This window comes from Electrophorus electricus, chromosome 8 (genome assembly GCF_041902795.1).
Source record: "Electrophorus electricus isolate QZ-2024a chromosome 8, ASM4190279v1, whole genome shotgun sequence".
NCBI classification, from domain to species: Eukaryota; Metazoa; Chordata; class Actinopteri; order Gymnotiformes; family Gymnotidae; genus Electrophorus; species Electrophorus electricus.
This window is the reverse complement of record NC_137504.1, coordinates 5,899,799-6,041,655: the sequence shown is the minus strand read 5'-3', so window position 1 is coordinate 6,041,655 and position 141,857 is coordinate 5,899,799. Positions and strand designations below refer to the sequence as shown.

The 141,857-nt window shown below is 40.1% G+C and overlaps 11 protein-coding genes, 1 long non-coding RNA gene and 4 other non-coding genes across 26 annotated transcripts; 6 read left to right on the top strand and 10 right to left on the bottom strand.

Moving 5' to 3' along the window:
- Positions 1-56,504: 56,504 nt before the first annotated feature.
- On the bottom strand, positions 56,505-61,570 carry nkx6.1 (NK6 homeobox 1). The gene is made up of 3 exons (XM_026999372.3): positions 58,415-61,570; positions 58,008-58,180; positions 56,505-57,511 (listed from the first exon to the last, which is right to left on the bottom strand). The coding sequence occupies exons 1-3, from the start codon at positions 58,953-58,955 to the stop codon at positions 57,266-57,268; spliced, it is 960 nt and encodes a 319-aa protein (XP_026855173.1). The 5' UTR covers positions 58,956-61,570; the 3' UTR covers positions 56,505-57,265.
- A 144-nt stretch (positions 61,571-61,714) lies between these two features.
- rpl17 (ribosomal protein L17) lies at positions 61,715-64,639 on the bottom strand. 2 transcript variants are annotated; one of them, XM_081720142.1, is made up of 7 exons: positions 64,604-64,639; positions 64,003-64,052; positions 63,866-63,906; positions 63,212-63,346; positions 62,921-63,019; positions 62,041-62,232; positions 61,715-61,795 (listed from the first exon to the last, which is right to left on the bottom strand). In XM_081720142.1, exons 2-7 carry the CDS (start codon positions 64,040-64,042, stop codon positions 61,748-61,750), a joined length of 555 nt encoding a protein of 184 aa, XP_081576268.1. In that variant the 5' UTR covers positions 64,043-64,052; positions 64,604-64,639; the 3' UTR covers positions 61,715-61,747. The 2 variants fall into 2 exon arrangements, with proteins under 2 accessions (XP_081576268.1, XP_026855174.1); XM_026999373.3 differs by lacking the exon at positions 64,604-64,639 and adding an exon at positions 64,153-64,238.
- LOC113570799 (small nucleolar RNA SNORD58) lies at positions 61,922-61,987 on the bottom strand. Its single transcript, XR_003409924.2, has one exon. It is a non-coding gene; the product is annotated as a small nucleolar RNA SNORD58 (small nucleolar RNA).
- On the bottom strand, positions 63,106-63,173 carry LOC113570798 (small nucleolar RNA SNORD58). The gene has a single exon (XR_003409923.1). It is a non-coding gene; the product is annotated as a small nucleolar RNA SNORD58 (small nucleolar RNA).
- LOC113570797 (small nucleolar RNA SNORD58) lies at positions 63,441-63,506 on the bottom strand. The gene has a single exon (XR_003409922.1). It is a non-coding gene; the product is annotated as a small nucleolar RNA SNORD58 (small nucleolar RNA).
- LOC113570796 (small nucleolar RNA SNORD58) lies at positions 64,142-64,209 on the bottom strand. The gene has a single exon (XR_003409921.1). It is a non-coding gene; the product is annotated as a small nucleolar RNA SNORD58 (small nucleolar RNA).
- Positions 64,640-82,132: 17,493 nt separating the features above from the next.
- On the top strand, positions 82,133-86,989 carry nefma (neurofilament medium chain a). The gene is made up of 3 exons (XM_026999423.3): positions 82,133-83,289; positions 84,121-84,245; positions 84,453-86,989. Exons 1-3 carry the CDS (start codon positions 82,246-82,248, stop codon positions 86,110-86,112), a joined length of 2,829 nt encoding a protein of 942 aa, XP_026855224.2. The 5' UTR covers positions 82,133-82,245; the 3' UTR covers positions 86,113-86,989.
- A 1,761-nt stretch (positions 86,990-88,750) lies between these two features.
- nefla (neurofilament light chain a) lies at positions 88,751-91,982 on the bottom strand. Its single transcript, XM_035526741.2, has 4 exons — positions 90,841-91,982; positions 90,535-90,659; positions 90,127-90,419; positions 88,751-90,019 (listed from the first exon to the last, which is right to left on the bottom strand). The coding sequence occupies exons 1-4, from the start codon at positions 91,885-91,887 to the stop codon at positions 89,013-89,015; spliced, it is 2,472 nt and encodes an 823-aa protein (XP_035382634.2). The 5' UTR covers positions 91,888-91,982; the 3' UTR covers positions 88,751-89,012.
- A 1,768-nt stretch (positions 91,983-93,750) lies between these two features.
- On the top strand, positions 93,751-95,929 carry pgam2 (phosphoglycerate mutase 2 (muscle)). Its single transcript, XM_026999286.3, has 3 exons — positions 93,751-94,277; positions 94,520-94,700; positions 95,492-95,929. Exons 1-3 carry the CDS (start codon positions 93,861-93,863, stop codon positions 95,659-95,661), a joined length of 768 nt encoding a protein of 255 aa, XP_026855087.2. The 5' UTR covers positions 93,751-93,860; the 3' UTR covers positions 95,662-95,929.
- Positions 95,930-96,058: 129 nt separating this feature from the next.
- LOC113570746 (T-box protein VegT-A-like) lies at positions 96,059-105,627 on the top strand. Of its 4 annotated transcripts, none has more exons than XM_081720139.1 (10): positions 96,059-97,682; positions 99,382-99,493; positions 99,631-99,787; positions 99,906-100,008; positions 100,611-100,778; positions 100,895-101,041; positions 101,142-101,212; positions 101,317-101,408; positions 101,603-101,807; positions 101,996-105,627. In XM_081720139.1, exons 2-10 carry the CDS (start codon positions 99,478-99,480, stop codon positions 102,387-102,389), a joined length of 1,353 nt encoding a protein of 450 aa, XP_081576265.1. In that variant the 5' UTR covers positions 96,059-97,682; positions 99,382-99,477; the 3' UTR covers positions 102,390-105,627. The 4 variants fall into 4 exon arrangements, with proteins under 4 accessions (XP_081576265.1, XP_081576264.1, XP_081576267.1 ...); XM_081720138.1 differs by having other exon boundaries at positions 99,337-99,493; XM_081720141.1 differs by lacking the exon at positions 99,382-99,493.
- Positions 105,628-107,253: 1,626 nt separating this feature from the next.
- Positions 107,254-113,832, bottom strand: crkl (CRK like proto-oncogene, adaptor protein). The gene is made up of 3 exons (XM_026999367.3): positions 112,612-113,832; positions 111,161-111,632; positions 107,254-109,130 (listed from the first exon to the last, which is right to left on the bottom strand). Exons 1-3 carry the CDS (start codon positions 112,920-112,922, stop codon positions 108,996-108,998), a joined length of 918 nt encoding a protein of 305 aa, XP_026855168.1. The 5' UTR covers positions 112,923-113,832; the 3' UTR covers positions 107,254-108,995.
- Positions 113,833-115,033: 1,201 nt separating this feature from the next.
- Positions 115,034-123,181, top strand: med15 (mediator complex subunit 15). Of its 3 annotated transcripts, XM_081719249.1 has the most exons (20): positions 115,035-115,168; positions 115,541-115,649; positions 116,639-116,726; positions 116,832-116,883; positions 116,971-116,994; positions 117,119-117,286; positions 117,430-117,752; positions 117,958-118,050; positions 118,081-118,380; positions 118,611-118,742; positions 120,057-120,164; positions 120,743-120,861; positions 120,985-121,118; positions 121,344-121,478; positions 121,560-121,623; positions 121,708-121,774; positions 121,957-122,117; positions 122,302-122,468; positions 122,566-122,664; positions 122,927-123,181. In XM_081719249.1, the coding sequence occupies exons 2-20, from the start codon at positions 115,573-115,575 to the stop codon at positions 123,061-123,063; spliced, it is 2,448 nt and encodes an 815-aa protein (XP_081575375.1). In that variant the 5' UTR covers positions 115,035-115,168; positions 115,541-115,572; the 3' UTR covers positions 123,064-123,181. The 3 variants fall into 3 exon arrangements, with proteins under 3 accessions (XP_081575376.1, XP_081575375.1, XP_026855151.3); XM_026999350.3 differs by having other exon boundaries at positions 115,036-115,168; positions 117,958-118,380; XM_081719250.1 differs by lacking the exon at positions 120,057-120,164 and having other exon boundaries at positions 115,034-115,168; positions 117,958-118,380.
- Positions 123,182-123,230: 49 nt separating this feature from the next.
- ccdc74 (coiled-coil domain containing 74) lies at positions 123,231-125,542 on the bottom strand. Of its 3 annotated transcripts, none has more exons than XM_026999351.3 (7): positions 125,098-125,542; positions 124,617-124,664; positions 124,397-124,502; positions 123,996-124,212; positions 123,805-123,905; positions 123,666-123,722; positions 123,231-123,573 (listed from the first exon to the last, which is right to left on the bottom strand). In XM_026999351.3, the coding sequence occupies exons 1-7, from the start codon at positions 125,210-125,212 to the stop codon at positions 123,453-123,455; spliced, it is 765 nt and encodes a 254-aa protein (XP_026855152.3). In that variant the 5' UTR covers positions 125,213-125,542; the 3' UTR covers positions 123,231-123,452. The 3 variants fall into 3 exon arrangements, with proteins under 3 accessions (XP_026855152.3, XP_081575377.1, XP_035382908.1); XM_081719251.1 differs by having other exon boundaries at positions 124,617-124,933; positions 125,098-125,196; XM_035527015.2 differs by lacking the exon at positions 125,098-125,542 and adding an exon at positions 124,857-125,091 and having other exon boundaries at positions 124,617-124,751.
- On the top strand, positions 125,248-129,265 carry LOC145658979 (uncharacterized). Its single transcript, XR_014124895.1, has 2 exons — positions 125,248-125,321; positions 129,159-129,265. It is a non-coding gene; the product is annotated as an uncharacterized LOC145658979 (long non-coding RNA).
- smpd4 (sphingomyelin phosphodiesterase 4) lies at positions 125,699-134,942 on the bottom strand. 3 transcript variants are annotated; one of them, XM_026999352.3, is made up of 20 exons: positions 134,810-134,942; positions 134,185-134,281; positions 134,010-134,096; positions 133,143-133,279; positions 132,921-132,996; positions 132,732-132,828; positions 132,583-132,635; positions 132,316-132,467; positions 132,031-132,163; positions 131,360-131,431; positions 129,919-130,008; positions 129,178-129,323; positions 128,921-129,011; positions 128,639-128,736; positions 128,330-128,493; positions 127,436-127,641; positions 127,010-127,240; positions 126,682-126,813; positions 126,443-126,571; positions 125,699-126,352 (listed from the first exon to the last, which is right to left on the bottom strand). In XM_026999352.3, exons 2-20 carry the CDS (start codon positions 134,221-134,223, stop codon positions 126,032-126,034), a joined length of 2,454 nt encoding a protein of 817 aa, XP_026855153.2. In that variant the 5' UTR covers positions 134,224-134,281; positions 134,810-134,942; the 3' UTR covers positions 125,699-126,031. The 3 variants fall into 3 exon arrangements, with proteins under 3 accessions (XP_026855153.2, XP_026855154.2, XP_026855156.2); XM_026999353.3 differs by having other exon boundaries at positions 134,857-134,942; XM_026999355.3 differs by lacking the exon at positions 129,919-130,008.
- Positions 134,943-135,023: 81 nt separating this feature from the next.
- exd1 (exonuclease 3'-5' domain containing 1) lies at positions 135,024-137,145 on the top strand. The gene has a single exon (XM_026999414.3). The coding sequence runs from the start codon at positions 135,024-135,026 to the stop codon at positions 136,572-136,574; it is 1,551 nt and encodes a 516-aa protein (XP_026855215.3). The 3' UTR covers positions 136,575-137,145.
- Positions 137,146-141,857: the final 4,712 nt, after the last annotated feature.

Here is a 141,857-nt window from a genome sequence, read left to right as displayed (position 1 = left end):
TATTTCTGACACTTAGAGGGATAAAGAAGGCCATGGACAAACACACAACCTGAATATTGTTTGCTCAGGTGTCAGATTGACCGTATCCTCCAGAAGGTTTACTGCTGATGATAAAAATGTGAATTAAAAAAATGCTGTAAAATTAGTTTTTACTCCAATCCTAATCTCATCTAAGTGTGTTAATCCTATTCTCGGCTCCAAGAGGATTAGTCACTGTTTCAGATATTTTAGGTGAGAATGGCAAATTAAGTGACAAGCCACCTCCCCCTATCCCCTTCTTATTCTGTCAGTGAATTCGACCTTCATTCCCTGTGAGACAATGAGTGGTGAAGGACGTGCTGAGTGGCTGACGCTGCACTTCCACCAACCCGTAGTCGAGCGCCACCGCTGTCTGCTCCCCACCCGCTCTCCACCCGCTCTTTACCACGCCACTCCCCACCCGTACTTGATGAAGAAAAGGAATCAATGGAGTGAAGAATGATGAAGAAATAAAAGTTAGAGACAGACAAGCTGTAGAAATGAATGTGGGGTTTTTTACAATGACAAGCAAAATGCTTATTTAGAATCAAAAGGAAAATTTATAGATGCTAAATAATGTGCAAAAAAAATAAACAGTAATATTAAGAACTAATATAACAATTTCTCATTAACAATAATAAGGGAGAAATTTTATAAACAATAACACAACCCACATGAATAACAATTTATAAAAGAAAGCATGTATAGGCCCCGAAGGACACATTGGTAAGGAGGACACTGTAGCCTGTTACATAAACCCACACAGCCATACAAACTATTTAAGGTAACATATTGAGCTTATTAAATTAACAGCAGTTAAAATCATGTCCATCTCTATAACAAAAGAGAATCGACCACTTTAATGTTTAATGCCAAGTCATTATGAGTCGTCTCGATTCTTATAAAAATAGTATTCATTCTTAAAGCATATTTCAGAAGTAACTCAAACTATTATATTTCTACTGCAAGCAACAGAAAACTGATGGATAAAGATACAAAAGTTTGAACGGCTTCTTGAAATATTCAGAGTATCAGAGTATTCATCTTCATTTTGTGAGCATCTTTGTTCATATTTAGTGTGTGAGAAAACCATTTATTATAGTAAATGTCAATAAGTCTTTGAGCAATCACAAAATGTTAGATTATGTTTTACCCATTCCCACATGATGTCATAAAAGTTACCCAATTTTAGGCCACTTCAGCTTTTTTCTAAAAGAAATTAATCATTCTCAAGAAGACAAGTTACCTCTCTGTGTTGTCAGCCAATGTCTCACACTGTTTTTGAGTTAATCAATACAGCTCATTTTATTCCTCTCTCTCTCTCTCTCTCTCTCTCTCTCTCTCTCTCTCTCTCTCTCTCTCTCTCTCTCCAGAATTATGGGTACCATTTGTAAAGATGAGTAAAATGGTTATGAAAAATGGCATTGATATTTATCAGTTTGATCATACATCTAACCTTTCAGTAAAAAAAACTTTATATCATCAAAACAAAACTCATTTTAACATTCTTATAAAAATAATTATTATTCATATATTTTATAAAAAGGTATATAAATTATGCATGAAATAAGTATATTTTACTCTGAAATTTTATTAGAAGATGCATGTGATCCCTCAATACAACAAGATTACTACCTACAGACTTACAGTAATATTCATACTTCTACAATATGTGATGTATGTTGGCTATCAGTGAACACCTGACAAATGTAGGCACTGTTTAACACGAGTGGAAACATATTGCTCCGATATACATCGTAAAAAGATGGAGCTAAATGACCCCGCTGCAGCGATTCTTCTATTTCCACCACAATTGATTTATTTCACATTATTAATGAACTTTGGTGCAGTTCCACTTGTCAGGCCTGGTCTGCAGGGGTCAATAACGAGAGGAAACTTGATGTTAGTGGATCCTGCTTAAGTGATTCTGTCGTGCTAACGATTCAATATATCAGGACGAATGTCAGCCGCTTATAATATGTTGATTCACCACCCCTAATCTGCATAAGCGCTGGGCTAGCCAGGATCTGAGCCTCTGCAGAGCTGAGAGAGTTATAATGGCCTGCTGAAAGTGTTCCAGCACTTTTGGTAAATATTTGATGTAACAGGTAAAGGCATCCGAATTGGACTGCCTGGAGCAGGATAAATAATCCACTTCCTGTTTCTCTAATGCTAGCTGCAGCAGGTTTGGGATGCTGCTATTAAAGAGGCAACATGCAGCTTGTCAGTCACATATGTCTGGCTTGCTGCTGGGTCCTTGGCAGACTGCATGATATCCTGTTTACTCAATCTTTTGGGTCCAAGGGCCTTCAAGCTTCATCATGCAGCATGTTATATGTTTAATGGATATTCATATTTCTCATTATGTTTGTTATTTTTTAAACAAATTTAAATAAGAAGTTTATATGTTGTATATTGTATGTATTGTATTTTCTATATGCTTAAGAATGGTTTGAATTACTTAGAAACACAATCAAAAATGTTTTTAAACACTTCCTCTCTGAAATCCTGAAATCCTGTTTTTGGTTAGTGCATCTTTCCTTAGTAATACTCTACATTTAAGGTCATTCAACGTTTTATGTAAAAAGACATGTGACATGTGAGTGTGAGTTGATGTGAGTGGGATATTTCCTTAAAAAGACTCTATAGAACTTTATCAAACTGTATAGGTTTGAATAGCTGGGAGACCACTATGTTAACACCAAAGGTGACTAAATGGCTGGCTGCAGTTTTCTGGTTGGTTGCAAAAAATCGGTCCGATGGATTGGCAGGGAGAGATTTAGTTGCGCATGGCAGAGGTCAGTGTATTGTGTATTCTGTGCAGTCAATAATAAAGTTAGGACTTATGCCTGCTGAAAGTTAATGAGCAATCACAAGGACCTTGAAAAGTCATTTGCATCCCAGCATTGGCTGCTCTGTCTGGCTCTGAAAGGACCCAGGGGATCCAGAGTCATCGGAATGCCACCGCAGAAGCGACAGAGAGCAGATAGACCTGCTCTAACCATTCAATTCCAGAATGCCTCTGAAAGTTCAGGGCCTGAAATCAATCTGAAAAAGCAGGTGATACTGCTGTTCTGTCACAGTCATAATGCGTTAAACCTGCATCTGCATCACATTATTTTATAGTAGAACACATTAAATTCATAAGATTTTTAGGTGTTCAATAGTTTACACTGCTCCTTCCAACAAAGCACACCAGCCAATTTTATGGCATATATCTTTAAACTGAAACAAGCAATATATGAGATCACAGCTGTTGTCTGTCTTTAAATCCCTGTGTCAATCACCCCCCCCCCCCTTCCACCTCCTGACGCACACAAACACACATTGCCTCTCTTTCTTTTCGTCTCTCTGTGGTCTCAGTAAATCTCAGTAAACAAATAAAAAAACACACAGAACCTTAAACATAATACAAAAGCTTTAACAGTTATAGCTGCCTTTGTTTATGAGTGTAATAAGAGAGCAGCAGACAGCTTAAGCCATGCATTACCACAGTCTCCTATGGCAGAAATCCCTCATATACTGGTGCACGCACACTAAATCCATACTACTCAGGGTTCCCAGCTTTGGAAGCATGTACCTTAACAAGCACTGCTGAGGCAGAACAATCGCAAGAAGGAGCAAAAGGTGAACAGTCAATCAGAATATTCAGCATGCCCTTGAAGTCAGCAGCCATCTCCACGGGTGCCGGAAGAATCCACTTTATCAAAAGGTTGTACGCTTTCACAGCTCGGTCATGTAATCAGGATCGCTCCTTTCAAATACACTGCAATGTGGCTCTAATCTGGGGCTGCTCTGACATAACAAGCCGGCACGTCTGTTGCATTCAGCTGTGTGGTTGCAATAGTGCTACAGCGTAAGCCAGTTCCAATGTAATTTGTTATGTGTGTATGATTGCGAGGATGCCTGTACGTATGCGTGTGTATGTATGTATGTATACAGTTTCATTCTTTCTCTGCAACACTATGCATGTGCAGGTCTGGATGGCATGGCTCCGGGTGCAGGGTGACACCTTTGCAAGCCCCGGTAATTTCCAGCAAAAATGCAATCTGTTTACAGTAAAACTGGCTGCAAATTTAAACATTCCCACTGAGTCTTGTAAAAGATATGCAGAAGATAAAGATTTTGAATAAAGCATAGTATACCATTACAAAAATGAATGCCTTGTATTATCTCTTGAAGTATCTTGCATGGTATAGTTCACTCTTGCTTAATTATTTGAAAGGTTCTTTGAGTTAATTCTAACTTAAAAGCTAAAGAAAAATTAAATAGGGTACAGGAATAGCACAGCAGAGATCTAAGTTAAGCAAAGAAAAACATGCAGATTAAAATTTTGTCTTCAGAGAAATTTGAATTTCAAAGTGTTTCTACATGCTTATAATGTGAAAAAAGAAAAAATAGGCAAGGTCAGAATCACATTTGTCTCTCTTGTTCTGACAAGAGACAAATGTTTCATTCAAATGTTGCTTTCGCATATTGTGGGAGAAGTAATGAATTCTGGTGCTGTGGCAGGCCCGGTTCACCGTGTCAGGCCTGCACAAGGTGGGACCAGGTTGCAGCAGCAAAATTAAATTTAATGTTCCAGCCGGCACTAGAGAGGTGCATAAATCAAGCCTGTTGATTTGCATGGACTATGGTGAACTACCCCATGCAAAAATAAACCAAGCCTCAAAAATGATGTCAGGCTGAGAACAAAGTAATCTCAGGATTCCCAATAAAAGTGAACCAAAGATGGGAGGACTTTCATTTCCACTGGTATTAAGTTGCTCTGATGTCAAGTATGTTATTAAAAATCTAGCTTACACCACCTATTTTCAATTTAAATCAGAACCTTTTTAAAACAGATTTTTTTCAAAGGTCCAGCAGAAACAGGAATAATGAAACATTTCCAGAAGGAATAGGAGTTTTGGGTCAGTTGTTGGTCATTGAGTTGATTGGCTTGTTGGTTGAGTTGTTGTTGGTTGCTTGTGGAACAGATTTAACATAATATTTTTGCTTTTAAAAAAATATATATAAAGTATGCATACCTACATACATAGCAATATAAATTGTCAAGCACCCTATGACACAGCATCAATGCAGAGTTATCTAAAAACATTCTCAAGCTTATTAGCAGTAAGAATATGTGTTTTGGTATGAAAGCAGTTTGATGACTTGCAATTTATTAGTGGTTAACTAATGTCCTCCTCTACTGGTAATGCCTGGCATGTGCATGCACGCACACACGCACACAGACACACACACACACACACACACACACACACACACACACACACACACATTTTCAACACTATATAGTGAAAGCTGGAAGCTCATGATTTTATTCTTTGTAGGAAAGGCACCACAGGCATTGCAGAACTTGTCATCTTACTGTAATTTGAAATTGTCCTACTGATACCATCAACTCACCATTAACTCCTTTGTGATCTGATTTAAGATGCATGATCACAAAGTATTTTAATTGATTTGTTTAATACCATAAAATAACTAAATGTAATGTACTATACTAGTCCATAAATGAACCGCATCGTCTAAGGAAATTCCCCAAACCAATATGGATTAAGTCCTTATTAGAACAGTTCCATAACAGTAACATCCATATTGAGATTTCTGGAAAGAGATTTATGCCTAGAATTTACCTTTATGTTACTAACATGATATATAAATTTTGCAGTACAACTAGCAGACTTAGATGAAGTCTAGAGCCTAGCTCCTCCTACTGAGAAGAAAAAGCAAGAGATGCAGGTCACTGAAACAAAATGGCATTACTTTAAACCTACTTCTTTTTTGCTGTTTCTTTAAAGCCCCCGTAGAGGCATGTGGATAGAGAAGAAAGGCAATGTCCTCTCGTGGAAATATGGGATTAGTGTTGACACTATAGAGCAATTGCAGCAGCCCCAGATGAAGAGGTTCAGGTGTAGCGACTCACCCTGTAGTTAAAGAGATTATCAATAATAAGGATAATCTAAAGAAAAGTTACTCCTCTCTATGGCCACGATGAAAAGTCTGGCCATTTTTTGAACAAATTCCCAGAAAAGGCTTTTTATTGTATAAGCGGGCCGGAGGCAAGCGTCCCTTGCAGGTGGCCATGCGCTCACCCTCTGATCTTTGCCGGCATCACTCCAGTCCACAAACTCAATAAAAAAGAGAGAAAGGCTGATAGGCTTTTACATTAAAAGCCATATATTCTGATGAATTTCTCTTTTTCTTACAGCTGACGTTCTCTTTCCATGATGGAATGAGAGTACCAGACACATCAAGACATTAAAGATCGAAAAGAGGCTACTGCATCATGGGAAGCGGAGGACACGAGGACCACACGCAAGCGGTGTGATTTCCTGGTGTCTCTAGTGTGCCTCTAGGTATGTATCCCATTTTGCTTTAACATCGTGGTATAAACACTCATCAAATCGGTGATTAGTGAGTGCTAAAACTCTCTTAACTTTCACCACATTATGTAGGTTACAGCAGGGTAATGTTAGTACTTCATGAGATTAAAGGTGATGTACAATATAAGTAGCAGGATGCGAACCAACAGTGCAAGAGGGCTTTTTTGGGCTAAGCTAACAGATGCCTCTTTGACGTTGCGATCTCAATTAATGGCGAGCATTAATTTGGAATGTACACCTATAAACAGGGTAATTTATGCCATTGTCTTTATTGTTGAGCAGAGCACCGTGCTTTGGAGTGATTTTATGAAGGCTGTTGCAAGTCCTGAGCATCATGAAACAGAAAGCCCATCTGTGTGTTAGGTTGTAATGTGAATCTGAAATTATTAATGGCCATATGGCCAAACAGAGAGGGCAATCTCCAAGTGACAGAGCTGTATAATGCTGATGGCAAATGGCTTGCTGAAGTGAACGCACTAAATGGTTTACTGTTGTTGTATCCAATGTATGTTTCATAATAATTTAAGGCCTCTTGTGTCCAATTAAATATGATGTGGGACACAAGTTCAGATATCCTCTGTTCTCCCAGTGCATGTGATATGATGATATAGCTTTCAGAGCCAGTCAAATCAAAGCACGCAAAACAGTGTCCCACTGTGAACCACTTCAAAACATATTTATTCATAATTGCTCATAATACTAGTTTTAAATTTCTCTGTTTAATGTATATTAAGTGCTTTTTGTACCATGCTGATTCTTTTCAAAGAAAAGCTCTCTTTTCAAAGGCTGTTCGTGCATTTTTTATTGTGGCTAACATGTTTTCCCCTGTAATTGTTGTCATTCATTTCATTTCTATGTATGTATGTGATGTGTATGTTACTATATAGATGTTAATATCTAATTGTGAGTTGGTGTGTTGTGTTTACTTGCTCATATGAGGCTACAGCAGTGTCAGGACAGGAGCCCTGTGAGTAAAACACACAAACCCCCACTAATCAATTCTCTTGCAAAGAAATGTTCAGGCAATTCCTGCAGTAATGAACCCAAGGCCCCAACGAGACATGCAAAAGAAGTACAACTAAGTAACGTGTATGTGTTTGTGGGGGCTATGAAGCAGGCAGGGATGAAACAACTGTGGATTTTCAACTTGCAAATAAAAAAGAAAAGCAATCCATCATGTTTGAGGGCCTTCATTCCTGCATTGCTCTCCTGGGCTGCTAGAGAATGAAGCAGGACAAGACTAGAATATGCGAAGTTGTGCACTCTTTCAGGAGACTTGCTGGGGAGGGCAAACGGATAAAGAAATAGACACATTGGCATTCCAGTGAAAGGCATAAAGGCCTGGTAAATGTTCACCATCACAAACACTAATTAATCACCTTGCCAGCTGCTATTAATCATATATTAATGAGACGGTCTCTTTGCTTTGGCCAGTCCATGCTACCCCCTCCCCCATCACCAGCCTTGGAAGCAGGGCACCGAAAAGCCTCCAAGACTCATTTAATCTTATTGCACCTCACCTCATACAAGAGAGGCTTTTTATTGGGAAAAAAAAAGCAAGTAGTCAGGGCATTTACACTGTCTGTAAATCAGCATGCAATTTGAGGACTCCCAGAGTCCACAGAGAAGGACATGCTCTTTTCAGCTTTAAAGGATAATATAGGAGAAGATGAAGCTAGGTGTCAGAACTATGAGGGATTTTGATTTAAGCCTTCTTTAGAAAGAAAGGGGGAGAGAGAGCAACATGTCCTGCATATAATAAACTTGACAAATTAATTTGAGTAAAGACCTATCAAGAGTTACAATTTCAATGAAATCATGTACAGCTCTGGGTTCACCATTTATATATATAAGATACAGTTAGAGATTGCTTGTTAGAGATTGTTTGTTGCACTTATAAATTAGAACTATTTATAAATTAGTGACTACTATACTTATGCCTGCATTTCCTATAATAATATATTTAAATACAAAAGAAGATTAGAAAGTTCCATTGGCGAATGACAGCAAATGAATTTGTAGTAATTTAAGGTCAACACATTATCAACATTTTATTGCTGTTCTGCACATTATAGCTATAGTCTGACAGGATACCAGTAAAACACAGCACTGTCGTAATATTCTGTTCTCTCAGTCTCCAAGGGAGCTGATCTCTTAGACAAGACTGCTAGGCTGGCATTACACTACACTTAGTTTTCTACTAATGGAAGCTCATCTGTCAACTGTCACAAGCTTTACAATGTAGATGGCGAAGAATATTTCCCCCTTTCCATTTCATGCTGCCATAGCCACACCTTACCATGTTTTATCTGGTTATCTTCCTGAGCCATGCTGAACCACATATACTCTGACCAACTGGAACTATGTGATCTATAGTTTTAAAACGCCATAAGGAAGCTACAGGAAGTTCATACTAAAAGCTTCCTTATTCATTACCTCACACACTGAATCAAGTTACCATAACATCAGTATGGTTTTCAGTAACAAATGAAGTCCTGCATGTAATCTAATAAAACAATTATGTAAATTCAGCACTCATATGCAGCTGCTGCACTGCATAAATTATTTTACATAAATCATTAAGGCTCAAAACGACATGCGTGCATCCTGAGGTCACTGCAGCAGCAGTGAGACATCTCCCGCGGCCCAGGGCTGACCTGGCCACTGGCTCGGCAGAAATGTTTATCGCACTTTGGGCATTTATAAACTGAGGGAGTGCATTAAAGAGAGGAGGTGTCATTGCATGCTGATGGAAGGAGCTGCTTTTCTTTCCCTGCCTTATGCAGATGAGCGGCAGGGTCAGCCAGCCTATACACTCTCCTCTACAACCAGCACATACTAATCACTGGTCTGCCTCGCAGCGCAGCACAGAGCGGCCCAGCACTCGTGGATTCGTGTCGATATGCGGAACGCTGATCAAGGCCACCGTCGAAAGTCTTGTAGCTGCGCTTGAAGTCACTGCAAAAAGACACCCATTTTGCTCATCTCTCATTTAACACTCGCTCTTTAAACAATCACGGGGGCTGCAAACAAATGCTTGTGTACATGAAAGTTTCCGTCAGGGCAATTACGGCATTTAACTTGTTTACTTGACTTATCCACAGCTGACTCATTCTGTTCCAAAGAAAATATTTTGCGATCCGACATATGTCTTTGTTCTCAACGGGTCTCACCGTTTACTGCTGTATATAGGAAACCTTTCATCAACTAAACAATAACAGAGGAAGACTCTGCCTCTACAGAGACATGTTGGCATGGTTAATCTCCTCTATTCACACTCTGCTCCTCTCTAGAGAGCTGGGAGCGGCCTTCGAGCCCTGTGGTACGTGGCAGTTCATAATTCCATGATTGCACCCTGCAAAGAGTTAATATACACAGGAATGCTAATGAAGTGAAACCCATCGCTCCCCTGGCGGAGGGGGCCTGCTGTTTAATTACCTTTTAAAAAGTCGTTTGATAGTTGCACACGGGGAGCTGCTTTTTTTCAAAGGAACAATGACGAGCCTGTTGAGAGCGCAGGTTTCGTCTTTCAGATCAAATTCAAGACGACGCCATTTGGGAGAGGAAGAAACATGTGTAAAGGCTTTCAGACCAGCGGGAGACGGGCTTGCTGTAACCTTTTCTTGTTCTCTGGCTCTCAATGTCTTTGCAGGTCATTTTTCTACTACCCTTTTTAAATGGATCAACGGTGGGCCAGAATCAAATATGAATACAGGAGGAACGATAATAATGAAGCACTTAGAGGGCCATTGGCATAATCAGACAATGTGAGACATGAGGCAAAAACAGAATCCCATTTCCTCCAGTGACCTCTAGATTGTGACAGTTATGTGTAATAATGGTCCCCACTTGGGGAGGGGGGGTTACATAATAAACATGTGACCTGGTGGCCAGGTTCATCAGAGAAGTGTCCTTTAACGGCAAATACACTCTCTAATTGGTTTGCCTCCCTCATGGAGAGAGGGACATTGCCTGTAATGGCCTCCCAAAAGGAGAGGTTGGATGTTTCCTGCTGCTGTGAAGGTCCAAACTGATGGGTGCACCCATGTCCTTCAGTGCATTACCCAGAGAGTGTCCAGAGACAGTGACAGAGATATATCTTCCTCAATCGCCCCATGGGGGTGGCTGATGGCTTAAAAGCAAGGTAGGCACAGGAGACCCATCGACCTCTGGATGGGACATGGGGGCACGTGATGGATCAGTGGCTGGGGTAGGGGGTGGGTGGGGGTCTGTAGTGCTTGAGGAACGGACTGGAGGTGGCAGAGTGTCTTGTCCTAGCAGCTCTGACAGCTGATCCCTCAGAGGGCTTCCTCCCAATCACTGTTGCTTTAATGAAGGACAGAGAAGAGAGGAAACTCCTTCAAGTTTAAAGGCCCTCGTGGGCATGTTTAGAAGACAGAAGTACTAAACGTGGCAGCAGCATTTGAGTGTGTGTGTGACCTAAAACGCTTGTATGTACATGTGTGTGCTTGTGATCTTGTCTGCTATTGTGGGGCAGGGAGGGCCTGCAAAGCTCAACGCAGCACGAGCTCCCTTGCTGCGGAGGAATGACTCAGCCTGTGCAGGCATGTTTGTGGAGCGCTCCAAAGAAGCTCGTAGCTGTGTGGTAATGTCAACGCTAATGTTATGATTAGTTGGGCCGGGGGCCTTTGATGACACGGTTAATGAGAAATCTCGGGGTCTGGCCCAGCAGGCGCAAGCTGAGACCTCCCACATCAAACACTCACACTGCTGGCCAGCCATCCACCCACATCTCCCATCTCAGCAGACTGCTTTGGAAAAATCACATTTCTCTGGAGAAATTCCCTTTCTCTGAGCTTGTTAGTCATGTCTTATGGGGGCTTCATACCACAGGAGGTCTCACAGATCTACCACAAAACCCACAAGTGCAAAGCTGGAGCTACACACTAGATAGTTATGTAAGCATCAAATGGGCAAAAATGAAGATCATGGTGAAATTATATGCTTGTGATAATGATAATGATATCAAACAACAGGGCGTGGCCTGATCCTCTCTTACCTGCAGGCATGTTTCATGTGTCATGTCTAAATGATTAAACTGCAGTAAAATAAAATCCAATTTGTCTCATAAAATCTGCTGTTTGAATCCAAATGACCAGTCAATAAAGTGCATCCAGGGCAGGAGTTTTGGCTATGTAAATAATCGTGCCACTAATCACATCTGTAATGCATCCAACTCGTGGCATCGGCAGTGCTCTGTGCTGATGTACTAGGCAGGCGGTCTCATGGGACTGCTGCAGAGACGCAGAGTGTGTTGGACTGTCCCAGTGATGTGTTGTGCCTCCTGTGTCCTCCCCTGGAGCAGTTCACCTCCCGGCATGCGCTAAGCTCCACATACAGATTCAGCGCACCCAGGGCTAGAAAGTCAAGGGGCTCAAATAATGAGAAAGGACATGGAGGGAGGAGCAGACGGCCACGGAGCGCATGCAGGAGGTAGGCACGATCTAAGCCCTTGATCAGCCTCTGCAGACAAGCGTGCCATTTCACTGCTCAGCACAGTCAGGCTAGACTCATCATAGCCACAGCTGCCACACGTGCGTGCGTGCTTGCACACACAAGCACACATACACACACTCAGACAAAGATCATGGCTTTCTGTTATGTATTTTATTTTTTCCACTCTCTTCTGAAAAGTTTACTCAGCTTTGGAATCACATCTCGCAGATGGCCAGTCTGTTCGGGAAAGAGCCACAGTCACACAGGGAAAATATTATTGCAGGTCTGACCTTTGTTTGAAAGTGCTCCCAGTGAGTGTTTTGGTGATTCTTGTAGAACTAGACCCCTGAGAAATTATCCATCTCATCAAAGTGCACCTCTGACTTACAAACCAGAATGCCTAACCATGCCAGAATGCTTCATTATCTGTCTGCCCTGATAATGCTATCAAAAACATATGCATTTTGCAAAATGATGATAGTCAGAAAACAAATAAACAACAATTATGAAAAGCATACAACCAACAAATGCACTGTTGTTGATTTATGTTCTTCATCAAAGGACACCTAAGTAGTTCACACTTTAGAATATAGGATTTTGCACAAACTAACCACTGTTTTTCTATAAATCTGCAACTGCTAGACACAATGATTTTATACACTCTGTTACAGACTGTTTGTTTGTCACAACCTTTCCACCATGCTCAAGCTTCAACCTAAAATACCAAAATGTCCATGTTTTAGCATTAGTAGATAAATGAACTGTCCTATTTGAGGACATGAAAGAGGCTGTGATGTTTGTTCAGAGAGGAAAATGTCCTCTTGTGTTTGTTTAAGGCTTTGCGCAAGTGATGAACATCCGTCCACAAATTTACATCAAAGTGAGCTTTTAGATGGAGGGGCTTGGGAAGTATATTTGATTACTCAGTGTGACAATCCTCTCCCTGTCAGAACCAAGGCTGGAGTGTGTGTGTTTGTGTGTGTGTGTATTTGAAAGGTTGGGGGCAGTGTCTGTGTTTGCTGCTGGGCCTTCATTGCTTGTTATTACCAGCCTATGGCCGACATGTGTGACCAGGCCAGCCACAGTACTTTTATGATTTTCTCTGTGGTGTGTGTGATGGTGGCTGCTAGCAGGGCTTACATGATTGATCCATCTTTGCACTGTGCCACTCTGTGGCTGAAGGGTGAGTATGTGAGATTGTGATGTGCTTTATAAACATCCCAAAAGGATGGAGTTGTTTAGCTCTTTTAGTGTATTGCTTGCAGGATGTAAAGGATATATCTTAAAGACAATTATGAGTTCAATCAAAGTCTGCACAGTTCATGTGTACAATAATGTCAGAAATACAATGTGTCTAAATAGAGCATATTAAAAATATGTACCCTCAGCAACATAAGTTCTAAAACAATTACTTTCTGTACATAATTGTCACAATAATTATTCTAAAAGTTCATTCTTTTTTGAGTCTTGGTTTCATGAGTCTTGGTTTCTTTAACCATCTGCAGTATAATTAGCTTAGTAAGGGTATCTACCACCAAAGCCAAGCCTTGTTCTGAATCTGCAGTGCCCTTACAAGTTCAATTGATTAACATGGCTCAGACCTTAAATGACTCAATTTGGTCTACTGTCACATGCACATCTTATGACTCTCTCTATATAGAGAAAGCTCCCAGAGATTCTGGCATGTCATTTGCCCATAATGCACATAGCCATGTCAGAGGTTTAATGAATATTTTTGCAAATCGAATAATTAAAGGGTAAATATAAGCCATAAGATAACAAAAGGAGCAATCTAATTTATATATATACACACCCCATTTACAATAATGTATCATTATTATTTAGAATTATTATTAGAATTATTATATTTATGTTATTATACTTTTCTTGTTTCTGTTAACAGTTATTATTCTGTATTCGATGTGATGAAAGGTACTATTATAAGGTTGTTTCAAATTTATCAACCAGTGCATTTCTACTTGAACAAATACTTAATATTGAGTAACAGGAAAATATTAGTCCTCGTCTGCTAAAGATGTCTTCCATTTAACTATCTGTCCATTGGTGGCGAATCAGTTTTAGCAGTGGAAATGCACTGCATAGCCAATTGATTCAATATCAGTGAAGAAGACTAGGAAGAAGTTGCTCAATTTGAAACAAAGAGTATTACTGTAATAAAAATATACACTCAGATTCACACTGACAATACGTTCAGAGAAAGGTCGAAAAATGTAAATATTCTGTAAGAACAGTCCTGCTTTTTCATTCATAACCCATAGATGGCAGTGTAAGAAGTTGGTTTATATGTAGAGGTCTAGACATCAGAACTACCATTATGCCTGCATCACAGTGTATCAGGATACAACATAATTTTGTAATTTGGAAGTTCTCTATGCTTACATCCAAAGTACATATCTTTGATCAGAAATATGTTGAAACAATAAACATTTTGGTCTACTGAGGGAAGTTACTTATTAACTTCCAACATTTAGCAATGAAAGTTGAGAAGCTTTAAATTAAACTACATTAGAAAAGTCATCATCCATTAAATGTGCCATGGTGCATAAAACTGGCATAATTTAAGAATAAACTTATCATAAATGCACAAGTTTTAATTCTATAATACATATAGGAGATTTCAACAACACATTCTATTACACCATATTTATATAGATATATTAGATTTACATATCTACTGAATTAATTTATTTAGAGAAAAAATAGAATCACCCATCATATCTTTGTTTCTAACCTTTAGTTCACTGTTGCTCTGCTCTTTCAAAGAAGCCTGTGAATTACTAAAATTATTAAGCATATAAGACTATTAGTTTTTGGGGTTTTTTTTGCATGATAATGCCATAACTAATGTGCTTTAAGTGAACAAACAAATTATTTGGTCTAAAAAGACTTTTGACTTATTTCTGTCAAACACTTGGAAAACAACAACATGTATCAGTTAAAGCTTTGCATCACAACAATGCTCTTTAGTCAGTAGCAATTCGATTTGGATTGCATTTCAATGCGCACTGTACTATATTTTTACTGTAATGCTGCCATTAAATACATCAGCTGTTACCTATTGACTTTATTGAATATGTTCCATTCAGCATATTTTTCCTACTAAAACTCTCTCTAAAAAAATAACCTGCTGTTGCCAGCAGTTGTGCTGCATATAGACATAGGGAGGCCTATTAACCTCCATTTAAATTCTCTTTACCCTCCCCTTTGAAAAGGCTCATGCAATTGATTTAACTTCCATGCATGCGTTGCTTATCCTGCCTGGTTAAATAAATGGCTAACAGTTTAAGACTTAATTGATTTTTCTCCCCCCCAACCCACTGCCTCCCACCTCCTCACACGCACTCCCTAGTAAGGTGGCATTGTATGTAAATCCTATTTTAGAAATGTAATAAATTAATTAGAATGCAAGGTGACTTATATGAGTTTAAGTGTCTGAACAGAATGAGACTTAAGTATAATTAGTTGAATGTTTAGGCTAATGACATTAGGTGCGATCCATCAGGGCGAAGTAGAGGGCGTTTCTAGGCAAAGCCCATATGACTGGGCAGAAGGGGATGCATGCTGCAGGAGAACAGCTGCCATGCCATAGGTTGACTTAACCTCTGTCACTTTGATGGCCTTTGTGTTCACTGCCAGGCCAAAGGAAGAGCAGATGTCTCCGAGGCCCCTTCCACACCCCTAGACCTGAGGTACACTCAGACGTGCATGCGCGCACACACACACACACACACACACACACACACACACACACACACACACACACATGCACGCAACACATTAGACAACTATAAACAAATCATCTATCACTACATCTGTCTCTCTGATTTTCAATGGAGTTAAAGGGAGAAGTCACATAAACTTCAAAATATACTCACAACCCACACAATCTCCTTTACACAGAGAGAGAGAGTGTGTGTGTGTGTGTGTGTGTGTGAGAGAGAGAGAGAGAGAGAGAGAGAGAGAGAGAGAGAGAGAGAGAGAGAGTGAAACCTGCCTGTAAGAAAGTAGAGTGTGCTAGGTCCATCGATACAGCCTTTTAAATGAAGTCTGGGTCTCTGGAGCCCACAGACATTGTATGTTATTTCTTTGGCTGAATTAAGAGAGCGTAATGAATAGGGCACATTAACCAAGCCTCCCCTCAGCCCCTCCTCCTTTCTTTTTTCTCCCCCGCACCCATCATCGCAGGAGCATCTCTGCACTAATGAATGTTAACCAGTCATGAAATGATCAGATCTAAACAGTGGCTATAACATTAGCCAGGGCTGACTGGCTTTCAGACCCGGTCAGGCGAGCCAATATTAGACAGAAAAGTTTTTATTAGACCATTGGATATACTGTGTGAACAGGTTGGATTATAACAGCTTTTACCTTAGCAGACAGTTACAATCACGAAAGAAAAAAAGACATTATAGCTGTCCTGTCCTCACAGTCACAAACAAGATTTTTACAGATCCACTTTTCAAAATTATATTAGTATAAAGGGCATTAGGTCAACTTTAAAATGACAGAAAAGTTTAAAAATATATATATATTTTTTAAAAAGTCAAATATACTCCATTATATACTCCAAAGGAGTACCAAGTGATGTACCATATATGAAAACTGTAACCACAAAGAGGTATCGTAAAGGATCAGAGATTTAAACCAATCTCAGACCTTCACACTACAGCTTTCAGCAGCAACAGGATGTCCACATATAAACTTAGAAATAAACTGGAATAAACTAAGCGTCAAAGCTAATTTGCGTCAAATCCAGGAAAACATTACACACCTCTAAATCAGATGTGTCAGTGTGAAGATTTTGCTGGTGCTTCAAAAGGTACAGACGAGCCTAAGAAGTCTAGTCAGCCATATCTGGGAGGGTACGAACTTCTGAACCCCCCAACAATGCCACTATACCTGTCTCCACAAGCTGGGTGGTCTTCTCAGGCCAGGGGGCATAGGGGAGGGATCCTAAGACAAAAGGGACAGAGCCATCCATTAAGCAAATTAGCCTTACAGTAAAGACAATTGAACAGCTTTGCTGCTCACTATTTTTTTCTTCCTCCCTTTTACACAGTGGTTTCTTATAGGCAGGAAATGTCATTTGCATTGTTTCCTGTGTCCCATGGACCACTTCTCTGGCTCATGGCTGTGCATCCCAACGCACCCCCAGGCAGGAAGGCTATGGACTGAGTGTGCTGCCTACCCATTGGCTTGTAAATGATTTCTGATGAAGAGGACAGCAATGACAATTTGTTACTTTGAGAGCCATAAAGGTTTTGACTGTGGAGTGTTACATGCCCTGCTTGCCATTGAAAACGTAGGGACTCCAGTTCTTTAAGGTCCATATTTGCACCTTTACATCAAGAGAAATAATTTGAAAGTTTTTTTGTTTTCTTTATTTGGTATTTTGTTTATGCATTGGTCAAAATGTAGACATTTTTTAAACCTCAGAATCTATTAGGAACTGTTACAAATTGGGACTGCAACTGCAGAAAGTTTAAAAACTACAAGACTTCAAACCACAGTATGCGCAGTATAAGACTTCAAAGCACAGTATGCATAATACATAATGTGAGTGTTACTGTGACCCTGAGAGCAAAATCAGAGGTTGTTTGAGTGTCTTTTGCATAATTTTGACCACTCACAACAGTGATTAGAATGTGTACTTGAGTGTAATGTGTAAAAAATCAATGCCATCTATAGTGCTAGGTGTAAATTAGATATGGTAGGACAACTGGCAATATTTTGTTGCTGGGTTAAAATAAGTGTATATGACAACTGTGAGAAAAAGCGTGTGCAGGCCTGAATACCTACCAGAGAATAACTGAAGTTGTCCCTGCTGTGCTTATTGTTATGAATGAGCAAACACACATCAATGATATCCAAGATAGGAAAGCTATTTGAAATGTAAACTTTCCTTTACAAAATAGGTGAATAGGTGAGTGCTCCTTGTAATAGTTAATACTACTACTACTATTACTACTACTGCTACTACTACTACTACTACCACCACTATTAATAATACTACTACTACTATTCCTACTACTACTATTACTAAGACTACTAATTATTACTACTAATAATAATAATAATTTATTGTAATATTATTTTTATCAACATTTTTATCTTATGTACATAATAGTACATAATATCATGCATTGCACTAATTTTCTTACAAATACTGTGATGGTCATGTCATTTGCTCAGACACCAGAAAGACTGACCCATCAGTGCAGTGTGTGAAAAAATTAAGCGACAAGTTATTCAACTGCCAAATTTGATTAATAGTTGCTTTGATGTAAGAGTTAAATGTAATAATAAAAGAGCCCATCGTTCACTTTTCTTATGGTATTCTCATAAAAATTTTTCAGGACATAAGAAAGATAATTCTTCATAAGAAATTATATCAGTTACTATCCTTAGCAGGCACAGGTACAAAAATAGATGCAGTGTAAAGAAAAGCTGAGCCATAACACACAAGGCTTATCTCATCACTTTAATATGTGTCACATGCTTGGTGTGACATGTTCCTTCTATGTGTCTCCAATTAAAGGCTTCCTAATAGTGTATCTTCTTTTAAATGCTCAGAGAGGACTATTTGCTGACGGACATTGCCAGGGCATTTTTGCTAAAGTGGTAAAATGGAGGCCAAACAAAGGAGCACTTGGAATAGATTGACCAAAATTAATGCAGTCACTGTCAGCAAATGCTGAAGTTGCAACTAACTTCTATATTATTGCTTCTTGCATATTTGCAGAATGTGCAAACATTTCTTACAGGCAGAAGTCCAGTATACTTTTCACATTATTATGTGATTATTCTAAAATGAATTAAGTCATATAATATTTGATATAACAGTTATAATCAAATGAATAAAATCATATATTCATGTAAATACAGTTAGTATATGAATCCAGAATTCAGAGAGCAATGTGTTCAGAAATGGTTTTCTCACTCAACCACACCTGTGCTTGGACTTGATGAGGATTCCACATGTCAAACCTAGACTCTGTGACCCCATGAATTTATACAGGGCTCCTCTCACTAAAGAAGCCTCCATGTAATAACAGAGCACCACACTGCTTGGTGTGTGACCCTCTGGGATGCAGAGGGATAGCTTCATGCACTAACACCTCATTAAAATACCAATCGCACTCACAGCTATAAACTCTAAAGTTTGTGTTATCTGATAAGGCTCAAAAAGCTAAAATAGTTTACAGAGAATACCTTAAGTACGTGAACTAATATTATTGTAAGACATTATTGTTATGTGACAAGTTGGTTATGGAAGACGTAATGGCATTTCAACTTCTCTCACTTTCCATAAAAGATAAAAGCCGACTTTGCTCTAGTAGTCAACGAGCATTCTGAGCAGATTGTTATGCCTGCATTGGCGAATACATTTTTCATAATGTTTGTGTACTTCAGTATTGTAAGGTTTTTCATATTCATAATCAATGCACCCCAATCATTCTTCACAGTTTCACAGTACATGAACTCTTGAGTTGTTACATTACATTTGATCCATATAATAATATTATAATAAAGTGCTTGTCACTATACAATTAGGCAGAGTGATATGATTTTAATCATATCAAATGACTCAGTTAGGTTACAAAATACAAATTTAAGGCACTGGAGAATTAATTGGCTAAGTGCTCATTAACATTCCATGTGGGCAATTAGAGTCCTTTTAGTGTAGACAGAATATATGACTGCACAGTAATCTGAGTTAGTGGCCAGCTAGCACCTGAAATGAACAAGATTAGAGTTTGTCATTAAAATAAATGCATCATATAAAAATGAATGAGCTGAGGGTGTGTGATTGTTATCATCAGTGTGATGCTCCTCTGTCTGCATTTGTCTTTTCCCCTGTGCCTCTAAAGCATCTGGCTCTGAAGTACATTAAGTCAAGCAGATGATATTCCCCCATACAACAGCTTTTCTTGAGTGAGAAAGATTCATAAAGAAATTGCTGATAGGATTTTCGTTTATCTCTTCCGCTTGACACTTACTTATCTGCATACGTGCACCCAAAGAATTTACACAACCATACAGGATCTATATCAGTCTTCAAATAATACAAGTATGCCATACACTGGCATTTTATATTGGAGTGCAGTCTTTACTCTATTACATCGGTGTCATTAAAATGCTATTTCTACAATATACCTAATTTATGTTAAATCTTTACTGGCTGCATCGGATGGACGGAAAGATGGACGGAATTTCGTATTCTGAAGAATAATAAAAGATCCAGAAGAAGATCAGCATAATATAGCTGGGAAGAGAACATTTTTCTTTTACCTTGAACTATGCAAAAGAATATGTGGTTGAAGCATTTTTCAGTGAATTGATAGTGAACTGATTTATGGCCCTTATTGCATAGTATAATTAATTTTATGCATATGACTTCCGTTACAATTACCATGTGGGGCAATTGGAGAAGTTCACTGCTTATATGAAGCCATCAATAAATGTGAATTCATCACTGAGAAGCCTGAATAACATGAGGGAGAGAGAAGGAGGGGGTCTTTTTTCAGGACATAAAAGAATCTGTTAAAGGGCAATTGTCTTGGGTTGACTAAATCCCTTAATGAACTGAGCATCACAAATTTGAAGGACATTTTTAAAAAGTGTGCACATGGACAGAAACAGAGTCTTCCCCAAGCACTTTCTACACAACTCTTGTTTTGGGAAAGCCCACTATAAATAATAATTTTCATTGGCGCAACTAATAAATTAATTGTAGTGTAATTAATCTTTATTTCTATACATTAGTAATGCACAGTACAGACTATACACCATTCGATTTTAGCTCAGCACATGACATGGTAAACTGAAATAGTGTGGGAAAAGGCTCTCCCACTCTGCACATTTAAGCAAGAGAGACAGAGCGAAAGAAGCAGGGCTGTAGGGAGAGTGGACAGGTGAGAGTGATGTGTTGAGTTTCCCCATCAGGTGTCTGTCAGGCTCAAAGGGCAGATGATTGGAGCTGAGGTCCATCACCCACACAGCTGAAGTAGCCCAGTCAGGACCAATTCCAGGCTTGTTTTACTAAGTGACTGATGACCAAACTGGGGTCAGGAGTAATGAAGACAACTGATAGCACAGCTGGGGGTGGGAGGAGGCTGGGTCATATTCGTCCTGCAGAGAGAGAGAGAGAGAGAGAGAGAGAGAGAGAGAGAGAGAGAGAGAGAGAGAGAGAGCGAGCGAGAGCGAGAGAGTGAGGGAGAGCGAGGCACTGGGTCAGCAGAGGAGGTCTGACCAAGCTTGCCCTAGAGGAGACAGGCTCTGAGGGGACAACGAGGACAAAGGTCTGACAGAAGCTTACTTTGACACCAGCAGTAGACTCAGAGAGATCCATTAAGCTTGAGGGTCCAGGGTTGGTGACAGGAAAGACACACATGTGAAGTCTGGAAACCCTTCTTTAAAGCCACGAAGACATGACAATAATCCTTGCTCTTTAGAAATATGTGCATATACTAATGCGCAATATGTGCCAATACTAATGCATTTCTTCCATGATTAAAATCAAAGTATCAGGTTAAGGCTTTTCTGACTTTCTTCTGCAGAAATATCTTGACTTAGACTGCAGTGAATTACAGCATTCAAACTGTTTATGAACATAAAGAATGAACAACTAGTGCTCTGTGCTTTGTACCTGTCACTGCTTCCTGGAAGAAAGTCTTACAATGGTAATAAACGGGGTAGTAAACCCATTCCAATGGTAACAAACAGAGTGCTATATCTCTTTTGAAGGTGACAAGGAAAACAAACTCAGACACTAAAAATGTCATAAATTTCTATCACTTCAAGTTTAATTTTGTGCAATAAAAACCTGCATGTTCACTGACTAACATAATAAAAGTAATTGAGGGACCACTTACAATTTCATTTTCCATTAAGACCAGGAAATGGCAACATTTTAATACAAACATAGTAAAAACATCTCACTCCATACTTCTCTTCATTATATTCCATTATTCACACATCTGTACTCCTACATATGAACTGTGACCAGCCCTCAAGTGGCTTACACATAGATGAAAGGAAAATCTTACTCTTAGACCTGTTCTATAAACAATGCCTCTGCTTGACATATGTCATCATCAGGCCCAAACATAAATGAAAACAGTTAAGGCCTTTCTGTGCTCAAGAACTTGTATGTTGGCAAAACAGTGACATATACTGTAAACCTATGCATTAATGTCAATGCGTCAGCATGTCATTGAAAGGCAGTCTATGCCCACTTCCAGGCCTGGGCAGAGATATCTGTATTAAAGTGAAATGAATGCAGAGGAAAACCCCTGTTAGATGTATGACCTACGCCAGAGAACACATTTTGACTGAATTGATCTAGATGATATGAATAATTTAGGAGACACTAAAGGAGGCAATATAAATGCACACATATATTCTAATCTTTCAAGCAGTGTTCCGTAAATGCTCTGTTTTCAGCTCCCTCAATCTCCCAGGCATGGAGCACCATTGCCTGCCCCGGGCTAAATTAATCCCAAAATGTATCCTCTCCTCTATTCCACATTCAAAGTTATTCACATATGGATGCATAATAATTATTTAGAGATTAAATCCAACTTGGAATTTGTGCCCAGTCTCTTTGCGTAGGTGAAGCAACTTTATATATATATATATATATATATATATATATATATATATATATATATATATATATATATATATATATATATATGCTTTTATGGTATGACACTGGCATGCCTCCTCTACCATACTGACAGTCCTAGCCCCTTTCTTAGACCTTCTTAGAAAAAATTGCAGCAACTTTTACAAGAAGCCTAGTAACATCTGCCATTGGGATGCTTTGCTTTACTCTGCTGGATTTTTTTAAGCAGATGACTCATAGTTGTATGCTTTAGACAGCTATGAATAGGAATGCTTGGCCCTCAAAATTAAAATGATAATTACACCGTGGTGATGAGCCAGACTGCTCAGTCCTCAATGCAATGGTGCAAGGAGAACAGAGATCAGGTGCTAGTAACAGATGGCCCATAGTGGGGTGTTCATCTGGTCACTAACAAAGACCATAGCAGTGATTTAAAGATCATTCTGAACGCCGGCAATGATTTAATAATTATTCTGGCATCACCTATTATTTATATTGACAGATTATCAAGTGAAAAAGCATATTTCAAACCCAAATAACAAATGCCAAATAAAGACCTCATCAGTCAGCTGTGACCACAAATTCATATGAATTACAATAAGCAAGAGAGAATTTGTTGGATTCCATATAAATCATAGAGTTACAGGAATTTGATGTGAAGTCATAGCAAAACTTGATATGAATGGCCAACTTTAAACCTTTAATATGAGTTTTATGAATGTGAAATTATGACATCATGTTACATGAGTCAACAGCATGCAGCCATTGACTGGTTATGTAGTTCCACCATGACGCTAGAAAGTGCCCTTGCTTCTAATAAAGCATTCATTGAGAGTGGCTGTTGTTTTTAACAAACAATTTCAATTAAACTTCTCATAAAAATTCAGCAAGTATCAGCTTGACACTAGAATTGCACACATTCAACCTGCACGGTATGCTGGCCTCACTTAAAAAATACTTAGGATCAACCCCTCAGTGTGTTCCTGTATTAGGCCTAAAACATGCTCCCTGCCTGTTTATTGTAATAAGGAGGTGGTGACAGTCATAAAAGACTAAACTGGGGGACAACAAGAGCCATGTGCATCATGGATGGCATGTGGCATGTGGCATGGGAGGAAAGCCTGCTCCGACCTGGGACAGTCAGGTTAATTACTGGCCTGCTCTAGGCCCAGATAAAACAACACAAGGTTCCAGTCCAAGTGGAGCAGCAGGTCGCAACACTGACAGATGCCCTATTACAATGTTAATGATACCAGAGCCCTGCACAAATAATTACATTCAAAGCTTAAAACTGCGACAAGCGGCACGCTAGAGATGGCTTTCTGATGCAGTGAGGAACATATGTGGCACAAGCCAGAGGACTCTCTCAACACCGCCACAGCAGGGGACTCCCTCAACACCACCACAGCAGAGGAGTCCCTCAACACTGCAGCAGGGGTTTCTCAATCCCACCACAGCAGGGGAGTCTCTCACCATTGCCATAAAAGGAGAGTCCCTCAACACAGCTGCTGCAGGGGACTCCCTTAACACTGCCACAGCATGTTTCTTGCTCAACACTACCCTCTTTTCAGATGAAGCTCTGTAGCCACTGTATGAAGCAGGGCTGGGGTGGGGGTTGAGTGGGTGCACGTGCCTGACTATCAGGCAGATTTGGGGGGATGATAGGAGAGAGATTGTGCCATTTAGCGGCTCAGAATGTGCCAGTATGCTCAACAAGGGACCATCTCTTTTTAATTTTCCCCAGGCACTTGCTGATTTGCTCCTCCCATTGTTTGGTGCAAGCATGGGGATCTTCGGCTGGGACAGTAACAGGTGCTGTGCTGACATCTAATTCAGCGTACTGCAGGAGCTGCTAACAACCACCATGGAAATGGCCACTAGCATTTGATTGAAAATAGGACTGCATGGTGTGTCATTTGTAATATAATGCCAATTATCTCCATTTATGTGATTTCATAATTATTTTTGGCCCACAAAAAAAATGCAGATTGAATTAATATGATAAATTTGACCTGATATAATCCAATTTACTTTTAGGTACACTTTCAATGTAACTATGCCAATGTTGCAAAATAATATACTAAGGAGCAATGGTTAACATTGCACTGATATTCTGTACACAATGAAGTAAGTATCAATGCATAAGTTCAGAGTGATTAAGGCATTAATAGTCTAAGTACTGTTGCTCAATATTATAATGTAATAATAGTCATACTGTATAACAGTCATACTGTTACAATGGTGGTGCAATGTAAGGTTTTGCCCACTATTGGCAAATTTTTAATCTAAACATTTACATGAAAGATATCTTTCAAACTGTGAATACTATACACATTGGTATAACCAAATACTCAGATTCCCTTAACTAATCCCTTGTAAAACAGAGCCACGCATGTTTGGACTGACACTTGAAATTCCTTCCACCACAGATCACTTAGAGCCTGAATATGAGAGTGTTAGGAGATGACAAAATCACATGAGTCCCAAAAGCTCATTCGAGTGTGTTGATGGGAAAGAAAAGTGCTTCACATGTAGATCCCAGTAACTGTCCATGCACGCAGTGTGTGTGTGTGTGTGTGTGTGTGTGTGTGTGTGTACATGCGGGGGGCACCTCAGAAAGGCTACCGTCATAATTCAACTGACCTCTCCATCCTGTCACCTCACATCCTGAGAGAACTAATCAACAAAAGGTAAAGAATGGGGTGGGGAGGCCAATGGTCCAAGATGGGGAAAAATGAAGAGAGCAAAGGAAACCAAAGAGGCAGAACGTGCGGGAAATGTATTTTTTAACCCCTGTCCTTACAGCGTATTAATCTTCTCATGACCTCCTGTTCAGTGAAGTGTCTGAGAGTGATATTCTCCATCTTGGGCCACTCACTCCCTCTCACTCTCCCAAAACATTAAATATCACCTGCCGTGATTAATCCCAACTTAATTAAACCCATCAGTGAAACAATGGCAAGGCAATGAGCTATGTAATCATTGAAATAGTAAATTAAATGATGTAAGGGGCCTTCGGTTTGCCTTATTGACAGTGATGGAGGGGAAGCGGGGGGTCCCGGGGAAGCAGAGGCGTGGGTTCCGCCTGACCACACTGGCCTGGCCCCCTGCCGCATGCTGGGGAACTTTCCAATCTGCCGCACCACACCGGACATATTTGAATTAATCGGAGCCCTATCCTAGCCCTCCCCAATGGGCCCTGGTTTCTTATGGATGACTTCCATTTAAAAGCTGTTATTACTAGTGTGTGGAGAGCGTATCTCGGTCACTGAGCCAATCACATGGATGCTGTTCACATGTGTCTGATAAACACTACAAGGATGGTATCTGTCAATCACATGTATATAGGTTGGGAATATTTGGCTACAAGGCACACTCAAGGCTCCAGTTCATTATTTCTTTAAAAAATATAAATCATCAAATTTAGTTTATCAGCGGGAACGAATGCATATTTTTCTTGGATGAGTTAGATTGATAAATTGCTTGTAGTCCATTAGAGGTGCATGGAGATCAGAAGGTATCCTGATTAAAGCCTTATTTTTGAACAAAAATATTTTAAATGAGTTGACCAAAATAAACAGAGCAGAGATTGACTTGGAGACACTGATGTCCCCTTGTTCTCGCTAAGATAAACAGGGTCGATACTAAGCCTTGCCTGCCTATGGAACCGCAAGGTGAACAGCTGTTTAAAGAAAGTCAGTCCCTTATTGATCAGTATGCAGGTGCTGCACTCAAATGGTTGACACAAACCTGTGTGTGCACTTCCCATTACTACGAATGTGAGCACACACACATTGTCATAATGGGCAAATATCAGCCACAGCTGGGATGTTAATGCCAGCAAATAAGATTATCCCCAGAAAGGATTTCTCAGTTAAGCATTTTCCCCTAATTAGATTTCTTCATCTCAGAAATGAATTGCTTTTTAGCAGCAAACGCTGTCACTGTGGGAGCTGTTAGCTCCTTATAACTGAATTAAATGCATAATTAGTGATACAATTATATTAGTTTGGGGTCTTTTGTGTTTGTGCATGGGAGAGAGGAAGCAGAAAGGAAGAGGAAATATGACTTATGACTGAACACTAGGAAGTAATAGGAATGACTGGTAACGCTGAGCACTGGACTAAGATATACACTTAATAGAGAGATGTATGTGAGTCATGTAATAAAAAAAAGCAAACATCAGTCATTTCTGATGCTAAGGCATGTTGGGGCATGGAGGCTCAGCTCCAGGCGCTGTGCAGGCACCACGGGGCACTCCGGCAGGCTGGCTCTTCGGGCAGGCCTGCTCAGCCGCAGTTCAGGCCCTGGTGTGGGCCTCAGCTGGCAAGGGGCAGGGCGGAGAGAGGACCGAGGGAGCAGGGCCCCGTGCCGCACCTCCCAGGCCCATTCATCACCCGCCTGCTGCTGACAGTGACGGATGGGTCAGGCCCACAACTGGCACCGCACCAGCGGCAGAATCATACGGCCCGCGAGCCCACTGACAGCTGGAGCGCCATGTCAAGTGGCGAAGAGACGGCGGCCATTAATAATCCCCGTCACATGATCCGAGCGCCACACGGGCGACGGAGGGGCCGTTACTTCGATGGTGGCTTGGAAGGGAGATGTCACGCTGGGTGGAGGTGACAGTCATGGAGGGCTACTCTTTAATCAAGTGAGCCGAGATGGGATAATGAATATATCTCACCCAAATTGGGTGAGGGCAGAGATGAGGTGTCTAAATAAGACGTATTTTTTAATCATCCAGCTGTGGTTTGTGGTGGGACCGCTGAAAGCTCTAAACAGCTTACTGAAGGCCTTCATGTCCAGATTTAGAAGGGCAAAATCTGTTATGATTGTGGTACAATGGATTCCATCAGAGTGACAGGTGTCATGATTGGCCCCTGCTAGCATCTCTATCGTCATGGTTACCCCGTCCCGTGTATTTGTTTTGCTTTCGTGTTTTGTTTTGTCCGCCATTCATTTGTATCACCTGTGTCTTGTTAACTCCCATTAGTACATCTATATAAACTCTGCGTTGTTCCCTTATAGTTCACTGGTCATTGTAATCCATGCCTCATGTTTTCTTTGCCAGTTATTGCTATTCCTAATCATTTGTCCGCCTCCCAACCACTCTATGTTAAAACAAGTACTGTCAATCTAGAAACGCTGCTTAACATAATTTAAAGTCTTTCATTGGGGATCCTTTTTATGAGAAATCCAATTATAGTACATAAAAATATTTGTCAGCATAGATTAATATACATTATTGTCAACTGGCAAATTTAATATTGCGTATTTCATTTTTTAAAAATCAAATTCAAAAGAGGCACAAATCAAGCACAGAATATCATGTAAAGGTGCCAGCCAAACTGCAAATGTTTCGCAGTACAGAAGTTACTTTTAATGGGTTTGCACAAAGCTCCGAAATTAAGGTTATGTATTCCAACACTGACACTAATAGAGTTAAAAATAATTCATACCTAAAGACAATTACATACTCTAAAGAGTGACTGACCCATGGAGGGATTAACCTCTAAAAACAGTACCTTCATTTTACCCTTGTGCCACAGCCCTCTTCTCAAAGAGGGAAAATATCATTATCTATATCAGTACTCTTAAGACAGCAAGCCATCCAACCCGAGTAATTAACTGAGATGTCCTTCATATCCCAAACTTGTAAATGCAGCTTTGGCTGATGCTGTCAGAAACAGAGGGGCTGTAGTCACTCTATCAGAACTAGTAACTGTGATACATAGTGAGTACTAGAGTACTAGATCTGAGCTTTGACACTTATCACTGTCACGTGACCAGTAAATCAAATTAAGTTCAGCTTCATATTTGGACATATAATGCATTTTGCTTGCTTGGTTGCTTGCTTGTTTGTATCCCTGATCATTTCATATTTCAATATTTTGTGTTTTGATTCTCATATGTACAGACAGGCTGGTGACAAATCCAGAAAAGACAAATGTGTTTTAAATGGCTATGTTCCAGACTCCACGATTCATAAGATAGTCGAAAAAGAAATAGTTGGCCGTCTATTTAACAGGCAGTAAGTCCTAATGACTGCGATTATTAAAAACATTAGCTGCAAATCTACATTTGTAAATTGCCTTTGAGTGCTGGCTTGACAAAATAGGCCCATCAGTTTAAAAAGTGGAAGCAAAAGAGTACTGAAGAGTAATGCAAAAATTGTACCTCACCTGTTTCTTTCCTCATTAGTTATGACAGTGAAATTACAAATTAGTTCTGGCATCATCAAAGTGAAATACATTTTGATTTTGATTTGGCACTGATTTGGATCACATTCATTCTTTGCCTGTGCATGACATGAAAAAGCAAAAATGGATTCATGAGAGCAAAATAACCATTTGAGGACTTTGGAAATTAAGTCCAGCTCAAAAGAACCAGTAAAATATTTTCAGTCTCTTCACCAGAAATCATCACTTTTTTATTTTTTGATGTTCACATTTTCATGCAATTTCTAAAAGATTGCTTCAGACCAACAGCACAAATAAAAAGTCTTTTATAAATGTCAGTCTTTTACAGATATCTGAGTTCATCAGTCTCACATACTACAAAAGTCCCAGAGGAAAGAATATAAAGAGAAAGCTGGCATGCAGCTCCACTTTATGTGAGTTTCTTGGCCATATGTCATGGGACAAATCAGTAACAAAACATTTTATGTGTGAGTGATTCACTCTCAGCCTCTGCAATCATTTTTAACATTGGTTTGGACATCTCAGAAAGACTAGGTGAACCTTTCCATGTGGCTTATCTTCTACAGAAATTGTAACTCATCTTCTCAATGTGCCAGTGCAATTTGTTCCAGAACTGGGAGGAACAGTGTTGCTTGGTCCAAAAAGTTTTAGCGGGGTTTAATCTGCAGTCACAGTCCTTCTTCTACAAATGACAATGGTTTCATTAAAGTGAGTGAGTTGCTCAGTGAATTTGCACTCTATTGCTGCTCTTTATTTTGGAGGACACCTGCAGAGGCAGACAGCCAAAATAGTGGGACGGAAGGCTGAGCTGGGGGCGGAACTCTCCTTAGCTAAGCAACACTAAGCTATTTTTCCCTATGACTCCCATCTGTTGAGTGCTTATTGTGTGTAAAGTGTTACAGCTGCAATGGAGCAGTCCTACGTTCTCCCCAGAAAAGCCCTTTTAGCATATTCAAACCTCCTCAGCCTATTATGCCTTTACTGTTACCAGGCCCTAATTTATTCATTGGCTTTTGCTTCAAACCCAGACATACAGTCCCTGTTAATAATTTCACCCATAACCCCCTTCCTCAGATTTACTCCTTACATCTAAAAAAAAATCTTTCTTTCTTTTTCTTTTTCTTTCTTTCTTTCTTTCTTTCTTTCTTTCTTTTTCTTTTTCATCCCTTTATTTCTCTCTCTCTCTCTCTCTCTCTCTCTCTCTCTCTCTCTCTCTCTCTCTCTCTCTCTCTCTTTCTCTCTCTCTCTCCATTTCTCTCCCTCTCTCTCCCTCTCTTAAAATGTCTCCAAAGTATTGCTTCCGGGTGGAACAGACATCTGTTTCTCGTGGCCGCCTGGTGCTTCTCTGATCACATCCTGCTTGGGAGTTGTTCGCCCGTTCACTCGGCTTTTGTGGCCAATTTCATGCCATGTACAACTTTGTGTATCTGTCCTTCATGAAGCTGTCAGCCGCATAAAAGTGGCCTGCCTGGGGTCGCGCTATGAGTGGTGGGAATGGGACATCAGCACTGCTGGTTGGAGGCAGCCCACCCACAGACTCTTGCTCTGCAGGGCTTTAATTTGACTTCAATTTTTATTATGCAGGCCCCCCGAGGAGAAAACACTTTTACAAGGCTCCGTAAAGCCCCTTTTAATAATGGGGCTGAGGGGGCAAAGAATAGGCCAGCCTCTGCTGTTTGACCGCTCATGGCATGCTCTAATAAAGTGAGCTATTCATCCCTGCTCCCTTTCACTGAGTCACTATGGAGGGAATTTAGGGTAGGGTGCTTATGTATGGAGTGCCAGGGAAAGCCGGTGCAATAGATTTAATGGATCTCTTGATTCATGCACACATATCTTAAGATGGCTTTTCTCTTGCCACTTCCTTTGCTTCTTTTCCCTCCCTTGAGCTTTTGTGAAGGACCTGGTGGTGGTGAGATTATGAGCAAGTGTCCAGTTTCAAATGGTGCGCCAAAGTGCAACCAAGAAGGGAAACAATGAAACTGTCTTTTTTTTTTCTAGTTACATCTGACAACAGGAAATGATAAGAAGGGTTTGAATAGGGCCTAGTGGCAAAGTGTTTCCTATAGGAGTTACGATTGCACAATATATTGTTTGTTAATCAATGTTATCACAGTATTGGCATTTGCAATATCTATCTACCTGACCAACCAGAATTATTATTAGTACAATTATTATTAGTAGTAGCAGTAGCAGCAGTAGGGGTACTAAGTGTAGTAATAATAATAATAATAATAATAATCAAGTTATTTGATTATTATGTGTGTAGCATTTTTAAACAAGGATTACAAAAGTGCTTTACAGAAAGATATAGTAGAAATAGAAAAACAAAATTGTGTCCCTAATAGAAATCACTAATTACAAGTGAATTAAAAGATGCAAAATTAAATATTATTATAATAATAATAATTAGTAGTAGTAGTAATTGTTGTAGTAGTAGCAGCAGTAGTATAATAGTAGTATTGATAGGAAGAAGAAGGAGAAAAATTGTGTTCTGTGAACAATCAAAAATGTGATATTTAAATTTTTAGACACATTAGCCAGTGCTGTCATTTTCATCTAAAACTGTATAATGACAGTAAGAAAATGATTTTGGTCTTTAAGTCAAAAAATGGTTACAACCTAAATTACAGCTATAAATCTATTGTATTTTCTTATTTGGGAGCCCCTTAAAGTTGAGAAGTAAGTGCTAATCATTGTTCTTTCGGAAAATCAAATACACTTTCTTACAGTGTAAACATGATAGGAATTTACCTCATTTTGATTCTTACTGTTAAACTTTCCCATGGAACATTAAAGAAAATTATTCATCATCAACCCAATGTAATGTTTCTTGAATTGCACTGTACTCAGAATTTTAAATAACGACACGATACATTGTTACAAACCGCCTGAAGGGTGCTGTTAAACCAGCCAGTCAGACTTAATGCCACTTGGTGTTAACAGATTGATTCCCCTAATCTGTTCAGCTACACCAACAGTCAGCATGGGGCAGCTGAATTGTCTTAAGACAGCCTGGTGTGCTGTGTGTTAACAAATTTCACAGCCATCTGTCACGCACAGTTAAACTTTGCACAGCCGTGTTTATGGGAGGGTGGGCCCCTTAGCCCCTGAGACCAACCCAGGGACTGCCAGCAGGGGTAGACACAGGAGAGGAGAGGAGAGGAGAGGAGAGGAGAGGAGAGGAGAGGAGAGGAGAGGGAAGAAGAATAAAGTAGGATGGGAGGCTAGGTTTCTGAAGCTTAGCAGAATTGATCATACAGCAAGCTGTGTAGCCTCAAGTTCATTCAGAGCATTGCAACCAGACCAGTGTCTTTTCTTCCTGGCTAATTATGTGGAAACAGCAAAGACAATAAAGCATCTGGTGGTCTTTCTTCCCAGTTTCAATTTTTCTCAATATTGTGACAGGCTAATGCATTGTGTCTGAATCACCCAACCCAGCAGGACGCTCTCTGAAAGGCAGGGTCAGGAGAGAGCAAATAGATGAATTTATAACTTTGCCTTTTCACATTAAAGCAGTGAGATTGTTTCGCTGGGATCCACTCCGCCCCCTCCCGCTGTCCCTCCACAGAGACCAGCACCCTCTCTGAAAACATGTTTTGTCCATGCCACCCAAACTGAGTCTGGCCTTCCCTATTCTGATGGGCCTGGGTCAGCAGTGTTGGCCAACCTCCCCTATTCCCCCAAGGCTCACGACACAGAGCCAAAGAAAGGAGAGCAGAGACAATCCAGCTATCAGAGCTAAGGACAGCAACCAGCAGAAAAAGCAGAAAGCACAGACAGAACCTCTGGCTGATTGGCAAAGATCTGTACATTACACATTACACTGCATAGTTTGAAAGGAATTTTATTTATTACCAATGCCAAATGTCTTAGCCAAAGACTGTTGTACGTTTAAAATTCACAATTTGTCATGGTGACAGTGCAAGGCAAGTAGAAATAATATGAATGAGGAATTTGCAGGGGCATAAATTCTTCAGTACTATGTAGATGTTGATTTTAAAAAATCATCACTTGAAAAATCAGGTACACAGAGTTAAAAATTCAGAATGCCAGTGAAAGACTTTGGAAAACAATGAGCTTGACCAAGACAGTTTAATGACAATGATCTAGTGATCCGATTTTCTTCTAGTGATTTGCCTGTGCTGTCAGACCTTGCTGAGAGGCCACGGGTGGCTGTTCATGCAGGCACGGATATAAAAGAGGGCAGTGAGAGAGAATCTTCCCGCACACCCTATCATATCCAAGTCATCGCTGATCTTCAAGAGCCCTCCATTTCCCCTCTTTTCCCCCTTAATTAAATGTGCACTTCATTAATGTAAATTGGGGAGCTTTAATGCCCTTGTTGAAATTCTGAAGAAAGTGCTGTGGCCTCGCGAAATGCTCCAGCATCATTGCAAATTAGATTAGGGACCAAGAAAGGCAGTAAAATTAGAATGATAATGGTTGATATGGCTGCCTGACAGGCATGACTATTCAAGGATCAATGGGACACAGAATGCCTGGTGAAGCCCACTCTCTAAGGCTGGGACCCACGTCAGCCTACAGATGTGCCTTTTGGAAGCACTTTAAATTAGTTTAATTTGGTAAATGGTAGGGATTTAGAAGCTCTTAGCTAGCCTGTAACAAGACAAGAATACATTGAAATGGTTTGCCCTTCTTTTATTAGCATAAAATGGGATCGAGGTGATTTGCATTCCCAACAAGTCCACCTTTTTTCCTCATCATTTTCTCTGTTTTTCCTTCTTTAATATTCAAGATAGCATTTTCATCCATTTTTCATCCCTAGTTTTTAAAATGAAACCTTTTCCCAAGCTTCGTTTTATTCCCCTTAATCCTTTTAAGGGAGGGAATGGGGGTTGATTTTATTCAAATCTAATCAAACACATCAATTACAAGGTAATTTTGATTAAAAGCCGATGGTTGAAAAAGGCTAACTACATTTCATTGCATTCTAAGATTTGTAGCCAACTTTGTTAAGCAGTTCTTGGCTCATCTCTATCAAAAGCTCCTAACGCCCACTGAAGAAGGAGCTGAAGGAGTATGGTTCAGGCATGCACATGCTCTCCACGCACTCAGCATAGCATGCCCCAATAAAAACACAAAAATGTCAACAAACTGACACTGGTTTGTGCCATGTGGAAGCTGGAAGCCGCAATTTGGTTTCCAGTGGGCAGGCATGTCTGCAGCAACTGGTGCCTTTGATTTGGGTCCCATTCTTCCTGTAATCCGACATCACTGACTTAATAAGTTTACTCTCTTGGTAAACAGCTGCGTATAGGCTGCATTGGGAGAGACAGAGGGAAAGGGGGAGGCAAGGAGAAGCTGGGTCACAGGAAGTGACTTTTAACTGCTTTGCTGGTTCAGCCACTTAGGAAACGCAAAGAGAGGGATTAGTGAGAAGCAGGAACCCAACACACACACACACACACACACCATGCCTCAGATAGCACTAAAGGGTATAAACAATGGCAGTTATCTAAAGCATAAAAAAAAAAAAATTAAGCCAAGATTCATATTTAGAGTCATTAAGTATAAATAAATCTGTATAAGGCAAGTGTATTTTATATGGTCAAATAAAAACTAACATTTACTAAAAATAATAATGTGCGAGCCAGTAGGTGAGACAGCATTTTATTCTAGTGAGTATGTTTAATACCAAAGTGCAGTTTTCTGATGCTGAAAATCTGACAGCATTTTCAAATGTCATCTTTTCTTCACTGACCACTTAGCCATAATTTTAGCACATAAACCTTTAGCTAACCCACTACTGAGGTAAGGGTTCATTGGTACTAATGTCCAGAGATGTCCATTACTATTCCCAGGCATGCCCCATGAGGGAGGGGTTCATGGAGCGGGGCAGCTCATCCATAGGGCAGCAGGTCAGCTCACTGGGCTGGAACCAGGCTGAGCCTGCAGAGGGGGCAAAGTCAGAGCACAAGCCGCTCACACAGAGCAGCTATCTGTCCAGGTGCCTGGAGGCACTCCTGACTCACCAAATATGGCACATCTCAGTCACGCTTGAGCACATATAAATGTCCACTTCTCTTTTTGTTTTAAACAGACTTCCATCTAAAACATAAACATAAACCTTTTCTTTTTTTTTAACTCAGAAAAAGTACTCAAGTACTTTAGAAGGACAAAAAGCTTTAAAAATGCAGAAGAAACGATAAAGAAAATAAATTATCTAATTAAGGAAAAAAAATGAAAGTTAATACCCAAAAAGTTAGACATTTGTGAAGATGTCATCTGCAGTTATATCAGTGTATTTTTCTTCTTTTAGATGCTACAAGACACTGTAAATATACCACATACAGTATTAGGAGAAACAGAATCAAAGCATTGTGTGAGATTTTTATTATGGTATTTGCTCAGGTAACGTGTCTCTTTACTTTGAAAGGCCAGCAGAAAACTAATGAGGGTGCTGCAGCCAGTAGATGCTCTGTAGCATGCACTATAATTAATCAGCTTCTCCTGTGATTATGGTGTCCATCAACAAGAGGTACTGCTGTTTCACCAACAAGGAAAAAGCTTTCGATTAGATACTAAGGTGAAATACTCAATTGATTTGTCAAGTGCTGAGAGTATTACATTCCTCCAGGTAAAAAGACGGCTAAGGATACAACTGGAGCTAAAATATTCTTAGTAAGCTTGTGTGGTCTTCCCTGTCCCTCTAACTCCCACCCTCCCTCTGGACACTATTTGGCAAGGATGCATGTGCTCCATGGGCTAGGATCAATGGTAAAAAGTGGAATTAGTCATTCTAAATCATGCAGCCGTGGTCGAAGAGATGGCCTTGGAAAATCATTAGACAATCATGTATTCCCATTGATTTATTCAAAATACCTGAAGGGAAAGCAGATTAAAGAAAGGCTAAAAGGAAGCTAATGCTGATGAAATGGCTCTGAGATGGGAGGTCCTCGGGGTATGTTTTTGCCGTAATCAGGAGGAAACAATACTGGTGCAATTACCGGTCCATGCAGGTCTATTAAGAGCCCTTCAGTTGACATATTTATGTATTTCAAATACTGTGGAGCACATTAAATTAAGTTTAGTCACAACACTATCTACTTGTAAACAAGTGGCAAGATAAGGATAAAGTGAACAATTTTGTAGAGCCTTGGGTATACTTGTTGATATATCTTTAATACTTCAGTCAGTGTTAAATTCCACCATATCCTATGGGGAGAGAATTCTATAACATTTAAAACAACCTAAACTGAATTCACTAAAAAAATGGTGTTAATAACCACACTGCTTTGAAAGTCTTTTTTTCTTAAAGAATACAAAGAACCATGCAAAGCAACAGTAACAAAGATATGAAATAGTTTTTATTTTAAGATGGAATTTCCAAGATATTAATTTCAGTTTTAAATGGGTACATCAGTGATTCACAGTAGTGGTCTGGGAGGGACCCTGCACTGTATATCTTAGTGCTTGTCTCAGTCTGAATCACATCTGAATCAGCTCCTTAGAAAACATTTCATGTATAAAGTAAGGAAGACATGTGAAATGTGTAGTGCAGAGCTACTCCATGCCAGGATTGTCTATGTTTTTTACCTTTTTTAAACTTTGCTCTAAAAGAACATGTCACTTATATAATTGGACAGGTTAATCGATTATCCAGTGACTTCACACTTATTCTTTATGCATTCCACTAGAGTTATTCATTGTAGGGATAACAGCAATTATGTTTTAACAGTGGTGGAGAGACTGTTAAATAGTGTCAGAAGTAAGCAAAGACATTACACCTGTGCACTAGAGGTGAAGCAGTCATATATTTAAACAGCTGTGACTGCACAGTGTCCTCTCTCTGGAATGAGCAGCAGTGTTTCAGCAGTGTTTAACCATACCCTCCAAATCACACAGCGTTGTCTCAACCAAATAAACCAAGAATTTTTTTTTCCCACCTTGTCTTTTCCCCTTAGCGCATCTTTATAAGACCATGGGATGGGAGTTGGGTAGGCAGCCATAATGTGCTGACTGTATTGTAACTAAATTACATATAAAATAAAATGATCTATATTCTATTTAAGATTTTTTTTTTAAAAAAGACTATTTCATTGTCACCAATATATTGTTTCATGCGAACAAAAATAAAGGCCACCAAATAAAAGCAATGGCAGAAATACACTGTAAAAGGGAAACTATCCAGACAAAATAATATTGTTTTTTTGGGGGGGTTTTTGCCTTTTCTTTGTGAATAAAGTATTTTATAGCCTTATATTATACGAAAAGTTGTGGTTAGTATTTGCCACCACTATCCCACTGCTAAATTCCTGTGCTAGAGATTACAGAATTCTGCATGAAATATTATTGAAACGTGCAGTGAATAATGCTCTTTTTCATGTGTTCATGAATTCTCCATTCCCAAAAAAATCATAATTTGTTTAACACCAGATCTTCAATGCAGAAAATCTTTAGTAAACAGAAACAGAAAAGAAAAGGTTTAGCTATTTTAAGGACTTTTATTTTGAAGTTTTGTAACATTTTATTGTGTGACGAGCCCACCTTATTTGGCTGATATGTTTCATATGACTAACAGAGCAGATCTCTGAATCCCATTCCATAAGAGAATGCAGTTAATCTCAGAACTCAGTAGAAGTCAGTGCTGTCATTTATCCATGTTTCCTCTTAAAGCACAAAACAGGCCTCTGAGCCTCAGAGCAACTGAGCCCTGACAAATAATAAGAAAAGGAAAAGACAATAAAATTTTGCCAAAAACGGAGGTAACTGAAACAAATCTTGTCATTGTGAATGTGTGTGTCTGTGTACATTAAAACAGGATTTGATATTGCATGATTATGCAGAAGATCGACTCTAAACACAGTCTGCGTATTTCTTGACTTGGCTCTGAAATCAATATGTCTCCAGCACAAACACAAAATAAAGGCACTTTCTCACACCAGAGATTCTCTGCTGCCTTAGCAATCTGCATTGATGGCAAAATTGAGCGTTTAGTGTGCTTTACTAGGTGGACAATCGATGAGGCTAGGGGTTGAGATCTTCTGATTTACTCTATTTGAAGGTTCCTTAAGCATAAAAAAGATTAGAGTTTTATTCCATACTAATTTTAATGCAACATGTAACACACATATTTAATGATGGGGTACATAATTATATACATCATTATGTACAATAAAACTGCCTTACAAATATTTTCATATATAATTTCAGTAGTGTAGTGCAAGCAGACACTATTCCACCTGTTTCTCCAGATGGATTTGATCTTGATAAAGAATGCATTGTATTTAAGGGTTATCTAATAATATTTAATACTGAAATAGAAATTAATCCAAGGATGCATTTTCTGTTTGCCTGTCCAGACTCTGGTTTTAATTTGCCGCCAGTGACCTTTTGTTACCAAAGGTAAGCTGATAGCACTGAAGGGAACACAGCACTCAGCCTTGTTTTAGAGTGGGGAGAAAAGGTCTGTTGACCCGTCTGAGATTGAATTTAGCACCATGCAGGATAGCAGTTGTAGACATGATGGATTATTGTAATGACCACCTCTATGGCCTTTTTGTCATGTTTAAATGGCAATAAATTTAACTAGGAAGAGGGCAATTTAACAATACATGGCTGAAGGTGGAAACAGTGTATTTGAGTTGTAAATAAAATACACCTCATTAGGGATGCACATATTAAGGTTTTGCTGAACCGCAGAATTTGAGCTGTTAATATTTAATCTGTGCTGAAAAGGTTTATCATGACCCTCTCCATGTGGTTGGCCAATTAATAGACAAATCACCACACAAGTTCACATTTTACTTATTTTCTGTGCTGCAAAGACTATAAACCTGTGGCTACTATTCAAACATGCCAGTAAGACATGTGAAAAGAAAACCTTTTATGAGAGGGGTTGCTCAGTGGATTGTAATAAAATTCTGTTATGACTGAAGTGGGCTCCAGAATCATTTGCCAGCATCAGAGTTTACCTTTAGCGCTATATTTGCCTTTGGACAATTAGTCCTAGAGTTGAACCAGCAGCTATAGGAGACAGCTGATATGGTGGAGCATCTTGTGAGAAGCACCACAGTTGTTGTCATTTAGAAGGTGGCTAGTCAATGTGTTTGGCCTGCGGAGGTATGACTTATTGGTCTTATTGGTATTGGTCTTATTACTGCCCTGCTCCATTTTAAACACCAGTGATTGAGTAGTGGGGATTAGACTCTCAGCGCACCTTCCGTCACACTTCCCTCACACTCCCTCACTCTTTCTCACACACACACAGGCTGCATCACAGTTGGAGAAGGATACCCAGGCATCACACAGCATGTGAAAACGCATAGAATCCCCCATGATGGGTAGCAGACATTTTTACATATCAAGATTAATATAACAGCACAAAAATGTTTTAAATACTAGGACAATGAATGGTATGTTCAAAAATGAGCACAGCATTCTGCGGGACCTCGGGTTTCGAAGATTCCCAGCGTGAAGAGGCTGTTTGATGAAAAGGCAAGAGAATGAGTGAGACAGGTTCATCTGTTTAGTGATGGACAGAGCACCCAAGCTGGGGCAAACAGTCTATAACAGCATGTAAATGAAGTAGCCTGTGCCAACACACCGGCACTTTCTCTTTATCATGAATAAATATTGGTGGTTCTCACCATCTAACTTGGGTGCTTGCTCTCACACAAAGCCCTGGGCGTTGTTGCTTTGCGTGCTTCCTGTTGCTACACTGAATGTCTTTATAAAAATGGTCAAAACCCAGAGAAGGGAGGGATCTTTTTATCAAAGAATTGGTTATGTGGTAAACACAAAGTCATTAACCTATGACCTTAACGAATGTGAGGCCAGGGAAACACTACAGTGCCATCTGATTGTTTGGGAAAGGGATTCCCAGGAGCTTCTGAGGTGTCAAGTAAAAATGGTGTCATTTAATAGATTTTACCTCTACACCAACACTGACAGTTGTTAACCTACATAAATCTTCATTCCCAATTTCTATTATACACCGGGGAGATGGCTCCCGTTCAAACAGAAAATATAAATCAGGAAAGTCTAGAAAGCAGTTTTAGAAGAGCATATAACCCATTTGCTGATAAAATTTCTGGCATGTTGCAACAAAAAACAAGGGCAAAAGCAGAAAACAGCAACACGCTACACTAGAACATGAAGAGACAATAAAACCAGCATAACTCAGTGAGAGCAGTGAGATTGCTATATGTGACCTTGGTGAGCAGACATTTCAGGAGCTGATTTGAAGCAGCGTCTCTAGTGACAGAGTGCTGCCTCCTTCACGCTTTGCTATAAATGGTTCTACTGTCAGGGGGGAATGGGTGGAATAAACTTCACTCACCAATCCCCAGGCCCATTTAAACAGCAGATGAAAAGGTGGACAGACAGGCAATACATGTTACTCCTCCTCCTCTCAGCTCTCAGCAACTGATAAACAAAACAGCAAATATCCACTGCATTTTTGACAGCCACTTTTCACCTGTCACTCCACATAAAGAGACAAGCGTGCATTTCACACTGCTTTCTCTATCACTGTCACTCACACAACAGTCCCCCAAATAAGCCTTTATTCTTTTTTTGCTCTCTTTCCTCTGCCTCTTTCCTATATGTGCACACTCACTAAATTCTAATCAGATGCTGAAAATAATTATTGCATTATAGGAGCAGTGATCATTATTTAGAACATGATTAAATATGTCTCCAACTATTGACTTGGGGGCTCTGTGATTTATGCATTTGTTTAGTCAATAGTCTAATGTAAATTATGTATTTAATTATAGATGGTGGTGTCAGGACATTGATGAGAGGAGCAAGACATGTGGCCTCACTTGTGTGACAGATGTACAAAGATGGATCAGAGCGGCTCAGGGAATTCTCTCGTGTGTAGATCTATTTCTTCATCTGTCCAATCACTTGTTCTTCTGCTCCCTTTTATTCTCTCTGCCTGTCTCTCTTTTAATGCTTGCCATCAAAAGTGATATACTTCTGTCAGTGCACTAGTTCATCAGTCGTCTTGTCAAACTAATATGGGAAATGAGGGCATTTCCGAACAGAAATGACAGAGCAACTTGAGTAGGCAGAGATGAGACACCAAAGAGAGAGAAGTCACCACAGGGATGGAAGTTCTCATTTGAAGCTGTATAAAAATTAACATATTTAAAACAAAGCTGGCTGAGCATGGTGAGATCAGAGTTCCAGCATCTCCTCCTCAACCCTGTCATGCAGCGATCCAGGAAAAGGATTATTTGATACAAAGTACATATTTGTGGAAGTTATTCATATGACATTTTTGAAACAAACATATATAGCATTGATATTTTTTGTACAAACATAAAGAACATTTAGTTCTCATTTATTCCAGAAATAAAAGCAGAAATCACCCTCAGATGCTCTTCGAAGGATTAAGTGGTATTGGAAAATGGAGTTTGCACACACACACGCCAAGGTGTCCTGCCTGAACGCCATAAGCCCCTCCTCCTTCCTCCTGGGATCGCTCCTCTCTCCCTCTCCGGACTGTTTCATGACTCTCTCCACACTCTGAAGGATCATTTGGTCAGTGCGTGGTCTCACTGGGAGGTCAGGGGTCACACAGACTCCCTCGTCAAGCTCAAGAGAAGTAATTTCCATTTTAATGTCACACTCCTAATCTATCAAAGATGCAATGTACAAGACACAAAGGCATTAAGTGATCTTCATATATCACCAAGCCCTTGTGCTTTCACTTCTATAATCGACACTATTGCGCTCTAGATCTCACTATCTATTACCCCCAGTGCAATAACAGTGCCACTGGGCCATAGCTGCCAAGCACTGAGGGAGCTGGAATTTGTAGGATATTCGCATTCTCATCTCATGTGGTTCTTGCTGCTGTGGGAATGGAAGAAGTTAACCCCATCCACTTAGCTGTGTGTCAATAATCTGCTCATTTGGGATTCCTCTAATGGATCTATATCTTACTAAGATGTTATTCACTGACCTTAATCATTATTGTCATCTAAATAGGAATGTCATTATGATTGTGACGATCATAAACATGTAAAGATACCAAATAAGATATGACGTGATATCATTGTCTTTCAAGAGTACTATGGAACATATATATATATATATATGTTCCATAGTACTCTTGATGTAAAATTCCTTATACACACACACACACAGTGTGTGTGTGTGTGTGTGTGTGTGTGTGTGTGTGTGTGTGTGTGTAAGGAATTTTACGTTATATCTGAACCACATCCACATGCACATATTTGCACAAATTGATTGAGTAAATTCAGACATCAGACAGCAGGATAAAAGAAACAAGATGTATCCTAAAACTGTACTATCAGGAGCTATTTAAGAGCACATGTAGAGTACATGTTCTGAGCGCAGCCAGTCTAGTAGAGAATTACCCTGAGCCCATGGGTCTGATGGTCAAGATATGCTACTGTACCCATGGTGTTTGGGTGACTGCTCAGCAGACCCACTACGCACAATCATTTCTCCCTGTCAGAGAGGTGTGGGGGATCAGCAGAGGAACACCAACCATGGAATGTTTATATTTCATAAACAAAATGATGTTTTCACCATTGGCTGAGATGGGTGGTTCCAGCTGCTGAATTTCCCCAATGCTTGACGTAGATTATTAATGCGCTCCAGTAACTGTTAATTTCACTTTGGAGGAATGATTTATGGGCAGGCTAAGAAGAGAGGCATAATCTAATTGAGATCAGAATAGCTGTTTCTCGCATATTCACGACAGTTACGTCCAGATGGGGCACAATGATTAATACCTAATGAGCAAATAATCCATGAAATTAATAAAAACAATTTTTCAACAACATGCTTCACTTTAGAAGGAATAAATAAATGAAATCAAGTTGGATGTGTTTTTGTCATTTTTTTCATCACTTTTTGCATGTGTGAATAAGAGAGAGAGAGAGAGAGAGAGAGAGAGAGAGAGAGAGAGAGGAAGGGGAAGTAGAAGAGACAAGAAGAGAGAGGAGGAGAGCGAATGGGGGCTTAATGTGTAGCTATGAATAATCAAACTAAAGATTCATCTCTCGGTCTGTCCAAGATTGGATTATCTGCTTGCTTGGTTTACAAAAGTAAAAACAACGATAACAACAACAAAAAGCACAGAAAGCTAAATTTAATGCTTAGAAAATGCTTAAATTATGAGAGGTAGAACAATTTAATCTAAATATCAAAATTCTAAACACTGTTGAAGCCATCCATAAAATAAACCAAACAAAATCAGTCTGCTGTGAAACATCCTTTCCTTAATAGCAATGTTTAGCGCCTGACAAAAAATGTGATTCTTCCAACACACAAATGCTTTTAATCAACATGCTTAAAATAATATTACAGATAAGACATGGAATTTCTATTCCAAATTATATTCATTTATGTAATGAGAAAATGGATATTATTGCAAAAGAAAGTGAAACCTTTCATATTAAAATTCTGATACATCAGAAATATTTATATTCCTATAAGTTCACAACTTCCCAAGCCGTTGCCAATATTGATTTTTATATGATCATTTCATCTGTAAGCATTATAACATACCACACTGTACCTTTTTCTGAGTAAATTAACTGTGCGCCATTGAAAGCATTAGACACTTTTTATTCCACTAATGCTTCATTAGTGAAATGGGGTGTTCCCATCATTCAACTCGTCTGCTAATGAGGTGCGTGCTGAGTTTGGAGGGGCAAAAAAGTCTCCTTAGATGCCATTACATCAAGCTATTTATTTGCCTAGCAGCAGCCTGACCCATGCTGACCTGCAACGCTTACATTTTGCATACAGTATCACTGGTTTATACAGCTGGATGGCTGTCTCTGAGTGCTGTGAGGTGTTAGCAGCTACCATTGGCCTAGTTTCCATACTTGGTTTTTAGGCGCACCAGCTTTCACTTGTCAGATATTTGAGGAATTGCAGTTTTGTTGCCAGTTTTCCATTTTGTGGCTAAATTGTAGCTATCGCCTGCCCGGCACTGGGAGTAGCTAAAGAATCTGACTGTATAACCAGTAGTACATTCTTATGAGGCAAAAGGAGATATTAGGTTATGATGGTGGTGTAACAGAAATGTGTCATTGAAAAGCAACACATATAGCATGTGTCATTCATTGGTCACTCATCTGAGTGATAATATCTCCTCCTCTGCTCACATTCTTTGAGTCATTTTTTAACAAAGAATAACATTCAAGGAAAAACATAAGATTTCAATTTACTTAGAGACCAGTCTGCATCTTCCATGCCATAAATATCTGTGGACTAGATTGGGCACACTATCTGGCTGACTGTAAATAAGGCAAACTTTAAAATACTTTATAAACTCATTAGAATCTCCCTGTGAGAGCCCTTGTGAAGAAATTGCACAGAACTTGGAGATATGTCACATTCTACAACTAATAATGGAGAGAAACTGAACTATCTGGTATCTTTGTCTTGTTAATTATTAAAGTCCTGGTCAAATTTTCTGAATACACAAATATTTTGAAAACACATCAGTTATTTATCTATATTTAACTAAAAGGAAATTAAAATATTAAGAAGACGGGCATTCAGTCAGTTGTGTCTGATGTTAAAAGTCATCTAATCTTTCATGGATGAGTTTTTACTGTCCTGTATGTTTATTTAGTTTTGTTTTGTTTTTATGTTTCAACATTTGTTGTTTATTTCATGCTGAAGTGCAAAATGACTTAAATGACATAATAGAAAGAGGTGGGACATCAAACGAAGAAATAGCTTCGTAAAGTAACTTTAAATGTGTAAATGTTTCCTCTCAAACTAAGATCCTTTTACATGTGTAAAGTGTTTCCTGTCAGACTAAATTAACTTTACATGTGATAACAATGGTGAAAAAATACAGTATTGTTTTTGCACAAGTCACAAATAAAAGCAGGAAATTCAAAATACAATTCCTCATGATACATTGCATCTTTGTCCTGTTTTATATATGTCCAATAGTCTCTCTCTCTCTCTCTCTCTCTCTCTCTCTCTCTCTCTCTCTCTCTCTCTCTCTCTCTCTCTTTCTGTCTTCCTCTCTGATTTTTAAGCCCTATTTTATGAACCACAAACTTCATAAATATGCTGTTTTACCTATATGTAGGACAATAATGAATTGATGTTGAAACCTTGTGTAATGCCCATAAACACTCTGATACCAGTGAAGTTAAACCAGTAGTTCACTCAGAAGCCTAATCCAGCCACATTTGAAGAATTAATTATTATACAGTTTATTTTAGATTCTAGCTCTCTGTACAGAGGGTTTTGAGGTGGGACAGGGTGTTTTCTATTTACTATGTAAGCCATTGTATCCACAGTGCATTTATGCACATTTTAGCATGGGATTTCAGCAGGAAAGACAGATTGATCCATAAGCTACTAATTTTATAATGGTTTGCTTTAAGATTGTCTGGACTGCCTCCCTCTAACCCATTTTCATTATAATTTTTTCATCATTATATTATACATTTCCCATCTGGGCTTTACTTGGCATGGTAATCGAATTACCAGTCTTCAGCCTCAGTCTTGGCCCTGTACTGCATTGTTCTCTTCATTCCCCATGACTCCTATCAGGCTGTGGAATTAAGCTGAAAGCTCTAAAGATGGCTGCAATAAAACAGCACAAAAAAGTAAAAGTTGATTTGTCTGTACCCAAAGGGGAAAAGGCACATGCATATTGCAGCAGTCTACCTGATGGAATTGATGTATACAATTTTTGTATATATTTTTTTAGAAATATTGGCTATATTGATCTACTTCAAGTTTTCTATGAAATTTGACTTTAAAGACAAGCAGGGTGGAGAAACGTAGTTTGAAAAAATAAATTGTATCATGCTTACCTGGTTAAAAATCTAAATACAAATGCAAGGATATCACAATCGTATAAACATTTTTGAATACTTTTTAATATCTATTCATTTTAGGCCAATTTTAATTAATCTTAATAGAATTAAAAATTATATATTGCATTGGCTACATATTCATCTCATTACAGAAATAACTTTACATTGTGTTTGCAGGCAATGTGTCATGTTTACCTGTCATGTTTACCTGATAGTACATTTCCTTTTTACACATTTGAGATGTTAACATTTTTTGTGTTAAGATATTTCTTGTTGATGGTTGGTTTCTGTAGAAAATAATTTGACAAAGTCCTTTAAATAAATACCTAATCTGATTACTGTATCTGCAAACTGTTTTAGTATTCCATCACGCCTTCCTGGTGTTACCAGCCGAGACCCAATCCCGGGCATGGGAGTGGCGAGGAAAAACAGGAGGAGTGTTTGGCTCTTTTAACAGCCATTACTGCTGTGAGACAAATTGCTACAAATTGTGAATTTTCCACTTTACAGCATTACAAAGAGGCCCCATTGAGCCTTTCTCCACAGCACACTCACACACACACACACACACACACACACACACACAAGAGAAGCAGCAGGAAGTTACAGCAGTGCTTAATGAACAATACAGCTTAGGGACCTATCGGAGTGACAACCATTGTGTGACCAGTCCAGCAATTGCGGACAAAAACCCAAACTAAACTCACTCTTAAGGACGAAGGTGAACAACTATAACCTTTATAAAAAGTTTGACTTTTTTCACATGTAATTGTACAGCATGATGCAAAGATCTGAGGATGTTGTAATGTCGAATAAAGATAAGCATGATAACTAAGATAACTACAAAAACATTTATGACTAAATAGCAAAAGTTAATGATAAGATATGATCATGGCCAGGAATTAGCTGAAGACCGAGATATTTTAACACTGACTTATCTTTTTTACTTTTTAACCACAATTCATCAAATAAATTTGAGTAACAATAGCGCAAAATATTGTTGAGATTCAGATTTGAATACTTTATTTGAAAGTTTAAAAAAAAAAAAAAAAAAGCAATATTGAATTGGTCAAATCCCCCAAAACAGTATACTTTGCCCAAGCCAATTGTGAACTCTAGGTTAGTGTTTGCACTTAGTTGTGCCAATAGCCTGCAAGAACTGGTCCTGCTTGTGAACAGACACAACTTGTGTAGGCTACAAGGGCCAGGGGTGAGAGACAGAGGAAAGACCCAGGAGAGCTTGATTTATGACCACACTCACCAGAAAATAGTCTTTTATGTACTTAATTCTGCCTGGGAAAGTTGGTATATATGATAGAAAGTTGTCAGGTCTGTGTAGATAGGGTGAGTAAAACAAGGCTCAAATTGTGCTTTTTCCCCCCTGTCAATTTGCTCACAGGCTATAATGGCATTTTCCCATGCTCACCAAGGCCCTGCCGTTTGCTTAGGGATGTCACAATTGAGTGTTAATGCCTCTTTAGTTATGTCACCCCAATCTGTGGAGGCACTGTGGAGGCCTCTCAGTGTGTCTCCTCTCGGTGTAGGACTGTTCCACATGGAGAATCTGAGACAGTGTTACTGGGAGGTCAAAAAAGGACAGCTCTGGAATCTGCTGCTCCCCACAGTGACATACGGAGGAATCTGACCAATGCTACCCTTCTTTCTCCTTTCATTTACACCACCATCACTAACAGCCTACTGATTTGTTTTTTGGTTTTAGGATGTATATTAAAATATACACATTCATATGTACATATAGTGTATATATGTACATGCATACATATATGTAACTACATTTTGGTTTTTTACCACCATAATTCGGAATTGTGCTACAGCTTGGTGTCGCTGCATTAGTTAAAATTGGTTTAAAGATAGAGAGTCAGACTCAGGCAGCGTACCAAAATAGAAAGAAAAATTGCATGCAGCATATTTTTCAACCACAGACATGTTTTACATAATGAACAAGGTGTTATATTTACATAAAAAATTTACAATACCCAAAGCAAGACTTAACACATATTAGAGCTCCTCTATCAATTTTACTCCTAAATAAAGACATTAGGCTACTGGAGCAAGAACAGTTATGGGCTAATGTTGTTGTATGTTTTATACTTTATATGTGTCATTGTGTTATGAAAGATATTGCATGTGAAATGATCAACATCTCATTTTATATATATATATATATATATATATATATATATATATATATATATATATATATATATATATATTTACACACACATTTAGGTCAGTTATAGGTAGGCAGTGATGGAGTAACATAGAGCATTAGGAGAATAACTACTGGCTGATATGGATGTTCTTCTCAATGCTATGAATTTATAGTAGTGTGTGACAGGAATAGACCTCCAGTTATAATAGATCTGTGCATTGCTCTTACTGAGAGGCACGAAGATGAACCCTCTCTAGAGGCTGAAGTCTTGACCTGTGGCCACAGCAGCGCTCTGGCCAGTGCTCCAGCCTGCTGCTCATGCTCTCAGAGCAGCGTAATGGCCCTCATTTCAGAGGGAATCTTAACCAGTGTAAACAATGATCCTGATGCCTCATACACATTCTCCTCACATACTCGGAGGCCAGCCATAGCCTATTCTCACCAGCGCTGGTGACCATCATGGCCACAGTCAGGGAGGTCTTGCAATAAAAAGTGATTTTGCTATTTCATCCATTCTCTAAAGGAGTGATTGCCCCATCATTAAACTCAGCACTAGGATATAATATAACATAAGATCTGTGATAAAAAGCTAATTCTAATCATACTAAAAGAAAAAGCAATAAGTTTTGAATAAGTATGAAACTGTTAGAATCAAACTGTAATAGTCAAAGCCTTGCATTCTCCTTATTTACTTATAATATATTACTTGTGTAAAGATCATTAACTGGGTGAAACTTTACATGAAGTACCTGTTTGACCTTGTATTCTTAATTGCAAACAAGCAATGTTGGCTTCGACCAGGAACTATTTTCTGTTTGGTTTATTGACTGACCACAGGCCAGTGTTTTACCTTTGTGTTAAATGCGTTTTCATTTTTGATTGGCAGACCAATGACTGAGGTGTTTTACTGACACTCTTTGGAGTTTAACAGCATGGACCAACTATGCATGTTAAATAAATTTCAAATTTAAAAAAAAAAACAAAAAAAAACAAAAAAAAAAAAACAGAAAATTAAAAAAACGGAAACAAAATTAAAATGAAATGAAAAATCCAACAACATGGGAGCCAACACCTCACACACATTAACTCTAGGGAATTAACTGATAGCAATGAGTCTCAGCTACCTTAAATATCTATGATGTTGACATATTCTCATATTCTGCTTGCCCCCAACCCCCTCCGATGTAGGTTTCACTTGCTTGTTCACATTCATTTTCAGTCCCACATTTTCATGGTATACATTTCCACTAGAAAATTATAGGACTGAATGGTGTCAGTCCTTGATAACGCTGACACATTTACTTACCATTCAGAACACAGATTTAGCTCACTAGAGCCTTATAATCTCATCAAGTGCACCAAACCAGAGCAAAGACATGGATCTCAGCACTTCCTGTGTGAGCAGGCCTCACCTGCAGTTTGAATGGTGTCATGGACACAAGCACAGCAGAATGTCCTCTATGTTGCTTCTGGGGGTAACTTAACATTTTCACTGTTTCATGTTTGACTTGCCAATGAATAACTTTATGAAAAATGAGAAGACAGCCTAGAGTGTTAACCTGCTGAACTTGAGGACTCATCAACTTTGATTACAGAAAAATGCCTGGCTATGTCATGAGGTGCTATGTGTTTTAAATATGAAGAATTACATACCAAAGCATCTTTAACAACAGCCAATTTAATAAGTGCTTCTCCATCTTAAATGTTTTCCCTTCAAAGGAATTTAATTCTTGTATGTATATTCTCTGTTCATCAAATATTACAATAAGACCCAACAATGTTCGTGGGTGAGTGACCTCAGGTGGTACATTTGACCTCTGACTTTTCACAGCAAAAAGCATCTGGGACACTGGTCATATTGTGAGCTGGAGAAAAGGAGCCAAGAGGTCAGACCGATGCACTTACGCCGCACTTTCCCCGCTGTGCTGCCTCCGTTTGCATGGGGCCATGTCCTTTGATTTGGCATTCAGATCAATAGATTTTCAAAGATTGACTTCATAAGTAGGTCATAAGAAGCATTTTTAGATATTAGCGCTGGCTGGAGAGAGGCTTCTCCAGAGTTCAGGCTCTGGCCTCTCACTTAAGCTCTCACCCCAGCAATAAAACACAAAAATATATACATGAATCATCTCCAAATTCAATAGGGAGTTGGAGAGAAAGCAGGACGAGAACAATAGCTCCTGCTGTGGACAATGGTGAAAATCCAGGAATTTCATTATTAGACTACTACATTTACCCAGTACTTTCCCTTTCAGTGTGCATATTGTTATGCTAAATCGAATGTTCACAAGCTCATACTATATATATATATATATAGTATCATTTTATATATATTTTATTTATTTTACTTTATATATATATATATATATATATATATAGAGAGAGAGAGAGAGAGAGAGAGAGAGAGAGAGAAAGAGAGAGAGAGAGAGAGAGAGAGACTTCTTTATTTATGAAAAGAGCTTTGTTTATATATAAACAATATAGCCTTCTTTATTTATGAAAAGAGTTTATTTATGAAACCTTGCTACATGCTACATGGGAAAGAACTCTCATAAAACAAAAAGAATATCACCCATCTATGATGGCAATACCATATGATGTTCATTTTATCGTCAGGAACAATATCCAGTGCTGTTAGCCAGAATACACTGGTGGTCGCAGGCAAAACCTTGTCAATGGCTGCATGTGTCTCCTTCTCTCTCTCTCAGTCTCTCTCTCTCTGTCTCTCTCTCAGTGACACACACACACGCACCCAGCTGCTATTGAGTGAGCTGTCTCTGTAATGGAGTGACGAGCTGGGGAGAGACACCCCCTGAAACACATTTGGGTAATATGCCAGGGCAGTCCCTGTTTATCATGTGATGCATTCATGGGTGGGCGCGGTACATTATGTACATAATTCACTGCTTACATTTGTCAAAACATGAGTTTGTATGAGAGCTAATGATCCACATGAAATTAATGATGCTATAAAAAAGAAAAATCCACCATTCATGCAGGCATGACAGGATCCACTGGCCTTGATAAAGCGCTAAATGACAGAGAATTGGGAAGGAGGGGTAATCAGGCCCTGCATGCTTCTAGCCCCCAAAACATCCAGACAAACAGAGCACAACAAATTCAACAAGGCCACATTTGATACCTGATTTCAGTTCTTGGATCATTTAAACATTTACGCACCTTCAGGCGGCTTAGACCGGTCTCCTCTGAGCTCCACTGCTTCAGAAACATAGAAACATGCAATACTGTATGAAAGCAAGGCAGGAGGAGAAAATACACATATTACTCATACGTTTGTTGAGACAAACAGTTTGACATTGCTTATGTAAGACACTGACACACTGAAATACAAGTGATACAAATAATGTAACAAGCTATTGCATGTTCAAAAAGCACATATGTTTGGAATTAATTGCATGGAGTTAGAACTTGGTTTTGGCCTTTACTTCATAAACTTGGCTGGACTTTAATGCCCTCCGCAAGCGATATGTCCATAACACGTTGTCCATCTCCTAACAGTTTTTTTTCTCCCCTTCCTCTCATGTCACTATTGCTGAATGGTGCAAGTCAACGAGACTGCTGCACTGCTTTAATTTCATTAAAAGACATAATGCATTCAGAGTGCACTTTATCACCTATCTATTGTTTCTTTGATTCATTGCACTGCTAGTTTCTGTGGCACACATAACTTTACTTGTTGTGAGTAAGGCCTATGCATGGTGTCATGCAATACAGGCCTAAATGAATGTATAATATGATTTTGATTTCTGTGGCAGGCCAGGCCTCTTACAGCAAGCCAGGGACAAATCTATTACTTCACTGCCATTTTCCTAAGTGTTTGTACCCCGTCATGACCCTGCCACTTTATCTGTTGGTTTTTATTTTCAGAGTGCATGGTGTCCATATGTTACTCTAATAGTTGCTATAATTCTTGGCCAAGAGGGCTTACGTTTTATTGGTCCAGAACAAAAAAAAGAGAGGAGACAAGAATGCATTTTAATAAAACAGCTTTTAGCAATACACTAATGGGCTGACACTGATGTATTTGCATAGAGATGAATTATACCAGGCTGTCTTGACGTGACTTTTAAAATATGATTGAGGAGGTTATTATTGCTGCACTAAGATACATGTTAACAGGTTATTTTAGCCAGCTAATGCTAATAAAATTCAGAACAAAAGACTTGGCCAGTGAGGACCATTTTTTCTTTTTTCATGGCCAGAGTCATCTACTGAAGGTGGTCATTTTGTCATTATTTCTCCAAACTTACCCCCCCTCCCCTTCTCCTCCCAGCTGCAAATGAGGGCAAATGACAAAGCCTTTATAACAACTGGCAAGAGTCAGTAGAGCCTTAGAACATGGCCACAGAAAACTTTATCTTCTTCATTAAAGATATTGTTGGTGAACACTTTTTCAATCATAGTTTAAAATGGTCCTAATCAAGTGAACAGTCAACCTTATAGTTCGATTCACCCCTCTAATCTAAAAACAAATAATACAAAACAGATTGCTTTGTAAATGCTTATCTTGGCTTATTTACCACAATCACATCTTGCATCTGAATCTGTTTGTAAGCCAAAAGGAATGCATGCTTTGACAGGGTATGAGAGTATCATTAGAGAAGATTAGACGAGATTATAAACACTGAAGTGTGTTCATCCCACCATGGGTGCCCAAGGAGCATTGGCCTACAGAGATAAGAGCCCTCAGACATCACTACAAATATCCCCTTGAGACCACACAGCAACCCCAGTGCACAGCCCCAACAACCTCATCACCTGTATCTCACCCTCACCTCCAACCTCCACTCTCCACCCCCCTCCACAACCCACGGAATTACGTGAATGATTAACCAAGTCATTCATTTGCTTAACAGATTAGGCTAACAATCTTTAATTAAGTTCATACAGCCTTTGCTCATGCTCATTATTGTTTGGCACACCAGGGACAAATAGATTGCATTCTTATAGAATATAAAATGTGCATGCACTGTGCTCTTTTTCCCCCCACACACATTAAGAGGAATGCACTAACAAGGAAAAAACGACTGCATAGAAAACATCCCAAGTGCCACTTCCCTGAAGTGACCAACGAGATGGTTGCTGAGGTACTTGTACTAGGGAGCTCCCAAGGTGCTTTTTATCAGAAGTCTCCAAATGGGTGGAAAAGAGATAAGGCCTCAGGCATATGTAAGCTGGGATTCATTTGCCAAGACTGTGGTCTCTTGTGACACATGGCCTTGTGTAATCTCTTGTAGTACATGATCAACTGAGAGCACATCAATGGGCTCTTTATCCAAAACACACAGCAGTCACACATTAGCCACTTCCCGAAATGCCAAATGATATCTCGCAAGTTCCATGAACATGGGTTAAGAAGATGTGCAGCAAGATCAGCAGTATATCTGATTTTGTGTCACAATTTTATGTCTTCCAATTAAGCAAAATAGTATGTCATTGTTTCTATTCATTTCCACCACCTGCAGGTTAGTTAATGCAGCCATATCTGCAGGCGGTAGAAATGTTTGGACAGAAGACATCAAGATGCAGGTAACTGCCTACAGCAGAACAAGCCTCATTCAGGGTTGAGAGAGTCGCAGTAGTTATTTTTCGACTAATTAACCCTACCTCCAACAAGTGGGTGCTGGGCTAGTGGTGCTGACCCAAGAGCATGTGGCCATCTGCAGCTCTGTGACTGTGCTTGGATCAGTGCAGCCACCACACCAGCAGTGCAGGCACCCAGCAGATGCTACTGCCAATCCCAGGGGGAAGTGAGTCATGTTCACCACACCTGGATTACACTGATGCATTACAGACCCACCAACTTCATAAAGGAAACCAGGCATCTTCATCAGCCATACACACAACTTTGTATAAAAAGAAAAGGCTGTTGCACAAATAAATTTACTTCATCAGAAAAATAAATGAATCATGCTAAATGCACTCTGAACAAACTCAAATGACCAGAGAAAATATACATACCAGTTCAGTTAAAAACTAATAACCTAGTATTTAATTTCCTACAGATTTCACAGATAACTTGTTTTTAATTTGTGATCTAAATCTGAATGTATGGAAAGGCTAGTGATCTTGATGTTATGTGGTATTATAGCAGTGGCGTTAACCCGAAATTGAAAAGCAGCAGCCACTAGAATGACAAGTAGCAGACCACAAGAACCCAACATGATGCCAGTTTCACTGAGACGCTATCACTTTAGCTGCATAAACGTGACATTGTTCTATATTCCTCCCCTCCTACACCACGTATAACTTATTTCAGCACTATGGCCTAATAATAATACTGGAGATTATAGCCATGCTAGGCATTTTAATTCATGGTATTCAACAATCTATGATATTTCATAGTACTAAAGCCTTAGTACATCAAACTTCAACTCATCTAGGCAGTTACTGGTTGTTTAGAACTAATTGCGCTAAATAGCTTTTTTTGTATTGTTTTGGTAATGTCCGGATGAAAAAATAAATACCGTTTAATTTAAAGTTCCTGTTCAAATATATATTTTACCATTATAATCTCTCAATTAATTTAATGTTCCCGATGAAATATATCTTATATTATAATAATATTATAATAATCTCTCAATCTAAAAAAAATCTATATACAAACAGACACAAACAGGATTGCGACTAGTGATCATGGCTAATCATCGATGCTCGGCTTCATGGCAAAATGAAATAGCTCTAGCTGCAGTGTTAATGAGATATTAGAGCTTGAAGCAATCAAAGATTAATTGCTGCATAAGAGTTCATTAACATCTTACTCAAAAATAATTTGATACCTTATTGAAACCAGTTCATTTGCCTACACATGTAGTCAAATAATGACAGATTCATTAGAATTTGACATGTTGAAGAAAATCATTACATCCACATTGCTTAAATCAATGATAATCAGTTCCATAATAAACACAATATTAGTAGCCTTGCAGGCTGTCAACATTTAAACTAAAGCCACAAAAATGTAGGTTAAAGTCGATGATGTTTTCAAATGTTGTGCTATGTAATATAATTAACATCTCACAAAAACGTGTATAAAAAGTTCAGCAGTCCACTATCATGGGAAACCAGAGAAAGCACGCAGCTATCTTTTGTCTATGGACATCGAGCCCGTAGAATGGGAAACAAATCACGTGTTCTTTTATCGTATCTTTAAATAAAGTGCAGATTAGTCATGTTTCAAGATAATCCACGACCTAGACTAAGGTTAACTATTTGCACAAACTATTCATAAAGATTAAACGGAAGAACCAAATATCGAACCCAATTACTGACAAACTAAACTGCAATTGTGCAATAAATTATGTATGAAGGGCTCGAACATTAGCAACAAATATTATGAGAACAAATTACCTGTTTGCTTCAAAAAGATTAATAAGGTCTGTTTTGATGAATCGTGTCCCTTAAAAAGCATGCCACGTGCTCACACGCGCAGCATAAATGTGTGGTGGAACACCTGACCCAGTAGGGATAGCTGTACACTGAGTAGTAAACTATTCAACTCGTTGAATGATGAAAACACTGACGAGCTGCCTATAATGCATGTAACCACTTACAATATCCCATATTCAAAATCCTAAATACGGTACAGTTTCTAATTACAACGGAGAAAGAGAAGGAAAAAAACAGATCTGACGTAGCAATGTTTCATCTGCAGGCCCAAATTACAACGGGGAGCTTTTCGGATCATGGCGCGCAGTAACCCATTACTGCTAATGGCGCTGTTTGCTAGCGAAAAAATATATATTTGGTAACACCAGTGAGATCATTTCATTCAAGTTAACCACCTAAGAAACTTAATTTTGTATTATTTAAATTCGGAAGACCCTTGATTAATCTAGTCGTATAGTTCTGCTACGCGTCAGATAGCATCTAGCTAGAGGTCTCTGATCTATGGACAGCACTTTCATTCAAGAATTCAAAATTGCGAACAGTTAAATGCTAAATTGTCTGACTAACAACGAAAGAATATTTTCACTAGACTAAAAAGATCTGTTAGCGTGGCATTTTTTAAATTTATCATTTAGTCATCCGATTTTCTGACAGGGAGCTGGGCCCATTTACTAAGTCATTCAAACCAAAGACATTTCACCTTACTATGTTTTTTTCGAGAAGTAAGCGAGGTTTAGCCCAAAGTGCTGCATCTCTTTCACTCACATCTTATAAATTAAATATCTTGTATCTAAGAATAAATCGGTTGAGTGGTTTCCAATTTTCAAAGAACACGCTGAACTAATCATGCGAGACAGATAACATATTGAGACCGTGCCTGCTTATTCGAACATAAACTCGTGCTCACCGTAAACACCTCAGTATCGTTTATCTGCTGTTATAATTTGGGTTTTTTCGTTACAACTATGGCTTGACAAAAGATACTTAACCGAAAGTCAAATTGTTCTGCAAAATTCAAGATGTCATAATTTCACAGGTCCATATGTAATTAAAATATTTAATCCATATGGCGATAACATTGACTGTTTTTTTTTCTCAAGAAAATGTCACGTTTGAATCCTGTGCATTATGAATAAGCAAGTCACAATGATGATAGCTATGGGAGTTATACAGTAGCCTATTAACCTGGAGGCTCTAAACCACTGTCCTCTCAATGCAGCTAGCTATCATAATATCATTGAATACTGATTAATATGTTCGTGCTTAAAATCATAAAATGTTTTGAATGGCTAGGGTTAATAAACTTTTGGTTTGGATATTAGATTATTTTTAATTATATATTTGAAAGTTCATTAATCCCTACAAAAATGCGCGAATTAACCATAGCAACAAATAAAGCAAGGTTGATAATAATATTCACTTTTTATTAAATAAAAGTGCAATACACACGAATATGCCAAGCGCATTTTTCGGATTCAAACACTGTTACAAACTTAAAATTTTATAAATTAAGTATGGAAAGTAAAGGGAATATTCTATCATGAGACGAACACTATCCGTTATTTTACAAATATAGTTTAATTGTTAAACGAGGTTTTGCTTAATAATTATACTTAGAACTTTTAGGTCTGATCAACAGATAAAAATAAATTTAGGCTACTTAATTGAGCGTCAGATGTATTTCCCCGCAACAAAACTATTTTTGACAATCAAATTTCCAATTAACCATTTTCTATTTTCCAAGGGCCGAAGATGTTGTTTAATTTAAGAAATCCTCTTATTCACATACACCGCATGGGTATGCAAATAGCTCAAACAAAATATTACAGTGAACTGGGATTAGGAACAAAAAGAACCTATGGTAATCTCTTTACAAAAAGATATTTTACACATAAATATTCACAGTAATATAGTTTCTATTCAATACAACTCACGCTGTTATTTTACATGAAACAGTACCGTCCTCTTTGCGTGAAACGTCTATATCGCAGTCTGTTCAATAGTCTGTGACGAACAATCAGCTCCTCCAATACTGCGCAGTTTTTTTGCTTTGCATCCTTTTGCGAAAAAACCCACATTTCTGAACTGGGAAAAATGGTATGTTATTTATCATAGTTCACAGGAAATTCTGTACCAGAAACGACAAGCTACCATTCATTTTATGAGCTCTCGTTTTCCGACGTGTGGATTATAAGAGCTGAGTTCGGCTTGTGTTTTTTCAATAACTGGGTGATTTTCTCATCGTCTGAGTTTGGATCTAAAGGCTTGTTGTAGTCCTCGTCATCGTCTTCGTTTTCTGAGGCCCCCTTCAGCCTCTCGGTCTCCGAATCTTGTTTTTTCTTTGCCGAAGCCATCTCAGCTGCGTGCCTTTTCCTCCACTTTGTTCTTCGATTTTGAAACCACACCTTTTAATATTATACAAGTAAAATAAGTCTTAACGAAAATATGCCTAGCTCTGTGCTTTAAAAATATTAATAATAATAAATAGTAATATTATTCATAAAAACGCAAGGATATAAATGATACTTAAATGATATTTTTGTTAAATTAGTTATGATATATATATATATATATATATATATATATATATATATATATATATATATATATATATATATATATATATATATATATTAACTAATTTAACAAAAATATCATTTAAGTCAGCATATCATATCACAGTCTGCTATCATATCACACAATTAGTGTCGTTGTCCTTTACACTATATTCAATATGCTAAATTCTTTCCGGAAGGGTAGACTTTGCCCCTACAGTATAATGAAAATATCACTTGTCAACTGCCTAACAACTTTGCCCAATATTTAGGCACTAGAAACAAATGATCAAAAGCTCTCCAGTTTATTTAAAACAGTGTCATTTAGGTTTGACTGACATCTTACCTTCACTTGGCTCTCTGTCATTCCTAATGAGTAGGCCAATCGCGCTCTCTCTGGTCCCGCTAAATATTTCGTTTGTTCAAATGTCTTTTCCAGAGCGAAAATTTGTTGTCCAGAAAACGTCGGTCGCGTATGCTTCCTCTTTCCGTCCTTGTCCAGCAGCACCGAGTTTTGATCTAAAGAGGTAAATGGTATCCGTAATTTATCTTAAGATGCCGCGCTTCAGCTTTTAAAAAGTGCACAGCTGACCACGTGTTACAAGTACAGTACTTTTAAATTCAGAAGTGCTAAATACTTTGATTAGTAGGCCTACCACAAATAATATACCTGCATTCCACATTAAAATGTAAATTATTTATTATGGATATGAATTGACTCAAATAAGTAATTATCTGAATGGGAGTACTTACGAGGTGAACATGCAAATCTTGCATCTCTCCAATGTGGACTTTGCACCACTCCAGGCCAAAATATTGGGGTCCTGCCTGGAAGGTCTGTCAGAGGTTTCGGGTAGCGAGCTACAGCCACGGCCGCGGCGCTGGGGCTGAAGTAGAGCCCTGGTGGCGGTGGTGGACTCAAGCTACTGAAACGAGGAAGTCCAGACAAGATTCCAGCGGGGGAAGACGCCGCGACTGCACCGGTGGATAAAGTCGAGGGGCGGCTGAGAATATCGTTTATTCCGTGTGGGGTAGCGGCCCCACACTGCTGGGTTGATCCAAGGCTTGACAGTCCAGTTGATGTTTTGATCCCTGGGGAAGAGACGGGGATACCACCTGGGTTCGGAGAAGTAGATGTCGGTGAAGTGGATGATGCTGGTCCGGTAGAAGATAACGGGTAAGCTGGATAAAGTGGCGTCTTCATTTCGGTCATACTATGTAGAGCGGCTAATGGAGGAGTATTAAGAAGGAATGCGCTCTGGCGAGATCCGTCCATTTGCCCTACAGCTAACATAACCAAGAAACTACAACTCTGTCAATATCTTAAAAGAAAAATAAGTGCTGTGAAAATCGTGATAAAAATAGTTCTTTAGAGTTTTATTTTTTGTTGTTTGTTTTTTTCTTCTTCTCAAAGCGCCAGTAGGACAAAAAGTAGGTTATTCTTCAGCAGAATGAGCAAAGCTGAAAATGCTAATAATCATCATTTCAGTACTAAACTTAAAAAACAGGTTTCGCGGTTTCGTTAAAAAATCCGAATCAATCATACCGCCGCGTTATACCCATCTTCACAAGCAAAATCCAGCTGCTTCGTTAAAACATTGCAAATCTTGAAGATATGGCATTCTAGCAGAGTGCGGTCTTTTTACTCGCGGGAGAGAGATGCTTAAACGCCGCAATCGCTGCTTAACTATTCAACGCTTTGAAATCTATAAATAAAATGGCACTCTTTCTTAGTAGTTCACATGAAGACCTGGGAGATAATAAAACATTTTCATCAACCTGCTGTCTTTTGCTGCAAAAGTCAAAACTTTGAGAATGTCCCTCAGAAAGTGAAGAGGCTCATTCTGATGCGATTGGGTAAACCCAGCAGTGACGTAGACTATGTCAGTTGAAAGTGCCAAGTGAATTTAGGAGTCTGTTTTCATTGGTTCTCTATCACCGCTTTAATTTGCACATTAAAAGAACTGCCATCCACTATTAAATATAAAAAGGAACAAAATCAACCTAGTCAATTTGAGATCCATTTCTAAATAAAAGGGCATCTGCATGTGCTGATCACATCAACTGGGCGCCTTTACAAATAGTTTAAAAACCGATATCTTAAAGACGACAAAACTATGGATGAGAACATCCATCGAGTCGGAATACCCGGATTTTAACAAAATATTCCGTTTCTTTACTCGGTTCAACTGGTCACGAAAGTTGTATCGTGCCTCCTCCCCCCCCCCCCCCTCACTGCACCGCTCGGAAAGAATTACAGACGCACTGATTTTGTCTCTTACCAATTAAACATAAATTCAGGTTAAAACACTGAAGTTTTAAAAGAAGCAGTCTTCGACCTGAGAGAGATTTGAAGCCACTTAGGCTACTTGATGGAGTTGTAGATAGCTTATTTCATCAATAGCCTATAATATCCCCTCAGTGAAAGGTAAAATCAAAACAGGGTTAAATTCCAACCCTATCAGACTGGTCGGCATTCCGTGCACTAGAGAAAACCAATACTGACACACTTCTATAAAATACCTCAGATGTTAGACTAATGATTCAAAATGGACCCCTTAGGCAGGTGCGTATGATAAATTGCCTTATTCAACAACACGATCATTGAAATAGCCAAAAACATTTCCAAAACATCCTATACTCTTCACCACAGACGTCGCCGTCTACTTAAAACTAAGCATGAAAGGTTGTGTTACGGGACCAGTGGCAACTGGCATTACCATACAAAGGAATACTTCGAAATAAAACAAATTCCAAGCATTAGGGACAGTATGCCATAATACAGTGTAGCTACACAAGTATATGCCATAAAACAGAACCTAAACCTTTATTCGTTTGCACTTAAAAGGTAAGAATATATGGTTTTTAAAAACCTGCTCTTTAGACTGAAATTTCTAAGAATAGATTAACTTTAGGAAACACGAGTATGGGAGACGCCAACCTCGTCAATGAAGGCCTAAAAATTATCCAACTATATAATTTACCAAGCAAATTCACATAAACAATTAGTTCATTTTGAAACTGAAAATTTTGAAAGCAACCGTCACACACTGCCCAATTTTGTGGAGTTTATTGCCCTCTGGTGGTGAGAAGTGAAACTTTGCTGTATCCCATATTTCCACAATACTATCAAAAACACGCCCCAAACAAGAGAGAAAGCATGGATTCCTTACTAAAGCACACAACCAGCATTAAGGAAGTGGAAAATATCAGTTCAGAATCGGACATCATTCCCCTGGGTGTAGGGGTTGTTAGATGAGCCAACTTCACTGACAAGAAACCCAAGTGTGATTTGTGACTCCAGACTGCCACTTCCTGCTTGTGGTTCAAGCCTGTACAGTTAACTGGACTATGGTTCGTGTGCAAGTTTGACAAGTCACTAAATTCCAACGATCTTTTCATCCCCCCACTTCATGGATAATGAGGGAATGCATAATTTCTGTTTTTGGCTCCATAGTTTAACAGAACCTTGACAACTAACGAGTCCCACCTGATGTAGTTATACTGATCACTGGCAAAAAAGCAAAGCCCAATATTGTCAGAGGTTTAGATCAAGCCAGACACCTGGCTTTTGTACTCACATGACAAACTTCCAGTTTAGAGAAAAGAAAAAAAAAAAATAAAATAAAAAATTTTCAAAAAGCCATTGTAAGAAATTATGAGCTACATTTACAACCATTCTAATGCCTTTAACCAACTTTGTGAACTTCAGAATTAAAGGTTAAAAACGCAATACCCATTTTTAAAAGTTACACAAGTCTTCAAAACTTACAGGTGCTTAGAAAATGTACAGAACTAGCAGGCAGCAGTGCATGATAAAGTAAAAATGTTGTCCAAGTTTAAACCAATTTATTTTTAACCTGTAATTGCATTAGAAGATTGTTGGCTGGGTTAGTTTTAATTTTGTTCACATGTGAAAGATTTATGCATTTGATCTTTAAGTCTGCACCTATAGAGGACAGTTATGAAATGCCAGAATTAAATAGAGGGGGGACACAAAACCCCAAACCCTAGAGGATCAGTCACAGACCGCAATAAAAACAGCCCAAGCCATTATGTGGTACGAACGTTGAAATTTATTTACATTTACTCCCGAGCCATGAGCTTCTGCTTTTTCAGCTTCTTCTGAGAAACCTATAGGAGACAAAGAAAATGAAAAATGAAAAACAGACCCAGTCAGATTAAAACAGAGAAGGTTTCCAGGAGACGCTGCTCCCAACTGAGTCAATGTCACTTCTAGCTATAATGAATAAAGTAGTAGCTGCTCAGAAACTGGTATTCTTTTCATCAATAATCCAAAGGTGTCCTAAGTGGTCGTCATTGCAGCCAGAAATAATGGATGTGTACAGCTGAACAGACAATAAGAAACATGTGCGTGCCTTTTTCTTCTGGGCCACCTCCTCCTCTGGTTTGGGAACAATCTGCTCCTTCTCTGTGAGGATCATCTCAATGTGGCATGGGGAGCTCATGTAGGGGTTGATGCGTCCATGAGCACGGTATGTGCGCCTACGCATCTTGGGGGCCTTGTTCACCTGGATGTGCTCGATCACCAAAGAGTCCACATCCAAACCCTTAAAGCAGAGCAAAACAGATGCTAAGCAAAGAAAAATCTCCAATTAATCCCTGCATATCATACAATGCCTTAAAGCAGTTCATTTACAAGCAACATACATCCATTACTGAACTGGAATGAACAGAACAAGTTCTGAGAAACAGTTGCAGTTCAGGAAGACTGATTACACCAGAGTTGCAAACATTTAAACCAAGATGTGAACATTTTATATACACGTGTAACCAAATTCACTTTTTTCCATGTGAGTCAACTGAACTACATGAAGGAGGCAAGTAAACTGAATTCAATTGACTGAACTACGATACCAACACATGGGTATTCAAAGTCAATGCATTTTATCCATGATTTAAGCTTCTTTAAGGCCAGAGTAAACAATCAGATAGGAAAAGCATAGACCCTGAGGTAGCAAAGCACTGAAAGATGGTCTATAAGCTTGAGTTAAGAATGATGGTAAAAGCACCATGAATGCCACTAGCAGGAGATGCAAACTTCACTTATTCCCTTTTATCCAACAATGACCACTCAAGCAGACTGGATCAATTGCCTTAACAGCTGTTCAAGTTAAGGTACTTTCATGGTTTATACAAACGTTTTAAAGGATCGCAGCCACTCAAACAGCTGGGTGCACAAACCAGCCCAATTTGCCTTCATAAGCTCAGCTCCAAATTCCCAGTGTGCTGGGATACCTTAAGCTCAGCATTACTCTCAGCATTCTTCAGCATATGAAGGAGGAACTCTGCGCTTTTCTTCGGCCAGCGTCCCTGGGTCCAGTTATGCTGCTTCGCCTAAAGGGGGCGAGAAAAACAAAAAACACACTGCATTCCAAGCTGACTAAACCAACTCTGACATCTCAGTTCTTGCAAAGAAACGGGTTGCTCAGATTAACTGTTTGTTTTCATGCAGAACTCCAAAGGTGTCCTAAGATGGTCATCATGGCAACCAAACTACGGCTCCGCCACCACAGAGCTTCAGATCACCTGGGCACAGCGGCCGACACCACCATTGTAACGGCGGAAGGGAACACACTGGTGTTGGACCACAACATCCTTCAGGTATTTGGTAGCCTTGCGGATGTGCATGCCCTTGATGGCCTGAGCCGTCTCACGGGTGTTCTAGGGGAAGAATGATTTAATACATCAAGACGAGGAACCTGCTTAACAAGTTAAGATACATTTTTACCAAGCTCGTATTCTGCAAGGTAGGAAAGCTGCTCAGAAATTACAATACTTTTCATCATTAATCCAAAGGTGTCCTAAGGAGTCATCATTGCAGCTTTAATACACAATACCATTATATTTATGGAGCAAATCATCATCATGGGGGGGATACATGCAAGAGCTAAACCTTACCAATGTGGAACTGAAGAACCACAAAACTGGCACTTAAAAAGGCCCATAGTAAGCTCAGGTTTACTGAGCAGACTAAACGTGTCCATACTGTACAGCTTGTTTTAGAGATAGCAAAAATGTATCCATGTGCATGACTTGTATCCATGTATGTCCATCACAATTAGGAGTACTGGGTACACCAAGGGATTTGATGCTCAGTAGAACAACTACCCAAATCACGCCAGGTTTGACACGTGACATTTCCCAAGACAAGTTTTGTAATTTTGAGGAAATAGTGTTTACCTTGAAGTGAACACGAAGATTGGAGCCCCGTGACTTGCATGCTGTTATAAAGAGAGACCAGAAAGTTGTAAAATTCAATTGTCTTTCCCCCCCCCCCACCCCTTCCCTGACAATTCAAAGGAACCAGGTCTACTCACATTTAGTCGGGTTCTCGGGGTCGAGCGAGTAGCGCACCATTTCTGCCGGTCTACAGACAGAACGGCAATTAGCTTAGTTTATACATAAATCTTACGACACTATGCTACCGCTATTTATACACAGAAAATATGACCGCTGGTTGCTCAGACAATCAATTTGTTTTCATGGAGAATTCCAAAGGTGTCCTAAGATGGTCATCATGGCAACTCGTATCGATGCTTAGCTAGCTAGAAATGAAGACGGGCAAACCACAAATTATTAGCACCAATCTGTAAGCGAGTCAATTTATCGCTACTGCCGTTGGTCATTGTCTAGTCTTCAAATCAAACCGTACGGGAATTTAACCAAGCTATCACAGCCAAACTCAGAATCTGCGAACAACCGTATGCTAGCTAGACATGACAGCCCTGAGCCACTGCAGACAACTGCAAATACTTTCAAAAACTGCTTGGTTTTACACGGTCATAACAACATATGTTATTTACTATGTAAAAAATAAACATACAACTGTGAGACTCAAATGCAAAACCATAAGATGAAAGGGATATTGACTGGATATTCCTGCACATTGTAGTCACTGAGCCATTTTCTCGCACTTACATTCTCGGGCCGCAGAAGAGAAGAGGAAGAGCAAGGCATTCTGGGAGAACAAATCGTTTCTGTCTTCTTCTGGGAGAGATGACTGTGGTAATGCGCAATCTTTAAAAGGGTTAGCGCCGCTCAGTGGTGAAATAATATAACTCGTCCGTCTTAAGAAAGACAGTGTCTCATATTTCTTATCCATGTCGTTCATAATGTTCTCTGATAATAATTCTTATCATTCTACAAGTTAGATTTAGAATGAATGCATTTAACGGTAACAAGCCACTGTGATTGGTCCACTGGACAGTTGAAAGGAACGCCTGGAAAAGCTTATTTGTACATTCAAATGATTTAGCGGATTCATTTTACAATTTACGGCACAATACAGGTAGGCTATCTCTGAAAAATATTTTTGTTCATTTAAGAGTTCAGAGTTAGGACGGTTGAGAAAAAAAATAAATAAATAAAAATGAAATCTTCTTGGTGTCCACTAGATGGCTGCCAAGGACAAAATCAAAACAATGTCGTCCATAAATAGGCCCATTACCTCTAAGGTTTACGACAGTGGTTTCATTTATAGGTCTAATCATAAGGCTTTATAGTGGGTTTTAACAATGTATTTATCTAATTGTGTCTATGATTAATTTTATAGCGGTTCACCACTTGCAACAGTTTACAGTGATCTTCTGCAGGGTCTAACATCTTAACCAAATGACAAATCATGCATCTGACTTACAGAGACATTAGACATGGACCTATTTCTACTGTTGCACACCTTTAAGTAACTTTGTCACTCTAACCACACAAAGTTTTATTGCTGCTATTATTGTCTGTTCAGTAACATGTGACTTGTAGGTCAATAACGATAAACTCAATAAACCCAATGCTGAAAGACTTGACTGATGGTGGATATAGCATTTCCATTAGATTATTTCATCAGATAGTCTGAATGCATACATACTCAGTGAATCAGAGCACTTATGGGGCAAAAGGTGTTTGGCAAGAACTCAGAAATTCTTTCAGAGTGTTCCCATTGGAACCAAGATCTCAATACCACAGCTTTTTCCTGTTAAGAGAAAGAATAGTGCAAAGTCTCCTGTTTTCTCTGCATGAGATGCTGATTGGAGGAATACTATTCACTGGTGTGCTGCATCAGTCATACGCAGCACAGTCTCCTGTTTCCTGGCTCTTTCTCTTTTCACCCTCAGCCTCTCTCTAAAGCGAACAGTTTAGGTTGTGATTTAGGCCGAACTATGCAGTTCTGCTGGATAAATATTCTGTTCTTGTGTGTGTGTGTGTGTGTGCGCGCGCGCGTGCGCGCGCGTGTGTGTGTGTGTACGCGTGTGTGAATGTGTTCCCCAAACCAATCTAACTTTAGCTTTCTGGGCTTACAAGAGCTTTGTGCTGATGCATTGAAACCGATGCAGTATCGAACTGCTTTTGTATCCTGCCAGGAAATTTGCTGAAGCTGGTAGGTTGAATTACGGCGCCCCATGAGAACAACCCCAGAGCACCCTGGGACAGCATTATCACAGCTCCTGATCAATGTGCATGGGGCCTTTTTTTTTTAACAAGCATTACATTACAGGAAATGCGTTTGGCTTGCAAAGGCTTACTCTGTGTCATGACAGCATATTGATGTATAAAAAGCAGCACAAAATAAACAATGCAGTCATTACTTTTCAGCCTTTTAATTTGCTGATGTAAAGATTTCTCTTATATAACACCTTTTGTGTCTCCATCAAATACTCAGCATTTCCTCACATTTACCCTTTGAATGACATTGACATGAAACAAGAAGGTTCCAACAGGTTTATGCCACACTATGGCTCTTGTCACTTTTTTGCTGAGTTGTGACTCTGTGTTCCTTTCCTACCCCAACACCAGGAAGTAATGCTATTTGTTAGAAGAAGCACATCTAAACATTTTTCAGTGCTCTCTTTGAGAGGAGCCATTGGATGAGTTTCCATCCATTGCATCATCCATTTTAATCATGTTTCATGAAATACCTTTAACATACATTTCCATTTCTGATGGCTTTGTCCTTGGTGTTGATGCAATTTAGGGTACCTAGATTATTGCACACACATATGCACAGCCACGTGCACATACACACACATGCAAACACATGCATACATGCACACACACACACACGCACGCACACACACACACAATGCAAAGGGACATTTTATAGGAGATAAATATTAAGCTGATTGATGTGAAAGCTGAAGGTGTGAAGCAGGTGATGATGTCACCTCTCAAACGTGCCACTCTGCAAGGTTGTGGGGTTATGATCCTACTCTCACTTGACCTGTTGAAGGTCAGCAGATAGCAGGGCACCAAAGGGTTCGGAGTCAGACAGGGTGGGATCAGCAAGTATACATGAAGAGAAGAATCGCTTCTCAAGAGAGAACGGACCTGTGTGAGTGAGGGAGCGGCCTGCTGTGCGAGTGAGCTGCTCAAGCGTGGGGTGGTGAGCAGAGACAGCAGCGTACTGTTTATCTGCCTGCAGGTAGGGGGCAAGGGTGCACTGCTGCAGTGAGCATCACTGTGAAGTGCTCTTCCTCTCACCAGCCCAGCCCTCCTCCTCCTCCTCCTCCTCCTCCTCCTCCTCCTTTTCAGTGCAGAGAAGTATTGAGGGGAACAGGGGGAGGGGAGAGAGTGTTGCAGCACTGCAGAAGCTGGGCGTTGGCTCCAGGGAGACAGAAAGAGGGGGAGAGAGAGTGGCAACAGAGAGCGAACACACCTAGAGCAGCACGTTACCTGGCATGGGGTGATGGAGGTGGTCGTAAGGTGGCCGTGTTAACAAGTGATCAGTCATCAGTGAGTTCTGTGCTCGCTGAGTACTGCTGGGAGAGCTATCACCTGACAAACCTGATCATCTTTAATGAACAAGGGATAGTCAAGACAATGTGTAGTCAGAAACAGTGCTATGCATTCTATCATTCTCATGCCAATTGCACATAGTGCACGCATGGAAGCCACACTTCAATTTGATTTTTCTAATTGTTTTGAGACCAGTGTGATGTAATGGCCAGGACAAATGCTCAAAACATGGGGACATTTCAGGCAGAGATATAATACTATGACTGAGAAAAAGACCTGCATACCTCTAGTGCTCAAGACTAAGCACTGAATTTAATTTGTAGAATTTACAGAATTATACAAAGTCCAACCAAACATTATGATTATCAAACATACTATTGTCAAAAAAACTGGGCAGTCCTGTGTAGATTTATTGTATGCGACTTTGCTTTCAGAAACGTGCAGCTGATGACTGTAAAACAGTGGCTCAGGAGGCAGACTGATTGCCAATACAGTTGCAGTGACTGATTTATGTTAATGAAAATGAGCACATAGCCAATACCTTACTAATCTGTAGAAAAGTCCTGTCTGTGCAGTACTTTTCCAAAGGAGTGGAGCTTCATCTGGAAACAGTCCTCAATATTAAGTTACTGCAGAGGAGCTCTGAAAACCCTTTATGCTTTAGTGAAATTTCTCATGAGTTTGCAAGTTCTCTCAAAAATGTGAATAAATCAGAAAAAATGCAGCAGGGTGGGAGAAAAAGAAATTAGATTCTTACCCTGCTAGAAGGATGACCTGCCACTCTATATGTTCTTTAATATGGTAGCAGACACACTGAAAGGATAACCCTTTTAATATAAACCACTTCTTTCAATGAATTACTCTTTGTGTGCAGCATGTAATCCTGCTGCTTGCAACTTTGATTCTTACAATGGGTGAATTTTGAAAGCACCTTATGTTCTCTGAAGAATGAAACAGCCCTCAGTTTTCGTTTGCCAGGGAAAAAGGGAGAAACTGTACATCTAGACTACTAAAAGCTGTGCTTGGAATGATTAAATATTTAACAGCTGTGCACAGAGTCAGGATGAATACATGTGTTGGTTTTCATGCAGCAGGGTTTTGGATGTTTTAAGAAAATCCTTTCTGTCAGGCTCTCTGAATACTCTCCCAGGAGTCCTGGACACTCACGACATGGTGCAGAGATTCTCCACAACTTCACTGTATGTGAAGTGAGTGCAAAAAAGCACACAGCCCTGCATTCCCAAGAGAAGAAGCTCTATTCCCCCGGTCAGGATCTAGTTCTCAAAGTGTCCAAAAATGTGGAAATGGGTTATGCATCTACCTGTGAGCTTAAAAAAAAAATCTCCCTAAAGAATCTTTTTCTTCCCTAACAGAGAAGATGTTGAGAAACATTTTTTAATAATGACATTGAATGGAAAACACCTATCATATATACATTATATTAAACAACACTTTTAATATTTTTTCCTCATTTTCTTCCAGTTTGGGTATGGCCAGTTCCCATGACATTAGCATATTTCTCCCCAGTCAGCACACACCTCCTTGAGCGTGAAGCATGCCAGCTCATCTGTTCAGGGTATGTAAAGCACACCAGTGTTGAGATCACTAAGGGCTGAGCTCTGCCCTGCCACATGGGGACATCATTTACGTCTGGGTATGCTGCAGAGTCGTTATGAAGACAGATGCTTTGCTTGCTTCTCCATCACAGTAAGAACATGGCGAGTGCACTAAGCAGCACCTATACTGGGACCACTTCCCCAGGGCTCCTGGCCTCCCTCACATGTCTAACTTTAGATTCTATATGACTTTAAAAACATATTAATGATTTATTTTTGCAATGGTGCTGGCCTGCAATAGGCAGTTAAGTGTTGTGTCATGCTTCATGCATTTAAGGTGGTGCTTCAGCATACTGAATATTTAAGTCACATTTTATGAGTCACTGGCCTTGGATGCTGCTTTGTGAAACAGCTGAAATGTTTAACATGAAAGATTCGGACCATGCAACAGGCCATTTTCCCCTTTCTGCTCCAGTGTCCTTCTAAAAGGCAGGAAACCTTTAACTATGTGCTCTTTTCTCTAACAAATGTGAAAGTTAATCAATACATTCAAAATAGCTCACATTTATCATCTCTCTACACTTCTCTCTCTCTCTCTCTCTCTCAATTTTTCTACTCATTGTCCTCTCTTTCTTATATTCATCCTCCTCCACACACACACACACACACACACACACACACACGCACACGCACACGAACACGCACATACACACACACACACACACACATGCATATGTACACGCAGTGCCTGTATAAGCAGCTCCAAGGTCACTTCAGTCTATAGTAGTCTATTATCTAAACTAAACAGCAATGGCTGTAACTAGGGAACATGCAGTCACCATAGACTAATTCCATTTATGGTAACAAAGCCAAATCTACTCTTCAATGGAGCTGAATCGGCATTATCTTCTTGCCAAATAGAGTCAGCACTTTAGAGGGAGGCTGTTTCAGCGCTTGTGTTTACACTGACCAACAGAGGGCAGCGTTATCGTTGCAGCAATGTAAAAACAAGCACACACACACACACACACACACACACACGGTCTTTCCCTGTGACATACGCATACACACCCACATGCTCATACACGCACGCACATGGGGGGGGTAGAATGAAGGAGCTCTGCGGTGCAGAAGCATGACTGCACCGTTATCAGTTACCCCTTCATCTCGCCCATCATGGAGCAGGCAGCAAGCCTGCCAGCACAGCGCATTTCGCAGGCTTGGAGGCCAGCACACAGAGCACAGAGCTGCAGGACGCTGGCTCCTGCATACAGCACATCCTGACATACCTCGCATGGGCCTGCTGAAGAGGAGACTCAAAAGGACAGCCTACACATCCTTACAGTATGAAATACCATGCAAGACTGACAATGGACCTGACCATTGCATGTTGCAGCTATGTACAAAGCAGGCATATGATGAAGGGGAACTGTGATGGCTGGAAGGTAGTGGCCTGTAGCCTGAAGCCTGCACACTGCAGTGAGGAGCAGTGCAAGCCCAGTGGCACCAGGGTGAAGGATGGTGCAGTGCCACTGTAGTTACAGCTGCACTAATACAGACCCACCCTGCATACACACCCCATATGGTGCTAGTGTTTGCTACTCAGCGCTAACGGTACCGCATGCAATTATAGTAAGTCGTCCGTTCTATTCATAGCAGCTCTGCTATGCAGATGAAAGCTGAAACACACATACACTTTACATAATGCAATAAGAAGGACAAATACCCACATGTACACACACACCCAGACACACCGCCAGACACATACACTGAAATGTATGCTTGCACCATTATGAAGCCACACCTCTGTGGCCTGATTGACTGGTTATTAGTAAACTGACACTATTTCTGACCACACTGCTCGCATGCCATTACAAAATACTCTGCTTTTGTGCTCCTGTTTCATTATGATTGTCTCTCTTTTGTTTCTCTTCCTTCTCTGGCTGGCTTCCATGACAGAACTAATGTCAGGTAAGAGTTATGTTGTTATGAGTCAAGCTCTCCTGTTCCATCAAAGGAATCCCACTCATACCTCAAGTCTTAGGTATGAGTGCGACAGAGTTACATAACAGCCTCTGATAAGATTCCACCTTCTGTATCTGCAGAGAGGGGAAGAATATGTGTATGTCTGGATATGTGAAAATAAAGCTATCCTTCCTTTCCCACTGCTGCAGTAGCCTACAGTCCACATAAGTATTGACTTCCACCAGCAATCAACCCCCCAACACACCTATACATGCACATACGCCAGCAAATCTGCAGCGGTATGAGTGCACTTCCTTCTACAATTTTGCTGTGTTACATCTGTTTTCCTACACACTCCTCTGGCCCAAGATCCAGCAAAGCACTGAGACCACTGACAGCAGAGAGTACAGCATGAAGACCTTTTTTGTTTCTTTGCAAACTGTAAGCTTGTACAAAACCTGCAGTATATCCTGCCTCTATATATGCTGCAGTCCAGGTCCAGTGCAAAAGCACCTGGTGAGGCATGTCTGTCTGAGTCTTTGAGTTAATGAGCAGGAGGAGGACTGAAGCAGATGAGGAGAGGGAGATCAGAGTCATACCCACACTTAGCAGCTGCTGACATGCAGAAACAACTTCACAATGAGGACACTAACATGGATTAAACAGCATCTGCCCTGTTTTTCCTCCTCTACCATAAAGCTACAAAACAGATGCAGCATAATCCAACACCATGCAATGCAACATGATGCAAGAAAATAGCAAACATGGTCATACAACACCTGAAATTATCAACATAGTACATTCCCATAGGCTACAAATTGTGTTATCTTTAAAATCTGATTACAACTAAAGGTCCTAAGTTCACTTTATGGTCAGGTAAGATAAATGCAGATCATCTCTAAATGCAGATCATCTCATCAGCATTCTCCACAGACAACGTCCCTAAATCTGAAAAAAAAAAAAAAGTATAAATTTTTTCAAAGCTTCTCCATTACTTCCTGCTGAATTGGTAACTTAAATACTATTGTGGTACCAGGTGTTCATTACTGCTCTATTAAAAGCTGTAGGCAAGGGAATGTGCTTGATTCTGCCCAGTATAAATACTATATCTGATTATTGCTGATTCAGAGCTTTGAAAGACAGCCCATAACAGAATATGGTCTGACCAACAGATCTAAATTTCAGAGACAGACAGAGAGAGAGCGCAAGAGAGAGAGAGCGAGAGAGAGAGAGAGAGAGAGAGAGAGAGAGAGAGAGAGAAGGGATGAGGAGATAAACAGAGAGAAAGAGAAAGAGGGAAAGAGAGAAAAGGAAAAGCAGAGAGAAAGAAGGAGAGAGAGAAAGAAAAATGATAGGGACAGAGAAAGAGAAAAAGAAACACATGGAGAGAGGGAGAGTGACTCTGCAGAAAAAAAAACAGTGATGCCAATGTACTCACTGACAGAGAGAGAAAACGAAGCAACAGAAAGAAGAAAAGAGTTGGATTTCAACACCTTTCAATAATATAATCCTCACTCAAACTTCCCACTAGCCATTTTTGAGAATTTTAATGTGTTTGTGTGGGAAGAGGGTGATGGTATTTTTAGCAATCAACCCTTTTAAAGTCCACAGGAGAGAGAGAGAGAGAGAGAGAGAGAGAGAGAGAGAGAGAGAGAGAGAGAGAGAGAGAGAGAGAGAGAGAGGAGGCTGTTTTCATTTAAGCAACTCCTTTTTTACCCTTAGAGAAAAAGAGACAGACCTAGATTGCTTGGGGCTTGTGTGAAATCATGTCATTCTGTCACCCCAAAGTTTGGCTGATTTTGACACATGTTGAAGCTACATTTCTAGTGTGAGGAATAAAAATGCCGATCTTGGTCACCATGGTTTTAAAAATCTCGGTCTTGGGTCTTTGGCATCCACTCTGATGTGTTTGCCCTCACAGTTGCCCTGTGTCCTTTTAAACAATAGACACAGCATATTTTTAATTTTTAATACACAAGCAGTAACACTTTTTTTAAGTGTGCATGCACACACACACACACACACACACAATATGCATGGCCTGATTTTCATTCAGACAGGTTAAACCAACCACACCAGGATTCACATCAAAACAACCAACTTAGGCGTGACAGCACCCTGAGTGGCAAGAAAAAAAAGAAGTTTAAAAAAAGGGGGGGGGGTGGAGCAGAGGAAATCTTTTCTATGTGAAATAATTTAGAAGCAAATCTAGAGAGATGCTCCAATGCATTCTGACTATTCCACTGGGGCCCAAATACCCCCAAACCCATATACTCAATTTACTACTCATCCTTGTCACTTAGGCATATTTATCACATAACACATAGAGTGGACATAACCCTATCCAACCCTAGTCTGCAGACACAGACAGCTAATCACTGTGAGTCATGTGCATGTAGGCAGAAGCAGACAAAGACTACTTGGTGTTCTGATCCACTTTCTCAGATTGATTCATGCCAAATGAACTACTGTTTGGTGGCTCCTGAAAACAATTTGAATTCCATGTATGTGAAAAGATCTTAACCTATTTACTATGTCTATGCTTACGTTCTATAATGTATATAATATTAATCCCATTCCCTAGGTCTAGTGACTTCCTAGAAATAAATGTAATAATCTTTAATACAAATAAATCTAGAGCAATCTCATAAATATAGCTAAATGCAGTGATCCTTGGGATCCAAGGACAAGCTGACAAAAAGGGTAACCCTAACTGTAATATTAGGAAAACTCCAGTAACTGTTAGATCAAATCAGACTGTAATATAACAAAAATATATTTTATCAAATCAGTAATTGTTTTATCAAATCGGAATTAGAACCAGAATTAAAGGAGACCTTTAGAAAGTTGTTTTGATCAAGTATGTTAAGTTTAGTGGAGAGTGAACTGTTTAATTTTCTGATATGGTGAAAACAGAAATTAATCAATATGACTGATTACATGTGCTCTCTGAAACATTTCGGTTACTATGTATTTAGTTTTGCCTCAATTTTACCTCAACAACCATTGTAGCATCCAAATGAGGCCAATTAGCTCCGAACTTGCAGTACTCAATGGAATGGAATGTCATTACCATGTGTCAAATTTGGTCATAAATTGATTATTCCTACTATAGTTTTAAGCAAATCAGTGTGGTGGAGCTCCGCCCACGATTATTAATTGACATGTAGCATCCACACTGTAATTATTTTCTCTGAGACTCAAAACGTTACATTGAAACCACTTTTGTGGCAATTCTGTGAAACACCTAGGACTATTTTGAAAAGTGTTGTTTTTAAATAATGGTAAACTGTGCAAAAGGTTTAGAAAAGCATTTGTCTCTGTCTCTGACAACTGTCAGACAACAGACAAGATCCCGAGAGCTTGTGGATATGTTGAAAATAAAATGACATACACCAGTATAAGGGTCTGAAAATATGACTAGCACTTCCCAGTGACCAATTCCTATGAAATTTGAACATGTCTGATAGAATGTGTATGCCTGAACATACCATTCGAGTTTCATCTGGATTGGCCAATTAAAAGCCTGTCAAATGTGTGTTGAAAGCTGATTGGCTTATGGTATCCAACATTTTATAGATATGATATCAACTACAGAGCTTGTGCTACACATGCATATGTAAATGAGTACTGAGTTTCATATTAATCAGACAATTTCAATGAGTGGGACAGTTTCTTGGATGTTATAGTGCCTCCTAGTGAGGCAGATGCACCAAAGTTGTTGCCCTTTGTCATTCCATCAAAGCATTCATGAGCTGGAGCTATATATGTACAGTATTGGCAGTGGAAACTTCATCCAAGTTTTTGATTGGCAACTGGAAACTAGTGTTGAAATTTCAGATTTTTTCAATAATTATTCAATTTAAAACTGTTCTGAATGCTTGGAAGCCAGATTTTTTTGTATGTCTGATGAAAAACCTAGGACTAGTTTGCAGTCAAAAATCTGTGTTATATGGCTTAACATGCAAATGATCTCATAATCTTAATGGGTGGAGCTTAATAATTCTTGAGAATTCTTTGTAGACTGTAAGACTAGTAATCACTGGGGGAAAAAAATTGTCTGTATATACGGTGAAGGAGTTATGTACTGCAAAGTGCTTGGGTTCACATTAGCGCCACATATAGTCTGATTGGGATGGCATCATGTGCCTGCGTAGAAGGAATTACTACCTATTGACCACATTTCATGTATGTGGGCTCTCAGTCTGGTATGGGTGATTCAGCAATGAATCATATTAATAAGAAATGCTTAGAACCCTAATAATGGAAATTAGATATAGGCTATTGCCAGACATATATGTTTTAACTTGCTAATATATTTTTTTTGCAGTGCAGGTTTAATGGTGGCAGACAAGACCCTTTCTTTTAAGTACTGTCATAAATTGTTCATTATCAAGCATGTATGTTTCTACTGTGTTATTAACAGCTGCAATGAAACAGTAGCAACAGCCTAGAGTGAAATCTTGGTAAAGTATTTTCAACAATACACCATTGTATTTCCAGTAGATTTTCCAGATGTTTTACATTTTACCAGACAATACCAAGAGTTTGCAAAGCTGTCATCAAGGCAAACATTGGCCTCTTTATTAATATAAAATATAACAAAGTTTTGATTCATGTAATACTTTTTGGTCATGGCATTTGTAATTTCATAGTTGTGTTTTTGTTTTTATTTTATTATCCTAAAATATGGAAAATAGTAAAAATAAAGAATAGTAGGTGTGCTCTAACTGGTAAATATATATGTATGTCCATGTGTGTGTGTGTGTGTGTGTGTGCGTGCGTGCGTGCGTGCGTGCGTGCGTGCGTGTGTGTGTATGTGTGTGTGTGTGTGTGTGTGTGTGTGTCTGGGTCTTGGTTGTATTCTTTATTGCCAAATGTTATCCAAAAGTCATCTAGTATTGGCTACTGCCAGGAACAGAGAGAAAGTATTATGATCCCCGAGAGGTATATTGTGCTGACACAGACATCACTGATGTGATCTTCTAGAGCTCTCACCTGATCACAAACTCTAGCTCTTATTGGTTAGCTACATCATGTGATCACACAGCCCACTGCTCTGAAATCTACCTCAACACACCAAGATGAGGCAAGGTCAAAATATATATATATATATATATATACCCCTCCCACCAAGTGTGGATGTCCATAAAATATAGTGGTTTCATCACTATAGCCAGCAGCTTTTCAGGAAAGTAGAAAACTTCATAGTTTTCATTATTTGGCCAAATGTTTCTGAAATATCTTTTATCAATTATTTTTATTAAATTGAAATTAGAGGTATCTCACAACACTAGCAGAGCTTTTAGATATATTCAATGTTGTTCAGATGTTTTGATGTCACAACAAAATTAAATTTAGCACTTTTTCACATACAAATTCAGAAAATAAAGAGAATAGAAAAAGGAAAGAGAAGAGGGGAGAGAGAGGGAGAGAGAGAGAGACAGAGAGGGAGAGAGAAAGAGAGAGAGAGAGAGAAAGGGAGAGAGAGCTGCTGATGCATTGCAGATAAACTGCAGAGCCCGAGTAACCCCTCCCTTCCATTCCTCTCCTTCACTTCCGCCCAGACGCTCCCTATGACATCATCCATCCTCATCCTCAGCCTCAGAGCATTGGCTGAGAGAGAATCACTGACTCCCTCTGTGTCCGGAGGCCCAGACTAATGTCTCTAATAGCACCCTTCCAAAGAGCCAGCACTCTCACACACTGCCTAACCCTGTTTGGCCCTCTAGGACCCAGCCTTACTTCTATGACTTTAAAACACCCCCATAACATTTGATGATGTCCAGCTGCAGACCTGACTGAAGAGAGCAGCATGATCACCTTCCATCGTGCATGGGTTTAATAATCAGAACACTGTCCATAGTCATTACAGTATTTCACATTCTCTATACTCCTTATGCTCTCCCTGTCTCTGTCTTGACTCCCACGCTGGCCTTAAGACTCTTAAGCAATGGCAACGGAGATCTTGCGTCAGCCTTAGCCAGGGACCAGATGAAAGCAGCACAGGGCTCCTCATACATCAGAACAAATACCTCAGACAGTAAGTGTTGCTCTTTAAAAACACCTTGCCAGTTAACTAGCATCAGGAAAAAGTGTCAGTCAGAGGTATTTGGGTAGAATGGTATTAACTGTTATTTAGCACATAATTTCCAACAGCTTCTGCTAAAGACAGAAACAAGTATGAAACTAAATAATTATTCAAAACAACAATGGGGCTGTTTCTAACATCTGCACCCATCCAATATAGTGCATAATTATTGTTAGATGTAATTAATTCTAATATTATATTTGTTTTTGTATTGTCATTGGTGACATTGCTGAGAGAGGTCAAATTTGTCTTCTTTTGAGTCTTTCCATCAGCTAGTCAGAGGGCTTTGATAATTGTTCTTATGCTATGCTTATAAGAAAAGCAAATATTTCAACAATATTAAGGGTGAAAAATGCTTCATCATGATCTTATATATGTTCACCCCTTCGACCAAAGATCTTCCATTAAACTACAACATGTATTCCATGGCCTCATCAGTCACATTACAGTTCAGACCTGTCTAGAACATCTCCTTCCTAGTAGATCAAACCAACATTTTGGCTTGCCTTAAAATAAAATAAATCAGATAACTTTTTTCCTTTTTCTTTTTACAGTATGGAAACTCCATTGTCATGATTAGTCCCTCCCGGCTTCCGTGATCCATGTTTTCCCTGTCTTGTGTTTTTTAGTTCTGTTCCATAGTTTCGTTTTCTCCACACCTCATTTGATTTTCAGCACCTGTCCCTCGTTTAATTGATGTATTTAAACCCTGCCTTGTTGCCTTGGTTTTCGCTGTTCATTGTGTTTGCTTTCTAGGTTCTTTGATTGTGTTTGATGTGTTATTTATTTGCATGAATACATGCATGTATGTAAGTTTGGATTTTGTGCCTTCGTGTTTTTCAGCTTCACCAGTTTGCCTTTGTGTGTTTTTGTTTGTTTGTAATGTATCCCCTTGCTGTCTGTGTTGGCTCTATGACCCTGGACTACCCTAACAACTGTGATTTTGGATTTGCCCATAATAAATCTCACTCTTCTCCGCACATGTGTCTGCCTCATCATCACTCAACGTTACATCCATTGTGAAGATTCAACCAAATAAAGTTATAATCTTAAAACATCTAACAGCAGTGAAAGCCTGCCACACTGTACAAAATATTATATTATATCCCTCATTTCCCAAAAGAAAATTGTCCGACTGCTGAGTTTAAAACAGAACACCACCTAATGCACTATTTCAATAAAAATTCTCAACAGCATGTTCTCAGCAATCACTGTCAAAGCTGGTGTAAAGAACTCTCCACACAGATAGGTAAATGAGCTCACCATACTGTATAGTCTAGAGTCTATAATTTAGCTTGGTTAAATAATTTAACACACATTCTCACAGGGTGGGGAAAAGAAAAATAGGGATAATGAGAAAGAGAGATACAGGGAGAGTGAGAATACATCTGACATATTAAGATATTTATAGGTGCCTGTGTTTGGTCTTTCTTCACACATCTCCGTATTATTGTCCTTCGCGCCATCTTGTCACTTTTGTTTAACCACACTACAGGTTCAAAACAATCAAAACAATCTGACAGCAATGCATAGAGCATTTAAGGGACATGATCCTTTGAAGGCCCCATTGTATTTACATGCAAAACGTTTGTATAAACGTTATTGTGTCTGATGCAGTTTTATCCTCCCTAAGGTTGTCAGACCTTTTAAACTCTATATCCCATTGATTGCATACATACACATACCTGTCTGCCTAATGAGTTTGGGTACTGTTCATGGCATGGATCGTTACCTTGTTCTCTTCACTTGGTCCTTCTGGGTTCTTGTATCGATGTGCTGATTATGTGTGTCTTCATCTAGACCACTAGCCTCAGGGGGTTTCATGTCAGGCTACAGCTATATATCATAGTCATATATACCTGTAGGGCCATCTCTATCCCTTCTGTCCCTTATACTCATTCTTGCTCCAACACACACACACATGAACACACACACACACACATATGTACACATGTATATACACACATGTACACAAATCGTGTTATCCTCTTTGTGCCTCTGTAAATGAATAAAGCATGATAGTCAGGGAAAGATCAGTACAGTGAGTTCCGTGGAGTTCTGAACATGCTGATACAGGGTCCCGAGATTACAAAAATCTCTATTAGACACTTGCATTTGTTTTACCCTCTTGTCTCCCAGCAGTAAAACTTATTACTGATGTGTCTTAATTTTTGCTGAGTCACTGTATCCTATTTTGAATGGAGGCCTGGTGGCAACAGAACCTCCTAAGGAGCAGTTTAATGGAAGCTATCATTGTGAGATTTGAATCAGCAGCTATACTACTTTGTGTTCACCTACAGTACTTCATCATAGGGCCAGAAACCTTATCTTGCAACCTACAATTCTTACAACCCACATTGCAGCATAGAGGCCAGACATCTTATCTCTCACAACCATCCAGTTTTCAAAGCAATATTTTGCAGAGCATCTACATTCTCAGCATTTATACTCTAAAAACAAAAACATTAACATGAGCTACTGCATGACATTAGTGGCAAATAAGTAAATGAGTAAATCAAGATAATGTTTTTAGATTTTTGAGTTCAGTATCAGTACATGTTCATAAATATGTGAGTATGTCTTTGATCATATTCTAACTCATCTTCCCTGTGTCTTCAGTCCCCATTGATAAGCCATGAATCTGTACTGCTTACTGCAGCAATAAATCAGACCTCTCCCTTTGCACTTAACTCGTCCCTGTCACACTGATTCCAAGCACATATGGCCACTGGTCTAAAAATACTTTAGCAATAACTCATGGACAACAGCCTGGTTGCATCAGTCAGGTGTGTTCCTGCTGCAGTGTCTTCTGAAACACTTCCAAGCGCTCTGCAGTGTTCGAGGTGGATCTGCACTGAATCCTAAAACACTTTGTCTCTTTGCACAGACACCACCACAAAAGCACCTTGAGCTGGACTGATTTGCACATTCAGTGAGTGTGTCGGGGGGGGTGTTGATCTTTGGCCAGGGCTGACAGAGCAGGCAGAGCCACTGCTGAGGGCTGCCTGGAGCCATGGTGAGATATGCAGTGTCATCAGCACCAGTGCCGCTGCACCCACCCCACCCCTCCCACACGAGCACTCTCAGACTGCCCTGTCTGAACGAGGCGGATCTCCCAACCATGCCAGGCTCCCATTACACAGATCGTAAAGAAGAGCTACAACAGACATAACTGAAACAACTCAGTAATTTGAGTGAAATGTCTTGGAATGTGAAAAGCCCATAGGTACTGCCAAAAGTAGAACAGGGCCTTGTTTGTATAGGGAGAGGGAAAGTAGCATCTGACTCGCCTCCACCACTGTTTTACACACCAGCTGGTCCATGCTCAGTGGATGGATTTCACTTCATCTTCTGACATGTAGTCTACTGCCCAGAATGGCAGCAGCACCAAAGAGGGAGACCTGGGCATCTATTACATAATGGAAGAAAATAAATATACTGTAAAATGTTTTTACAAATGCAAGAATCAACAGTCATGAGTGAGTTTTTCAAATGAAAAACAGGGCATGATTTTCAGGGTTTACAATGAGCCCTATTGTTAATTTTGTTGCTACTAGATACCATTCATTAGTAAGGACCTAATGATATATTTGGTATTTTAGTTATAAGTGAAAAAACAGTATTACAATATCTTCTCATGTACTATAAGCCTACAGTATTTTTCCTTAAGACAAATGCAAGTTACCCCTTCATCTTACTTAAATTTGTCTTAAACATGAAAGAGTACTGTCTTTTAAATAATTTGGTGAATGTTGCCACAAAGTTTTGGGATCTCTGAGGTCATACTGATAATTTTTTCATCACTTTATCCTCAGGTTTCCCAGGAGAATTTGGAAGTGTTCAGAGGTTTATAAAGAACCGAAAGCAAAATAAAAGAAGGTAAATGCAAAGTCATCAGCATTTACATTTTCTGCATGAGCAGCTTTGCAGGACTTTGCAGGACAGCGTCAAGTCCTGTGTCTGATATATGAAAGAAAACGAGCCCAGCACATTTTCCTGCAGTCAAAAGAATAATTCATCAGACTTCTTAAACAGCCAAGATTAGAATTTTCATCTACTGAGAGGTAATTACATGGCATTCAGTGGTCGGGAATTAATCCTCTTGCCACCCCAACCTATCCATACTGATTCTAATTAAAGTTGACACAATAAACTTGATAAAGGATGCCTTGGCCTGTGTGATCTAGACTATCCCATTCATAGGTCCATATTTTTTAAAATGATGTCAAATTTTGAGACCAGTTATATACTGTGTGTGTGTGTGTGTGTGTGTGTGTGTGTGTGTGTGTGTGTGTGTGTGTGTGTGTGTGTGTGTGTGTGTGTGTGTGTGTGGTGAATGACCTAAAATATGACATTCGTTATTATTTATATTATTTTCCAATATTAAATCTGAAACAAAAGACAAACAAAGACAACAAAGCTAACAATTGGTATACAGTGTCATACAGCTAAGGGGAAATAATCAGATTATGAATTTTCAAGATTAAATGATAATTATAATAAAATTCGGGCTGATATAAAATGTCCCAGATCTTAAACCTTGAAAGCATATATATTAATATATCAGTGCATGCTATTTTATTAGCAATATATTCATAATAATATTATATAGTCATAATAATATTAGCAATATAAGTATTCGCTAAACACATACAGAAGGGGTTTTCCTTTGATAGTTGCTGTCCTTGGTTCTGGACACATGCTCATGGATGTGATGGCAGGTATAGACGCTGTCCAAGGTAATCGCAATACCAGGCTCTTTAACTCTCTAACTCTTCATCGCTTTAACTGCTGTTAAACTGCTTCTCATGGAAATATGATATCTAAAAGTCGCATGTTGTTATATTTAAATGTTAGCTATACCAAGCAATGGATCTATAATTGTTCCATCAAATATCTGTTAAAGCATCCTCTGTTGTCCTTTATGATATTTCTCTACTTTAGAGATGGGCCCACCCACAGGACTGTGTTCCGCTTGACCGGGATGCTAAACCACTGATAAAGAGTGTCTATGGATAGCTGTCGGGACCCTCCCACTTCAGTGGATCAATGGTCCAGTCAAAATAACCCTACACTTTTTCGCAATAGCGCCTCTTGTATATAAAGTCTGCAGACGAGCTATCCGGCGCTGTGAGAGCCACACACACCGGCACGCATATACACCATACGACTCCACTTCTCACTGCCCGTTTCATCTGCACAGTAACACTGCGTCTGTCCGGATGAGTTACCCGGTAGACACTATAGGAAGTCCCTTCCGGAGAATAATGGATACGAGGACAAGCTACAGCCGCAGTAGCGGCTCACCGTCCAGTGGTTTCCGCTCCCAGACCTGGTCCCGAGCTAGTCCGAGCTCTTCTATAGCTTACAAGAGGACCGTCAACGTCCCCGTAGCGAGAGCCTACAGCTCAGCTGTGCTTAGCACGGCCGACAGCATTGATTTCAGCCAAACTTCCGTTATCAATGGAGACTACAAGCGTACTAACGAAAAAGAGCAACTCCAGGGTCTCAATGACCGCTTCGCCTTGTACATTGACAAGGTGCACTTTCTGGAGCAACAGAACAAGCAAATCGACGAGGAGATCCAGGCACTGCGGCAGAAGCAGGTGTCGCAGTCCCAGCTGGGCGAACTGTATGATCAAGAACTACAGGAGCTGCGTTCCATGTTGGAGCAGATTCACCATGAGAAGGCACAAATTCAGCTCGACACAGATCACATTGAAGAGGATATTCAGCGACTTAGAGATCGCCTCGACGAAGAGGCGCGCATCAGGGAAGAAACAGAGGCTATTATCCGCGCACTGAAGAAGGACATGGGCGATTCGACACTAGTTAAGGCAGAGTTAGAGAAAAAGGTCCAGTCGCTACAGGACGAGATCGCCTTCATCCGTAACAATCACGAGGAGGAGGTGAGCGACCTGCTGGCGCAAGTTCAGGCATCGCAAATCACCGTGGAGAAGAGGGACTACCAGAAAACGGACATCACCGAGGCTCTCCGCGAGATTCGCTCCCAGCTAGAGGGACACTCCATCCAAAACCTTCAGCAGGTCGAAGATTGGTTTATGTGCCGGTATGTCAAACTGACGGAAGCTGCAGAGCAAAACAAGGATGCCATTAAATCCGCTCGGGATGAAATCGCAGACTACCGCCGCCAGTTACAGTCCAAAACCATCGAGCTGGAGTCCGTGCGCGGAACCAAAGAGTCGCTGGAGAGACAGCTGAATGACATAGAGGACCGACACAACTCTGATCTCGCCAGTCTTCAGGTATATAGCTAATAACGTGTTTGTTACATTTACCTATATAGCATTAAATGGATGATTAAGTATATTTATAAAAGCAGTGTAACGAATTTTAGCAAACGTAGTCTAGAGTTCCATGAAGGCTGCTAACACGGGAAACCAGCTAATTGAATTTTGCAGAGCTTATTAGGTACCGTTTGATCGTTTATATTCACGTAATATATATTACATATTATTTATATTCATTATAGCTATGAGTTAATGAGTCATAACTAAAATTATGACCAATAATTATGATTGCATGTACATTACTTGGGTGTCCACACAATCACTTTTGTCTCGTTAAAAATGTGGAAAAATAGTCAACAGATTTTTCTGCATGACCGAACCCCGTTCACGAAAGAGGTGCAGTGGTATCATATTTCATAGGGTTAAGAGGGGGAGAGTCGACGTTGTAGAGTCACCACTGTTCCGTTGCTGAGTCACCTAACAGCGACACCAGTTCATTGCTGGCTATGTTCTGAAATCATACCGTTCGTCCAGTACTTTTCATGCGTTCAAATATGTATTTCAAACAATGCAGTTAGTACAGTAAGGCGCAGCTGAAATCGTGTGCTGCGTTAAAAGGGGTCCCACAGGGTACTGAGAACAAGCGTAGACGTAACTGTCGTGAAAAGAATTGTTTCTTCAGAGACAAGTGGATAAGTAATACATCAAACATAGGCGTACAGAGTTACACATTTTTTCCTTGGATGATAATATTTTCAGCAATGTATTAACATAGTATTTGCTACCCCATTTCCTCTTGTTTTAAGCGCTTGTTGAACTTAGGCTGTATTTTGTTTGCAACGCTAGGAAACTATCCACCAGCTGGACAACGAGCTGAAAAGTACGAAATGGGAAATGGCACGACACCTACGCGAATACCAGGACCTACTGAATGTCAAAATGGCGCTAGATATAGAGATTGCCGCTTACAGGTAAACATCAAAGAAACATAGCAACAGAATTTAATTAAAAATGTAATACATTCATATTGACTCATGTCAGAATATTCGATTAGAATGGATTAGAATGAATTAGAAAACAATTAGAATTATTCACAAGTTTAATAACACTTCTTTCTTTTATTTAACACGTCACCTATGTGTATGCCTAATATATCAGTTCCTAATCTGTTCATATAGGAAACTACTTGAAGGAGAGGAGAACCATTTCAGCACTTTCCCATACCGCCAGGTTGTCACCAAAGGGCCTAAGGTCAAATCTGAAGCCCCCAAACTGAGGGTGCAGCACAAGTTTGTGGAAGAGATCATTGAGGAGACCAGGGTGGAAGATGAAAAATCTGAGATGGATGAGGCTTTGGCAGAGCTGGCAGAAGAAACTACTGCAGAAAAGCAAGAGGGTGAGGGGCAGGATGAAGGTGAAGGTGAAGGTGAAGAGGAGAAAGAAGGAGAGGAGGCTGAGGGAGAAGAGGAGGAGGAGGAGGAAATTGTTGCTTCAGCCCAAGCTAAAGTGAGTGTCAGTGCTCCTGCTGAGGAGGCTGAGAAAGAAGGAGGTGATGAGGAAGAGGGGGAAGAAAAGGGTGATGAGAAAGGAGATGATGAAGGAAAGGAAGAGGGGGAGAAGGGAGACGTGGCAGAGAAAACTGAGGAAGGAGAAAGAGAACAGGAAGAGGAAGTAGAAAAGACTGCTTTGAGTGCAGAGAAAGAAAAGGCTGCAGAGGAGGGACTCAGTGGAGAAGAGGTGGTAGGCGAGGAAGAGGGTGACGAGAAAGGTGAAGCCATGGAAGAAAGTGACAAAGCAGAGAAGGAGATAGAGAAAAAGGATGAGGTTGAAAAAGAGGAAAAAAAGGCAAAAGATGACAAGGAGGACACCAAGACTGAGAAAGACAAAACATCTGAAACCAAGGCAGAGGCCCCAAAAGCAGAGTTCCTAAAAGTCCAGTTCCCAAAAGCCGAGCCTCCAAAAGCTGAGTCCCCAAAGGTCCAGTCCCCAAAAGCTGAGTCCCCAAAAGTCCAGTCCCCAAAAGCCGAGTCTCCAAAAGCTGAGTCCCCAAAGGTCCAGTCCCCAAAAGCCGAGTCTCCAAAAGCTGAGTCCCCAAAAGTCCAGTCCCCAAAAGCCGAGTCTCCAAAAGCTGAGTCCCCAAAAGTCCAGTCCCCAAAAGCCGAGTCTCCAAAAGCTGAGTCCCCAAAGGTCCAGTCCCCAAAAGCCGAATTTCCAAAAGTTGAGGCCCTAAAAGTCCAGTCCCCAAAAGCCGAGTCCCCAAAGGCTGAGTCCCCTAAGGCTTCATCTCCAAAGAGCGAGAGCCCGAAGGACACACTTAAGACAGAGGCCCCAAAAACAGAGGATGTGAAGAAAGACGCCCCCAAAACTGAAGCTCCTAAGAGTGAGTCTCCAAAAAGTGAGAGCCCCAAGACAGAAACACCTAAGGCAGAGCCTCCAAAAACAGATGCACCAAAAGCTGAAGCAGATGAAAATGTGAGTAAAAAGAGCGAGCTTGAAGACAAGCCTGAGGAAAAGAAGACAGATGAGAAGGAAGCTGCCTCAGGTGAAGATAAAGAGAAAATTCAAGCTGAACCAAAAGAGGCAGAGAAGAAAGACATGATCTCTAATGGAGTGGATGAAAGCCCCACCAAGGATGACCTAAGCCAGAAGGTGGTCATCACCAAAACCGTAGAGACCATTACTACTGGTGAGGATGGAGCCAAACACATCACCAAGTCTGTAACTGTCACCGAGACAGTGAAGGAGGTGGATGATGTGGTGCAGGAGAAGATGGTGTCCTCCAAGAAAGTGGAGAAAGTCTCTACCCAGTCAATGAAGCAAGTCGGAGAAGCTGAGTGAAGAAGCACTTAACCAATAATAACAAACCAGGAGCTGAGGAGGACAATAGCAATCAAATCAAAAGTAACATTACAAAAAAAAAAACCATAAAGCTAGATAAAGATGTATTTAAATACGTTAACCACTCTCAAGATTTAAAAAAAGAAAGAATACAAACGCATAGAGAGAAGCCATAAGATGCGGCAAGCTAAAATTTAAAATGCATGTTGAGTTACAGCTTTAAATTGGTTTTGCTGCAGATGAGGTAGGGGTTTTAGGGGCTCAGATCTCTTTCCTACTGTCTGCATAGCTGGGCGGGCCATTGGGGGCGGGGCATCTGCAAAGCTGGGCGGGCCACTGGGGACGGGATGTCTGCATGCCAGCTCAGGGTGGAGCACCCTCCCCATTCCTTGGGGTAGAAAAACAATCTGTATGTATGAAAGTAATATAGCGATTTGCACAGCATAAGAGTGAATGCCGAGAGAGTGACCGAAATGTATGAGAAGTCAAATAATGCTGAAGAAATGTGTTCCAACAAAGTAGCCTTACTAATACAAACGCAAGGACACCAACTGAGCCAAATAAAACAAACAACTAAATACAGTTATGAACAAGGATAGCAATTCTCCGGTGAGCCCATGATCATATACATACAGTACATAAAGCAACTAAGAAACTCCTAGCCTTAAACACGCTTTTTACTGTTGTTGTTTATGTTTACCTAATGAGTGCAAATGAATATAAACTTGATTGTGTGCAAACATACATTCTTGTATGCATAGGATGGACTTGAATTTAACTTCTTCATATTAATGAGGTGCTACTGTTTGCAGTCCCATGTCTTTATTCATCATGATGAATTTCAGCATTTGCTCAATAAACATCATACTAAAACACATCTTGCTGAAGTGATGTACTTTACTATGCATGCACCACAAAACACAATAGCTAAAATTACTCAGAACAATTTATACTGGACACATTTATAAATGTTCTACTTCAGACATGAATTTGTGCTGTTGAAATTTTAGACCTTTAAATTACAATTTGAACTTACTATAGGTTTCACATAACACTGTATCTCACCAATTCAGTGTATATGGTGTAGGTTCTCTGACTGATTCTCAGATTACTTTGTGCAAGTATGAATAAATCTATTGAAAATATATATTCTAACACCTACAGTACATATGATCTGAATAATATCTAAAATGAGACAGTGATATCTGTCATTTGTAAACCTAATTACTACATCTGAAAGTTATATACACTCCACACTTAGGAGTCTGACTACCTGCTAGATAGCATTTCTGTGGTGTAGTAACTCCATAGTCATTCATAGACAGGGGAGTTATACTTATTGTCACCTAACATATGTTTTACCACTTACCATAACTATATAATTTATACAATATTTACAATTTACAGTTACATTAAGGTCTGCTCTGCTGTCAGAAACAGGTTCCTTATGAAAAAAAAACAAGGTTGGCTGTCTTGACCTGCACATACACGCTATGGTCCAACAGGTCACAATTGATTGCCAAGCGGTGCTGAAGACTGATTCACTGTAAACAAACAGCCCTGTTTCTTGAAATCATCATTGTGTGATCTTCTTCATGTAGAGTGAAGGAGTGTTTATGTACACATAAAATGTCTCTGGATCTGTGTTATGTATGCACCAATAAAGGCAGGTTCGTGAGTATGTTCTCATTAGATAATTAATTGGCTTTGTATTTGTTGCCAGGGAACTTTCTAATGCAGAAAGTGTGAGGAAATTTTATCAGTGAATCCATCATTGCCATGGCAATCTCAAATTTTTCTTTTTAAGTACAGCAATTCATATGTTCATAAGTTTTTATGAAAAGATACGCTCTCATTCTCTTTTAATCTCTCCTCCCCTCTTTCATCTTTGTCTCATTCGGTCTCATTCTTAATGTAACTGTCAAAGTGATCACATGGAGTATTTTAAACTCAACTTACATTTTTATATGAGTTTACATACACCAAAATGTTCTTCCTACTCAGTAAATGCAAATCGTGTAGTCATTTTACAGTCAGCAAGAAAATTGTAATAAATAAATAAATAAAAATGTACATCAAGTAGTTATGCACAAAATTGATGAAGTCTGCAATGTAGTTTTTAAATGTAATGTTGGAATTTTTATTATATTTGAAGTCTGTATGACTGTAGTTTCTTGAATGACAGTCAGGGTAATTTCTTGAAGTTCAGTTCTCCATGAACAGAAATTTACCTTCACCATGTAGCACTGGCAAAAGATTTGACCATGTATATTTTTAACAATATGCTAATAAATACAAAAATGGCACATACTGATTAAATGTTTAAATTATATATCCATGTGCAATTCCACATCTATTTGAAATATGGTGTTTTGAGATATATTCACTTGCTTGGGACCATTTATACAGGATCACTGAATTACAGTTTTTATCACCTATGAAGTTCATTATGCCACAAGTCTCCGAACAGATTAGATTCTAGAGTAATTTTCAGTGGGAAAATAGTCCCATTTTAGGCTATACATATGTTTAATATATATGTATGGAATTTCTTACTGTATTCAATATGTAATACAATATATAAGTTACATACAGTGGACAGAAAGACTTTGTGAATGAGAAATAATCAGTGAGTCTCTTTGGTGCTTGAGAGGCATGGTTTTTATTACACTTAAAGCAAAGTTTCTCATTTCTTCAGACTATATCATGAGAAAATAACAACCAACATCCCCATTCAAGTACTGGTTCAACAATATTATGCATAATTATGCACTGTTTTTAGAGTAACTAGTTGATTTTATTCTCTTACATTATTGCACTGCAATACTGAGCACTTTCATTAAAGCACAGCGGTAAATAAGAGCAGGTTAAAGTTTAAATTCGGTTTGAAGTCATAGTGTCTACTTCTTCTCTTTGGGTTTTTCAGTTTCTTCTTTCTTTTCCTGCTCTTGTTTTGCACTTTCCTTTGCCTCACCTTTGGCTTTATCATCTTTTTCTACCTTTTGTGGTTTCTCTGGCTCCTCCTTCTCTTTGGGCGTGGCCTTCTCTGGCTCCTCCTTCTCTTTTGGCGTGGCCTTCTCTGGCTCCTCCTTCTCTTTGGGCATGGCCTTCTCTGGCTCCTCCTTCTCTTTGGGCATGGCCTTCTCTGGCTCCTCCTTCTCTTTTGGCGTGGCCTTCTCTGGCTCCTCCTTCTCTTTTGGTGTGGCCTTCTCTAGCTCTGCCTTCTCTTTTGGCGTGGCCTTCTCTGGCTCCTCCTTCTCTTTTGGCGTGGCCTTCTCTGGCTCCTCCTTCTCTTTTGGCGTGGTCTTCTCTGGCTCCTCCTTCTCTTTTGGCGTGGCCTTCTCTGGCTCCTCCTTCTCTTTTGGTGTGGCCTTCTCTGGCTCTGCCTTCTCTTTTGGCGTGGTCTTCTCTGGCTCCTCCTTTTCTTTGGGCATGGCCTTCTCTGGCTCCGCCTTCTCTTTTGGCATGGCCTTCTCTGGCTCCGCCTTCTCTTTGGGCGTGGCCTTCTCTGGCTCCTCTTTTTCTTTGGGCTCGGCTTTCTCTGGCTCCTCCTTCACCTTTTCTGGAACTTCAACTTTGCCTTTATCTGCCTCAGGTTTTGGCTTATCCTTGTCTTTATGGGTTTCTGGCTCTGCCTTCTGCATCTCCTTGGCTGCACCAGCGTCCTCCTTTCTCGGTTCTGCAGCAGCTGCCTTCTCACCTTTCCTTGAATCTGCCTCAGTCTCCTGCTTAACATCTCCTTCCTCTTCCTCCTTCGTGGCCTCACTCTCCTCTGCTTCTTTCTTGCCAACCTCCTCCTCAGCTCCATCCTCTTCATCTTCTCCTTCTTCACCCTCTTTGGCCTCCTCTTCCTTTTTGCCTTCTCCTTCTTCTTCCTCCTCTGTAGCTCCAGCTTCCTCTCTACCCTCTGCAATACGGAAGTTACATTTATTATACATAAAATTAAGCAAAGGTTCTAAAATTAACATCAATTACAAAGCTAACAAGAAAAATGGAATCAGATATAGTATTTACCCTTTTCTTCTTCTTCTTTCTCTTTTCCCTCCTCTTCCTCCTCTTCTCCTTCCTCTTCCTTCTCTTCTACTTTCTCTTCCTCCTGTTCCTCCTCCTGTTCCTCCTCCTGTTCCTTTTCTGATAGGAGAGTTGAAGTAACCAGGCGAGAGCTGAACAGATAGGGGGCAGCAGAGCTCACACTCGACTGCAGGGCAAACATGGGCCGCGAGTAGGAGGGGCCAACTGAGTAAGCACTGGCAAAACCTCCAGTTACACCCACATTGAAGCGGGATTCCTCACCCTCTAAAAGCTTTCTGTAAAAGTTAAGAATTATGATAAATTGTTAGTAAATCTGTTCATAATGGCACAAAAATAATAAACATAAATGTCTGTAAAGAGGTCAGTTTTCTTTCCTGACCTATTTCCTACCTGTATGCAGCTATTTCAATATCAAGGGCCATTTTCACATTGAGAAGATCCTGGTACTCCTTAAGATATCTGGCCATCTCACCTTTAGTGGCTCTTAGATCACTTTCTAATTCACTAATTGTGTCCTGTTGAAAATTATGTAAGAGTCAAATGATCTTGATTAGCACTGTGAAATAATCCTTTATTAGTAATCTGAGAATATCAGAAATAATTTTCCACTCATAAAGGTACAAACTGGATGCTTTATCAGATTTTCAAGCCTAAATAGAATGATAGTAAGAGTGGATGTGCAGTGGTGAGACTGACCTGCATGGCTGCAATTTCCGCACTTTGCTTGTCCTCCACGTCTCTCAGTTGTTTCTCCAAAGAGTCATTAAGGCCCTTGCAGGCGTCAATCTCCAGAATACGAGCCTGCAGCTGCCGGCGGTATTCACCTGCCTCGTCCTTTGTGTTCCTTACAGCATCAGTGTGATGGGCCACGCTCTCAGTCAGGTGACCGACTTTCCCACGAAACCACTCCTCAGCTGCCTGCATGTTCCGGGCTGCCAGCCTCTCATACTGGGACCGGATGTCACGCAACGCACTGGACAGATCAGGCTTGATGGCCTCGGTTTCAACAGCGATCTGTGCTCCAAATTGAACCTGTGCCTGCAGCTCGGTGATCTCGCCCTCGTGAACCTTCTTCAGGAAGGCCAGCTCATCCAGCAGTGAGTTGACTTTTTTCTCCATCTCAACCTGGAACAGGGCCCCTTCATCAGCTTCCTTGCGGGCCTCCAGGAGCCGGCCTTCAGCATTCTCACGAGCCAGCACCTCATCCTCGTAGTGGCCCTGCAGTACCCTCAGGGTCTCCTCAGCACGCTCCCTCTGGCTGAGCATGGCCTGCTTCTCCAGGCGGGCCTCCTCCACGGCTGCGCGAAGGGTGCGGGCCTCCTGCTCATACAGGGCCCTGAGGCGTGATGGCTCACCATGCCGCTGGCGGAGCAACAGCAGTTCAGCCTCAAGTGCACGGTTCTGCTGTTCCAGCTCGTGGACACGTTCGATAAAGCCGGCAAAGCGGTCATTGAGCTCCTGGAGCTGGGCCTTCTCTTGGGTGCGCACCGCCCGGAAATCAGAGCTGACCTGGGCCGCCTGGCCCAAATCCAGCTCCACCGAGCGGGCGGGGCTGCTCAACAGCAGGACGGAGGCAGCGGAGGCACGGCTGGGAGAGGCGTAGTGCAGCCGGGATGTGGACAGCGAAGACGTGTGGCTGGCATAGACGGCATGGGAGCGGCTCCGCACCGGAGCCCGGGCACTGCTCTCCACATACCAGCGCCTGGAGGAGGAGAGGTAGGGGTCGAAACCGACGCCACTCATGACTTCCAAGGACAGGATTCCCTTGCTTCCTCTTGCAGATAGCTTCCTAAAAACTGATCTGCTGCCGCTGCTGCAGTCCCGGCAGCTTATATAGCCAGGAAGGGGAGTTCTGACGCATGCGGTTTTCTAAATTCTGACTTTGCAGGATCGATGGCAGAGAACGACTATGGGAGGGCAGGAGAGAGAGAGAGAGAGAGAGAGAGAGAGAGAGAGAGAGAGAGGGAGGGATGGAAAGAGAGAGAGAGAGAGAGAGAGAGAGAGAAAGAGAGAGGGAGGGGGAGAGGGAGGGGTAAGGGCAAGAGGGAGCTACAGAATGAGGGGGTGAGGCACTACAGAACGCAGAGCTCAGATCATAAAGCAAAGATTTCAGAAAAATTATACGATTCTCATTCAATCCAAGGGATTTAGAAAATTTGGTTCGTTTAATCTTTGTGACAAAATGGTGTCATGACATGACTGTGCTCTTCACTATACTGTCAAATCTTCTCAGAAGTAATTTGTTGATTTTTAAGGCAGTTTATTATTAAAAGCTGGTTTTACTTTACCTTAAGCAAAGATTATGTGCTCACAGCCTAAAATGTATGCAAGCCTCTGTTGGTGCAGCTTGGGATGGGAAGATACTATTCTATTTTCATTACACCCTCTACTGGTACTTCTGAGTAGTCCATCCGACAATCAAAAATTAAACTTAGGGAGCACTTCAAAGGGGTTTGTGTATCCCTTTACCTGTATGCTAATCAATGTTTGTTTGATTCTTACAGTAATGTGGAACACTTTATGTGTTTAGAGCTTATAAAAGGAAACATATATCACAAGTACATACCACTTCACAGACAGGAAAAGACCCATCTTATCTCCTCACATACTATGTTTAGAACATTCCTTATTGCCATATATCCTGACTGGTTAGCTATGATTCTTGTACTGATTTTACAGAATAGTCAGGATCTGAAAGGAAACTGTGCTAATAATATTTAATTCATTGTCCAATATCTTGGCCAGTTTGTGAGCACTGTGAGGTAATGCATCACTGACTGCACCAAATCTGACAAGTGTTAAGAGCTTAGGAATTGTATTAACATAACATAGGTGGGCTTTGTCTTTTGAGGTTCAGAAGTTTCCTCAAAAGCATTAAAGTGATATCTGCAGTAAGTATAGTATGTTATAGGCTTCTGTGTACCTATCTCTTCTTTTATAGATTTGCCTTGGACTTATGCAGTGGAATAAGAGCAATTCATTCATAACTATAAGCCTTCTTCTGCAAAGCAGTTTTTATATGCCATGAATTTCAGAGAGGATTGCTTTTCTTAAAGCTTTTTTCCTTTCCAACATTTTATTATTAGATCTGACCCAGAACTTTGCATTGATATATTTGCAGTGTCTGTTTTCTAGGAGGATTGTCCAACAGCTCTGTACCGTCGCCTTCAGTGAAATTGTGCTGAGCTCTATATTGATGACTCATGTCATTCACAGAGGCTAACGCATGAGGAGTAGGGGATCTCGTGACTGATTTTGAATATCAGGCATCATCCTCTTTCTTGACTTCACAACATATGACAGACATGGTGTGGTTTTGTGATAAAACACCAGCTAGTGTTTCTCTTAGTCACCACAAACAAAAGTATCCTCAAAAAATAGTTTGTTCTGTGATATTTGTACTTTTCTTTCATGGCTCTCAGCTTAAAAGTCATGTTGCTATTTTAAATCTATTAGTAACCTCTGCCCTTACAGTGCATATCCAGACTAATTGGCTGAGCTTAGCTGTCTATCTTGATATGAGCTATTTTGATTGGTTCAAAACAAGTGACCTCTGGAATCCATGTAGTTCTCATTCCAGTGTGCTATAAAAAGAGGGCAGCTTATGCTCTTAGTACTCATTATCTGTCACAGTGTGTGTGAACAACAGCGCAGAGGACTGTGCCTCGTGTATGTGATCAAGGATACCTCATTAGAAGAATCAAAGCACACTTAACATGACTGCTGTTTATCGTCTGGTCATCGTACGCCACGGCGAGAGCACGTGGAACCAGGAGAACCGCTTCTGTGGCTGGTTTGATGCTGACCTCAGCGAGAAGGGTATGGAGGAGGCCAAGCGCGGTGCCCAGGCCATCAAAGAGGCCACCATGAAGTTTGACGTGTGCTACACCTCCGTGTTGAAGCGTGCTGTCAAAACTCTCTGGACCATCATGGAGATAACGGACCAGATGTGGCTGCCCGTGGTGCGGTCCTGGCGCTTGAACGAGCGTCACTATGGAGGCCTGACAGGCCTGAACAAAGCAGAGACAGCAGCCAAGCACGGAGAGGAGCAGGTGAAAATCTGGAGACGCTCCTTCGACATCCCCCCTCCGCCCATGGACAAGGACCATCCCTACCACAAGATCATCAGTGAGGTGGGAGACTCGGGCCCTCTGCTTTTAAAAACATCCTTCCTCTTAGAAAAGATATGACCTTGAAGCATCCAGCTCAGTGTTCTTGGTCTATTGCATGATATTACAATTTTTTCACTAGTTTTCAGAAAGTATAAAAGTCTTTGGAGTTCTTGCTGTGCTATTCATTACTGATCCCACAAAGCCCAGATGTGTCACGTGTGCTAAGCAGGTAGTGATCAGGTTGTTGTTTCCTCTTTCACCAGTCAAGGCGCTATAAAGGTCTAAAGGAGGGTGAGCTGCCCATTTGTGAGAGCTTGAAGGACACCATCGCACGTGCACTGCCCTTCTGGAATGACGTTATCGTACCTGAAATCAAAGCTGGCAAGAATGTCCTCATTGCTGCCCATGGCAACAGCCTGCGTGGCATTGTGAAGCACTTAGACAGTGAGTTCTGCTTAAAATGCTCTTGAAATTAGTCTTAATTAGTTGTTACACCAGTTCAGTTTGGGCCTGCAGAAAATGGACAAGAAATCATTCTTCTGAATCTCTGAGTGAACATCTCAATAAGTTGAAAAAATACAAAGCTTACATAAAATAACTTTTTTGGTCTCATAGTTAAGTGCACACTGACTGGTCATATTGCACTCTCCAACAAATAGTTTATTGTAAATCTGACCATGAGCGTTTAACATTCCCAAATAACCCTGTGTCTAAATATAGTCCCCTCTTGCACACAGAGGAAAAGATTCCTGTTACAGTCACGACCTTTCTGCAGAAAGGTCCTGCATTCTCTGGCAGCCAATTTTCCCAAGCTTGAGGAAGTAATGAGCCTAGAGGTCAAGGAAAGATCAGGGCCACCTTAAAACCTCACAGTCAGAAACTTTATCTATACACATGGGGAGTAAAGTGGAAGACTGAAAATATACAGGGCACAGAGCCTATATCTCCACTTTATAGTAGGGCGTTCTATAAAATACTGCGCAATTAGGATATACTGTGTTTTATGAGTCCAGCTGGTCTTATAAACACAGGAGGTGCTAATTCAACATTGAGGCTTTTGTTTTTGTGTTCTTAAAGTCAACACATATTGGAGAAAAATCTGTTCGGCTAGTTGTTATCTGCCAAGATTTAGGCATCGCATAATATTCATTGCAATTTAGCTGAGCGCACTATAAATACTGCATTGATTTACAGCTCTTCTATTTATTAATGTAAGTTCCTGTCTGTCTCTTCAGACATGTCAGATGCAGCTATCATGGAGCTGAACCTGCCCACTGGTATCCCCATCGTCTATGAGCTGGACAAGGACCTGAAGCCTGTGAAGCCCATGCAGTTCCTCGGGGATGAGGAGACGGTGCGTAAGGCCATGGAGGCCGTGGCTGCTCAGGGCAAGGTGAAGAAGTGAGACCAGCAAGAGACACCAAGACTAAAACCTTCCCGATGCTGAAACACTCTCTGTCCTCCCAGTTCATTCCATCATGGGCCCACTAATGACTCATCACAGAATCAGATCTTTTCAGTGTCACAGGAAGAATGGGCCTACCTGCTCCCCTTTCTCCAACCGCATGTTTACATTACATCCTGAAGCACAGCCCACTGCTGATTCATAAATCCCTTGTGTTGGGGTGCAGCCACTCTGACACAGCAAATAAAACTCACAGCCATTTTGTGTACATCGTTTTTCATTTTCTGCTTAAGTCATTCCCCCTCCCTTTCTGTCTCCTCCCAGCATGAAATGGGCAATTTCAGCAGAGCAGTGCAGTGCAGTGTAAGCTGAGACAGAGGGCACTGTGGGAAGGTTGCTGGGTTCAGTCTGGCTGCTGTCCCATGCTGCTGTGCTGCAGTGTCTCCTCAGCAGCTCCCTGTGATCTCCACCAGCCTCCTTTCAGACTGGACCCAATCAGAGTGGCCCAAAATCAGCTGGGCAATATGCCAGCACTGCGATTAGCATCAGCTGAGGCTCTCGTGTGGCTAAAAGAAAAAAAGGATAGGTGTGTGTGTGTGTGTGTGTGTGTGTGTGTGTGTGTGTGTGTGTGTGTATCTGTCTGTCTGCCTGTCTGTGAAGTGTTTGTGATTGGACAAAGGACAAAGTTAGAACCAAACACTCTCACTGGACATTACCAGAACCACAGGATAACTTTAGGGTCTTATTCATTATGCAGAAAGACTCACTTAGAGCTCTCTCTACACTTTGTTTACGACAGGCGCACATAACAAATGAAGGTATTGATCCATTTACAGCTATTAATGCATCAATTCCCAAAAATAAGAATTTTTTTTTTAAATCTGCGATGCCTTCAACTATCTGCTACTTCTAGATTTTTATTATGCAACTCTAAGCTCAAAAAGGGAAAGTTATTTTCTCTTCATTGTCTTGCTTCTATTGACTATGAGGATTGTAAAAGAACCGGTAAGTGAACAAGCTAACAACTTTCTTTGCCTGACTGAATGCTCATCAATAAATGCCACACATAGACACACCTGTTAGCAGTGCTTGACGCCATAAAGACACTTCATTGGGACCATAAAAATGAAGCCTTTTATTTAACCCAGCACTGCCATCTGCTGTTTAAATGAAACCATCACTTTCTGGACCATCTTCAAGGCATGCTGTATGGTCAAATACAAACAAATATTTCTTTTTTATGGACTTTTTAATTTCCTTATCTAATAGTACTTAACAGTAGCTTGTGAACTCAACACTTATAAAAAAAAGGTACGCTAATCATAATATTCAGTGATGGACTGCTGTTTGGCTGATGACCAATAGAGGATGCTGTTTCTTTGACAAGCACATGCCATAGGAAGTATTCTAAAACATAAAGGATTTTTTTCAGTGTACATCTTTTTGCCCCTGCCCTCCCCCAGAAGGCATCTGTCACACTTATTTACTTTTATTACTCAGACATGCTTATGCACCGTTACCATGTCACATCATCCCCGCCCTCGTCTTTGCTGGGTTAAGTCTTTTAGTTGGTCACAGACCATTTGGCCATGCTGCTTTTCAAAGATTTCTTCTTCTTCTGCTTGAATGTCAATCTCAATTGAAGAAGAAGAAGAAGAAGAAGAAGAAGAAGAAGAAGAAGAAGAAGAAGAAGAAGAAGAAGAAGAAGAAGAAGAAGTCTTTGCAAAGCAGCATTTCACTTGCATGAATTGTTTGGATAAATGGTCTGTGACCAACTAAAAGACTCAAGCCAGGAAAGACGAGTGTGAGCATGTTAGGAGATGGTAGAATGCATGATGCATGCTGAGGGTGGGGGCAGGATTCACGCCCTCAGGTGCAGAATGAATTCCAGAGCTCTTGCTGAGGTTGAATTTAGCAGCGCTGAAATGCCTCAACACGCTGCTCCCAGGATCAGGGGTCTGCTGGGATATTCAAATGTCCCCCAACGCATGTTGAGAAAGGTAGCAGGCAACTTCACAAAGGTAATGTCAGCATTTGGTGTGTTGTAAATCAGAACCAATAAATAGAACCATTTGAGGCAAATAGCCCACACTGAGGGCATCCTGACAGAGAGCATGCACTTAGAGACATTTGCTGTTGTATATATATGTGCTGTACTGTAAGGCTTCCAGAGAAACAGGATATCAGGATATTTCTGACAGTGGTCCTTCCTCAACTGTCTGAAATGTCCTGTTTTTATGGAAACCTTGTGTATGTCACTACAATTTTGAATATCTCTACATTTATATGTACATATTATTGTTTTTTATTTATTTATTTGTGTGTGTGTGTGTGTGTGTGTGTGTATATGTGTATGCATTCTTCCTTGTGTACATGTTCTAGAAAGAGGTTTATGTTGTAGATTCATTGAACGTAACATATCTCTTGTATTTAAAAAGTGCTAATGCGAGATTGCCTCAAATAACACTCACACACACACACACACACACACACACACACACACACACACACACACACACACACACACACACACACACAACACATCCAAAAGGGTAGCATCTGCAAAAGTATAGCATGATGGATGCATAAGAGCAAACCTGAGAAGATTCTGGGTATGATTTTAAGAGAAATTACCCTTAAAAGGAAGAGGAGCATATTTAAAGGAATGGATCAGACTGGCAGAGCTGATTTTGACTCTGATGGTTGGCGAAAAGGATGAGAGGACCTTCTAAATGTGTGTTAATGAGCCATCACGGCTCTACCATCTGACCACTTAGCATCTGTATGGGCCAGAGACAGAAAACTCTTGGTCCACAGTGTGCTCACAAGAGAGGAGCCAAAGTTAAATGTAGATAGCTCTACTCCTCCCTCTGGTCCTTGGGCACTAACAGGCTGCTAAGTACCAGGCCAATAAGAGCGTTCTTCCACCATGGTTGCATGCTCGACAGGATTAGGTGGCCCATCATCCCATTGTCAAGGGTAGACGGTGGCTAATACACAACCGTGTCTGTCTGTAGGGGGTGGGAAGCTCAACTATAGACACTGCATTGCTTACATGCATGCATTACATGAGAGGTGCCACTAATATGGGAAGAAGTCATGAAGAGAAGAAAAGACAAACAACCTTATATATTTTGAGCCAACAACAGGAAAAGGTGGCTTACAGCTTGAAGGAATATATCCTGTAGTTGTGACCACTGGTGAACACAAGGTGCCAAGGATCATTCAGCTTTTCAAAACAGAACACTGATTAAATTTAAGGAACATTTTTTGAAAATCTCCCATCTTACATATTTACAAAATATTACAATGTTCAGATTATGTCTTTTTGATGTCTCTGATTTAAAAAAAATACTCAGCAAGTGGCTCATCAAGTGTGTGCATGTCCCAGCTCTACTTCAAGTGGCATAATATAGTTCTGTGAGACTTCCTGTTAGATATCTGGTTAGATTTCTTTGACTCCCCCACTCACCTCTTGCTCTGCCCCTAAACAACTGCAGACATTGACCCCCATTGCTAATACAGCACTTCAAAGTCTGCTAATAGGCCCCCTTAAACTCCCTCTCACTTTTGCCAAACAGACCCTACCCATGTTAGCCACAGGCCCCGCCCACTCAACAAATGTCTTTATACTCAAGGCTGAGCCAAGCCTTTGGCCTTTGTCATTGCTTTTAGATAACCAAATTTCTGTAACTCCTCACATCTCCTACACATTTCGAGGTCTCGGTTCACTGGTCCATGGACTAATATTACCACATATTTAATATTCATAAATATCAACTCCCACTGACGGGTGGAATTAACAGAAGCTGAATAATGCAACAAATTACAGGTGAGTACCTTTCTGGAATATGGATCAACTTTTCATAATGGATACAGATACACAGTCTAGATGTGATTTGCAGAGCTATTACTGCACTAAACTGGTTAGATAATATCTATTCTTTTTTGGTCTTCTGAATGATTGAGATCTGAGAAATCCATCTACAGTATCTCCATCACCCTCCATGGCTCATGCAGCTGATGCTTATCATCAGGGAAACATACGAATGAACCTGGAATACTCCGAGCTCTGGAAATCCTTTCATGAGATCGGGACAGAAATGGTAATCACCAAATCTGGCAGGTAATCAGCTCATTTGCTAACCAACAAAACAATTTGATTACATTTTGTCTTTTTGTTGTTTGTAGAGAGTTCCTTCACTATGGTCAGATTGTTCATGATATTTCTCCATGCAAACTAGGAGGATGTTTCCATACTGCAATATCAGTGTGTCTGGACTAGTGCCCTATGCAAAGTATGTCATCATGGTGGACATGGTGCAAATGGACAGTTATAGGTACAAGGTAAGCAAAAATGCAGTGAAAGTTTAATTACAAGATCAGTATTCAGATACCTCTGAATACCTGCTGATTTGTGCACACATAGTTACAACTTACTCATTCTGAAATTAGTAAGGTATTGGAAAAAGTAAAATTATCTAAAGTAATTAAACAGGAACTTTAGAAAATGAAAACTATAAAATCTATTCTCAAGTACAGACAGTGCTCCTCCTGTGGCGTGCCAATCACTGCAGACAATGAATATCAAAGGCTGTTATTACTTCCTGTTTTGCTTCCCTCAGCTAGGAGTCTAATCTAGCCCAATGACTCTCCACGTCTGCAGTCTATATGGGGCAATCAGCTTACTTTACATAAGGTGATCCTTCCATCAAAGAAGAATTTTGGCCATCTATCTGTAACACTCACTCTTGATTAGCCACTCAGAAAGTACCTAGCAAAAAAGGAAGAAAAAAGTATATCTATTATAATAGTCATATTGGAAATGCATCAGAATGAATCACATTTTATATCAAAAAACTCAGTAATTAAGATTAACCATTTTCTTTGGTATCATTTGAGCCAATAGATACCAACATTTTCAAATATGAGTGTTTCTTGACTTGCAGTGGAATAATGAGGAGTGTTGGAAAGTGGCAGGGAAAGCAGAGCTGCAGCCTCCCTACAGGACATACGTCCATCCAGACTCTCCTGCTTCAGGCAGTCACTGGATGAAACAATCCATCTCCTTCCTGAAGCTGAAGCTCACCAACAACCCACTGGACCAGAAAGGCCATGTAAGATAAGGCCATATAAATCCATTAATGGAATCCCCAGGATTAGTTGGCTCCTTGATCTAGTGAATTTCATATTCAATAAATATTTGTTTTTGATTATAATTCATCCTTTCTAGATCATTCTGCACTCTATGCATCGTTACCAACCTCGATTCCATGTGGTGCAGGCAGAGCATCTGTACTGCATACGATGGAGTGTTTTCCAGACATTCACATTCCCTGAAACCACCTTTACCGCTGTCACAGTCTATCAGAACAGCAAGGTCAGGTCCCATGGTAAACAGATGCAAATTTATTTTATGTTGTTGATTTTTTGTTGTTATTGAACATTTTTATTAACTGATGCTCATTTCTGTCCCATAGATTACAAAGCTGAAGATAGACCATAACCCATTTGCAAAGGGCTTCAGAGAGGAGGGAACCCATGGCAAAAGGTGAGATGAAAGGCTGTATCTGGCATGCTGTACATGAGTTTAAGGCAGAGAATGCTTCAGGTTAAAATGGAAAAATATGTAAAATATATTTTGCTCTCTTGCAGGCACAGAGCTCAGAAAAGTCAAATATGTGATGGGAGTGCAGCAAAGAAATTGAAGTCCTCTGTGAAGGAGCCAGAATCAAGATATTTTTCAAGTATTTATCTGACATCATCTATATGGAAATATTAAAAGTACCTGCAAGTTATTTGAACTGTAATCTAAACTAAAAGACATTTTCTTTAAACAGTGCATGTAAATTAAAAGCCTTTTCTGAGACAATCAGCATGCGCTATGAGTAAAACAGTATTATTTTAATATGTAGCAATCTTGCATCTTTTTCACACACAGATTTGCCTAGGCTCCCATATGACCCTCAGAGAGAGGAATCAGAAGGCCTGCTATTCAACAAAGAAGTCCTGATGGCCCAGGATGAGCACATGTCTCCCTGGGAGGGGGAGCAGGATCCAGTTCAAAGTCTGCACAGTGAGGAAACAATGGAATACCGCAACTCAGAGCAGCTGGTACCTGGCCAGACTAGCTACCAACCCCAAAGGTACTATTGTATGCAATGCAACTTTGCAACTTTGTATGCAATAAATACATTACTTAATGAAGAATCGACATTAAAATTAAAAAGAAACGTTAATGCCTAAACCATTGTGGGTCTTCTGACAATAATATCAAACCTATTTTCATTTGTTTCTTACCTCATTTCTCTTCATATTTATGTTCTCCATGCAGTAATCATGAATTCACGAGGATGGCTTCACCTTCCACTGTAGATGATCAAGTTGATCACAATGGTTTTGAAACTGGGTCCACTGACATGGCTACTGTTCCTGAGCCAGAGATATTCAGAACTCTGCCATTCATGAGCCCGAGCTCCCCACAGTGCGGTGCCATTGCCTACAGTATTCCTGCAGGTTCAAAAGGCAGACCAGGTCTTAGCAGTCATCCTCTGAGTGGCCATTATACCACGGATCAGACATTAGGCTTCTGGAGCGAAGCTCTACCAGGGCAGTACTCAAGCCCTGCCTACCCTCATCCACATCCACACCACCTGCATTCATCTGGATATAACCATGGCAGTGTGGCAGAGTGGAGTCAGTACTCCCTCTTTTCTTACTCCTGCTGAGCAGAAGTGGAGCAAAAAGACAAGCTGCAAGCAATTGGTGAGAGCAACAAGAGAGGAAAAAGAAAAATTCCTTCCTCTTCAAGTCTATGCTGTTGCAGCATTAATTTTTTTTGTGTGTTTTGGAAGTCTTTAAGGATAGCATTAGGAAGAGAGGCTTGAATTTTATTTTATTTTTATGCTCATGTCTGACAAAAAACTAACAACTCAATCACTCTATGACAATATGAAGAACAGGTTTGAAGAGACAATGGCAAACTTTGCAAAGAGAAGTGTGTGTCTATAACCATTATTTAAAATGAGCTGATTTAACAGAACAAAATTTAAATGAAATAAAGTCATAGTGAAAATGGAGAAATATTGGAATACATTGGAATAACATTATAATATGTCACTATCCTCCTCAAAGAGTCGTACACATGTATAAATTACAAGAAGGCAATGTAGAGTAAGGGTAAGGATGAATGAAAAGCCTTCATTGCCTTCTCAGTTGTGGCAATTAGGAGCTTCATGTTAGATCCTAAATAAGAGACACAGTTATGACCCTGTGTTTGGTGGGTAATTGTTAGTTGAAGCTGAGACCTGTTTTACTATAGATTTGCCTGAATGAGTCTGTCTACTGGTCATAATTTAAGCAGACATTTGATCAGCCCTACAGGAGCCACCCACAAAGCTGAAAGGATAGCTGATCCTTTATGTAATATCCCAAAGCATCAAGTGCATGATAAGGCATTTTGTCTTTGAATGAACTTTTACATTTATGTATAAAAATACAGTTGCAAGAAAGTGTTTACTGTCATTATCTGGATTTCTGAATGAACAGCATCTAAAATGTGATGTTAGCTAAACTTATTTAATAAACACATTATATTCCTGTTGAACAAATGTTTAAATAATCAAGGTCACTGACAGAAAAGGTATGTGGAACATAGTAGTAACTAGTGTTACTCCTTTTAAAGGCCATTCAAATAGTAGCCATACAGAACAAGGTGTTTTTAGATAGGCAGCAACATTTACTTACGAAAGCAGTGTTTTTTCCTGGGGTAAACACCAATGAATACCACTTTGGTTCCATTTTTTTCTTATAGTAGACACATTACAGATACAGATATCAATTGCAAAGGAAGTGTGTAGATTCATAGCTGACACCATGGCAATCTTTGCAGCATGCATGTGCACTAATTTTAGTAGAATGCCCACGTCAAGGGCAGAATAGCAACAGCGCTAAATTTCTTCCTCTTGCAAACTACCTGTCTTTTCAACCAAGGTAAGCAACAAAAAATAAAAAATGCATTTATTTAATAAATATTCTAAAATTATATTCTAAAATTCTAAAAAAATTATTCTAAAATTATTCTCTATGCATTTTTTTTATCCAAACAATATAGCTAAACCACATAAGTGATATTCATCATTACCTTTTACTTCATTTTCATTGTGTTTATGTTGAATGAACATTATATAATGCATATTCAGAAAATTTTAATATGGCGGTAGGTTTTCAGCCCTTGGTTCAACTGCTTGACTACCATTGGTAAACTTTTTTCTTCTCTTTTAATTTATTGTGAACAGCCTACATTGCACCATACCACAACAGAATTGGGGCATAAAGAGCAGGTAACTGCAATGTTTTTTATGCAGGCCAGCTCAAACCCATATATGAATTGATGAAATACTTAACTCCAAGTACCCTATTTTGAAAAGATAACTTACCTGGAGATTTATATGCTTATATACAAATAAGTTTAAATACTTTATATACTTTTTCCTGGGCACCATGGGCACTGATGCAGGTGTGGCAGGCTGAAATCCTTGACAGGAAACAAATTTCACTTTTTTTTCACATTCCTCTGAAACAGTTCATTTTAATCATGTGGAGTTAGCAAACAATGAATTTATACTTTCAGGAGCAGTGCTTAGTAAAACAAGGGCTGAGTGTGCATATCTTAACCTAATTCTTACCGTAGCTCCCTAATTTGTGAAGACAGTGACTACGGCATTCTGAGGATAGGTGTTAGAAGAGACAAGCAGAGATGAGTGAGCTCTCTGGAGGATGAGCCAAAGCACTGCTGTGCCCCAGATCCCACAGTGAGCAAGTGAGAGTCATGCTATCACACCATGGCCTTGTTTCCACAGCAGGCAGCAGTAACATATGTTAGTGTAAATGTTTAATCACAAAAGGCTCACAAATGGGGCATATAGATTTTGAAAGAGCTCGAACACAATAATCAAACAAAGCCAAAGAAATTTAGCCCAAGACTAGAAACAGAAGAACTGCCTCGACTTCCAAACACACCTCCAATGAGCCCTCACAACAGAGGCTCAGCACAGCACTGTCCTCTGCTTTTCCAACTAGTTGATCACCATTTCAGACTTGTTCATTTGAGGTCAAATGAGCACATAAGCAGGTAGTAAATTGCCAAAATTGTGCTACATTCCTACTTTAGCACCATTAAGTGCAAGCCCAACATGGCACCATTAAATTATTTCCGCTGTATGCATTTCTTTCATCCAGTTGGTACCAAAAAAATAGACATATGTTTTTATAATATTTATTGTAAGTGATTTAGCACATTTTAACTGGGATTATACGAAATTAACAAATTATGCACATTCTGTACTACTGGTAATAATGCAGCTATGTGTTGTCCGTGCTTGGTTTCATTCAGAGTATGCAACAGATTTGGATGTTCCAATTAAAATTCTACTCGAATAGTACTTTGCTACAGTACTATGTGACAGGTTCAGATGACCAAAACTAATGAAAACATCTTAAATATTGGATCAACTTTTCCCTCTTTCTGGAGCACAAAAGTAGCAAGTGAGAGTGTTAGCTGGCCTTGGCTGCCACAATGTCTATACAAATTAAGTATAGAAGCATCATAGACAGCAAAGAAATATAAAAGCAAAGGGCAGTTTTCATAACCTAAACTCACTCAAAGCTCTGAACATTCTAAGAATGCATATTTGTTGGTGAACAGAATTGTGCTACAGCCATCCCAAAGCACATTATGAGGAAGAACAATTCACAACAGGTCAGGCAGCCACAGGCTACACTGGCAGACAAACTTTTATTGATTTATTTGTCATCTATATGATGGAGGCTTGGTTAAGACTAAAAAAAAGGAACCATTAGTCCAATTAGCTAAAGTCACATTTGTTATTTTACTGTTACTACGGTATATATTACTGTGACAGTAATAAATAAATAGTAGCCAGCAATACACCAAGTTTACAGTGCAATACTGTACAGTGTGCTTAATACTTTTTAAGAGAAGGAAAAAATATGGCTGGATATACACAGACATTGATGTATTTTCTGCATAAACTGTGTGATTATGGATTATATCAATCTGCTGTAAACAATTTCCATCACAGACTATAACTCAAACCAATATCAACCGGGTAACCATGCTCAGTGGGTTTTGCAACATGCTACACACCCTCAGAGCTTCTGAAAGGGCCGCGACGCATGCTTATGGCCTAAGTGTGAAACCATTGTGAAAAACAAACACAAGGACAGCACCGTTTACTGTTGTGCAATAAAACTCAGATCATCTATCATTTGTCTCTCTCTAGAATTGTACAGAGAATGTTCAGAATTGACCTGATTCTCGAGTAAACCCCTGACTGTTTAAACATCTTTGAAAAGTTTAACTTAAAAAAAACATTAAAAAAAAATAATTTTCCAATTACAGAATATGCCATTTAATTTGGCTAGAGATTAAACAAAGACTCATTGACAGATGAAATTTATCTAAAAAAAAACTTTTCTATATTTTTTTTTTTAAAGTTGCACAATCAGTATTATTTTTTAGCTTTACCAGCACTGCATGTCACCCTGCAAAACACGAGCTACACTCACAGCCCCAGACAGATGCTGTCATGCTCATCTGCACCTGTTGATGCAAATCATCCAAGCAGCACTAACTATATTTAGCCTACAAGGTACAAATCTTGACTCCATTAACTAGCTCAGAAAAGCTCATCAAACAAAAACTGAATGAACACCTTTAGTATTAAACATACAACAGATGAAGACATTTAATAGTTAAACATTTTCCACTTTTTGTGCACGCCAATTGCCAAAATAGAGAAACTGGTTAATTTAATCCTCCAGGGGGCAGTCCACATATCTTTCCATGAATATTCCTTTTCTGTCACCAGTTGCTACACAAAGTTCTCTGAAATAGTTGAGGCATACTGCCATAAGATATCCATGCCAAAAGACTAGAAACACAAGCACTGCCTCGTCTCCTAAACACTCCTCCAGTGAGCCCTCACAATTAGCTGCGCAGACTCAGCACAGCACTGTCCTCTGCACTGCCTTTCCAAATAGCTGATCACATCACACTTGTTCATTTGAGAGGAAATCAGAACAGAAGCAGTTAATAAATTGCCTAAATTGTGCTACTCTTTGCAATATGCTTGCTACTTTAGCACCAATAAGTGCAAACTCAACATGGCACACCAAACACATGACTGAAGAAAAGATCCAACTTTACTGAAATACTGGGCTTTTGGTAATTGTGACCTTGAGAAGTTTCTCTAGGTCACCGGGTCATAGGATTCTTTTCTTAGCACTTCATTAAGATACTCTAATTACTTCCCATCTCCAGGGCACAGCCACCATCATAACTGCTGCTAATAAAAATTCAGATTGAGTAACTGTCCTCCTTCTGTTCCAGATCCAAACCTTTGCCTCCAAACAGCCTCCATTTCACAGTAATGCAATTTAAAGATTAACATATTAAAAGAGAATTAATTTGCACTTTCATAACATGGATCTCACAGACAAATGAGATTCTGTTGCGACTCAATGGGGCACTGTTTAGAATTTACATTCACAAAAAGCAGAACAGAGCCATTTAAGAGAAGTAAACATAAATTTTATTTACTCACTCTGTACATTGGCCATTCCCAGCATGGATGTTAACCACAGGAAATGTTAATGTGGAAATGGCAAAGAAAATAAAAATGCATGTTGAACCAAGAAGACCACATATCTACCAATGTGAAACTATAGCATGGTAATACTGTTAATGTATTAAACAATTTTAACGTGTTCGAAATTATTTTTACCACTGGGCTTGACAAAGGTTAGCCTAAAATTGAAGTGGGAAGAGAGAGAGAGAGAGAGAGAGAGACACACACACACACATCTTAAGAGATTTACTTCACTGATGTACATAAAAATAAGTTCAATGCTGGGAGGAAAACAAGATGACAAAGCAGCAATAGACATAAGAGGGGAGAAACCTCTTGGTCAGAAGGTCATGCATGGAGGCCACCAGCAGGCATTTTATCCCTTCTTAGAAAATTACTCTATTTTAAACACACAGTAAATGCTTGATTCAATGGGTGGCTGGCAAAAAATACAATCCAGGGATATTATCCTAAAATTAAAATCTTACAAATCAAAAGGACATACGTTATGCTCACAATTTTTAGCAGAGAACTGTTGATGTGCAATATCAGCTGATAAAGCAGGTGATACTAAACTGACATGGGTTGGGGAGAGGCAAGGCAGAAAGCAGTGTTCATTAAACAATCTTCAAATGGTTGCATATACTACAGTCATGATTGCTTGTGCAATTTGTTCCTGCTTATATGAAAAGCATAGATTAGGTAGAGGATTCTGTCCCAATATTCCAAGATAGGTAGAGTTTTGCCATAATATTCCAAACCTACTCCCATATCAAGAAGCTAGCGTGAATAGATTCAAGAAACCTCTCAGCTAAGCCCTTCACCACTCTAATGTTAAAGCCTCCACATCACAACCATCAAATTACACAACATCTGATATTTACAGATTCTGTGTTATGGAACAAATGAAAAGGCTACAACTGTAGACTAGTTTCACACACACTACTTATCAGGGAACAAAAAAGAACCACTGAAGTAGGCAATTAGACTGCTTCTGGCACACACAGATGTTACATTTGATGTGGTCATCTCCATTCAGCGGAACATATTCCTGCAGGACTGAATCATCCCAATCAGACCTTCTCACTTCACACATCCATGTTACTTTGAGGCTATACTCTCACTATAGTCAGGCTTTTCAAAAGAGATGAAAGGAAAATGCATGGTGGGCCACACAGGTAATGGGTTGGCAAGAGCACATTTAGTACATAAAGCATCGTCTTCTGCTCCTCACTTTAAAGAACTTCTATTCACGTTCTTTAATTGTCTTGTTCTCTCATAAGTGTTTGGCTTGCAAATAGTCAAAGCTTTCAAAAGCCAACAATTTCAATGGATAAAAAAAAAATGGACAAAAAGGCAAAGAAACAGAAAGGGGGGCAGGGACAAGAAAGACTAGGCATCACAGAGCGCCACAGCATTCACATCTCACCTTGGCACATGGACAAATGGCCAAATGGTATAGAAATAAAAGGACATTTAGGGCAGACAAAATATTGATTTGCCTGTAACCAGGGAAAAGGATTAGGAACCGTTTGAGTTTGGAGCTGTAAACAGTCAGAAGCCGTGTAAATGGTTTGCTCCAGAGATGCTGTGGCAGAGCCTCAAGCAGGCGAGCACAATTCCCGTGGTGAAGACATGGGTAAGCCAGCAGGTTGAGAGTACGCCGACATAGCAAGTACCAGGTCATTCACTTTCGTCTGGGTTCTGGGAATCCAATATTTTCACATGGGTGAAGGGGAACAAACCTCTCCGACCATTCACCTCTCCTTCCCATTGGCCACTGATGTTCATACGTGTCACTTTCACAATATCGCCCACCTGTGGAAATGGGGAAAGAGAAATGACAAATATCATTTGAGAGATTTAGGAGGCGTTTTCCCTGCTAGCCATTACTCAGACACCTTTACAAATTTATAGAAGCTTCGCAGACATAATACCATGGGAATATGGAAGCATTATAGAACAATAAACACCTACAGGATTAACACAGTGGCATAAAATTAATAATCTGCATTATCTGGGAAAGGAAAGAGCAGATGAAAGGACTAGGCAGACATGAGCAGTCCTTACAAACCTGATGAGAATTAAATTTCAGTCCAAATGTAAATTTAAACCAAGACTCATGCATTACTATACCAGAAACACTGCTCATTCGAAAAATGTGTGTAGTGTAAATACTACACAAAACCCATAAAATATAGCTCCACCCTCATTACTTAGTTTAGCAGATAACTCATGAAAAAAACAAACCCAAAAATAGATGTTCCAATTCACAGCCTTTTGCTTTAGGTCACAACATGCACTAGGCTGCATCTTTTTCATACACTCAAAGGAAACATTATAAAAGGGCTGCATCTATATAAAACACGAACTATTCATGGTTGAATTTACATGAATTTGTTTAACCTATTAATTTGCTGAAAACAGACATTTAATGGTTTAAATTAGAAGTCAATTTTAAAGTTGCTTTAAAACTATGCAATACAATACCATTAAGCTATGTACTCAGCAATACTAAACTACTTATATTTGCAAAGATAAGGGTTATCATTTACACTGCAGAATGGATACATGAATCCTGTTGGATATAGCAAGGGTTCCCTGCAACCTTTGAAATCTTGGCAGTTTAGGTGTCCATGTAGTCATGTTTCATCAAGTGAAATTAAAGAGATTATTATAGTCTTCATGTACAAGAAGCTACTCAATATAGTATTTTAATCAGTTAGTTAATACTTCCCAAATTCATGACAAGGATCCTAAGTGGGAGTGGGCGTTATGTACCACTATGCTGTCCTCAAACGAATGCAATCAAAACTCAAAGGTTGCATCAAGGTAACATGTTCCACATATCACTATCAAAAACATAAAAAATATTTTTGATATATTTAGAGAGCTCTTTATAGCCAGAAACAAACTCCTGAGAGCAACACAGGCAGCAGCCATGACGACAGGTTTAGTAACTTAAATCTTCACTTCATCGTGTCAGTATGTACACAAACATACTAACTAAAGGTAAAAAACAGAAGGAAGGGTGCTGGAACTTGCTAGCTTGAATGATTTAAGGAATGGAATTCCACTCAGCACTCTAGCCAACTAGCCCCAAAATTTATACTGGGGCAAGGCATCACTAAACACCCCTCAGTCTTCTGTTATTATTATGTTTAGTTTTATTAACAGTAAAAGTCTACCAATGCTGTTTTTGAAAATTAAATAAATAAATAAATAAATAAATAAATAAATAAATAAATAAATAGAAATTTACAAGCATTAACCACAAATTAAATAAAATAAATAACTGAGCATTCACAATATATCTTAAAATATGATGACAATATAAACAATTAAAATTAGCTAGCATTCACATAACAGACAGCCAACGAACCAAGTGCTCTCCCCTGTGCAGTGACATTAAAATTCAGAGCTAAGCAACAAAAGTGTTATAGTTTATTATAATTTTATTTACCTTGATTTGAAACACTTTCTTTAAAGAACAAAAGGTACCAGTTCAATCAGACCTTCTGGCTGCTGGAAATCCAATGCCTGCCATATTACAAACTTCCTGACAAGCTATTTGAACCAAGATTTAAATAATTTAATTCAGAGCACTGGGGAAAAAAAAAAAAAAAAGCAGCAGTAAAGACAGTGTGCAATGGCACCGTCAACTGATGTTTCAACTGATGTTCAGACATTAGCGTACAAGCTCATGTCATTTTAACTTCCTCTTACACAGTAATCACTTCTAGAAGGTAGTCTGAGAACTCGTACATGAATGCCTGATTCAGTTTCTAATTAAGAACTAAGAAGAAGTACGTAAGGATTAAGTAAGGAATACCAGATAAATGACTTACCTCTAGTGCTAAGGCAGTCTTGTCATAAGCACAGGGTACCCGCTTCTGGATGGCTCTGGCCATAACAGGCCCATTCTGCATGGATGGCAGTGGGTTGATGACTGCACCAGGCGTACCAGGGGGCAGAGGAGATGGTGTCTGAGGCTGAGCATAGGCATGTGCAGGCTCAGGGATGCCGTAGCTGTTAGAGTTGCGGGCACCGTGGCCAGGCTGCCCAGCATGTGGCAACGGCCTGACCAGCTTTTCTACATAAGGTACAGGAATCATACCAACACGGCCCTCCTTGCTCTTGGCACTCCACCACTGTTCCTCAGGTTTGTCCAGGATAATCAGGATCTCACCCTTCTTGAAAGGAAGATCCTCTGCATCACTGCCAGTGAAGTCATAAAGAGTCCGCACATACTCCAGATTCTCATCTCCAGGCCCACCAATTGTCTGAATAGGACCACTGGTTAGAGCTGTGTTGGGGTACCTGTTAAGACACATGTTATACTTACAAAAACAGAAAGGCATCTAAGAATGGGGTCATAAGTTCAGTTATTTACATTTACGGCATTTAGCTGGATGCTTTTATCCAAAGTGAAATACAATTATGACAGATTATAACTTGAACAATTAAGGGTTAAGGGCCTTGCTTAGGGTCTCCAACAGTGGCAATTTGCAGGTTTTGGGGATTGAACTGGCAACCTTCCAATTACTAGACAAGTAGCACTACCTTAACCACTGAGCTACCACTGCCCAACAGTTATTTGATGTTAACCTGACTTAATGTAACCACAATTACTTTATATAAAAATGTAACAACAGTAATAGAGGACCAACAACACACAAAATTTTAAAACATTTCTAAAAATCTGTATATGGCAACATATCCAATATATGGCCATGTACTACATTTTACTGACCAGCTTCATTGATTGTATTAACCAGGACTTAGTTTTGCTAATCAACATCTTGTAAATGAAGGGCAACTCTCATTTCACAGAGGTGGTCCCTACATTTACACTAGAGCTGCACAAAGCATCTGCAACACGTAAAAGCAGCAATATGAAAATTAACACGCAAATCACACCCATTACTTCTCTTTGCTATGTGCGTACTAGTCTAAATGTTACTGATGAATATGCTCTGCCGAACAAGCGAAAATCATTTGTTAAATCGGGCAGCCCCACCTTTAACCATGCCACTTGTAAATATCAAGTCCCTGCAAACAGACTTTACAATATCTAAATAATTAACAAAATTACGTTTTTTCCCCCCCAAAATGTGCTCAAGTTCATGGGGTGTCATGTAATCGCATGACCAGCACAAACGCGTTGGGGGGGCACAAATAATTGGCCATAATAAGAGGACAAATAGTACACAAATATTCATCTCAATTTCCAAACAACAGAAAAAAATTAAAGAATATTAAAGAAAGAATTTACATTGGTCACAAGTAGCATGCTTACCTTGGGGCCGGCTCTATTAAGGTAGTTGTATCCAGGTAATGTATTTTGTAGAACTCCAAAAGCGCGGGCAGATGTTCAAATTCTTGGTCGCCTATCTTAAACCTCTTGCTTGGCAAAGAGTTGATAATATAATGGGAGACTTTGGAGTTTTCGGACACTGACAGCACATAGTCACCGGGACAGGTTGACGAATCCCGAACCAAAAACATACCATGTCTTTGTCCCTGTAACCTACTCTGCGCTTCCTGCCTCGAAAGCGACCCGAAATACCAGCTGTTTCGGTCCGATGAATCGAACCGTGCCGACGACATATCTGTTTTGAAATAAATAGATTGGGGCTACAATCCAAACGTTATATCTATATTATCGCACAGTAAATTACGATAATGCAGGTGCCTGCTACGCAAAATCGGGATAAAAGTTTTTAACTAAACACGTAGGTTAGCTAACTAAACTATTCAATGCCAAAACGAAAGCCCAAATGAACCGCAACCTGACGTTTCACGGGCAGGCTGCGACTGGCATAAACTAACTTTGTTGCATTACGACTGCTGCTTTTTGCACCAGCAAACCAACGGTTGCAGATTTCACGTGATTTAAAAAGCAAAACGACCCGTTAAAATGTTAGTGACACAAATCATGAGAATATCCATTAACCTTAAAGTTCCCCTTTCCGCTCACTCTTCCGCAAAAGGAGTAGCAGCTAGCTATCTAGCTGAAACAATATAACAGGTTAGCCAGCTAGCTAACTGTCTGAAGCACTGTCAGTTCACGATAGAGAAAAGGTCGCCATAGTTAATGTTAATAAACGGGTCTACATCACGAGTCCGAATAATACATGGCAGATGATTCCGTTAATAAGTCATTGTAAATGTTTCACACGTAGCCACACAACAGTTTTAAAGCTTGTGGTCTAGCTAGTTAGCTGGCTATCAAGACTCCCGACAGACTTCAGTAGCGTTAGCTAGCTGTAACAAAAATGGCGGTCTGCAACACGTCTTCACACAAATGAATTCACAAGTAAGTAGATAATACTTGAAAGTATAGCGGTTTTAGACCTTAAAAGAATCTCCCGTTGCGTATGCGCGTTTTATGATGACTAATGACGAGCAAAATCCAGTCTGCTTCGTCAAATCTATTTTCCCGTGTAGCTAAAGTATTAGGCGGCTTCAGAAACCTCGTCAACCGACTGCCTACCAAGGTGGAGAAATGGCGTCTCGAGGGCGGGTCCGCGCTCTCTCTCTTTCGCCCTCCCCCTGGGTGTTGCTTCAAGATGAGGGGGGAAAAAAGACGTGTTGCAGGGCATGTTAAAATCAGTGAACTATGCTTATCACCAACAATGATTATCATTAACGAGGCCTATGGTAAGAGTACACTGACGTGATCAGGGCTGAGAATGAACGTTAATTAAAGCTTGCAACCGTTACACTGCCAGTAGCAGTCAAAGTCCCCAACCCTATATATATATATATATAGATTTGTTCTCATATATATATATATATATATATATATATATATATATATATATATATATATATATATATATATATATATATATGAACAGATCCTTTTCCACATCATGATGAAATAAAAGTACTATTATTGTGATGCCATTGTGCAAATAAAAATACACTTAAAACATAGAATATAGATGTCTTAAATGTAACACTTTGTGCACCCTCCCTTTGACATGCTAACAGTTACCTTGTTGTGGTATGATGGACTCTGTCAGAACATGTAGAGCATAAGTGATCTGAGACCATTCCTCAAGTGTGGAATATTTAAAGAAATTATTGAGCTCACCACTTCAGCACACCCCATAGATTTTCAGTGAGGCTTAGATAAGGGATGGCCACTGAAAAAGCTTGCCTTGTTGTTGAAAGAATGTTCTGAATTGTTGTCCTGCTGAAAGGTCCCAAGATAATGAAGTTTTAACCTTTTGGCTGACACACACACACACACACACACACATACCCCAACCAAAAAACAACAACAACAAAAAACTCTTGAATCTTCTAATTGAATCAACCGTGTAACTTCTACATATTCTGTTTGTGTTTTTGACACAGCAGTCTTTACTAGTCCTCTTTTAGATCTGTAATATATTTTATGACAGCACCCTCACAGGATTAATAGACAGCATTAGGAGAAAGTTGTATTTATATATGGAGTATGTAGCAACCATAAATGTTCCTTCGATCTTTGAAACCAAAAAAGGGATTCCCTAGCAATCATTTGCCCTGACTGAAATACTGAAATATTAGGAGTAGTTGCCACACCTTTTCTATGATGAATAAGAAAAACCTCTGCTGTGGCAGAAGCTACAGCTGGCAAGTTATGGCAAGTGCTGCTGAGTTCTGCCTGTTAATAGGTTAACATTCATTTCACCATGCTTCCAGTTCCTTAAATCCTGGATCAGTGGTGCAATATACTGGAAGGAATGTAATGCTGTAAAAAGAGAAACTAACATTACACAATGAAGAATAACTCCAGAATGCAGTTTTATTTCTTTTTCTCTCATTAATTTGTTCACAGTTATCCTTAATACTGTGCTAAGGTGAGTAGTTGTGCTTTTTCATCTAGTAGATACAACTCGATAATAATTTTTGGAACAGTAAAGAATTTGACAGTTATTTCGCTATAACTAGCTATCTGTATATTTCAAGATTTTGCGCTTTAAAATTCACATGGGGCATAAACATGTGCAAGGACCATTAATCAATGTGCTAGTGGAACATATATTCGATACACTATTTTATCTACACCGTGGCTTAATTCATATTTGGACATATTTGTGTTGCATACCAGTGCACAAATTTAAGTTTTGATTTTGTAATACAACCATTATGCACATGCAACAGCGCATTGGACAGAGCTCAGTTAGGAACTGAGCTGTCTAACCCTAGTTAACGTTACTTCCCGAGGATAGTCCACACTGATCACTGCAACGCATGAGCTACGATGTCTGGTATGGAGGTTCCAGGGCCTGATAATGATTGGAGGAGTCCAGGATTTCGACAAAAAGTAGTGGCACAAATGTAAGTCTTATGAAGACACAAGAACCAGACAATCCAGCGGAGTACATTAATTTATTCTAACCCATCTAACTAGCTAACCCTAATTGACTATGCTAGCGTTATCTAGCGTTCGCTAATTTTAGCAAACCAATATTAGCTAGCCAAATATTGTTTGTCTTTACAAAATATAGCTATAACGATCGCTGGTTACGGCACGAATAGCATTCCTGTATCAAATTAGACAGCTAGCGTTAGCTAAAAATACAGTTAATTCCGATTTCACTGGTCTAGCCAGCAAACTTGCTAGCTAGCTTTAAAAGTTAGCTTTTTAGCGATTATAGATATATACTAGATAGCTAGCTAGATGTTTTATCATATACAGAACTCTGTTTAGCATTTTAGACTAATAAGCGGTTAGCTATAATCCTTTGGGCTAGTACCTAACTGCCCAAATTAAAATATAGCTAGCTAACTAGCTACGTTTCTAGATCATAAATTGTATATACATCAGTGGGGGCCTATACAACCAGATATGGTTACATACGAAAGCTCGTAAAGCTAACCTAGCTAAGTAAGCTAGTAGCTTTATGTGTAGAATTGGGAACCCGGGCTAACTTTAACTAGCTAGGCATAGCGCTAACGAGACAAAAGTGGCTAACTTGCCTTACTAGCTAGTTGGTTAGACAGCTTGCTTAGCTAGCTATTTAGGAATTGTAGCTAGGGTAAACTAAGCTAACCTAGTTAGCTAGCTCTGTCAGAAAGACTGGGAGTAAAGAAGTCAAAATATAGCTAGCCCTGTGTTTTAAACAGATCTTTTGTGAAATGCCTCAGCTAATTTGATGTAACTAGATTCATTAACCATATTCAGGATTACTAGCTACATGTTGGGCAGTTAGTGTTAATAATGTTGCACTTAAGGCACACGCACTCGAGTTTATGTGAAATGTTTCACTGCTGTTGTAATGTAGATGTGAGGCGATGCATTGCTTGACAGAGCTATTTCATTGCAGCGAGGAAGCCATGAGGAAAGCTGGAACAGCACATAGCAAATCCAGCAATGACATGGAGACTCATGTGTTTACCAAGGCCAAGTCAAGAGTGAGTTAGCTAACATCTTTATTGTATCATATGTAATGCAGTGTTTCTAAACATTTGGCACTTCGACAGTGATGGGTAATCTTTGAAATGACTGCATTTGAATAGGAGGAGTACCTGTCCCTTGTTGCAAGGCTGATAATTCATTTCAGAGATATCCGTAAGTACATTTTCATCTTAGTCCAACTGTCTGTATTAATACTTAAATGATAGAGAGTGGCTAATATAATCTTGAATGCTATTTCAGATAAAAAAGCACAAGGAGGACCAGGTGAGTAAAAATCATTAATGAACTTTGAGGGGATATAAAAGGAAGTTAAAATCTGTGCAACATAAAGTGTTGGTTGGGTGTTAGCAAAAATTAAATAATTAATTCTCTTCTATCCCCATGTCAGATCCAATGAATGCACTACAGACTCTAACAGGTGTAAGTGCTGGTGGTCCTGGTGCTGTTGGTATGGGGCCTCGTCCTCCTGGAGCCCCAATGGGTGGAATGGGGACCATGGGGCAGATACAGATGAGCCAACACGTCATGCAGGGAGTTGCAGGAAACCAGCCTGGTGGTAAGTTAACCTCTGCTGGCACATGCAAATATGGATACATTTTAATTGTACCCAGTAGGAAGCAGGTTGTTTCTTGTGCACCCAAAGAGCTTCTCCCAAAAGCTGGCACTTTGATGGTGTATTTATTACATGTCCAACCTCAGCTGCAGCAGGGCCAACGGGGCAGATGCAGATGCAGATGGTGCAACAGCAGCAGCAGCAACAGCAGCAGTCCATTCAGTTTCAGCAGTTCCAGGCGCAGCAGCAGACAACCATGCAGGCACAGCCTCCCACGGCCATGCAGCAGAATGCCTTGCAGCAACAGCAGTTTCAGGCCCAGCAACTGAAGCTCCAGCAGCAGCTGCAGCAGCAACAACAGCAGCAACAGCAACATCCAAGTCAAGCACTGCAACACCAGAACCAGCAGCAGCAAGCCCAGGCACAACAGCAACAGGCCCAGGCACAACAGCAGCAGCAACAGAACCAGGTCAGGAAAGATTACATGCGTTATAATGAATGCTACTGGCACAACAGAAGTGGGGTCATTGGAGCACTTACAACCTTTTGAGGATGTTTACAGTGCTTTACATTAACCCATGTACTGCTTTATATTTGAGTTGCGTAGCTTTTATTTCTAGTGCGACTGATGGTAAAATGGAGTATATAATTGTTTTGTGAATGATCCTTTCCAGTTGCACCCATCCAGACTGCAACAGCAGCAACAGCAGCTAGTTCAGCTTCAGCAGCTACAGCAGCAGCAAGCCCAGGCCCAGGCCCAGGCCCAGGCCCAGGCCCAGGCCCAGGCCCAGGCCCAGGCTCAAGCCCAAGCCCAAGCCCAAGCCCAAGCCCAAGCCCAGGCCCAGGCCCAAGCCCATGCACAGGCCCAGGCCCAGGCCCAGGCCCAGACAATTCAGCATCTTCAGCAGCAGCAACTACAGCAAGCTCAGGCCCAGCCGGGTCAGATGCCACCCCACGGTCCGCAGATTCTCGTTCCCCAATCTCTGCCCGGACCAATGCCCCCAGGACAGCATCAGGCAATCAGTTCACTCAGCCAACAGCAGCAGCAGCAGCAGCAGCAGCAGCATCAACAGTTGAAGATCCAGCAAGCATTCCAGGTGAACATTACTATTGTATGTTGAAGAACAGTACTCCCCCCATCACAAAAAGATGCTTTGTCAAGCATTGACAATAGATATGTATTACCATTGTGACATTATAATACAGTATTTACAGTATAATGACATAAATTGACCATAATCTGATGGGCAGGTAATACATTTTCTCATGTTTACATATTCTTGTTTTCTTGCTTGCCTGTGGGTTTTCTATGTGTGCGCCTGACCAGGCTAGAGTGTTACAGCAGCAGCAGCAGCAGCAACAAGCCCAGGCCCAGCAGGCGGCAGCTCAGGCCCAGCAGGCGGCAGCTCAGGCCCAGCAGGCGGCAGCTCAGGCCCAGCTTGCAGCAGTGCCTGGACAGGTAAGAGCTGTACAATCTGGAGTGGGGAATTTGATAGGTGATTGATTGGTTGAGCCTGGACTGATTGCATGCCACCAAAGTGAACATTAATACTTGATAAATGGTTTTCGTTTGGTTGATGTTATAATCATCTTATTGGGTTAAAAATAATGTGTAAAAGGAAGGAAAGAAAGAGGAACTTCAGGATTACTGAAAGTCAGTTAATGTGTGTGTGTTTTTAAGCTTGTGTCAGACTGGGTTCCATAGTGTCTGCAAGACTCCATATTTTCCAGTAATGGAAATGGTTGGAGTAATGGTCGGAGGGGTTTAGACAGTAAAAGAGTCAAGCATCACACTCCCAGCTGAAATCCCAGAAACCTTTTTAATGGATTTCTGCCATCAGCAGACTAAATGACTTGATGCTAAGGAGTGGGACTAAAGAGAAGTGTCTTATCAAAAGATGTCTCTGCTGTTAGTCACCCTTACTTTAACTGCCCTTTCCAAATGTCAGACTAACACTTCGAAGTGTCTCTCAAAAACATTCCGTTTGTTCGTGTCCTAGCTTTGTCATTCCTTGAGGGAATGAGAACATCCATGTTGCATTCATGCATTCATATTTTCCCATATGTGTCTCCAGTTTGATCTAAGCACCACAAAGATGGAAGGTGTAAAACATCAGGAATGCCTGTTTTTATATTATATCTAAACAAGTGAAATAAAGAAATAGAAAAAAGCAGAGATTCTCAACAGGTTTAGAATTTAATCGGGGTCCTATTCTTTCTTGCATTATGCGTGCCATGTATGTAGCTAACACGATTGCATGCTTGCTTTTTTTTTTTTTTTTTCTTTCCTGCAACAAGCCCTTCCTCATACATTATCACGAGCTAAGCATTTTGTGATAATATTCTTACGACTATTTTAGGTTTGCTATACAGTAAGTGCTATTACTGTCATGTCAATATGCATATTAACTTCCTTTCCCAGTCATTAAAATGCATCTGTATTAGCTTTCTTGAAGATGCTGAGAACAAGTTGATGTGTTTTAATAAAGATAGACATTGCATCTCCCCCAGTCTTGCATGATATATTGGGAGAGAGCATGTGACACTTAACCTGTGGTTTGCATTTTTTTTGTTTATGCCCTTTGAATGAAGAAGGAAAGACAGTACTGTCATGCAGGCTTGTCTTTCTTTTAAGGTTCATTACTTTCCTTGCAACCCTCATGAAACAGTTCCTGTTTGCATGCATGCATGTGCTTGCTCTCATATCCGCTGATGCACTGCATTTATTGTTTTGCTTGTGACATGTCTGTTGTCCCCTCTGTCCTCCTCAAAGATGATGCCCCGTACTGGGATGCAAATTCCACCCCGGCTGCCTCGTACCACCCCGAACTCTGCCATTCCTCAAAACCCTGCTGCCATGGGAGGACAGCAAATGCCACAGGTATTTATACCAGGGCTGAGTGCTGGCGAGCCAGTACATGCCCACGTCTGTGGCTTTGGACTGGAGTTTTTCCCATACAGAGGCTGTACATTAGCCAGCCATCTATGCCATAGCAGCCATCTTCCTCCCTTTCTGACTGTCTTAACCCAACTGGGGTTCACAGTGGTTACCCACATGCCACAGTGGGGAAGGAAGTGTAAGGAAGTGAAACTATACCTGCTTGGATGCTAAGGGGTGTTGCAGCTGTTTCTGAGCAGAGCATGCAAACAGTGACGTGTGTATCATCAGGGATTTGTTTTTGAATAAAAGCAAGTGGTGCAGGTAAGTGGAAATGTGAATCTCAGAATTGTCCGTATTACTTCAGATGGAGGAGAGTGTAGGCCCCAAGTGATGGAAAGCAAACCTTTCCATTGAAAAAAACTGGCTAACATTACCAGAGTGTGGTGCTTCCCAGGGCTGGGAGCTGACAGGCTGTAGGTTTTTCAATGGCTGGCTACACCACTACAGTAACAAAGTGGCTGTTGCGGTCATGTGTGCGCGTGCTAATTCTCTTCTTTTCATCTCCACCTTCCTCATAGGCCCAGCAAATGTCTTCACCCTCCCCAGTTCAGGTGCAGTCAGCCCAGCCTGCTATGCCTCCCCCCCCTCAGCCGCAGCCCTCACCACAACCATCCTCCTCACAGCCCAACTCAGTCAGGTAAGTGCCCATGTGCAGCTTGTGAAATGATATAAGGATGCACCAAGGAAGCAGCGATGCTCCACATTAGGCTGAGCTGAGGATGTCAAGTGATGGTGGTGATGAAGCATTTGTCTCCTTTAGCTCTGGACCCACCCCTTCCCCAGGAGGATTTCAACCCAGTCCCTCTCCACAGCCTTCCCAGAGTCCAGCCACGGCACGCACCCCTCAGAACTACCCCCTTCAAGTGCCCTCTCCAGGACCTCTTAATACCCCAGGTACGCTCGCTCAGGCTCAGTATGACAATACATATGCACCCTGGGAATCAAACCTGTAACCTTGGTGTTACTAGCAGCATGAGCTACCAGATGAGCGCTACAGGAGCATGTGTTGAGTCACGTGTTAAGAAATTAATGCTATAGGATTTAATAATGATAATTTAAAAATTATTTTAAATCTTAAATACACAATGGAAAGTTTGTGTTGTGCGTGTTGGTCTGCAGGCAACCCTAGCTCTGTGATGAGTCCAGCAGGCTCTTCCCAGTCAGAGGACCAGCTGTATATGGACACACTCAAACAGCTCTCCAAATACATAGAACCACTGCGAAGGATGATTAATAAAATTGACAAAAATGAAGGTATTTCTGCATTTTCCTTTTTCATTGGCATTACTTTCTTCTTTGTTCATGCTATTAAGTTTCATTCTGTTTTCTTTACAGATAGGAAGAAGGACTTGAGTAAGATGAAAAGCCTGCTGAATATTCTCACTGATCCCAACACAAGGTAAATACAATCTCACTTTATATGGTTCCATTTAGGAGCTAGGTGGTTCGGGATGAACCTGTCATTACCTTTCCCTCCCACTAGATGTCCCCTCAAAACACTACAGAAGTGTGAAATAGCCTTGGAGAAACTCAAGAATGATATGGCAGTGGTGAGTTGTTTATGGAACTTTCTGTGATTTATTTGTGTCCTCTGTCAATGGTCATCTGTCTAGACTTCCAGCTGTAAATGAAAAGCAGTATATCAATTATGTACTGTGCTTTTAATTGAATTATTGTTCAGATTTTATGATTGTTACCTTCACTTGCATGTCTCTCTCCCCCCCTTCTCCAGCCTACTCCACCTCCTCCCCCAGTGCCTTGTACAAAAAAGCAGTATCTGTGCCAGCCCCTCCTGGATGCTGTCTTGGCAAACATCCGCTCACCGGTTTTCAACCATTCTCTTTATCGAACATTTGCTCCTGCTATGACAGCCATACATGGACCTCCAATCATGTCAGTGCAACTGCTCTGAAGTATCCTCAGAAATGCAGGCACCTGCAATTCTGAATTTGTTCATTTAAATCAATACATTTTTGTAATTGAAATTATTTATTATATTGCTTATTTGATACCATGTATTAAACATTTGCAAAACAGTACAATAATCTGTTGATTGGTGATCTCACTTCACATGTAGAGGACCCATAATTCCAACTCGTAAGAGAAAGTATGAAGAGGATGATCGTCAGACCATCCCAAACATACTGCAAGGTGAGGTAGCACGCCTCAGTTCCAAATTTCTGGTCAACCTGGACCCATCTTTCTGCAGCAATAATGGGACAGTGCACCTCATCTGCAAACTGGGTGAGTTTGCGTGTGAAAGACAGAAATGCTTATACATATTACTCAAGGGCCCTTTATTTGTATACATTATGATTTTGGTTGTGTTGTCCTTTATCAGATGATAAAAATCTCCCCAGTGTTCCTCCTCTGCAACTAAGCATTCCAGCAGACTACCCTGATCAGAGCCCTCAATGGGATAATGATAGTCAGCAGTATGGTAAGAAGTTTTTTTGTGGTTTCATTTTCAGTGCTCAAGACTACATGATTAATATAGCAGTAACTTAACTAGAATGACTAGTAAGAAGTGAATGGTAGTAAATGCCAATTATTATGGCATTGTTTATATGACTGTATTCAGGGACCAGTAGATTTGACCAACTCTTGCAGTTACCCTGCACTTAGACCTGGAGAAACAACCAACCAAACAAAATCACAAACCAACACAAATTTCCCCTCCCCCTCCCCCCCTCTCTCTACAGAAGCCAACCCCTTTTTGCAAACTGTGCATAAGACCATGACCTCCAAACTCCTTCAGCTTCCTGACAAGCACTCTGTCACAGCCCTGCTTAACACTTGGGCTCAGAGTGTGAGGCAAACATGCCTCTCTGCAGCGTAGGTATGGCATTTTCCCCACCAACGGTTTGTTCAGACTATAATGTCCTTTCCTGATATAGCTACTCATAGCCAGTGCACTTTGTTGTATGAATATGATGAGGGGAATAAGATTGGGGGGGGGGGGGGGGGTTGCATTTGAATCAGTAGAGAATTGTTTAGTCATAAAAATTGTCGATGTCCATGTCTTGCTTTTAATTTACACAAATAAATATTTTCTGCTTCACTCCAGTACATTTGTGCAAATTCCTGAGTTTGAAATCACCCATTAAGCCTTTAGAATTTAGAATCAGAAATGTGTTCTTTACAAAGAACATGGTATAATAGGTCAAAAACATCCAGAAACACAGTTATTAAACCATTCCTAGTTTTATACAGTTATGTTGCCACTCTTCAAAAACGCCGCCTTTGCACAGCTCGAGTTCTCCTCTGCCTGTCAGCATAGCTGGTGCTGAGGCTCAGTTTGAGGGCTGGAAGGATCACTCTCTCTGGTATGTTAGCCTGGCACACTGGTCTGTCCAAGAGAATAGGGCAGTGAAGGTAACTCCAAGACAGGGAACTATGAGGTACTTCATATAAACCAGTGTGGGAAAACCAGAAACGCACCTTCCTTTGGGCAGTGTGCAGAAAGGTAGCTTTGGTAACCTCTCTGGTTCCTCAACTCTGAAAAGAGTGAAATTGTGCATAATAGTAAATAATGTTATCTAAAAATACACTAAATTGTTAGAAACGAACATTTGTTTACCTTTTCTCATCTACAAGATGGTTACATTTTGACCAGAGCCTATCTGGGGTGATTTTCTTGTTGATGACAAGGTCCTTGAGAACAGCCTTGAGGTGTGTTATCTGGCAAGGGCACAAACTGTTCCTGAGGTGCGTCTCCACTAGGGAGAATTAAAACTTGAAAATGGGCAACATCAGGCTTGGTACACAAACCTCTTGGGACTGTAAGCTGTTGGCATTGTAGAGCTGCTGTATGATGACCTCACACTCCTGCAAGGTGGGTGCCCATGGGGATTGGCATGAATTATAGTGGATCTGTAGAGGGACTAAGGAAGTTATGAGGTTCCCTCTGGCCTCAGGAATTGACTCAGTCTTGGCTGCTGCAGAGTGCTCTGCTAGGCCTGAGTCCTCAGCTCCATATCTTCTCTGTCTGTCAAGATTTTATACTGTCACACTCAAATGACAAAAAAAAAAAAAAAGTACCAACAAGCAGGGTGTTCATAAGTAAAATACTTAACTATTTGTAAAACAGTTACCAACCTGTTTGTATCATGCACATTTTTTACATTCTGTGGTAAAGTGTATATAGATTGCAGTGAGCAGGCATTAGTTACCTAAGGTTGGCATCTTGGGGCAATAAATAAGTGTCCTCTAATGTTTGATCAATGTTCATTCCTCTTGCTGACTGCAAAGTGTTGGCCTGGGTCAAGTACTTTTGTCCTTTGTTAATGAACCATACGGTGTCCAAAGTGAAGTTCAAACCATACTGAAACGCAGCTTGACTATCAACAGTTTCGAAAGAGTAACGGATTGAATGAAACGCTAAAACTTTACCTGTTCCGCATGGCTTTGTAGGCTCCATTATCAGTTTAAACTGGAGTTCTGAGAAGATATGTTATTGAAAGGCCATTAATCACTGCAAAGTATAGTGTTTTACGTAATGCAGTCAGGCGACACGTTACTCCTTTCCTAGAAAGATAATTTTCTTGTAAACTCGACTGAAAAATCTTGCGATGCTAGGAGACCAGTCATTGGATTGTGAGTATCGTAGAGATAACAGATTTTACCACCCACCCAGAATGGGTCGCCATGCAACCACTATACAGTGACGTTGCGTCAACAGGAGCCTCATATGACTTACAGGAAATTGTCTAAAATATTAAAGAGAAGTGTTTAACTTCAGTAACGTTATCAAATGCAATCCGGTGCATTAACTTATTAATCGGTATGCCACACTTCTTTCCAGGAAAGATCTGCCGCCATTTAAATATAGTCTCTAGGCGCTGCTATTGGCATTGAGTTACTTGAAGCTTACCCTTATTTTGTCGTTTTAACCGGTCTATTTCATCGTGTAGTTGCTCGAGGGTTTCTCTGTGCAGCTGCTGCAAGAAGTGAATATTCCGCTCGAGCGAAGAAAGGCGCGTGTCCATAGCGTAATCCGCAACCTACTCTCTTAAATCCCTCCCTAGGGGCTTCAAACACATTCACCTGACTTCAAACCCTCCTGTGTGAAAGAAAATCGTAGTAGCAGAGTCTAAGGTAAATGACTAAAAGAATTTTTACAAAATCGATATTAAAATTCACAATTTCTTTTCCTAATTAATGTCCAAAGTGTGAGACTTCAGGTTCCAATTAGGTCTTAACGACGACAGTGATTTCGGGTCTAAGGTTAGTTCTGCATCTCTTGGCACTGAATTATATCGAATTACCACCTTAATCATTGTAGATACGGCCGCGGTAACGTTATTTAAAATAAATTGCTGCCGGCCAGATTATCGCTGGATTTAAAAGGTACACGTCATCGTTGCAACTTTGCTGTTTTCGAGTCAACTTCCTTGCATCACACCTTTTCACTTCCGTAAACCAGACTTTAGGTACAAGAATCTTTCTTTAGATCAAAGTATAATCAAACAGCGTATGCGTAGGCAATTTATAGTGAAATTTTGAAAGAAGCGCAAAGACTTGGTCAACAACAGTAATGTACATAAACAGTACAATTTAGTGTTCTCAGGAGACAAGAACATCTGGACTTAATTATAAGTAAAACCTCAAAATAAGAATAATGAAACAATTGAAATTTCCTCCCATTACATTTAAAGGCTTCTTAAATCGAAACTCCACATAAATATTAATTCCGTCACCTATCACTGAGAACATTTCAAAACAGATCAGGAATCGCATACTCGACAGATCTCTCCCCTATGTACAAAACCAGAAGAAAAAAAAAAAACCCAAAAAACACTGGGCGATTACTGAGCTTTGGGTTTATCAGCAAACAAAATCAACAGTAGTTCATAGAGAAGACCAAGGAGCAGTATGAGGGCGCTGCTGGAAAGTATGCCGAACGAGAGCGAGGCCAGGAGCAGGTAGAGCAGCAGCAGCGTAAGCAGCGTGCGGTAGCTGGCCAATGCACGCAGGGTAACCCGCGCCCGCTGGGGACATCCTCGCGCCTGCCGCGGCACAGGGCTCCGTCGTCGCTCCTGCGCCGCTGACGAACCCTTAAGGCAATGTCTGCCGACACAGCCCAGAAAGTCCTGCCGAGCGCACAGCGCCTCCATGTGGTCACCCAGCTGCATAGAAAATAAGTGTCACGATGCTCGCTGCTGACAAGTGCATAGGCTATTTCTGTGATTAAGAATATATAGCTGGAACATGCATACCCTATCATTGAAAAATGAGGACACCCGGAACAGTAGTCGGACCAACTGAGCGTTTTCATAGCTTCTTATTGGCTGAAGTTCTGGATCTCCTTGATATTCTACCTCAAATCGACGAAGACCATTAATGATCTGTAGCAACACAAAATAGATAAAACAGATTTTATATATAGGCAGCTTAAACATAAGATCAATGAGGGACAAGTTCTTGTAGAATTGCCCATTCTAAACTGATACCTTACCTGCATCCTACCCAAATCTGTGAGCACAAATCCATTTTCAGTCTGGATGCAATCAGGCAGCTGCTTGGATCCCCCATCATCTTCTGTTGATGCCAAGTTTGCCATTAGCTGAGACAGCTGCCCTGAATTCAGCTACAAAAAACATCTTGAATTAAAATGAATCCATGAGACAGTTAAATTCATCAAATTGCTTGTAGGAATAAATTTTCTGCAGGTTTCCATATAGGCTCAACTGATTAAAATGGTCACTAAGACCTGGGAGTGTGTGGATGAAGACAGAGCATACGGGGGTTGTTAAGTTTATGCATTATGTTGTCCACAGACTGACCCGAAATATCTGACATAAGTAGTCCAGGGCTTTGTCCAAGAATTCATGAGTCTTTTTGACACACTCTCCCATGTCATCAGCCTCTCCTCCGCTAAAAGTGTAACTGGTATCTGTGGAGCTCATGCTAAACCAGGATAGAAAGGAGTTGTTTGCAGCCACTTCAGCCGAGTGATCAGAAATTCGTTTAGCTGTCTGCCGGGCCTGGGCTATGATCTGTACCAGCTTTAACACCTGCAGAAGATCAAAGGAATTACCAACAGAAAACAAGCCTCGTTTCACACTGTTGTTCACCTCCACTTCAAATGCTTTTATAAAATGCAATCAAACATTAAAGACTCAATTACTCCATGCCCACGTCTCTGTACCTTACTGCCTGCAAGCGAATACTAAAACATCGGGTTACTTATCCCTGGCTTCTTTACTCACCACTGTGCGCAGCTCACTGCCAAACATCTGCTTATACTGGCAATCCTGCCCTTCCAGGCTATATACATGACTTTTGACTTTGAATACAGTGTCTGTCCCTGCAGGCTGGCGGGACGACAGAAAGCTGCCTCCATGTGCAGGTGTGAGGAACACCCGGGCCTGACGGTGGTGGAGCACATGTTCAGGTTCCAGGAACAGCTGTTCTCCTGAAGACACAAGAGGCAAAAATTTATTTCCTTGCAAGCACTTCAGGATGAATCTTCAGGAGTGTAGTACCTCCATCTGTGCCTGATTTCTTTTTTTTTTAGCACTGATTTATGGATACGCAACATCATTTCCCTTCCATGCAATGAATGCAGTGCGACCCAGTGCTGCTTTTAAGTTTCAAGTGCCATTTCTGTGAAATTACAGATCTTTAGCAATTATATCCCCAAATGCAACCCACACTTTTTCCTTCTCCTCAACATGAGTGGGTCAAATGAACATCACCATTTACCAATCACTGGCAGTTCAAACTTGCTCCATCCACAGCTGAGTACACTTGCTGTCTATGCTATCAAAACTCACTTCAGTGTTGCTGAGTGCATTTGTTTTTCTCATGCCTTTGTGGAAAAATAACATGTACTGTAGATCTTGATTGAAAGAGGAATGATTTAGCCTCCATAATGAAGATAACAGGTGCAGGATATTTCTTAAGTAGAGAACAAATGAAGACTAAATTGATCAGAGATCAGGCAAGCTAGATATTCTGCCACAAAGAAAGATTAAACTAGATGTAAGCAATGGTCAGAGGAATGTCCTGCTGAAGCAGCAACACTAGTTGCTGCTAAAAGACCCTAAAGAAACAAGGTGTAACATTCATTAGTGAGCTCCAAGTAGCATCTTTCCACTTACCTTTCTGGATCATCTCTGATAGGTTTGGCTGAGCAAAAACTTTGGCCACCCTGAAGACCATCAGTGCATTTTTGGCATTGACGAGATCTGTGCGCATGGCTCGATTGAGGAAACCCTGGAAGAGCTTTGTGTACATGAGCAGATTTTCCTGAACAAATGACGCCCTGTTTAAGAAGATAAAACAGCAACATGACTAGTACAAAGCTACTACCATGTGACTTACAACATAATATCCAACATTTTCCCATGTCTTCAGTGATCATCAACGAAATATATTTGATATTGCAGGTTGTTACATGTAGATTTTACCATTTCTCAGGGACAGTTCTATTCTGTACATCTGCCTGGGGATTTTTTTCTCCTGTGTACCTCCATGGCTGGATATAACTCAGCCATGTTTCCAATACCTGCAAACATGAGACAACAATAAGCCTGGCATACAGTAAATATGACAACTTATAACTAACACAATATTCCATCTTCATAAAACAAGAAAACAGATAAATTGAAATAATTATAATCCATAAATATAAATATTCTTATATTCTGCAATATTGCCTAAAGGTGGGGGCATACTGTTGAAATACCTACCGCTCTGAAGGAGGCATCAAGAGGCCAGTGACCAAAGCAATGCTGCAGGAAGACATACAGCTTCTGCTGAACAAATCTCTGCACTACCACTCTGAGAAGCAATAGAGAAGCAATAAACATATTGACAGAACAGTAAAGGCAGCCATGCTACATCGACTCTGCTGCTCCCAAAGGGGACAACACCTCCCCTATGACTCAGCATTTGATAGTTACAGCTAGTATAATGCTTTGTCAACAGAGTCAACAGAGAAGCGCACCTCTTGAACTCCTCCAATGGGCTGGCGTGGGAGTGCGTGGACGGAGAGGATGTCTGCTCCTGTTTCAGGCTGTTGGAGAAGGCATGCAGGTGTTTGACGAGCAGACGGACCACCAGGATGTGCTCCTCTGTGGGGCTGAATGGCTCCTAAGGCATTATCCACAAAAACAGGTCACAAAACGAATATGGGCTCATGTAGCCATAACCGCTAAAATTTAGATTTTTCTTCAGTTGCATTTCATAGGAATTGCAAAATGAGTTGAGCTTTTAAAACAAGCTCAAAAATAAATTACTCAAACCAGTTTCATCATAAAAAAAAAAACGCATATGGGCAACTTGGGCAGTGTATTGTGTGGAGTGTTAGAGGGTTTGTATGTAAGCTATAATTAAAGAAATAATGAACACAAACAACAAACATATAAGACATGTTAAAATCACAACAAAAACAAGCATGCACTTTGATCAAAGAACTGAGATATCAGAAAAGACTCCAACTCCAACACATAGCTTTTAGAACCACACCAAAAACAGCTTTTTGGTCATCTATATTCACAGCAGGCATCACATCCATGTGAACAGTAAACCATAGCTATGAAAAACACTTCTGTCTTCTGTTTTTTTAATTCTCCCAGTCATTATGTGAGAGCACTGTCCCCTGCCCCTTCCTCAGGAACCCTGAACTACTTGTCCTCTAAGGTTACCTCCAGGAAGCCCTTGCAACGGAATGAAAAGGTAAAAGTACTTGGTATGTGTGGAGGGTCCCAGAGCCTGGCGGGGCGGGGGGCTGGCACAGCATGCTGGACATACTGAGGCGGTACTGCAGCAACGCCAGCTGAAGGACCCATCACAAAGAGGGAAGGAAGGAACACAGAAGGGGAGGAGAGAAGGAAACACAGAGGGGGGGGGGGGGGGGGGTTTGGAAGGTGAACATGAGAAGAGGGGAAAAAAGGATAGAGTGCAATCCAAGAAAAGGTTGGACGAGGTAAGAATCAGAATGAAAGTGGAGAAAAGGATAAATGACAAAAAAAAAACCAACATACAAAAAAACACTATTGACCAGACACAAATGCCATGAAAATTAAAATGATGCAGCAATCCTTTTCACATAAGGTAAATTTTCAGTGGCTTTTATAATGCCATCACCACCAACAACCTTATAAAACAGAACAAAAACAACCAACCCCACAATATAGGAAGACAGAACCAGTTGGCTTCACTATCCCGCCCCACCAAACAAAACTTTTCGCATAATTTTGTCAAAAGAAGAAAAGGAGACACTGCATCTTTTTTTAAACAGATGAATCACAATGGTGGCAGTCGCCAGTTTATGTTTGTCTTGGTGTTATATAGCTCCAGCATATACACTTCATAAAACATGCTTTGTCCAACAAAATCGCAACGATGATTCTGGATTAAACTGGCGATTACCCATTAATCTCTGGCACACAGCAAAATGCACATAAAAGCAAAGCACCTAGAATGCTTAGGTGCTTAGGGCTGACTGGAGGCAGTCTAAATTTAGGAAACACTGACTAGATTAGCAGACTCGCATAGTAATGGTCACCATGGCAGCTCAGAATCCAGAGAAGCAAAAAATCTTAACACCATCCACAGCCAAAACCAAGACAGGTCAAGGAGCAAACACAAAAAATAAATCATGCTTACGAAAAGTAAAAGTTAAAGCAGAATCACATGCCAAATTTGTGCAATGCAGCATGATTGCTATGCTTTGCCCACACAACCCAAAAGAAAAAAAATCCTGCCTTTAAGTAATGTAAAAATATTTAGAAACTCCAATAACCAATCCAGTTTGGTTATGCCCTCTCTTAAAATAATGTGTTTGATATACCAGCAAAGGAGAGAACAAAATATGGAGGGATACTTTATAGGCTGAATTCAGCACAGTCTAACCCTTAATGCATGTAGTTTAAAAAATAGGCCATTTACCATTACATTTACTGACATTACATTTGTCTAGCAATTACAGAGAAGAAGCCAAAGAGCAGACATGTGTGCATATGTGTGTATCCTTATGTAGCATACGAGGTGGGGAAGAGCATGTCTCTGTGGGAGGTACTCGTGCTGTGACCCCCATGTAGCAGAAGGGGGTGGGGTGTTGGAGTAGGGTGGAGGTGCTCAGCCAGTCAGCCGTGCGGTGGACGAGGAGCGGAGAACACTCTTACCTTCACCTGAGGAGACTGCAGCTTCTGGTACATCTCCAGAGAGTAGTGATGGAGCCACATTTCTACAAACACCTGTGCAGCCAGACAGACAGCTCACGTATTTCTCCACTTGTCAACAGAAGCAACACTGCTTAACACAGTTTCTTTTCATCCATAACAGACCAGTAGAATACTTGCATTTTTTAAAATTTTTTTTTTTTTTTTGCATTTTTTGCTCAGGCATACAGGGTTTGCCCATTACATTCACAGCAACTCAGTTTAAAAACAAAAAACAACAAAACTTCATAATATAAAGTAAATCAGAGTCTTTGGAAAAAAATTGGTAGGGAAATGGAACACTCAATTTCAAAATTTACAAAATCAGTAGTTGACATGTACATGAGTCCATTTCCTGGAGTATTTACATTATACCTTCATTTGAGTGAGTTAAACTACAGAATGGAGGCCCACATCAATGACAAAAATACACACCGCACATTAATTAGTTATGATCTCCTCCAAACACTGCTGTGGTGTGGTAGGGGATTCCATTAAAGAGAGCTGAGTTAGAGTTGAGTTAGAATTTATCACTCTGTATTGAAATTCACAACTAACTCAAACCCCTGTTCACACACCTATAAAATTCACTTAAAGATTCAATGTGTCAGTATATGATATACATAAGCTTTTACCTGCAAAAGCGTTTCTGACCTCCAGATCTCCTGAGCAGCAGGGTCAGCATTTACTGAAGGCTGATGAGATATATGACGCTTGAGGAGGCTGGTGCTGTGTACACCATAGCCAACATAAGGCACACTGGGGGGCCTGGACACAGAGCAACCATAAACATTTGACTCCAATTGTGTTGATATGCTATGTTGCATATGCAATTCACAATGCCTTCTCTAATAGCCTAATGTCATTTTGCTTTGGCAGTGTAAGAACCTCAAAAGGCAATTAAAATTTTACTAAAATACCTTGGTGCAGGTGGGGCCACAGTTCCCCTTGTATCAGAAAAAGGAGATGGGGGCACATTTCCCTCTGTAGGTAGAAAGTGCTTGAGGTAGGCATCAACAAGAACAAAGTAAGCACTATCTGAACAGCTTCCTTGCTGGCCAGGAGGGTAGTTCTGCAATTTGACAATGATGTCCTATTAGAGAACTAATACAATTCTGTGCGTTTTTTTAAGGAAATCTAACATGTTAAATCATAATTACTCACCCATAGATGTAAGACAACCTTACCTTTGGTGCTATGAGGCTGGAGGCAAAGTTAAACATGTAGTATTCAAATGGATCTTGGAAAAATGAAATGACAACCATTTGAGAGAAATAATGACATCATAACCTTGATATATTAAACATGGAAAAGAACCAGAGGCTAAAAGACATACTTAGTGTTAGCAGGCCTGACATGGGAAAATGAACTTTGTTGTGAAACAGGAGACAATCTGGAAGAACACCCTCCTGAATGGATGCCTTTACAGGACCCTATAGAGAACACAGCACCCATACAGCAATTTTTCAGATAAGCTAATTATATAGGGCCAGAAATCTACTATCTGTGTACTCTTTAGACTTACTGGCAGATAACTAATCGGGATATCATATTTGTAATCCTCTGCTTGCAACTTGTACACCAACTTCATCATGGGGCCACTGTTGGACAGATTTACATAGCAGGTCATGTTTAACACCCATGCACTAGAATTTCCAGGCTATATTTTGGAAATGTATTTCTGGCAGACAACAGTCACAGCTGCTAGCACAAAATAGAATCAATCCCACAAGCACATAGAGCTGACCTTGGGTCAAGGAAGTCCATGACGACATTATACTCATTCATGCGGGTGTGCATAAATTGCAGGTTCCAGCCCACAATTGCCCCATCTAGGCTGCCAAAGATACTCTCAACCAGCCAAGGGAAGACAAGATGCAACTCCTGATCATACAAGAGTGTAATTTAGATATTAGCATGTGTGCTCTGGCCAACATTTAATCCACTAAATGCAGAAACACACACAATTACCCAACAATTCATATAAGGAATCAAGCATGCGCTCACTATACATACACATATATGACAGTTCACTTAGATGTTTAAGGTTAGATAAACAACCAACTCTTATGCTCAGTAATGTAGCCATCTAATTCTTTGTAGCATTGCTGAGAGGATAACAATATGACAGCTGTGTCACTACATACTAAAACACCATTGTTAATACAGAGTTCCCACTAGATTTCCCAAGTCAAATGTTAAACTCCCTGACTTTCAGATTAAAAAGATGAAACTCCAGAACCTATAATGAATGCAAAAATCAGACCACCCTTGTTAAATGGGATGGGGGGGGGGGAATCAAGCAACTATAATCACTCACACAATATGGAAAACGCATGAAAATATAACACTCTGATAAGTGGCAACTAAAATTTAAAGATGCTACAAACAAAATTCCCTGATATTCCATGACAGGACCCCAATATTATCAAATTCCACGACTTTCCATGCTTGGAATAGACTTCCATGATATTCCAGAAATTCCATGACCACTGGAAACCCTGCAATCTTAAAATCCCTGTTAACTGTGCATATTCTAGACTGAACGGGAATACCAACAATATGAATGAAAATATATATAAGTACATTATACAATGACAGTAGTGTAATTTACCTTAGCAGGATAGTCATCGATCACCTTTACCAACTCCTGACATCGCTGAAGAAGTGGTTTGATGGTCCAGTCAGCTTTTAAATTTGCCTGCAAGAAATGTAAGTAAAGTAAATGAACTGTATAATTATGCTAAGTAAATGGTACTTCGCAAATGCTGTAATTGGCTAACGTTTACCAGAAGATAACTCGGCTGTTGTATTGCTGGCGCAGTCATTGCTGTTCACACTGCAGATGAAGCTGTGTTGCTCACAAATTGCAAACCAACACCTCACCTAAGTACAAAAGTTAGCTAATTAATTCCTTACTAAAACAGTTTAGTTACTCAGCCTAAGTGAACTGATTCAATAATTGAGAGAACAATCGACAGAAAGTTACCTAGCGTACCCTACATATGCTAGCAAAGTTTAACTAACCATACCCACAAAATTACTTTAACAGGGAGATGTGTAAAATGTTGGTAAACATATAAAACGTAACACACGGGGTAGCTAGCTAGATTTGCAAATAAACTCTAAGATAGTTATCAGCTGTCTAACGCTAGTTAGAATACCTCATTTCAGTTAAAGTTATACTTCTATGTGACTATCTTATTTAGTCAAGGAACGAGGTAACTTAGTTAACCAAGTTACTAGCTTAACTAGTTAACTAGCGTAGGTTATCTAGCTTCCTAACTTAGCTAATCACCCGTTACTATTAGCTAGCTAGCTAGCTGGTTAATCAACGTCTTGGTTAAATCAGCAAACTATAATAAAGCATTAACCTGGTCCATTTATATGAAAATAATACATGAAAATACACACCACCACCAATATACAGTGAACAATTAAAATATAAAAATCCAAGATACCGCGTTCTGAGCCAAAGATATTTTAAACTGAAGGTTTTTTTTAATGGCGTCAGTTCCGCCGAAGAGCAGTCTACGCCTAACCAAACAGCGACACCGCTCGATGGTAATACAGAAGACTTAGGAAAATCTAATTTCGTCCTTTTCATGTTAATTACAATGATTTAAAAATGGCGTCTTTGGACGACTACCAGTTTTTAGATTCCTTTAAGAGAAAATGCATTAAGCTTACCACGAAGAGCTGTGTATTTGTTGGCGTAGTACAACGCATTAACCTTAACAAGACAGTAATTTTAGAGGATGTGGTTGAAGTTAAAAGTGGTACAAGGCTTCCCGGATCGAAACTCTTCTTTGGGCACGAAATCTTCAATGTGGAATTTCCCGAAGTTTCTAAACAAGACGCTGCAAGCAACAGTGGAGACCAAAACCCGGGACAGCTCACTGTGGCAGAGTTTCAGCCGTATAGGAACAAGCTAATGGTTGATGATGAAGATAAGCAGTATGTAAATTATGTGGTTATAGATGAGTTTCATGAGAAGTTTGGTCCTGCATTAATGCACATTCGGAAACAACAAGCAATTGGAATTGGAATTGATGGAATTGGTGAATTTCAGCATGAAAGACTTTGTTGGCTCCAGATTGCAACTAAAAACAAGGTCTACCTGTTTGACATCTTGTTGCTTGGGGGTAGAGCTTTCAAGAATGGACTGTCCATGATTCTTGAAAATGATCACATATTGAAGGTCACACACGACTGTCGCCGAATTGCTGGGTGTCTGATGGCTCAGTTTAGAGTGAATCTCACCAATGTGTTTGACACACAGATTGCTGATGTTAAGTGGTTCTACATAGAGACTGGAGGGTTCCTGCCAGACAGGCTCAGCACACTGGAGGAGGTGGTCAGCCTTCATCTGAAAATGAATTTGTCCCACCTTTCCTCTCTCAGCATCAAAGCCCAGCTTACGAGTGAGGATAAAGAGGTTTGGTTTGTGCGTCCTTGTCCTGCTCCCCTGCTAAAGATCATGGCTCTGTCAGTCATCCATCTGCAGCCCCTGCGGCTAGTGCTGCTTGATGCTCTCATGTCTGACTACACCACCATGGTGAACTCCTACCTGCACAGCGGTCAAAATGAGCCTGTGCATATGCAGCACATTGGCAAGAGTGGACTGGCACTTCCCATGGAACTCCGAGAGCTGGAAGTGATTTGGCAGGAGCGGCAAAAGTGGGCTGTAAAACACTATCCTGTTACAGAGGATGGCCTCCTGGAGCGCTACAACTGCCACCCTGCTTCAGCATTAGGCAAGCAGAGTCTGAAGCACCCTGGTCCAGGGGACTCAGCTGTTCCTCAGTGCACCTTTCTGGAAGGAGCCTTGGCCTCTCCAGAGCCACTTGTGGGGCCTCTCAAAACAGTACCTGAGGCAGCACAAGATACCGATGATTTCACAGCATTGGGGAGTGGAAGGCAGCCAGATAAAGAGAGTGTCTCCACCATCACAGCTGTCCCTGGATTAGGGAGAGGGATCACACTTCAAGTGCCTGTACTGGCTTCCAGAGAAGGCGTGGTACCCATGCAGAGCTTTAGAAAGGCCAGGGTAGAGGGAGCAGATTCTGATTATCTGGAGTCAGCCTCACAACCCTTCTCCGTTGTGGGAGGTGTGGCCAAGAGCACGGCATGTCCACCAACAGTCCTGACCGTAGGGTCCTATAGGAAACCATGTTAAAACAAACAGGTCAGGACAGTTAGTTAAAGTGTCAAATGTTGGTTTAAGCTATCAAGATGCATAGCCTGTGCCAAAGTCCTTAGTTGTTTTGTTTATAAATTATACTTTTGGGTGTTCCCATATGTAATAGTTTTGGTTTGGGAATGTATGCTTGCAAGTCCTTGTTAAAGTCTTACTTGCAGTTTCAGCATAAGTACATTTAAAAACACTAGATGTAAAAAAGTTCTACTTTAGAGGAAAACTTTGCTTTGTAATACAAGAACAGTATAGCATTTTTCCTTATTTCCATTTCACATTGCAAGATGTTTGGAGCCAAGTGTTTCAGTTCATTTAGGTTTATTTGACTTAACCGCAATGCCCTTTTATGTAGATGGATGGCAGTATTGCCCATAAAGTAAACAAGTAGTGCATGTGTAAAATTCCATCACTTTAGTTAATGAGTGACAGAATAATAATTGCTTTGATTGTTGCAACTAGTTGTCTAAGCCAAATGACTATATAGTGTGAATGTTGTTTTATACCCATTTTCATTATAGTGTCTTGTTACAATAAACATTTGCGTTACATTCAATGATGTTCCATTTAGATGGGGTAAATAAGACCAGTGGTCTGTACTTACCTGAAGAAAGATGGGATTTCACACGCTCTCATCTCCACTTACAGAGGGGGGCTGAAAAATCAGATTCCATTATATACTAAGCCTCGAGGCATGCATATTTTGCAGCACAGTTTTCACTAAAAAGAGCCAAAAAGAACATCTTGGCTATGCACTGTGCATCATATATTAAGTCCTGCGATCAGCTGTGAAAAAATTCAGTGAGCAGGTGCTGTGCTGCACATAACAGGCCCCTTTTTAGTTCAAGTCACTTAAGTCAAGTGTATTCATATTTCACAAATATCTTTGGCACCCATTGTGCAGCTGGAAAATTAGACACTATATCAGAGTGATTAATCAATAATGGTTTAATTCTGTTACATTACATTTTAGCTCTTTAATTGTAGCAGTTCTATGCTGTGATGTTCTAGTTCAATTATATAGTGAATGCTGTGGGTTTGATGGACTTTTAAAATGTGGAGTCTCTAGGTATTCTCCCCCCCCACAGGGTCTTTTGTTATAGACTGATTTGCTTTGAGCACTTCACTCTTAGTGTGGGGGGTTAAAAATGATGAAGAACACCACAAATAGCGATGACAACACTGAGATGCACACAAATTGTGACCAATATAACATTGCTTTCATAATGTAAATCATGTATGCAACATTGAAGTTTAGCTTTGATAATGAGCAACACACTCTTCTGCTGTCATTATCCCTTGGCTTCACCATTATATAGAATATATTATGTAGAAGCCTTGCTGAACCGTGTCTCTTTCTTTTTCTTCAGTTCTTTTCCATAGGTTATTTTTTTATGATTTCAGCAATTGGTGGGGAAAAACATTGCTGTCAGGAAAGCTTCCAACTCCAAAGTGACCATGCTGTGCTATCCTTAAAAAATAAACAAAAACAACAACAAAGCAAACTCTGATGTAAATGACCAAGTTATGAAATGGAGGGAGACAAGTGTGTGAAAAGTTTTGTCAGCACAACAACAGCCTTCGTTATGCACTTGATGCAGTGTCAATCAAGCTGATGTCATTAACAAAGCCATTGTCTACACCACACAAACCTGTCAGATCACACAAAACAGAGGAGGGAACCAGAACCTGGTTAATTAAAAAAGCAGCTCATTAATTGTAAAGAGGACAGTAGATATACAGTTTTGGCATATATTATTACATAATTAGTACTTCAACACCTGCAAACCTCTTAATGATGTAATACATCTTAGGCTAAACAGGTAGATCCCGAATGAAAGTGGTATGGAAAAATAAATACAGATATCTGTTTAAATGACAAATAAATAAATAAATAAATAGTGTTATTCTTCAAAAAAATCATTCAAATGTTATTTTCTAAGTTTTTGCAGGTATCAGGTAAATGTTATCAGCACTATGTCAAAAACCACATTAAAGAAAAATCCTTTAATTAATTTTGTTAAATTTAGTTAATTTAGTTAAAATGGACAGGCACGGGCTTCTCTCTTTCAGAAAAGAGTGAACATCATATTGGTGAACTGAAGAATGTAAAAGAAGTGTTGTGGACTGGCTCCTGTATATGAAAATAGCTATAGCGTGTATGCGTGTAGTATGTGTGTATGGTGACTAAGTGCTATTTTCTAACGTACATATTATGTAAGTGCCACATTAATTTTGAAATGAAAAATTATGAGCAAAATGGTTATGAAATGACTCAAGTGAACCAAAAAAAGTATCTGATCATTTTGTTCCTAACAATTGTTTGAGAATAACCCCTGTAGTGATTTTAGGGGAGAGGTGCTTTGATCAAAAATAATGTGCACAAAAAAATATGCCTTTATTACCCAGCACATATGGTGTACTGTATCTCTTATTCATTTTGTCACAAGCTATTCAGCTTTTGTAAATGCAGGCTATAGTAAATCATACAGTATAAACAGAGAGTAACAAGACAGTTGATGACACATTGACTATCTCTCTTCCACTTTGTCTTCAGAGCTAATGGCATTTCATGTTCATGGCCTTTGTCCTCCCTTATGATCTAATTAGGAAGATAGGAAATTACATACCTCTGCACCATCATGTTTACTCTGCCAAGACTTGTGGTTTCTAACACAGCATGATCCCAGAAGATTTCCACTGAGACGTGTTATCACATAGTCTCACTTGCACAACACTGTTATTTGTTTGCCACAATCCCTTGTGCTGAGGGTTAAACGTCTCAGAAACTCCCCACAGACAAGACATTTATTTAATGAAGAGATAGCTTTGTCTTTGGCCCTGATAAGAAGACAATTGTAATTTAAGTTTCCTCTCCCTCTGACTTTGTGTTATTTTTCTCACTGTTTTTCACCTCTACTTCTTTCTGAATTGTAGGATGGACCAAATAAAGGCGACTGCTGCAATTCCATCCCCATTGCCCCTGTGGCAAATTGGCCCTTTATCAAAGGCAGGCCTCATCTATCAGCGCAAAGACAGGTATTGAAATTGCTCTGCTGCCCACAAATCAGGCCAATGGATCGGACCCTTATCTGGAACAAGGCCGTCATCACTCTGGTGCTGGTGAGAGCACAGGAGTTAGAGAGGAAGAGGGCATGAAGACCTTTTTCACTGGTGATAGATGTGACCTTCCCTTGACCCTTGGTTGGCCAGAACACGCGATGGGGATGCAAACATTTTGTAATGGAGACTATCCACTCTTTTTCTGCTTTATCTTCTGCTTGTCAGAGAGATAAAAAAAGGCATTTGGAAAAGAGGGTGTGATGCGTATGTATATATATCAGTCTATATATCAGTCTGTAGTATAGATCAGTCTCTTTTTAATCGGGTTATACCGTAATTGTTTCATGATCTACTCCTATTTTACCAAAAAAAAAAAAAAAAATCAATGTTTTCCATCCATGGATGTAAAGCATAGGTGAAAAGAAAATGAAAACCTCTGTTTATAGACACTTTGAAAGATTAAACTTCAGAGACATAGGTCAATGCTAGGTTTCACACAGTTATCCAGAGTGCTTCAAATGTATTCCAATTTAAAACTACAGAACATTATTGCACACAGAGGTGCATGATGATACAGCATGGACTCGAGTACAATGCTGAAGATAGGCAGAACATTTCCTTCTCTTATTTAAGCTGATTTCTCATCTGAAATCAGACTACATGTCTCTATATCACAAACATTTACAAACACATTTTGCAAAGCACGCAAGGCACAATGCTCAAGTATGTTTCATTTGACTTATTTTGTTTTCATAATTTACATTTGTATTTTTAACATCAAACATTATTTAATGAGGATAGTCAAATAAGTATACTTTTGAAATATTTGCAATTTACATGACTGGGAATTATACAAGACCAACCAGCAACTAACATTAGAGGAGTTTCTACAACATAATGTGCAATGATGATCAATAAACAGACAAGGACACATATATCAGTAATTCCCAATCTATTATCGATTGATGCAATATGTTCACACACGTTCCAATAACAGCTCTAACCAGTCATGGTGGAAGACTACTTGAACTAGAGCAGTGAAGTGTGACAGGTCCCTCACTTGCCCTTGGTGCTTAGAGATCACTGGAATTATTATGGAAATTCAAACAGGCCATTCTGGGAAGCTGTACCCATTTCTCCTTCTTTGTGCGAGTTGTTATCAGTCTCGTGGGATTGGAAAAGGACCTTCCTTCTTTTCAGTCTGAATGTGGAAGGGAAATGTGTGGGGTAGAATTTGACTGGCAGTGGTGCCTGCAGAGAGTTATGCCGGTTGTGACTCAAACTCACTGATAAGAGTAGGATTCATAAATGAGAGCAAGGCTCAAAATACATCTATTTTCCCTTTCTATTCTCTTATCAACCCTATGGCCTGCCATTGAAATGATCTTCTGGCGACTGATAGTAGTCCATCAGGAACTCAGTTCTCCACAAGTATTTAAAATGAAAAAGGGCAGAAGGGCAAAGAAACTGTGACACAATTGAATCGCACTAATGTGCAATGTATAGATGTAATTACATTGTGTTGAAATGTAAAATATTCTAATTTCTGCATTTAGCACTAGTTTAGTAACTTTACGGGTAGAATTGTGTTACTTATCATGACAATAGTCATCTTATATTGTATTATTCTTACTGCATATGCAATCATACTTACATGTAGACAGTAGACTGTGTGACAAAAGCAATATGTGAGGGCTCAAGTACGTAGCATGATAATTGAAAAATGTGGATTGCAAGATGCGATTTTGGATTCATCCTCTACTGCAAAATAGTAGCCTAGACCTAGCATGTACTTTCCCAATAGAGTGTTTTCTTGGTTTACCAATAAGAGTAGTTCAAGGTAGCTGTATTGCCCATATCCAGTTACAGTATGCCAAAGTGTTGGCATACAAAAGGAAAAGTAACGGTTTTTAAAATATAAACCTTTTTGTATTATATCAAACATCCCACAAAGTTGCAATAAAAAACAAAGAAATATGAGTCTTGGTTTTGTCTGTGTCTGTTTACATGTGGTTGGTATGCCATGTGCTTTTTAGTTTTGATTCTTTGCTCATTATCTGCTCCACTCCACTTGTCATTCACCTCACGAGTCTTGTCTGAGGTCCTTTCTGTTAATTGTCCCTGGGTGTTCATAGATGGTCTCCTGTATATGTATCCCTGGTCGCTGTTCCTTGGTTAGCATTTTATGTGTCTATGTGTGTGCTG

Bases quoted from the DNA above. Each gene is read 5' to 3' on its own strand.
- crkl (XM_026999367.3), bottom strand. From the start codon at position 112,922: ATGTCGTCGGCACGGTTCGATTCATCGGACCGAAACAGCTGGTATTTC. The intron at 111,633-112,611 runs GTAAGCATGCTA...GTGTCTTAACAG, and splicing joins TTAATAGAGCCGGCCCCAAG to GTACCCCAACACAGCTCTAA. The intron at 109,131-111,160 runs GTAAGTCATTTA...CCATTTCCACAG, and splicing joins AGACTGCCTTAGCACTAGAG to GTGGGCGATATTGTGAAAGT.
- nefma (XM_026999423.3), top strand. From the start codon at position 82,246: ATGAGTTACCCGGTAGACACTATAGGAAGTCCCTTCCGGAGAATAATG. The intron at 83,290-84,120 runs GTATATAGCTAA...TTGCAACGCTAG, and splicing joins CTGATCTCGCCAGTCTTCAG to GAAACTATCCACCAGCTGGA. The intron at 84,246-84,452 runs GTAAACATCAAA...CTGTTCATATAG, and splicing joins ATAGAGATTGCCGCTTACAG to GAAACTACTTGAAGGAGAGG.
- ccdc74 (XM_026999351.3), bottom strand. From the start codon at position 125,212: ATGGACACGCGCCTTTCTTCGCTCGAGCGGAATATTCACTTCTTGCAG. The intron at 124,213-124,396 runs GTAACTAATGCC...AAATCTTGACAG, and splicing joins CCCCAAGATGCCAACCTTAG to ACAGAGAAGATATGGAGCTG. The intron at 123,723-123,804 runs GTAAACAAATGT...CACTCTTTTCAG, and splicing joins CATCTTGTAGATGAGAAAAG to AGTTGAGGAACCAGAGAGGT.
- LOC113570746 (XM_081720139.1), top strand. The intron at 100,009-100,610 runs GTAAGCAAAAAT...CTTGACTTGCAG, and splicing joins TGGACAGTTATAGGTACAAG to TGGAATAATGAGGAGTGTTG. The intron at 101,808-101,995 runs GTACTATTGTAT...TTCTCCATGCAG, and splicing joins ACTAGCTACCAACCCCAAAG to TAATCATGAATTCACGAGGA.
- rpl17 (XM_081720142.1), bottom strand. From the start codon at position 64,042: ATGGTGCGCTACTCGCTCGACCCCGAGAACCCGACTAAAT. The intron at 63,907-64,002 runs GTGAGTAGACCT...TCTTTATAACAG, and splicing joins CCCCGAGAACCCGACTAAAT to CATGCAAGTCACGGGGCTCC. The intron at 63,020-63,211 runs GTGATCTGAAGC...CGCCCCCTTTAG, and splicing joins GTGTCGGCCGCTGTGCCCAG to GCGAAGCAGCATAACTGGAC.
- exd1 (XM_026999414.3), top strand. From the start codon at position 135,024: ATGGCGTCTTTGGACGACTACCAGTTTTTAGATTCCTTTAAGAGAAAA.
- nkx6.1 (XM_026999372.3), bottom strand. From the start codon at position 58,955: ATGTTAGCTGTAGGGCAAATGGACGGATCTCGCCAGAGCGCATTCCTT. The intron at 58,181-58,414 runs GTAAGTACTCCC...TTACCTCTTTAG, and splicing joins AAGATTTGCATGTTCACCTC to ATCAAAACTCGGTGCTGCTG. The intron at 57,512-58,007 runs GTAAGATGTCAG...TAATATTAAAAG, and splicing joins TGACAGAGAGCCAAGTGAAG to GTGTGGTTTCAAAATCGAAG.
- pgam2 (XM_026999286.3), top strand. From the start codon at position 93,861: ATGACTGCTGTTTATCGTCTGGTCATCGTACGCCACGGCGAGAGCACG. The intron at 94,278-94,519 runs GTGGGAGACTCG...CTCTTTCACCAG, and splicing joins ACCACAAGATCATCAGTGAG to TCAAGGCGCTATAAAGGTCT. The intron at 94,701-95,491 runs GTGAGTTCTGCT...CTGTCTCTTCAG, and splicing joins CATTGTGAAGCACTTAGACA to ACATGTCAGATGCAGCTATC.
- smpd4 (XM_026999352.3), bottom strand. From the start codon at position 134,223: ATGACTGCGCCAGCAATACAACAGCCGAGTTATCTTCTG. The intron at 134,097-134,184 runs GTAAACGTTAGC...CATTTCTTGCAG, and splicing joins AACAGCCGAGTTATCTTCTG to GCAAATTTAAAAGCTGACTG. The intron at 130,009-131,359 runs GTAAGAGTGTTC...TGGGTCCTTCAG, and splicing joins TGCAGTCTCCTCAGGTGAAG to CTGGCGTTGCTGCAGTACCG.
- nefla (XM_035526741.2), bottom strand. From the start codon at position 91,887: ATGAGTGGCGTCGGTTTCGACCCCTACCTCTCCTCCTCCAGGCGCTGG. The intron at 90,660-90,840 runs GTCAGTCTCACC...AATTTTCAACAG, and splicing joins CGGAAATTGCAGCCATGCAG to GACACAATTAGTGAATTAGA. The intron at 90,020-90,126 runs GTAAATACTATA...TCCGTATTGCAG, and splicing joins GAAAGAAGAAGAAGAAAAGG to AGGGTAGAGAGGAAGCTGGA.
- med15 (XM_026999350.3), top strand. From the start codon at position 115,573: ATGTCTGGTATGGAGGTTCCAGGGCCTGATAATGATTGGAGGAGTCCA. The intron at 121,119-121,343 runs GTACGCTCGCTC...GTTGGTCTGCAG, and splicing joins AGGACCTCTTAATACCCCAG to GCAACCCTAGCTCTGTGATG. The intron at 122,665-122,926 runs GTAAGAAGTTTT...CTCTCTCTACAG, and splicing joins TAATGATAGTCAGCAGTATG to AAGCCAACCCCTTTTTGCAA.